The following is a 144,179-nucleotide window of genomic DNA, read 5'->3' on the forward strand; positions in this document are numbered from 1 at the left end:
GCAGCGGGAGCTGTGCCCCATCACAGGAGTCATCCCAGCATCCTTTCCCCACCGTGTGCTGGGTCTTTCTACACATACCCTGACAGTATGAGCCGTTTTGAGGCTGTTTGTTTGTGTTGTCACCCAGTATATGACAACCACCTTTTTAAAAAAAAACGTACCGTGGTGAGGATTGCTCCTTTCTTTCCTGGTTAGTTGCTCATTAGGTGTCAGCTAATGCCGCTTAGCACCTAGAAAATCATAGTTTAGATATTTTTAGATAGTTTTATAATTGCCTACTCATGTACCTAGGAGACTTCTTTACTTTTTAGTCGAGTGTAAGGGCTCTAGTTCAAACAGTCTGCTTGTTTAATTAGATTTTGATCTGCATTGCTATAGAGCCAGCTACTGCTTTGTTACTGTTTTTTTTGTTGTTAAGTTAAAGTTAATGATCTGCTGGTGTTATGCGTTGCTTTAACAGTTTCCCCTTCAGGGCTTCCCCAGACACATAGAACTGGCTGCAATTCCTTCTTAAAAAAAAAAAAAAAAAGAAGAAAGAAGAAAAAGCTTTCATAGTACCTTGGTTTTTACATTTGTACCTTAAATATTTATTTGAAATTTTATAAATAAACATTTTATAAATGTCTTTTTAAAATAAAATTCATAGACCAGTGCTCAGTAGATACGATCCATCGTCTGGCTTCATGTACATCCCCACGGGGAACCAGTCGGGAAGGGGGAGCTGGCACCTGTCTGGCAGGGATGCTGCTCCCCAAAACGAGCTCTGCTTCGTTAGTGAGCCAGCCACAGGCCACCACCTCGGGCTCTGATCCCTGCCTTGGCTATGAGGTGCCCCTGGACGACCGCTGGCATCCTCAGAGGTTAGCGCAGACAGCGTGGGCTCCCTGCCTTGCCCACAGCTGGCCTGAGCTCTGGGACTGACACAGAGACCAGGGGCCGAGTCGTCTTGTCCCATGCACACGCAGGAACAGAAGTTTGTTTTTAAAACAGTGGTGTAGGACAAGAGCTTCCAGTTACGGAAACAAACCATCATCCAGCTTTGGGGACCGTGCCCTTGTGCTTTTTGTTGCTGTGGCTGGTAACACTGGGCTTCACTCGATAAGCGTTGAAGCCCCAGAAAGAAGATAAATCACAGATGCTCAAAGAGAGATGCACAGCAGCAGAGAGGCGCTGAGAAGTACCAGAAGCCACCAAAGCTGGTTCTCACTTTTTTTGGGTGATTAGCAGCCTCCTGGTACTACAATATACAATTTGTGTGGTGTTGCCTGATGACAGATGAAAAAATAAAGCCTGATACCACAAGCCCCAGGTTAACCTGTCAAACTTCGGCTGTTCTGGGTTGGGTGGTTTTCCCCGTCAAAAAGCCCCTCATAGATCTGTTACTCCAGCTTTAATTGGCAAGAGAAGACAGGAACCCTGTAGGGAACACCACTTTGAAAGGTTTAAACTATTTCTAACTTACTACCTGAAGATGGCAAAAGCCCAGCCCTAATCTAAATGTGTAATTACGTAACACGTATATAAGTACAGCCCATAATGTTATAACCTATAATCTGAATTTTGCACAAAGAGGTGGAAAAGAAGACGGGTCCTTAGCCTAGGAGCTCCTGAACTGCTCTGACACAGCCAGTAATTTTTCAGCACTTACTAGGCTGTAACCTCTCAAAATATGCATCAGATGCTTCACCTCTGCTGACTTCCCTGCGAGAGGGAGAGATCCTGCTGCCTGCTCACCCACCAGCTCCCAGCAGAAGGTGTGAGCACGTTCTATGCACGGTAAGCCAGATACAGCTTTCATGGCTTAGTTCAAGCACGCATAAGCCTGGTAGAAGGAAACAATATTAAAAGATTAGCCCTGGCTTAGTATCTTGTATGTGGGTAGGCAGAAAAGCCTCTCTCATTCAGGAGAGAGCAGCGTTGATCCCAGGTACGCTGTGGACAGTCTGGTCAGCACGCTGTTTGCAAGACCCACTCCCAGGACTGGCATTGCCAGCGGAGAGCACAGGCTGGGTCATGCTGGAAATGTAGAAGTCTTTGTCCTTAGAACAGAGGACAAAGGCACCTGTCAGGAAGACAGAGCCGGGACAGCAGCCCTGGCTGTAGCTCCTAGTTCTGCTTACAAAGGCAGCAGACAGGCGAGCAGGGGAATACCAGCACCGTGGCACTGCTGCGTGTCCAGCTTTCTGCACCTCGCACCAACAGAAAAGGCAGTATTAATTCAAGTCCAGATTGCTTGCAAATCTTGCTATCTGACACATGAAAGCCGGTCTAATCCATGACTGCAAGCGTAGCCAGGGTAAATCATTCTGCTAAGGATGTCAGGAGAAACTGCACGCAGATACAAATCTGACAGTGCACCAGACCATGCCACAGCATAAGGATATAGAAGGGCACAGCTCCGGAGGCCATTCAGCTGCTTCAATTTACTCTGGACAGGAGCCAAACGGCAATCAGGGCAACCTCTCAGAGCTAATCACCTGCAGGAGTGGCCTAAAAAGTTTCAGGATAAGAGGATCAACAAGACAACAGCACAGCAGTGCATGCGCAGTCTAAAGATTACACTAGTTTTCTGTGAAAGGAATAACTTTATTCCATTGACCAGGAATCCCAAGACTGTTCATCAAGACTGCCTATTTTTCCAGTGCCAAATGTCTACATATTAATCGGACAGTATCTCCCCGAACGCTCACAGGCAGGTTGCGGCTGCTCCTCACTGAACATTTTGTAAGCTGTATAAAAACATTTTCATCCAAAAAGATTGGCAGTAAAAATTACAACATAGAAATGCATCACAATTTACACAAAAACTAGTTTTGTTGAACTCTATTTCCCAAAAAATAATCTTCAGCAGGTTCAAATGACAGCAGCTGGAAACAAAAATAATTGACCATGTATCATCTTATTGCAAATTATAACCACTGACTTTGTACAAGCGTGAGCAGAAACATGAAAAAGTTTGTATTGGTTTCAAGTATACAGTGGTGATGAGCCATCCTGACGCAATTCTCTTATCAATGCTTCTCTGGGCCTGCGGTAATCCAGGACATCGTTTCCATAGGAAATAACAGGAACCTGAAGTGACAAGTGGTGCCAAGCCATAGGAACATTACCAGCTTCTTCCATCACCATCACCGCTGTGTACTGACTTCTTGTGATGATTTATGACCCATTAACAAAGTATCAGGGATGGGGGAAGGAAGAAGGGGTATCCGTAAGAAATGATTTATTCAAAATTAATTTAAAACATCACATTTAAAATGTCCCAGCACATTATCAGAAACATTTATAAAATGCTAACTCTGCCATGTGTCTATGAAGACATTGTTTGGAAAAGAAAGTGAGAGATTCACTACAATGCCACCCTTACTTCTTTGCACACGCAATTTATGACAACGGCTCTCTTAACCCGCAATAAGTTATAAAGCTGTACAGCTGAAATCAGATCAGATGTTTACTTCCAACAGTGAAATGACTGGTTAATTTCAATAGTAGTGCACAACAGTGAAAAGCTGTCTGCTGCTTCTTGTTTCAGCAGCAGCATGTAAAAAGAAAAAAAAGGCACTTTTTGGCTGGTTGTGCCTTTAACTTGGCAAATTTATCTATTCTGGAGGTACCCAGGCACTCCTTAAGATGTCCCCCATTTCTGTGCATGTTTGTTTATATAATTTTTTTAAAGTAAGGCAGAATCCATAAATAAAGGCAAAAACCAGTGCAGAAAATGTGACAAACGCAAAATGTACAAAAGATGAAGAGTTAGTTGGCACAAAAGAAGCTTGTATCCAGAGCCAGAAATCACTGAACTGCACTTGACATGGAAAACAAAACTGTGCTCAAATCATCCCAACTTGTTTCCAGTTGTTATGAGCAAATCAAAAGAGCTGTGATATTTTAAACGTTGCCTGGTCAAGTGAAAATACGAACAAAGCCAAATCATTCTTTCCCCGTGTTAAAATTGCTATAAAATCTGCACAACAGTGTCCCCAGCTCACTCAAGGAATTATTAATCATATACAACCAATACCAACTTTCTCAGTAATTTCAAAGCATAAGCAAGTGATTGCAGATCACATGATTGAGACTACATTTTATTCAATATGTCTCCAAAGATTAAAAAAATTTAATGAGTAAAACTGCAACAGAATTCCGTCTTAAAGTGCGTTTTTCTTTTAAACTACTCATTAACTTTTTTTTTTAAATCACCAACATCCTTTAGTAATAAACACTTGCATACCTAGAAAACAAAGCTTTTTTATTGCCCTTCCCAGTTGTCTGTGGTTTTCAGAAGGGTACCAGAAAAAACCCATTCCAGAGCTCCTTGACCAAACCGTTCTGTAAGGAATCACTCTCCTTACAGAACAATTTTGCTGATCCTTCTTATAAAGAGCTTTACAAATTAGTAGGGAGACATATTAAATACAGAGAAGTCCTTATGCAAACCCATTCTTCAACTAATATTTTACAATGAAATGTAAGTCATCACACATCTTTACAGAAATTTGAATATTCCTATTCAATATTATCAGAAAGATTAAAAATTTGCCCTCCATACATAAGGGCAGTCTGTTTTTTTTTTCCTGTATAAAAACCAAAAGAATTTTTTTGCAGCATCACAGAAAAGCAACAGTTTTACATTCACTCATTTAATGTTCACATAAAAATTCAACCACTAGCATTTGTGTATTTGATAAAATCTTCTTGACAAACTTTTTTTGGTGTCTGGACTGTCATAAGCTACTGCAGGTGAAGATGCAGTTTTCTAGAGCATTTATTGATCTGAAGCCTTCGTGGCTAAAAAATGCTTTTAGCTTTCTGGGAAACAACCTCCTCCAACATTGCCTCTGATCCTATAAAGCCACTTCTCTTCCAGACTCTTCTAATGGCATAAGCAACGGGACTCCAGTTTCAGTTGTACCAGGCATTAAATGTTTGAGTTGATCTGTTCTTGTGTTCGTAGGTATCCTCTATGGGTCAACATCATCAAGGTCACTTTTAGGCTCACCAATCATCATAGGAGACTCTGAGCCCTTTCAATACACACAAGGGATGGGCAGAGAAAGATATGGCACGTTACTTTTTTAAAGGCGCACAATTATTGTGTCTACATTCAGTGACAGTTCTGACCCGAGCCCCAGGAACAAGTTGTCTAACAGAGCAACACAACAGAAGATAAACATGCCCTTATTTTATTGTTACCTGCTGCAGATGTGTCTCTCCGTTCTCGTTAGCTGGACTACTTTCTGACCCGTTACTGCTTCCAGACTGATCTTTTTCATTCAGCAAGGCTGTGGCATAGGCCAATGTATCCTGAGTTGGAAACAATCCAAGAGAGTGTCAGGGGCCATGGTGATATCTTTATTTCATGATTTTATTTTTTTTTTAAAGTTGATTCTGAAACAATATAGCTGCTGTAGTGAGATAGCTGAGTCACCACAGGTAATTGTGAAGTATTGACTAACATCATTCAACCGTTAGTTTTTTCAGGAACAATCACAGGGTCTGGGTTTCTAAAGGAAGAACGGTCTTAAGTGCACTGGAATACGCTAAAGTTGCCAAAACCGAAGATACTAACTGAAAAGCAAAAAAGGAAATAAAACAAGTTTAACGTTGTCTCCCAAGACTGACACATACCTGTGCTGAAATAGTGCGCTGGAAGGTTTTTGCAGTTGATGTTTCATTGGATACATTACTCTGTGGAGCCCAATAATGTTCAGACATCTGCACAAAAAGCCAAGAAAGCCATAAAATTGCCATACGAGTTTTACACGTGTAAAACCTCATCCACTTGTGATGGTAGATGAACTAGTAAGTCTGGAATAAGCTTCCTGAATCCTCTGGCAATGAGCTGGAGATCTGGCGCATAGACAAGCATGCACTTTTAATGCGGCCAGAACAGTCAGAGAAGCTATTGCCCCTCAGCTGAAAACTAGCAAACAACTCTATTTGCTAACTGTACATGCTTGCAAGTTACTGGATGCCAGCTGAAGAGTGGTGGATTCAGGGTTTACATGAGCCAGTACAAAGTAAGAATGGGTACAGCAGGACTATCCAGACCTGTCAGTTCACTGTGTTTCAAGAGAAGAGTGGCAACAAGTTGTGCCAGCTGCACCACAAGCATCCCACTAATTCTGCTTCCAGTGTTCTGTACAGTACTAGTTTATGCATCTGACATCTGCCTGGCAGCAGCTGTCAGGACAGAAAGGCAGCCTGGAGCTGGGATACTGTCGTGTGGTACATGCAGTGCTGGGAGACCCAGCATGGCCCTGCTTGACTGCAGGCAAACCTGGGGTAATTCTGCTGAGCTTTAAGTTTCCAAAGTGTCCTTGTGTATTTATTAAAGATGCGTTGGCCAACCTACGTTAAGCTTAGAGGGAAGAACAAAAACTACACATGTGGGAGGAAAAAGCTGTATCTGTCAACAGTTATGTTTTGTGCAAAGCTGCAGTGATTCTGTAAGGAATCCACTCATTTATGCATTCCCTTGCATCAACATGCAGGCAATGGAAAATTGTTTTTTTAGAAAAGTGAAACCTTCTAACATGAATACAGTGGCACTGAAAGCTTCCCACATGGCAAGGAGTGATAAACGTTACGACCATTCACACTTGGTTTTATTCACAGTACACACATCTACGCCTGAAACATGTGGGGGCCTACTGAAGTTCTTACACGCATCAGATTTAGCTGCATCCAAACTGTCCTCGTAAAAAAAAAAAAAATGGAGCAGCTTGTATTTTGTCTTAACAGTCATCTCAAGAGCCATATAGAGGTTGGAGATTTCATAATTCCCATTGTAAACAAAGTGGCAGTCTTTCCATAAAGTTACAGCCAAACTACCTTTTTCTGTAGCCACTGCACAGCCCAACTCCAGTGGTGGGAATTCTCCTTGAAATAATCTTTTGCAGTAGGGCACCTTGGAAATTGAAATTATATTCATTAGTCATAAACAAGGCATGCTGGCAAACTTAAAAAAAAAAACCACCCAAAGACATCTCTCTCTTTGCACTACTGCCCTCTGTATGCACTGTTATCATTGCAAACTCTGACCTAAACTGTACAGCCCTGTTACTAACTGAATTAGCAAGAGCAATAATGCCTAGTAAAGTTCACATGCAGTAGTCTACTACACAGATTCACGTATTTCAGAACCATGCTTTATCGGGACATATGCCAAGTTCCGAACAAAGAGAATTTAGGAATCATGATATTTCAAATATCTCGGACAGTTTCCTTATGTTTATCTTGGTCTTAATCCTAGGGTCCTGCTCTACAGAACGTAGCTGACCTGTGCCTTTATAAACAGCAATTAATCGGCTGTTATATGAGAAATCTATCTCAGATACTACTCAGTAAAGATTTCACTTCATACTGACACAGGTACTATCAAGACCTTTGAGCAACACTTATATCACAGCAACAAAAGATAAAGCTGATCAAAAGCAGAAACAGCAGCAGCCTTAACAGTCACAGATGGGTAGGGATGAGGTTAAATTCTGAAACCTGTATTACTCACTTCTGAGCCAAAGTAACAAGGAACTTGACACACTGGTAACAACGGCTGCTGTCCACATGGTTGCTGTGGTGCATCAAGGCTGTGGGGAGAAACACATGGATTAAAAAACACTATTTGGATTTCTGTGTACCAGCCAGTCTGAAAACATAACAAAGATGAAGCTAGAATTTTAACTTAAGTGGTGGAAGTTATTTCTACAGATGTTAGCATAAGTATTTGTGTTAAACACACTGCTGCATTGCTGGCAGTTTTGAGTACTTCCACAACTCTATTGGATTAAAAATAGATCAAAGTGAAAATGCAGTAATTCTTTCAAATGCGGTACCTGAATTTTAAACAGTCCTCTCCTAATGCAGTTATTCTTCCCCTATAATCCAGCCTATGTTAGATAAGCGCTATGGTTACATCTATCTGAAGGAAAAAAAAATGTTTGAAACCCCCACAAATGGACCAGATCACCAGCTTCCACCTGGATCAAAACTTGCAAAGCTCGAAGAATGTTTAAAGCTTCTTCACACAAACAAGCATAGCAAAATTCAACAGCCATGAATCTCTTCTATGGGAGACTTGGGCAAAACCCCAGGCCATTCCTACCATGAAGTTCTCTATACCGTGAATTCCCATGTCTTTTAACAAAATTCTTTGACTGAGGAGAAGCGCAAAGATTTCCATGAAGCTGCCAGAATCAGATTTGTTACTCAAAAGTTGCTCTGTCCATAGAAGTCAGCAAAGAACACTGTAGTGAAGCCTCTAAAGCATGCAAACAATTGCTAGGGAACTGCAAATTAGCTGTTTTTCTACTGTGAAAGCACAGCAGATAATTAAAATCACAGCACTGGTGTACTGCAAATTATGCACAAACACCCTCTGAGAACCACAGAAAACTATTTTTTGCTGATTTCTTTTCTTGGAGTCATACTAGCCAATGTGACTGATAGGTCACGGTCCATGTGCAGCGAGAGAGGATGCTGTTCAGTGCTGTTGCAAGGAAACTCCAAGGTAAAACTATAACTTTCACTCCCAAAACTCACAGCAGTTCTTGTAAAATATGTATGATTTAATAACACTGCACAAAAAGCCTTCAACATAAAAATCCGATTGAATAATTGCATCTCTCCTCTGTAGAGGAAAAAAGGTCATGTACTGCCCAAGTTACAGAACAGAATTGGTCCAAGCGGGACCAATTTACCCAGAAATAAAATAACCACTTAGCTATTCTCTTACACTGCTGCATCTTCTCTTCTATCAGTCATACACGGAAACTACTAAACAGAAGAGCACTGAAGTATAAGACAGAAATAAAGAACAAAGCTAAATATTCCTTCTCACTAAAACAGAATCCAAAATCACTTAACGTGAAAGCCACAATTTGACGCAGCTCCTCATCCAAACAGCTATGAAAGAGATGCTCAAGCTGCACTAACTCACTCATCAGAGGTGCTCTTTGTGCACCATGTGGCTGTCTCACATTTCTCTTGCACACAAAGCCTTGTCTGACTCATACGAAGTAAGCTCTCATCACTTCTGGGACCCTTCTGTTGCTTTTGAATACTTTGGTAACTTCACTTCAGTAAAGTTTCTGTATCAAATGGGAGACACAACACTTTGTACGAGCAGCAACAAATGGGAGCCACCTGTCAGACTGTGAGACTATCCTGCAGTTAGTAGTATTAACATCCTTCCATGCTTAACCAGTTTCTTTTCCTGGTAATTAGGATGCTGACAAAACAAAAATATTGGCAATTTCTTGAGATACATAGGAGAAAGAAAATAATTTTTAAGGTTACAGGAGTCATAGAGTTACTCTGTTATGTTAATCCATGGTACTTTTTTTCTTCCATGAATTATGTATACACCCTGATCATCTTATTTCAGGAAGTTATCTCTCTTGCCAACCTCTTGGTTAAGGTTCCTTAATGTCACTTTTTAAGTACGTAAGTACCACTCTTCTCTGGGTTCACTGACTGCTGTTGTTGGAGATAATTTTTCCCAGTTAAATGCCTTTCCTTCCTTTCCTAGTAAATTGCCATTACTGTAATATTCTAATGCTTATTTTGCCTGTTCTTAAGAGTGTTTTGTGGGGTGGTAGTGGCTAAATCAAATAGTGTTGAGTTGTTTTCCCCAAGAAGTAAAACAGTTTAGAAGGATTAGAAACTAGGAGATGATATGAACCATCATCAACGTAAGGGTCAGTAGGAGACAGGAGCGTACACCCACTGGCTTACTTGCCTATTAATCCATTTTCAGTTTCAAAGGCAAATTTGATGCGCTCTACTTGTAACGGGTCTTCAATAACCTGTTCGGAAAGAAAAAGATCAATAGAAGTTGTGTGTGATACCTGTATCTGTTCTACAAGATGGTTTTACCTACCACGACATGAAAAACAAGTAAGACTTGTGAAGTTTGATATATCACTGGATTATCAAGACAGCAATTTAAAAAGTAATAAAAACTCCAAACTGAAGGATTAAAAGATAGGTGGATGTTGAAATTACCAATGCAGTCCTGACTTTTTTCATTATGAGTTGATACAAAAAAACCCAACCAAACAAAAAATCTATCCTGTACAAGTCTTTACCCTTCACTTACCAGTATCTCATGGAGTAACTGGAATATGTTTTTCAATTCATGAGGTGGAGCAGTTTCCAGCTGAGTCTGCATGCAAGAAATATAAAGTTACTTAGATAGTAAAATATGTTGATGATGCAAACAATTACAAGACAGCTTTACAGATTTTTGAAAATTTGTTGTTTTAAACAGTAAAAGCTTAAAAAAACCCCAAACTCACCAACCCTCCCCACCCCCCCGCAATCCAACAAACTGTACTGATTGCGCTGCAGATCCCAGAGCCATTATAACCCATAAGACATAGTATGGCCAAAGCCTAGAAGAAACACTTATGCAAAAAGCTTATCTTGATTATCTCCATACCTTGATGAAGTGTAGCACAGTAAAGGAAAAGTGCTCATTACAAAAGCAGCAGTAGACCACCATCTCAATGAGAACCGACAGAGATCCAGTTAGCTCTCGTAATGCATACATCACCTAATGGAAAGGTGCAAACAGTTTCAGACACAGCCATACAATTATTTCTAAGAGATGGATCAAGTTTATGATACAATGTTAAGTCTTTTCCAGAAAGGATGCAGTTTTTTTTCTCCCAGCACCTGCACGGCCCAGTGAGCTGAACCCCTGCCCTCACAGCACTCCATTCAGCTCCTGCTGCCCACCTCCAAGGGTCTGGTCAAGCATGATCCATTAAGTAGGGCAATTCAAGTTAGCACCTCCAGCTGACATACGGTAACTGACTGCATGGGTACTTCCAAGATGTGTTCAGCTGTCTTTGCTAACTTTGTAAACTCTCTAACCAGACCCCTAAGTTTAGGGATATACTGGAAAACAAGAAGGTGTCAAGAAGAAACCAAAGATCCCTGCTTGTTCAGGCTCAAAATAGTAACACACTCCTCAGCTGTGTCCAAAAAACACATACTCCTCAGCTGTGTGCTTTTCAATATTAAGTGTTTTTCATGTAAGGATATTTCAAAGAACTAACATCAGATCAGCTTTTAGGTTCAAGCAGAATTTAGAACAGATACCTCCATTAAGTAAGGTTTTCCCTCAGACAGGAATAACAAGGCTTCCACTTCTTCATGGAGCGTCAAAAGCGGACCTGAAGCGGTGATGCTTAGAGGTGGACGCTGCTTAAAGAGACCAGGAGCTATAATAGCAAATACAAAAACAATCCACTAATAAATTAGATTGTTCTACACACCTTGAAGACACTGCTGCTCATTTGGCACCGTATAATATGTAATGAAATTAATCTCAGCTAGCTTATAGCTCGTATGGTACCACTCCAAGTAACAACCTCTTGCACACTTGAAGTGTCATTTACTTTAGTGACAACATAGGCAAACGAACTGCAAGAAGGCTAAAGCAAAATGCTCCTATTTACTATCAGTACTTTGAGCTTTAGTTTCACTCCCAATAACTGTTGCACATTCATCATATTCAGAACGTTTATAATTCTTCTTTTACTTTATGATTTTTTGACCGCCTTCAACTCCAGAAATTTTTGACCCTAGAGAGAAATCCAATTATTCTTTTAAAAAGACAACTTTAAATTCCTCTGTCAGGAAACTGAAGATCTCAACTTACTCCTTTATTATCTTTCTTTGGATATTTCTGCCTCTTGTAAGAAGTATCTAGGAGAGTATTTAATCGCTTGTTATTCAGCAGCTCAGTCTAAACACTCCCCTCCAGATTAGCAAAAGGCGTAACAAATCTAAGCAAAATACAGCCTGTTAGGCTGCGAGCCTGCTCCAGCCAGCAATGGCACAGGTGATTCACTCACATGAGGAAAGACCTTTTAGGCATATGGGGGAGTGGGGAAGGCACAATAATATTAATATCAAGATTTCCACACCGCCCCCCTCCCCAAGTGCCTGTAATACTATCTGTTTGCCACAGTCTCTGGGTACATTTACAGCAAAATAAAAAGTAATCAAATGTATGTTAACCATTACTGCCTTAAATTCAAAGTTGTTGTATTTTCCTCACCGATACTAAGTTACTCCCAGTCAAAGTAACTGAAATGGAAAGTCACCAAAAGGCAAAAACGCAATTCTTACCAACATTTCTTTGTGAGGAGATGTCAGAGTGCAAAACAAGTAGTGCTACAGTATTGTGAAGATATCCAAATTCACGTGCTTGTGCTGAACTCCACCTGCGATTCTGCTTGAGCCAAAGGAGAGATTTAATTAACTTCTGATGGATTGATTTAGTAAACTTCTGTCAAGTAAGAAGAAAGCAATGTCCTTAACAGTCCACCACCGTGTTCTAATACTTTGAAGTTGGTGAAAATTTTGTTATTATCAAAAACATGATGCTCACTTCTGCCAAAACAGCTATTTCCATGATAACTATACATAGGTAGACTAAGACTTGCATGAAGTTTACAGAATAATCCAAGGATTAGGCTATCCTACCACATGAAAAGTATTTATCCATAATTTAAGCATCATAAAAACCATAGGGATGGACAAACTACAGCACAACACATGCCCCAGACTTTACCTGATTACTCTGCCGGTTGGGGCCAAGGAGAAAGTTGATCATGTGCCTCAAAGCAGAGTGTCTGAGAAGAAGACTGCTAGCCCTTATACCCTGCTGTTTAGACAACAATAAAAAGTTACATTCCTGTGCAGGTAAAGAATTAGTGCTCTAGGGAACAAAAGTAAAATGCATAGGCTAAACACTGCATTTTCCACTAAAAAAAAAATAAAATTGTCACACACATCAATAAGGTACACCTCTAAAAAGCTGTCTCATTATATCGAGCACGTTATATAAACCAGCCCAGACTCAGCATATGCAAAATAAGTGTCATATGAAAAAAAAGGTAAAAAAGAATAGGGCAATAGAGAGGAACCATGCTGGAGTGAACAGTCCAGTCAGTTATTCTGCTTCCTATAGGACAAAAATCCTGAACACTGATTTCCTCCCCCCCCGCCCCCCCTCTTTTTTTTTTTAGAACAGCCCCCCAAAACAGAAACCCAAAATTCAGACTCTGGAAATGACATCTTCAATTTGTATACTTTGCTGGTATATTTTTATGTGATTTTATCCTAATCCAGTGTTTAAAGCCATTTATTATTCTAATAAAAGTTCTGGAAGAGTTTCACTGTGCTGCTTAAATTTTCTATGAATATGGATGAATAGCTGCTTTACTAATGTCCTTTAAAATTAAACTAACATTAAAAAAAAAATGGTTTCTTACCTTCTGTACAAAGTTATTGAATAGCAAAAAGTACTGAGCACAGTTTTTACAGTTCTCAGGTACATCTTTATCCAGTAGAGCAAGTAGCACCTCCAATAATTGATGTAGACTTTTTAGCTGTGAAAAAAATTATTAATTTGAATTTAAAGAGTTATCTACTGCTTAAAAACCAAAAAAAGTGTTTCACATATTAGCGTTAAGGTATGGTTAACAATCATTATGTGTGGTCAGATACACTTGCTGCGATGAATATGAATTGTTAACATAGGATTGCAGCCTTCCCATTTTTAACTCTTCTGAATGAATGCTGCATATATTAAACAGGAAAGTAATGAAAGCACTGGCATGTAGGTAACTTGCTCAAAGAGGTGGAACTCAGCAGTTACATAAGTTTGCAATATTTTTAAAGCAATTAAAATTACTCCTCAGACTGAACTGATGTGCAAATGTTCCAGTCATTACAGTAATGCAAAACAAACCAGATCAGAAGTAAACTGTCATTCAGGGTCTCATGTTAGCATACTATGACACTCAACTATGCAAAAAGCAATGTTAGCATTTATTTTGCATCAAAGCACACTAAGGGTATATAATTTATTACCTCTCAGTTAACAGATAGCAACTAACAGCCAAGAGGAAGTAACCAAAAATTATCAAACTATATTGTAAATGTTCATCTCCCTACTACTGTATTTAGCTTGTAGGACGTCATAGCAATCTTTCGTTAAAGCTCTAAATATGACAAACTCTCTTAACAGAAGCCTATACAACAGTAGTGCCTTCCATCCATGACACTGGATGAGAAAGAATAGATAGAACCCAGAAACTGGATAGAAAAAACATTCCATCACATCAAATATTAAAATTTGATGGGGAAAAAAAAAGCTATTTCAGAATAAAAAAGACTTGGACATTTAAAAATGTCAAGCCCCCACTGACAACCTACAGGAACATGCCAGAACACAGATTAACACTTCTGAGTTCTCTTAATACAAAATCCCAAACATTCGCCAAATGACTCCTTTTCACAAATTTCCTGCTGTGTTTTCCTAGTGTATTAAGATCAGCAAAATGTAACAAAGCTGCACTTCCCAAACTCACTTGCCAAGATTTTCTAATAGAAAATTAAACCTTTAACAATAACTATAGTTATGGTCTCTCTCTGTAACAAGATAACTTGGTTACTACTGCTATAGGCTTCTGACTGAGTGAGGAAGGAGAATCAGTTAAAAATTAAGCTGATATCTGGCATCAGAAAAAAGATAGTAAGAAAACACTGTATCTGAACTATTAAAAGAGTATTTGATACCAGTTTATAAGACAAGCTGAAATCAGGTAGAATTGTTTAGAAGTAATACTTTGAACTTGAAATTCTGAAAATTACAGCAGCATGTTACCTCCTAGGGTAGGAACAGACAAGCATTAACCTATTCAAGAAACGAATTGCTACAAGCATGATCAAGACAAGTGCCATTCACCTTGTCATTTACAAATCACACAGCATTGTCTGCAAACACAGCAAGAGCCATTAGGTAGAGACAACCTACAGGATTCATCAGTGATGAGGTAACACTAACCTTCTCCTGATAAAGCAAGGCACTGTCGAGAGTTTTTTCAAGAACAGTGGCTACAGCAACTCGCACCTCTCTTACACTGCATTCCAGGAGGAAAGTCCTGGAAGATAAAAGGTGAAGCTGCAAAGAGAACTGGAATCAACGTGTACACACGGTTACTATGATTAAGTGTGGTGTTTATTATTTTAAAAAGGATAACAGTCCAGATACTTCTTGTATTCTACTTCTGTGGATAAGCTGTAACTTACTTTTCTGCACTCCTGCTTGTCACTAGTAAGGCCTATATTACTTTATATTTATTCACTCAAGTAACAAAAAAGCTAAAACTAAAAGCTATCATAGGATCCTGTCTTTCAATGCAACTTCAAAGATAAAATTTTCTTTACATAGACACACCTCTCTCAGTGTGTCAGTTCTCCAAGAATTTGTCTTAGGTGTTTTCAAAACAGCTGTTAGCTGATCTTGAGCTTGGCGAGAAAAATTCTTTCCAGTTTATCTATGGTCTTTGTCAGGTAAGTATTTAACTTACCTTACCCCAAACACTTTCACCACATTCTCCTTTCCCACCACTTGCAGGAGTGACTAGACATAAACTTAAACACATTCCAAGGCACTCCACTGAATTAAACATCTGCATCTTCCTCCACGTAGGCTGCATTATTTTATTAGATTTTCAGAATTACTCAGAAAGCTGCACAATCAGAGAAAATACTAGAAATAAAAACTTAATATCTAGAGTGTCTGTTTAAAGAATGCACACAGTCAGCTCTTTGGGAATATATCAGCATAGGCCAGATCTTGTTATTAGGAAGCTTTACCCATACATGAGACACAAAACACCCAAGACAGAATTACCAGTACTTACTTTACAAGCTCCCGGCCCTCTGGCCCAACGAAATATTCAACTAACCACTGACAAGCATCAATGCTTTTGGAGAGCAGTGCATCTATGGTGGCAATCCATTCTTCTGTATCGGCCCTTTAACAAAACAGGGACAACTGTCAGTAATGAAAGAGAAAACACACCTCCAAAACCTAAGCCACATTTCTTGTTTGCCAAATAGAAAGATTTTTTACTTTAATTGAACATACATTTGATGGCTTAAGACAAAAACACTTAGAGAAGTATTTTGGAACAACTTCCTGTCTTTAAATCCATTAAAGCCTTTCCATGCCCAATCCACTACCATCAAAATAATGGACAGCTGGGAGAGGCAGCAAACTGTCAGGTTATACATGACCCTCCTTCATTTCTCAGATTTGTTTGCAATGGGATTTCAATGCAAAGGAGAAATGTATTGCTACTCCTGTGAATGTCTGTGCTACCCCCAGTATTTCAAGGTGCTGTAGGTACAACAAGCACGAAAACCTCAGAATATGTTGTTACAGTACCCACAACAAGGCCTTACCTGAGTTTCTTCTTGGTTCGGAGATAGGTTTGGAAGAGGAATTGGACTGCCAGCTGTAAGCTCACCTTTGCCATACATGGATAATAAGGATGCTTTACCTTAGTCTGAAAGAAACGTCAAATTTACTTCAGAGCAGAAGTATGCCTACAGCACATATGCTGTCTCTTAAACACATCAACATATTCTATTCAAGTAATTTACTTCATTTGGAAAAAATACAACAAAGCATTTTTCTGTGCTAAAAACAGTCTCCAGTGCTGACTATGCTAGTTAACAAATATGCTAAAACAGGAACAAACTTGCTGTAAGGCCCACTAGATCTGTGGATTTAATAAATTTAATAAAAGCTGGTTTGTTTATTACTCCATTTAGAAAAACTTAATTAGTAAACTGCATTTCTAATGAAAGTCTATCAACTTTGAGGTGACACCAACTTCTGGATCTTCCATATAGAGAGGAATTCTGTCCCTCTAGAACTCAGTTGGCATCATTAAAAAAGGTGTGTGTTATTTCATAACTTTTGCTATGGCACAAGGATGTTTCTCCCACTACTAGAACAGAAGGCTGGAGTCTGCTTTGACACAGATGTTATCAGTGTGAAAAATTACTGGAGACAATGAATTTCTCAGCTGGAAAAGCAAAATCATGTTAACCCTTCTCTTCCAGTTTTCCTGGTTGTGACCCAAACAGCTTCTGTGGCCCTTTCTACCCAACATATTCCAAATACTCTAAGATTAAAATCTAGGTACTTACAGCATTCAGTGAAGCTAATGACAGAACAAAACTGAAGTAGTCACTACTGTATACATCTCTATTCTTCATAAATTTCAAGTTTTCATCTCTCACCATCTGTAAGTTAAAAGGCAAAAAAATTAAAAAGTTGTCAAAGTACCTTTCTCTAACTAAAATTGCATCTTTTATGTAAATGCATAGTGTTTAAAAACCAGTGTCAGACCTATTCTGTTCACACTCTGAATCACTACTTCAGTGGAGGGGAAAATACATACAGGAGACTTAGAAGATTTGTAGAAAACCAGTGATTTTCTTCCAAGGATATTACAAAACACAAGACAAGAGACGAGGGTCTTAATCATTCAGGGAAAAGGAAAAAGGTAGAAATTGCTGATAAGTTCTGTTTTTTGCTTGTTTTGAACAAAAAAAGCGAAGAGAACATCCTTCAAACCTGAAAGGCTTGCTTAGCAAATTTATATGTACAGAGCAAGGAGCCATGTTATAATTACAAGCTGCAGCCACAATAACGTACTTAAATGCCCAGCCCCTCTTTTTTCAAATGAGATTTTGCTGAAAGACTCCCAAGAAATTTGAGCCAAGTTCTGTTTATTGTAATAATACAACCCCGGATACAAGAATGCTTAAAGTGACTATTAATGCCCTGATACAGCCCATGTGGAGGGCCACACATAGCCTGCACAGTTTATTCTGACTGTGTATGTGATGTAGGCTCTCTTGCATGTGTGCAGATCAGCAGGATGGTGTGTGTTCAGAAGGTCAAATACATGCAAGATTGTATGCTCTCCTGTACGGACCAGAGCTGCAGGCCTACAGACTGAGACCTTCCTCTTATGACAGCTAACTGATATCCAGGTTCTGCCATCCTCTCGCTGCTCTGCCAATGCCAACACACCTCCATTTTCAGTCCCGACTTGCAAAATTGCCTTCAACATCTGTGTTTTTCCCCTTTGAGAACATATTTAGTATTACATAAGCTAACAGACATGAACAGAATTGAAGCTGGTTTTGGTTTCCCCTTTCTACATTCTTGTGAACTCAAGAAATTGAGGTTGATTGTAATTTGCCATCATATCCATTACTCCTCAAGTATGCTTCAAATGAAGCATCTTCTCTGCTCTCATCTCTCCCTGCTACCTTGCTGACTGCTGCCATATTTCGTGTTTGACCAGTTTGCCTGCAGTTTCTTCAAAGCAAAGAATGATGGGTCAATTTTGTGACAGCAAAACTTGCAATGATGTATCACTGAGCAGCTTGTTAACAACTTTATGTCAGAAACCAGAATTATCTTCTAGCTTTGCTTTCAAGAAGAGAATTACTTCAAGGCCACCTTCAAAGTTACTGTGCTCCTCTTACTATGTGCTTATATTTCCTATGAGTAGGATTTAGTTGCCATTTTTAGAGTGTTCTACCTGATAGATCCGCACAGGCATTTTCTCTACAAAAAGTCCCTTTTTTTCTCCTTTTCGAACCAGCTTGGTCAAGATGGAGAGGCGGTCACTGTTGGGCCTGTGGGGTCGAGGTGATGACTGGGGTGAAATTTCTGGAGAAGATGGAGCGGATCTGAAATATATACAAGCTCAAGGTGAATAATGAAATCCTATGACAAATCTACAGTTCAGGTTTAAAATACCAGTACAGCCAGTATAATCTTGAGGCAAATTTAGATAACTGTCTAAATACTTCTTAAGGCTGTCAGTCAGCTTGAACTTCTTACTGCAATAGTGACAGCAGTATGGAAGAGGAAATTATAAAAGCAATAAAAGACTATTCATTAAGCAGCTTAAAAATCAAAACAACAGAAGGGTCAGTATATCGTTGGTCGAACAGGAATTATTAATTTCTTAGTTCTGGAGATAGGGTCTAGGTATCAATGTAAGGGAAACCTTTACAGACACAAGAGGAACTTACAATGAGAGGTCCTCAGCTTCCTGACGCACAACACTCACTCGACTTTTCTTTGGCAAGACCGGAGAGTTCTGATCAGAGACTCTCTGGTAAAACAGCATATAGGCGTTCCAGTAGCGTCGACGCACATCAGGGTAGGGGTTAGCTGATGGAAGATAAGGCATTTGATGAAGGCCTTTGAAGGTTTAATGGCTTTTTCGTTCCTACAGGGAAGTGAAACTGGGTATGCAAGTAATATAGACTGTGACAGTATAAAGTCATTTGTCAGATCAAAACATCAGTCTATGTTAGCAAATAATGAAAAACTGAATTCCAAAATATTTTTGCAAACAGCATATGTATTTTAAAAAGATTATTGTCAGAATTATGAAACAAGTGAATATTGGTGGAAATGTATTTGGAATTAATTCCTTAAAGCATTGAAAAGTTTAACTATATGATGCCACACCATGTTCTACGCACAGTCATTTTCACTAGCCTAAAATAAGGCCTGTTTTGTGGTGTTTTTTTTTTTTTAACTATTTTAACAAGGTGTCATTTTACTTTTGAATCTCCTCTGCTACTAAGTCTACAAAGTGCTGAACAACAGTGAATATGGTTCAATTATACTAGGCTGTATACAAGCTGTTACGTCCTTCAGTAAACAGAAGACTGTAGGAAAAAACTGCTTCAGAAGGATTATTAGACCAAGTAATTCGAAGTAGATATAACGGACTGAGCTTTACCTCTACTGAGAACCAACATGAAATATAAAGCTACTGTAAATCAATCTATACTTCTGCTTACATTGATCATAGACTTTAGGTCTATACTCTCCACCAAAACATTCATATTCCAAGGTTTCATCAGTTAAATCAAATTCTTCAACAACGGTGTCATTAAATTTATACCACTTTCCTTTTCCACATCCCCTGTGATCAAAACAGAATAGAAACACAACAGAAACAAAGTTACTTGATTGTCTAGTAAAAAAACCAAACCACCCTGAAATACCCTAGAAATGACAACCCTGAACTCAGATTTGTTTTGACAGTAAATAGAAAGCTTAGTTCAAATCAATGTCAAAGTTACATTTAAAAAAAATAAGCTTGATTACAAATATGAGAAGCACATCACCTGCAACTAAGTGTCACAGGAAGCCCTCAAACTGCAATACAAGGTACGTAAGAATTGCTGAGACTTTTGTAATACGCTTTCCCATGTTACTGTGTTATTTTCTTAACACTCACAACATTGGGTGTTCAGAAAGGGAAAAATGCTTCCAATAGAGCTCTGAATGGCTCATGACACCTTCCCAAAACAAGTAGTCTTTAGACTGCTCTCAAACTCCCCACGCCAATCTTCTTGGCCGTTACCTCCTGTCCTTTATAAAGGAGTAGTAGTGCCCTGCGTGTGCCTGGCCACTGTGAACAATCACACCAACAAGCTCATAGTTTTCCGTAGGGGCAACTTTCTTCCTCGGGGAGCCTCCGCCTCCTTGATCTGTGTTTCTACCATTGTCCCCCACTTCTGAGGACGAGTCCTGGCGAGCCATCCCTGACACAGTGTAAGGTTCCATGTTCAGCATCCAGGGAAACTGTTTGAAGAGATATTTCAGATTAACTGAGAGATTATGTTGCGTACATGCTTAGTGTAGCTTTATAAGAATTGTATTAATACTTCTCACATTGGGAACACCTAAGGAAAACATGGTAGTTCAGCTTTTTATCCTTATGACACAGAAGTTAAATAAAATGTTTTTATGGAGGTTTTTGCTCTTGCTTTCTGAGAGGACCCTGAGAATGCTGAAGGAAAGCTCTAAGAAAAATACTTATTTTCTGTAGCACGATCATGTTGTAAGTGTACCATGTACCCAAAATGCTTGTATCGAAACGTGGGGAAAAGAAGGAAGAATGAACAGGAAGAGTGAGAGTCCACGCCGCTGTCCACTCCATGAAGCAGCGGGGTGGGGGTAGTGCGTGTGTGTCATACAGAAAAGGTTTCTTACCCTTATTTGCTCATCGTATTTAATAGAACGTCCGCTCTCCCAATCAAAGCCAAATCTCATCAGGTGAATCACCAACAGGCTAGGCAAGACCTTAATGCATGTGCGCTTCACTGTAGTTCTCTTAAAAAGAAAAAAGAATACCACCTCTATCTATTTACCTCAAGCATTCTGTAGTATTCTTCTACAGATGCACAATACAGCCAAACTGATGTACAATACAGCCAAACTGATGTACAATACAGCCAAACTGATGTACAATACAGCCAAACTGATGTACAATACAGCCACGGGAGCAGGATCACCACAGGATGACTATAATATGTACAGATCGGGTAGTATTACAAGTATTACAGAGTTTGTGCAGTGGGCTGTTACGTTACAGAACATTTTACCATCCTACCATCCCTCTAAATGTTCGGTCTACAATATGAATTACAGGGAATGAAGAATGCTATCTGCATGGATTTATGGATTTAACCTTTTGATTATGTCTTCAAAGTAGAAAGAGTAAGCAGTATCTAAGCGTGGCTTCTATGACCATGTAATGCTTAAGAAAATACCAAGCTACGGCTGAATCTTCTTTCACATACACTAAGAACCAATACCTTTTCTTTGCACTTTTCACAGTAGTATGCATTGCTTCCTTCCAGAACTTCTCCTCTAACAAACTGATCCAATGATATTTCCAGACTTTGACATGAAGTCACACCTAGGTTGAGAGCCATGAAGGCTTCCTCGCGCTCATACCTAAATTCAGGAAGAAAAATAGTCAAGGCATTGACAGAGTAGAACCTATCCAACTTGCATTAACAAGACATATGCTTAGGAAAGAATATTGCATTTGCCCCATAGCTATCAACAGCTGTGATGCTCATAAAGGCATATGTCTCTACCTTCTTGTGCTATTTTGACCTACATATTTTAATAGTTATGGGAGCACATAACTTGTTAAATTTAGTGCATTAGTTACCATTACCTGTGAGGACAGTCCTTGCAGATCTTCTGATCAGAGAAGATTCCTTGAAAAGTATTCTTAAATATTTGGTCTCTTCCTATTTTCTGTTGGAGATGTAAAGTTAGACATCAGTTGAATATTTTGCAGAGTGAAAGACCAAGAAAGCGATAAAAATTTTAAACTTCTGAATACTATGTAGATTACAGAATAAGCCGAATGGCTCTCTGCATTCTTTTCTGAAGAGCAAAGGAGTAGAGAAAAGGTACCACAGACATGCATATAAACAAGGAAAGAAATCCCTGAGGTTTTTACCTTGAGGTACTCATCCATTTGATCTATAAGACTGGTGAAGAACTCATAAGCATCCTGCTGCTCTCTAACATAAAGTTCCTTATTCCACATCTTGAAAATCTATATGAAGTATAAATATGTATAAAAACTTGGTTGTTCCATATACATATCACTAAAGAAAGTGATTTTTTTTTTTTAAAGAAATTTGTTATTTTTACATGTTTGGACTTTTTGAAGTAGAACTTACTTTATCTCTAGAAATTCTGCAATGAGAAAAGGCTGAATAAATGATTAGTTGTTAAGTAGAAAAGCTATATATTCTAAACAAAAAGACATAATACCTTCCAAAAGTTCTCAGGTACATAATACTGTAGCTTGCTTTCCATCAAATGACCAAAAAGAGATTGAACTTGATAGAACACATTGTCATCTGGATTGTCTGTATCATCATCAATGGAAAGCAAGGCCTGGAAGGAAACAAATAACCTTATTAAATCGGTTCTTAGCAAAATTATTGCTGTAAGTTGTCATGACACACAGCACAACAACTTATAATGTATTTATTTATTGTGTGTATATATATATCTATGCACACACACACAGAGTTTTATTTTTAAACAATTAATTTAGAAATGGTGCTAAGATGAACTTGCAGTTCAGGTGACAGTAATTTCAAAAAGAGAACTTTACTGGACGTTGAACCAATTACCTCTGGGAGACCAGGCTGCATATATAGCTGCTGGAATACCGCATTCATGTAACAAGTAGCACCACCATTCTTCAGTCCCACAAACCCTGAAATGGAGCGACTATCCACTGGTGGAAGATACTAGAATGACAAACACATTTTTTGTCCCAGTAAGTTATAAAAAGCATGAGACTCCAACAACATACTACAGCTTTTATAATCACCTTCATATGAGCTATTAAGAGCAATTTAATGGAAAACCAGGAATATAAATTCTGAAAGATCGCAACAGCACTATATTTGGTCATTTAGATATTTAACACTTTGCACAAAACTGTTAAAAATGGCCTAAAATATATCTAAATAAAATTGGTGATATTTTAGAAATACTTCTTTCTTATCCCGACAATAACTGACAAAGACTCACTGGAATATTTGCTTCTGAGGAAGATCAAACAGGTCTGCATTTACTCTTATCTGCTTTTTGTTATTTTAAATTGAAGACCATGGAAACTTCATGAATGAAGCAGTTAAGTAGATCATGCACAGTACTCCAAGCCGCACTAATACAAATCAAAAAAGGCTTCTTGCTTACATCAAACTCCTTGGTAAGTGCAGGGTCACACTGGTGATGCATAGAAAGCAGCTCTTTTGTAATAAGCTGGAGATTGGAAGGTGAGCTGTCAGCCAGCATTACTAACACTTCATAAGCAGCTAACCGGCTATCTGCTGTACTGCACCTAAAAAACAAAACCACATTTCAGATCTATTTTGTAGATGACTCAATTATTTCTAATTCCAGAAAGCCAGAACAAGTGACAATTAATGTTCAAAAGGAACACTTTAAATGATAAAACACTCCTGAGAGACTGCAGAGTGCTATTTTTATTTTCTTGGAGAAGGGGAACAGGGGAGAATCGAATCAGAAGAGCAACACCAGGAACACTCCTTTAAATAAGCCTCCCTTACTGACATAAAGACACCTGTTGTTAACATTCAGTAGCAAGGAAAAGTGCGTGCCCTAAAAAGAAGACACTGAATTGGTTGTACGTCTGAGGGCAAACAGACATACTCTCTATCACTGTAACAATGACGGAGACATAATGACTTATTTACAGGGAGACAAGCTTTGAAAGAGCTAGACCAGATAACTTACTTGCTACAAGAGATGACCTTAGACCTAAGCTGCACTAGACCAGTACAAAACACTTCTACTTAGCTCTTTTCAGTGGATCATCAAAACACACTAGCCCTTTCTTCTAAAGGCCAAAGAAAAGGCTTTATTTACTTTAAGCAAACAAAAAAACATGCTTGAGATGAACTGCAATGGAGCTAAGCTGGAGCAAAACACTAAGGTATAAGAAGTCCCATTCAGTTCAGGGGTTGCTAAATGCTCCACTGGAACCTTCTTCAGGGTTTGTGGAAAGGCAGTGCAGATATGCCTGACCCAACTCTAACACCAGCTAGTCAGTGTAGTGTAAGCAATCCAGCTGCAGCAGCACAAAGCTCCACACGAGATAATTTACCCATCCCTTCAGATACTGTATGGCAATAACAGAAGGCAGGTATGACAGGAAAGAGAAAGCCCACTCTTTTTTCCCTATTTGATATATTTGGGGCTATTATCAGCTACCTCAGGTGCACGGAGACTTGCTCAGCCTTAGCTTGTTACAACACACAGTTCTTTTGAAGGAAAAAAAAAAAACAGGTGAGCTTTTGAGATTCTCATTTATGAGGGGCCTGAAAAGTTAATTTCCTGCTCATGCCCCAATTTAGCCAACTTCCCAAGTGATGATGAGCTAAAGGAGAACTCTTTGGACTCATGAAATCAGCACTTAGTTGTGCCTGCAGTTCATCATTGATCTAATAAACAAAGCACAGACTTTGGAAGTACAAAAAAGCAAAGATTTTGGTTCACAGAAAAACTTACAAAAATGCTATTTGGACACTTATGTAGAAAATGCAGAGAATTGGAGAAATGGTCCAACATTGATATTAAATCCTAGTATCTGTAGCCCCAGTGTGACATTTGTATTCATGAGATCTAGGACAAAACACGATATAAACAAAAAACCCCAATTTTTACTTTGGATGAAAGTCTTGCTGACTGATTGCAGCACTGCCTGCTGGAGAATGGCTATTCAGAATAATCCTGGATGCTCGGAAGAGAAAATCATCCAACAATGGCTTAATCAAAGATGAACCTGTAACACAGTAATCCACATCTACTGTTAAATACTTACATTATCACTGCAAATGTCAGAAGGTGTTCCATAACAGCAAAATCACTTAATAGCACCACATCAACAAAAACCATATCCAAATATTTTATTCAATGTCAAAAGTACAACAAAGGTGCTGCCAAAATGACTCCTTATAGCTCTGTACCACTTCTACTCATGTATTATAATGTCTTCACACATATGGTCTACTGATAAAGTCACCTGTTAGTGCTATGCACAATTCACACTAGCCTAGTCACTTTAGAGTAAAAAGGAATACTTACCAACCATTTCCTTCTCTGCCCCACAAAGTGAAAGGAGAGTCTTGATGAGTCTCAAGTGTCCTGCTAACAGGATGTTATCAGCTTCACTTGTCTCACACTCAGCTGTGCGGTTGGGTTCAAAATTGTCTAGCCAGGTGATCTCATCTTCTAACATGGCAGCTGGGCTTATCTTTAACTGTTCCATTTCTGATGCTGCAAGAGAAAAAGAAAACCCAGAAAAATTAACAGCTCTATAAATGTAAAATATAAATACAAACAAATTTAAACGGTTTGGTAACGGTCTAGTTTCCCCTACAATGTGTACAACGTATACTTTCCACAAAGGAACTAATTTCACTTTCCAAAAGGAGTGAGCTGCCTTGTTGTTACTGAATGCCAAGAATAGTCCATGCCAGGCATTAACAGAGGACAGCCAGAACACTGGCAGGTCACATTGAGTTCATGGTGTAGTAACCCCTCCGTGAAGGCAATTCTACATCTTGTCTATAGAAGGGACACGTGCTTGGAAGCTGCAATCAGAATGACATGTGTGCCTGTATATACTTACATGTGAGGTCATCCAATAACTGACATCTCAGGTCAAAATATTCTGTACACTGGGACAAAAGTCTGAAACAGGTACAAATAGAAGAAAGGTTTAATTTAAAATCAGAAACTTTTTTCTAAGCAGTTGCGTTTAAGGCCTGTGTGCTCTGTCCATCTAATCCAAAATAGCATAGCTAGTTAGGTATGCTTCTGCATGCACACGCTGCAGCTTTAAAACAAATTCCATACCAACAGCTACTTCTGAATGTTATGAATAACATTTAATCCTGCTTTCTTCCTTCACCTCATAACAATTTTAGTTAATTATCAGGAAACGATAAAACAACAACATGTTTTAACTTCCTAGTTACTCCTCTATTCAGATTCCTCTAGAAATTGCCGTTTCAAGTTACTGTTAAATTCAACCACCTTTGGCCAGTTCAAGGACAAGTTGACAGGACTGACACCTACAGTCTTTACAGGTGTAATGGGTAACATAAGCAACAAGAAATCGGGTGAAGTCATGTCGGCAGACTTGCAGAGTCCTAATCCCTTCTGCCTCAGAGTTTCCACAGCACTACTCTTAAAAATGTGATAGATTTGCTTCCTCAATAAACATGAATCTGACTTACCTCTGGTTGATTCCTCTCATGATGCTGGTTGGTGACCAAAGAGGCAGCTGGGCACCAAGAACAACACTCAGGAGAAACTGGTTTGGCTTTTGTACATCTGGGTGAGCTGATGTGTCTGTCTGACTAAGGGTGTACAACTGGTCACAGGCAACACGACGAATCTGAAACAGTGCCATTGTCAAACACTAGCAGTTGCTCAAAGGTTACAAAAAAAATACACTTGTTTTGTTAGAAATCTAACAGAAAAAACAGACATTGAAAAGCTTGTGTAAACCAGACTATGAGCTCCGCACCTGCCAGCCAGGGTTTCTCTGTTTATAGGGATTTAGCAATCCACTTTCATCCCTGAGCTAAAAGCTCTAATGCTTTATTAAACATAGATTATAAATTCAGATAAGGGGGAAAAGATGCAATGACTTCATGCAAAATACATGAGAGGGAATGAAATTAAGTAAGCGTGACTTGAAAATCTCTAGATTTTAGAATATCCAGAATAACCTTAAATAAGAAAAAATGAATTTTAGGAGGGTTCTGACATTTGGAAGAATTTTTCAAAAGTTCAGAAGAGTCCATTAAATCTTATCCAAATCTTTTGAGATGAAAGTTACTTGGAACTTTCCCTAAAGTACTAGTTTTACAGAATATGTCTCACCAAAATAAGAGTATTTTCTTTAGACTAGCCACAGCACAGTCCTGTGCACCTCATTGGTTAAACAAGCCTAAAGAATATAATACTTCAGCATTTTCTATCAACACATAACTAGATACTGGAATTACTAACAATTATACAAAGGATATTCATTCAAATACAAAAAACTGTGTGAATATTTGTAATGAACAATTTTATCTTCAGACCATATTAAATGATCAAAGCGTACAAATTTCAGAAGTATAACATTCAAGAAGTTTTCAGAGAAAGACCCTCACCTCAGCACTTGGTGATCCAAGCAGTATGTCAATGATGAAATCAGCAACACAAGGCAAATTGTAAAAAGATCCTAAAACAGAAGAGTACCAGGCTATCTTTTTTAAAATAATAATTTAAAATAAGTCAGTTACAGTCTTGCATTAAAATCCCATAGGACCTAGAGGACATCCCCCTGTGAACACTGAAAAGCAGTAACAGCTATTTGCATATTTCCCCATCTCCTTCCCTCACCAGAAACTGGCACCACGTTATAACAGCATTTTCCCTTTGCCTTCCACTACCACCAGTGTTTACACTTTCTGTACACAAAGGTTCAAGTACTAAACACTAGCTATGCAAACAGCAGCACTTACAGAATTACATACTTCAAAGACAGTGCAAATATTTACATACTGGCAGTAAGTCAGCTTTCCCAAAACATTTCACTAAGGCACAGTACTACATGCCATGTTTCATACCACCTGTTCTTCAGTCCTGGAAAAAAAGCCCTGTATTTTTTAATGAAATTTTGTGTTTTAACTTGAGCTGTCACAGCTTACAAAGCCAGAAGTTTTTCATGATTTTTTCGTACTTGTCCGTCTCCAAAAGCCTTCTCCCACCTTCCTTATATTCCAAATAGTGAGTAATCCAATTCTATTTCATACCTAGTTGCTGACTGCGTAGCTGAAGGCAGGTTACTAAGAGAGACAAGGCTTCTCCAGCAATCAGAGCATCTTTGGTGGACACGGACTGCTGTCTCACACAGATACCAGCGTGCAGCGCAGTTGGCTCTCCTTCGCTTCCTGAACTGCAATTACTTCCTGCATTAAGAAATGAACAAGTGTAATACATTACATTTTTCAGATGTTTTTGAGCTTCTGGTCAGTTTTCTGCAATTTAAAAAACTTCTCCAAATGCCATGTCTCCAAATACCACATGAACGCACAGCATCTTTCTCAGATTTGTGTAATTCAATCATATAATATCCTGAGTTGGAAGGGACCCAAAAGGATCATCAGGTCCAACTCCAATGAATTCAGCTTCAGGCTTGGAAAGTGTTCAATTAAGAATAAACCAAACGCTTTCTTTAGATTGATTTAGAGACACAGTTAACCTACCTGAGCTGCTAAGTCTGTTTCGAATCCCAGCAGGAAATAAAGTGTTGGTCTCTTTTATTGGCTGACTACTTCCCACGAGGTCCAGTCGTCCTGCAGCAGCAGCCCAAGAGAGTCGCATGAAGCAAGCCACTGTGGAAGTGAAATCATTCACCTCCATAGTCTGAAGGAAGAAGAAACAGCAGTTACTTCTGTGCTATTCAACAGCCTTTGTTAATCGTAAGGACAAGAGGAATGTATCTTCTGGATCACGTCAAATTGGCATTTGGATTTGGTTTCCTCTCTCTTCTCTAAGCAGGCTTAAGGATACAAGAGTCTTTTTGTTCCCAAGGAGAGATTAGTATTGCTCCCTTAATAGGAAGTAGTTTTTAAATTCTCTAACTAGGGTAGATACCCTTTTCACCCACCTGGAGTTAGGCATGCTGATTTCAATCATATCGATCCATTTGTGAAGCACTGCCCAAGAACCTAACATAGTATACTCGTTACATTAACTATGAAGTTTCTTTCAACTGGACTCAACTTTCAAATGGGTTGAGTTCTTGTCAGATTAGATTGTTTTAGTAAATAGACAGTTGCAGGTTATTTACACTGACATGCCTATTAAAAGGGGAAAACAAAATTTTCTTACAAGTACTGAAAATAAAAATTCCCTTTTTCCCCAGGGTACCATCAAGTAAATTTAATTTTTAATGAGCTATTTGAAACAAAAAACTTGTCCAAAATTTCTAATTCAAAGGAACATGGACTATAAGCCACAAGTTCAAGCAGGAACCTTCTCTTTTCTAGTCACAGAAAATTAACAACAATAAGATCTTAGAGTTAAGTGTGACTGAAAATAAATCACAAGTAAGATATCTGTGCAGATCTATTTCTGGTAAGCACTTTTGGGGTACTGCTTCCCTTTGTACTGCCAAAATAATTGCTGAGACTATGTTAAAATTCAGATCAAGAAAAGAGACTGATGGTCAGGATTTTCAGAGGCTTTTAAATAGAGCCTGGGCAAGAACTTTAATAAAAGGTAGACTTTTGACTAAAATCCAGGAGTTATACAGCTGTCAGTGGAGGCAACACTGCTACATCAGCATAAATCATCACAAACTTCCTTACTTGTATGGCAACTCTTGCGGCTGGTATGATTTCTTCTACCCTAATGGAGGATCTATCAGACACAGAGAGCTGTCGGTAGGATGACTTCTCAGGCGTTCCACAAATGGACATCTGCCTACTTGCTTGTCGGCTGACATTACGGAAGGGGCGTGAGGACAATGCTTCTACCCCATCTTTAATGAAATCCTCATCCAGCAAGGTAGGCATTGTCTGGCCAACAAGCAAGAACCTAAATTCACAGAGCAAAAATGTCAGGTGTACTTTTGAATGTTCACAGCAAGTGAATGAAACAGAACTCAAAGTACCAATTAATCTTAAATATTACAAGCCGCACTCTAAAAGCCAAGAAAGCAGCACTTTCTCTAACGAAAGGCAATTACATACCTTGCAAGTTGCAGGCAGATGGAATAGACTCCCTGTCTTGTTTCATAGTCTACTTCTGATGGGATGGAATCTCTCTGCATCACATTCACCACCAAACTTAAAAACAAATCAATAAGACAAACTCTGTTTGAAAACGTTTTATATTAGGAGAGAGCTGCAATTAATTTATCTCTATCCTTCCCTCCTCCTATTCAGTCAGCTGAGTGCCAGTTAAACCTGCCAAACTGGCATCTTTGGAGACTAACACCCCCCCTTTTCCCCTCTTACATCTATAGATGGAAGCTTTCTGTTCCTGCTGGAAAATGCTTCAGGATGTATGGAGTGGGGAGGGTGGACAGAATTACTAAAAGCAACACATACTTGATAAATCTGACACAAGCACAAGCAGTATTGCCAGGTCCTCCAAACCACTCACACTGTGCGTCAGATCTTATCTGAAGGGTCTGAATTTTGGAGACTGTAAAATTTAATTTGGTTCCCACTGCATGATCTATGCTTTGACTGGTTAAAATGTCCACTGGTATCTATGCAGGACAGTGTAATGTACACACTAGCAAATTTGAACTGAAACACTTAAATGCTAACTATCCAAATATCAACTACCTTAGTAAAAGCTACACTTCACAAGCTTATCTGTGCCTAACTTTATTTTGGGGCTTAACAACATGCACTCTGTTAGATTACTATGGTAGCTACAGTAGCTTTTCAGACACTGGGTAATGAAAAAACAGCTTTGGGTGGATTTTTTTTCTCTGAAAAAGAAGCTGACAGGTGTACTAGTGTGCTACAGTGTGGAAATCAGAAACCACGCAGAACTGCTAACTAAATGAAGTGTTATAAATTGAGTCAAGATTTTGAAATCTAACCTCAAACCTCCTGCTCTGAGGAAGTTTTCACAGAAAGACTTGGCACAGTTTCTTGCCATTTCATCATCTGCAGTTGGCATCAGCTTGGAGCTCAGTACCTAAAATAAATTAATAAATAAGCATGCATACACCACCCCCGCCTTATTATTCTTTATCTTCTGAAGGTTAAAAGTATAACAGAAAAAAATCCTCTACAAAGGAAGCAATTAACAATACACTTATGCGAAGCTGTAGTCAGTAAAGAGAAATCACATTAAAAATATTCAGGACAACTACGGCTATTAGATATTTATTCTGTATCAAAGGGCATTTTTTCTCATTGCAGTTTACTTGTTAAGGGAAAAGATAAAGTACATACTCTAGCACATGAAATGTTGTCTTCAGGCTCAGCTGGTGCTCCTTAAGAGCCCAAATCCTTCTCCTTTCTAGATTTTCAGTTGACAGTATGCCATAAAACACCCTACACATGGCTTACTTATTGATTCATGCCTTCTGAAACATAACTGTATTGCTATTATTGGTTTGGGTTTTTTTTTGTAAAAGATGGTCCAGGTAATTCTACAGGCCTTATGAACATCACCACTGTATCATCCCTCCTGTTTTAAGTTGGCACTAAACTTCACAGAATGCAATTACGCTCAGAAACATGGCCATAAGGAAATCTGTGGTCTCTGTGGGTCAGATCTCATGTACATTTGTAACCAGTTTCACTTCGTTTTACATAAAGAAAAAACAAAACAACACCCAAACAAACAAAAAAACCCCAGCCCCTCCCAAAACCCCAGAAAATCCCCAGAAGTTATTCACTTTCTTGAAAAGTCTTTGGCATGTAGAGCTAACAATGCTGCATGTGGGAAAACAAAACACATCTTTTCCCGGTTCACAGGTCAGAAGAATGGTTTACAGTGTTCCAGGCATGAAATCTTACCACAACACTGCATGATATAACCCTGAACATCTGCAACATTTAATCTTCATACCTTTAATATGCTTTGCAAATTTCCTGTGCACATTTGTTCAGAAAGCAGTTCAGACTGGTTCCCATATTTTCAACAGATCACCAATTGAGGGGATAAAAAAGCACATCATCCTTTTCCTGACAGAAACCATCTTCCAATTGGCTTGACTGGACTTGAGGAACAAGACCACTCATATAATCTACACATCTAATCCAATTTACTACTTCTCATGCCTTTCTAGAAAAGTAGGCAATTTATTACTTACTTTTATTATTTTCTCTGGCATAGAAGCAGCAGATAACTATCTTGTCATACTGTAATATAACCTGCCAGTTAAATAAGATACCCTTGCTGTAATATGCTAAACCATTTGCTTTCAGTTGTAGAACTTGTCAATGCGTTTCAAAGACACCATCAAATATCTTTCATTCCAGCTGTACAGAAAAGGGGGGGAATCCTAACGCTGCAGTGTGCTGACAGTGTAGGAAGACGAAGAGCTAATGTTAGACTGCAGAAATCCAAAGGAAAGCAACTACAAGAAAATTCCTACAGTAATCTTTCCTACAGAAATCACTGGGAATGAAAAAGGATAACTTTGTCCACTGTTTTTGAAGCTGCTGGCAACCAGTCCTCCAACTTCAAGTTGTTCAAACCATATTTGTAATAAGTCATTATAAACAATGGGACCTGTGAGTAGAACTAGGAACTGTCCAGTTTCCTAGAGTGTGCAGATTACAGTGTGCTAACAATGACACCAGCTGCACTCTCTTATGCTCTTTAAAATCCATGCACTGAACACTCGGAAAGAACCTTTTAACAGGCTTCAGTGCAGTGTTTTGGGCTAAAGAACTTACTCAGGAGAATACCTAGGGGTAAAAAAAATTGTATTAATTCCACTCACTTTACATGCATAGCTAAAACAGGCCGGAACCTTCTGGGTAAAAGCCCTGCACATTTGCATAGTGAAAATTCTTCACAGTATGAATGCATCTCAAAAATATTCCTCCTTAGCCTCTACAGAGAGAATATGGTAGACTTACATAGAAGGGAAGTTAGCATTCTTTTTCTTTCAAATTGAATCGAGCAAAACCAATCAAACTAAACAACAGTTCCCATTAATTTTTAAAAGAGCCAACTTTTTTTTTTTAAATATATATACTAAAAATCACATACCCAGAGTTTCTGGAGATTCAGACAGGAATTTTACCTAAACAGTAAGGACTTTGATGTTTCTTTGCTCCTCTCCACTTACTTCAGAATACTCCTTTCACCTTGCAAATCACAAAAAGAGGGGTCTGGCTTCACAGTAAAGTCTCTAAAGGGGAACTTTTTACCCCTTTCATTCTGTGTAGAATTTATCACACGCATAAAAGCAGACTATGACATGGCATTTGCATTTTGCATAATAACCCTGTCATGGTGGACTCCTGCACAAGAAACTTAGAACTACTTAAACCTTAGTGCTCAGAAACACAAGTAGAAAGTAGTAAATTTGTTTTCTTACCTCTAAATTGTAGAGCACTCTGAAGGTGGACATGCCTGGAGCAAAAGATCTGAAAAGACTTTCTAGTATTGAACTAGCACTAGGCTGATGTTGGTGTTTTGAAGACAAGGACGGTGATTTTGAAGACTGAGAACTTGATTCCGAGAGCAGTGTTTTCTAAGAGGAAAAAGACACAGAAGAAATATTTTGAGACTACTGCACTTTGTTGTAATTGGCAATACATGTCCTATAATACTTGTAATAACCCTCTTGTCTCCAGTTGCTTGGAAATAGGTCAATAATCTTTAACATGAGCATTATTTTGCAGTAGAGTTTCAAACCCTCCACAGATTATAATCTGACAGGGAATTTAAGAAACCTGGTAGTAAAATCCTTTTTGTTAAGCTCACCAACATTAGTTATTGTTTAATCCATACCTTCCTTCCCAGGGAATCAAGCTGATCAAGAGCCTCCTGAATAGCTGGGTCAGTGGGAATCAAGAGCAGAAGTTTCCTCACTCGCAGCGTTATCCTGAAAAGTTATCAGAAGTTACTTGCGCAAAATAGGCCTCAACCACATTGTGGCCTGGTAGATGCCTACACATTGCGAAATAGGTAGCTATTCAAATCTTGCAGCGTGAGCATTTCTTCAATATTTAATAACCATTTAGTTTGCTTACCTTGGCTCCTCTAGATTGGCAAGCTGGTAAAGCATATCAAACACATTACACACGAGAGCCATAACTACTCCAGGGAGGGATTTCTCCTGAGAATTAAGCAGAAATACAAAGGTCTTTTTCTCCCCTCTCTGTTGCAAGTAATTTAAGAGAGCTCTTCACTGAAGCAACTGACCCAGATGCCAACCTGGCCCATAGAAATCCCAGCTACTTTCTAGACTGAGACAACATCTGAATTTTTACATTACCCCATCTCTCTTTTAACAATCAAGTTTTGAAGTCAACTGTTAGTTACGGTTGACATACAAAGCAGACCACTAGTGGTCTGAACACACTAGTTGATGCTTCTTAGTTTATCTTCATATTGCAGCTTTATTAATAGTGGAAATCTGGAAATCTGTCCCTCCACCCGACAAATATACAATCTCAAAATTAAATCATATGGATCTTAATTGTTTAAAAGAGCCTGTAGAGATTAATAAACACCAAGCAGGCTACAATAGGTGACAGAATACAGATTTATAAAGTCCAGTCTGCATGCATAAGGCAATTGTGTATTTAAATGCTTTGTTTCAATTGCAGTTTGGAAGCAAAACCAGACTACTAAAGACTGGATTCTCAAGCTGATGTCAACCGCTGCTGTCTCATCTTACTGTACCTCTTCCACCCCAACTATGTCTCCCCCCAACTATCTCCCTCCAGGAAATATCCGAGGGAAGATTTCAGGCTGTTACGCTGTACCTGTTCCATTGCATAGGACGAACCAAATACATTGCCACTGTTGCTGGAACTGGTTGAGGAATCTGCAGAGCTCCCTGATGGAGTCCCACTTCCTGATGTTTTTACTGTAAGGACTTGTTCATCCGAGAAGCCCAGCTGGTGGAGTAGTTTCTGATCTTTGTTTACAGTTAGCTGCAAGAAAATATTTATCACTTAGTTCTGGAAAAGGGACTCAATTTCATAAAGAGTGAGAATTCTTTGTAGTTAACATACCAGGCTGTCATTGGCAAATATCTGTATATTATCCACAGGTGAATTCAACATCTTTGCTATCTTCCACCTGACACTCCCTACAGTTTCATTGCTATGAGCCTGTAAAATTAAACAACACTGGTTCAGTAAGTCTGCTCAAGCAGTAAATTCCAAGAGAAGAAAAGAGAAATCTTCCATTAAAGTCTTCCTGCTCTTCTGCATCAGGTGGTAAAGGTACTGTCCACAAAAGAGACTGACAGGGTAGGGCAGCAGTAGAAATGCTCCATCACTGACAGTAAGCAAACAACTTCTTTTTCCCACCCCAGAATGATGATCAAAATACATTTAGTCTACAAACACTTCCATTACAGTAGCCTTATACACACTTTTAACATTTTCAAATAGAGTTTTCAAGTTGACTGGAGTCCTTAAAACCAGCTTACTCTGTTCATACCAGGCATCAAAAAACCCAAGAGTAGCTACATCATCAACACCGCATGACACACATAACCTGTGCACACATACCTCTATGGTGAAGGTATCTTTGGTAGACTCGTATGTAACATTAAGTGTTAAAAGATGTCCATGGAAAGAGGCACCATGAGGTAGAATAGTTCGGGGAACAGAGTAAAGGTCCTACAGGAAGAGAAGGATAACAGTAAATAACCCTTGAAAACAAAGACGTTTCTATGATGGTACGTAACAAAGGTATTAGAGTTGCATAGGTTTAAATAACTTATTATTTTTAGTAATATTGGAAGCTGTGTTCTTAGCCTTGCCTAGTAAGAAATTACACCTCTTACCTCTATTGTTATCACATAACGCTCTGCCAACAGCAGCAGTCTCTCAATTATTACAAGTTTAGTTGACCTAGAGATAAACATTGTAAACAAAAGTAACTCGTCTCAGAGATTAATTTTCAATGCCCATGGGTAACTACCACGACTTAGCTGTTTTCAAATATAACTCCTTAAACTTGGAGTTAATTCAGTTGAAATTAGCTAGGAAAACAGGCCAAGAAACTTGCATTATACTGCTTGAGATGTAACTGTCTTCAGAAGAAGCTTCATGTTTCTAAAGGTCCCACCCTGCACTCATATTTAAGCTACACACATCTAGGTATGTGTAAGTTAAGCTAGAGGATGAAAAACCATCCTTTTCTCTCCCAATTAAAAAAAAAAAAAAAACAACCCAAACCAAACCTCACTGCCCCAGAAATACTACATGACTAACAGGCTGGTAATAGTCTGTGGGGTTTTTTGTGGTTTTTTTTTGGTTGGTTGGTTTTGGTTTTTGGGGAGTTGGAGGGGGGGTGTTGGGTTTGGTGTTTTTTTTTTTTTTTTAACCTACAGGTTTTTCTAAGTCTCTTTAGAACTCAAATTGCATTGTAATTGGAATATTCAATTGAGAAACCACCAGAATATACAACTACCAATACTGAGAATTTTACTCAGCACTCAAAATCATGTGGGAAGCAGCTGGGAGCAAATGTCTACTGTTATATTTATTCTTTTAAAGGCAGGCCTACCTGTAAGGAGACTGAACTGATGTTGCTACCGTAGGCATAGCAGTTGCTGTAAGCATTTTTGTAGCTCTTGTTACAGCATGTGTTAACGTTGGACCACCGAGTGCAGAGCTGGCTGCCTAGAATACAAAGCAGAGTACAAGTACTGGTTTACATGGACAATTAGTATGTCCTGGAGAGCTAAGAGGACAAGAAATATTTGTGGAAATTTTTTTTTTCTTTAAACAGAATTAGAATAATTGACTACAATAATTCTAAGATACAGAACTGAAAAAGGATGTAGGCACAAGAACAATTAAAATTTGTCCTTTACCTCTAATCGTGTGTAGCAATCTGCAATGAATTTCTTGTGCAGTGATACTGAATCCTAAAGATAAAATGTACAAATGAATTAGAACTTAAACCAAAATCATGGGAATTACTCATAAACTGACAGAGCCCAACAAATTACACATTTTAAGATGCAGATTATCAAGGCTCTATCAATCTCAAAGCACTTTCATGTACAAATATATACCTACCTTTTTCAATCTAGGAGTTAGATTAATATAGCTGTAATTTATTATCAATTGAATAGCCTCATTGGCAATTTCTTCATCAGGTGATTCCATTGCAATCTTCCAAATGAAATCCATTCCTATTAATTCCAGTTTTTCTACACTCTACGCAAGAAAGAACAACAGTAAAACATGACTGGATTTCTTACACAATAGTAAGTTGAACCACAGGAACAAAACAGTCTTCCATCTGCTGGAAAAGCATCTTTTGACTGAATCCTAAAAATTTTCTTTTCCGACACGCTGCCAAGCTTTGGCACAGTGCAAAGTGACATCAATAGCTGTGGATTTGTATATTTATACTAGAAAAAAATAATTTGTTTACAGGTGGATAAGCAAGTTCCAAAGAACACTCTCAGTCAAGCCAACTGAAAAATTAAAAACTTCAAAAGCACGGAGAAATTTAGTCTGGAATGGAATCTGTTTCACAAAGGTCAACATGGTAACTAACCACATAATAAACCATCACAAAACCTACTATGATACTTGGCAAAAAAATATGCATTTGAAGTAAGTTAACTCTCTGCGATAAAGATCTAAAATGCCTGTGGAAAACTACTTAACGTATAACCATTAATTTGACAAAAACATTGAAGGATCATAGAGTTAAAAATTATTATACGTTAGAATTTGAATATAAGCCTAAACCTCTTGTAAAAAAGAAAAATAAAATTAAAAAAAGGAATATTCCTCTGCTAGGGAGAAGCAGAAAACACACACTAGAATTAATGATTATTTAACTAAAAGTAGTCCACTCATTCCTTCTGCAGAGTTTTAGAAGCTACGTACCAGCTTCCAGCTACCAATTGCTGAATTTTAACTGTCATAATTCTGGAGTTTTAGCTTCAGAATTTAACAATGTTAATGCTAGAAGGACGATCTGTGTATTAATACAAATGTGACCACGTCAAACAGCTCCTAAAGAATCCTTGTCTCACGTCCTCCCATCCCCAAGATACCACAGGCATCACACAAGAACGAAGTTGCCAGAACACTCACCAACTGAGTTCCTTGCCTCTTCAGTCGATGGTCACACAGGTTCACATTTTCAAAGAAAGTCTTAAATAAACTAAAACCTGAAAGTGAAAAAAGGTGCAAGCTTTTTATTCAGGTCAGGTTAAGTTTCTATGCTTTTTTGAAAAAATGAAGATATCACATACAGGAGATGACTATTTCCCTCTACAACTATTAGAGCTCAAAATGATAGAAAAAGACCCCTTTATTATTTTAATTTACAGAACTGTTTGGATATTTAATTTGAAGGCTTAGGAAGCAAATTTCTGGTACATATTTCAAAAACAAATCTGTTAACCAAAGCCATTTTCTTACCATTCATAGTAATTTCATATGACTCCAGTTTAAGAATTTTCTCTTTGAAGAGCTGTTGCTGTACATCACTCTCTAGATCATGCTGTCCTTTTGTAAACCACTCAAAGCACATCTGTGAATGAAAGGCAGATGTATTTTTACCCCATTGTCATGGCAAATATTTTAGTTTTATACAGCATTGGCAAACTATGTCAGATACTACAGTAACTCATCTTACAGAAGTTTTATCTACAGCAAGAGGTTCAAAATCTGATCTCCTAGTAACCTCACATATTACACAGGCTGTATTGCAGCATTAGGGTACTTCATCTTCATAGCCATCTTTCACCCAAGTAATGCTGAATGTCTCTTTCATGACTCCGCAAACTTGAACGTATCCCTTTTCAAACCAGCATTCATAAACCTGCAACTAATCTCCTGCAGTCAAATTTAATGTTAAAAGAGCATTCTAGTTGTAAGTGAACACATAACAGTGGCTCCATTACCTACACAAAGCATATAAATGCATGATTAGTTTGTGTTTGCTACTTATGTTTCACATGTCTCAACAAATACACGTACTATTCATCATCCATTAAGATTCACTCTGCAACCACAGACACTAACTTTTCAAGTTTTTCTTACCTCTCGATCTAACTCACAAACATCCTGGCCAGTTACAAGGCATTCCCAGATCTCCCTGGCACGATTCCAGCCCAAATAAAGGGTGGCTTCTTGCAGAAAAAATGCCAAAAATTTTAGATGTGCCTCCAAATACTGAGAAAGAGGAAACAAACACTCAAGATTAAGACATTTCTTTCTGAAACAAGAACTCTGAACATTCTTTTTACTTTTTGCAAACTTTAGTTGTCAAATAACAGTACACTTTGTAAAGCCTAGAAAACAGAAATTGTTTCTGCAGTGAGATGTATTTCTATTTTACACAATTCTTTTTGATTACCTTTCTAAGAAGGAACATTGAAGTCCCCTTGGATTTAGTATTACTTTCCCTATACGGATATTATTTGACACTAGTTACTAAGTCACAACTAGCGTGGAAAAAATAATTATTAAAACCTTAGCAACAAACTGTTACAAGCTATCTCTGTGTGTGTGACTTCCATGTCCTAACTAGCAAATCTGTTTCAGGTTTCAAGAGCTTCACACCAAATTCAACTGTATAGTCTCTACAGGGGTAGTTGAACTGAAGCTGGTGGAGAAGGTGGAATCTGCACAAGCTTGGAGACAGGAGGTCCTGGGGTGCGGAGATCTAGCTCCCAACCAGTTCAAGACTTTGCTAAGAAACTTGTAGATTGTGATGTTTACCCATCCTTACTCTATAATATAATCATAGCATCATTGAGGTTGGAAAAGACCTTTAAGATCATCCAAGTCCAACTATTAACCTAACCCTGCTAAGTCCACCACTAAACCATGTCCCTAAGCGCCTCATCCACACGTCTTTTAAATACCTCCAGGGATGGTGACTCAACCACCTCCCTGGGCAGCCTGTTCCAGTGTTTGACAACCCTGTCAGTGAAGAAATTTTTCCTAATACCCAATCTAAACTTCCCCTGATGCAACTTGTGGCAATTTCCTCTTGTCCTATTGCTTGTCACTTGGGAGAAGAGACCAGCACCCACCCCTCTACAACCCCTTTTCAAGGTAGTTGTCGATAAGGTCTCCCCTGAACCTCCTCTTCTCCAGGCTAAACAACCCCAGCGCTCTCAACCGCTCCTCATAAGGCATAATAACAAGGCTACAACAAGCCCTAATAGGTAATAGTGTAATTATTCACCAGAGAGAACAGACATACGAGTGAATTCCAAAAATGAAACATCACCTAATCTGACGCAACTTGGTTAGTGATACACCACATCATGTTTTCAAAAACCTAAGGTAGTAGGAAATTCAGGGTTCAGTACCTCCCGGTAAGTGTATCGGCCATCCACTAATGTTGCTCCAACAAGCCCTCCTGGGCCTGCCACAGATGCAGCCAAACGGTGGCATGATATCAAGCTTCCTGTCACCAACTTCACTATTTCAAAGTTTTTCTTTAAATCTTGAATAATGCTCTTGGGGGAAAAAAAAAAAAAAAAAAAAAAAAAAAAAGAGAGAAGAGGTTTTTGAGAAAATACATAAACAGGCACTCTTCTACAGACATGTGTTTCTTATCAGAAGGAGTAATGTTCCCCCCCTCACCAGAGTCAGCTGTATCCCTTCCAAGCATCCAAAGCCCCCTGAAGTTAGTGTTTTCAGCATGTGCTGAAACACACATGCTGCAGATTGTGAACAAAGTCTCACACCTCCACTCAGCCCCTGTGTAACATATGTGGCTTGCTGGTATTTTAGTCTATTTTCCAAGAGTCAATGTCAATTCAATTACAAAGCAGCTGGTCTAAACATTAGCCATTGTTCATTTCTTAACTGAGACATGCCTGTTAATTATTCAACAAAAAGCTGAGAATAAAATAAATTAGTCCTGACACAGCACACAGATTTATACTTATATATATATACACACATACAAATGGATGGCATACAACACAGCATCTCTACTTGAACAGTTTGTTTATGCTACATCACTAAATTGTACTTGACAAAGTGGTTTTTTAGTTTGTTTTTTCTTTTCCCCCCCCTCACTTCTAAGTTCAGACTTCCATGTTCTACAGAAGCAGAGCCACACAGACGTAATAAGAGCTTCAAAAATCATCTCAGCATATATTCTTACCTTGTCTTGTTTTTGGTAAGTTTGCTTAATAAATGAACGTGTGATTTCATGGAGCTGACGTAATGCTGGCACCACCCACACAAATTGAGGATTATTGTGCTGGGATGACTAGTAGTAGGAAAGGGAAAACAATTACACACGTGTACATGCTCAACAACAGATTAACTTTCCTCTTAGACTCCTAGAAGCCTAACAATTTCTATTAATGCTGCTGTTTCAAAACAACAGCTACTAGCTCTGAAGGCTTCAGTTACTTGCTCCTGGTCCCTCTCCAAACACATTCAAGGTGTCCTTCTTCACTTTCTACAAGAAGTCCTTTGACACACACGTATGCCATTTTGCTATCCTTATTATTAAGCCCGAAGTACCACCTCCTTGCTAGAGAACATGCAAATTAAATAGACAAAAAGAACTCAGTTGCACCAAGGAGAGATGACAACCACCACCTTCCTCAATTATGGGAGATGAAGCAGGCCTGTTAGGGCATAAAAGGGCAAATCCAGTCAAATGGTGTTACTTATTGCTAAAGCAAGAATAATAGAAGAATGAACCTGAAATACTACTGAGGGTTAAGAGACAAGAAGAAATTTCTGATTGGTGCTGCAAGGAGCCCTCTGATAGGAAGCAAAGGATACTTAAGCTGCATTTTGAAAGAGATCCTACAAAGAATAACCCTCCTACCTCATTGTTAGAACTGCTCATCACTTTTCTGGGAGGCTTCATTTTCTGTAAAGTTTGACCACACAAACCAGTACTGAGGTTGCTTGTTCAGAGAAGTGATGTCTGGTTTAAATACTGACAACAACCAATACCACCTACGCACTTAGAGAGATTAAAGTAATCTACCCATAATGAAGAGCTCTCTACCGAAGACTCCCTCATGTATTTGAGAATGCTGCCTCAATATTACATTCCCTCCCAGTTTATGTCTTCACTTCCCGTAATGAAGGGAAAGAAGAAAATGATGTATTTTTAAACATCTGCTGTATGGTTACCCCAATCCCCTCCCAGCCTACAATGACAGCTTTCCTTTAGTGTTCCCCACTGCAGCACCTCTGTTAAGGCCCTTGCCAGGATGTAATTAAAAAGAATGCAAGAGCAGGAAAGGACAAGAGAAGATCCAAAAGAAAAGACTGCAAGTTTTACAGAGATTGAGAACTCAAAGTTTGAAATCCGTATTCATAAACACACATACAAAAAAGTGTGATCAATATCAAGAAGCAACATACTATGCTTCCTAAACAACTAAAATCCTCTACAGATGCTGCAACACAGACAAAACTTAATTTACCATTAAATAAATGAATGAAAAAAGTACAAGCCTTTTTCTTTATTTATGAGTATACTTCAGACTGAAAAAAAGAAGACAGGAGCATTCCTGCAGACCTCAAGAAAAACTGCCTGCTATGTAAACAGTGCAGGATAGAGTATATGCAGTCTTTTAAGCCATGCACATCTCTGCTGCTGCCAGGAAACATCTTAGCACAGGCAGCTGTGGGAATGGCTTCTTAATGTTAGATAAAAAGAGTTTAAATATTTTATTAAAATACAAAACTACTATGATTAAAATATTGATTTGCATTTTGAGACTTAATGGCCATGCCAAAACACATGCTTAACTCAAAGAAAAACTAATCTAGGCTTTCACATGAAAGGGACAGTTAAAATACTGACATACCTTTATAGTGGTTCCATTTGCAAATTCTAACCTTGGGCCCATCCTGGTAGTTTCCCATAAACTGATCACTCCTTGTGCTGAAAATTTGCTTAAAACAAAGGCAAGAGACTTACTATGAGTCTCATGGTCAACAAACTGGCTCACACAAAGCCTACCCCTCTCGTGGACTCCCCAAGGTAAGAACTTACAGATGGGACACACAATTTGTGCATCTTGAAAGAAAGGGCAACATCAAGGCTAGATAACATTTCATTTTGGAAAAGATAAAATAATAAACCAACCCTCTTAATATCCTCTATGCATTTGATGATGTAGCTTCTTTTGATTGCCTCTTTCACTGCATAGGCATCACTGAGGATTGTCAGATGTTCCTCCAAGGCCTGCTGAATAAGACTACACGGTAACGTTGGAAGATGAGCCAGCTCCCAAAGTACCTCCAGAACCTAGAGGTGGAAGTGCAAGATTAGTCAGGACCTAGGAAGCACAGAGACTAGCAACCCTACTCTTAATAAAGAAAAAAAAAAAGATATTTTATTTCACAGTCACATGCCTTTCCAGTGGTTGTCTCCACCCGTGCTTCTCGACCAATGCGCCCTATCAGGCTCAACAGCTTCTGTCGCACTCTATCACTCTCTGTCTCCCAGCTCTGCGTGGCAAAGAAATAACGTTCACTATTACAGCAGCAAGCACTATCAGTCTGTTAAGTCTCAAGTGGACACAAAAATACAATTTACAATTGTTTTACTGCAGGAAAATCAAAATACTAACAAGTATGTTTCCACCATGCATATTTCCTTATTTTTGTTACTGAGAATTACAGTACTAATTTGCCCAACTCTTTTTCAAATATAAACTAGAAGAGATTAAATATAATAACAAAGTCTCACTTTTTAAGTACCTTAGCACTGCCTATATAATGTACTTAAAATCCATGTCAATTAGCAGTACCAGTAGATCAGGCTTTTGGGGGCAACAAAAACCCCCCAGTATTAAAAGTGTTATTTTATAGCCAATTTTATATTTATTTTTCATATAGAAAATATTGATATATTCAAGGCATTTGCCTTTTGGTAGGCTGGATGCACAAGTATATATCATCAATTATCTTCCTAAGGAATGTAAATTCATGTGAAAACTTACCTTTTGGATTAGGACAAATAAATGATTGAGCTGATCAGAACTAAACTTCACAGCGGCTGCAGCAATAATGGTATGTATGTTTTCAATCACAGTGGAGGATTGTCCCGACTGAAAGAGGAAGGAACACACATGAAGATAGGTCTTTATCCCAAATGAGACAGAGAAGGATCTCCATGTAACTATTATCCTACTATTCATACTAATGAGAAAGAATAACAGCTTTTGACATGTTACAAACACAAGGTAAGAATAATAGTCTCTGCTCCTCATTTCACTGGCAGAGAGGTCTTTGGAACTAATTCTAAAGCAGGAAAAAACAAGTTAGTCTGCCAGCAGCTTCAAGATGCTGCAGTGGCACATAGCACTGCAAGGTGTGGTGCTAGCAATACAAACATCACCATTTTTACCGCTTGGTTAAGTTCATGTGTGGGGTGCTCCATCCCCAATACTCTTTAAGGCTTTACTCAAAAGTGAGCAATACAAAATCTCCTCCCACACTGATGGGAGCACCATGGTAACAACAGCCAGGAGAGGAGAGGAAGTATTGCATTTTATTAAAGAGTAAAAGTGAGCGAGCTAGAATCGTACTTCAGCTCTACTAAACGTGCAAGACTTGCTACGATGCCTGCACATACTGCGGATCTGACAGCATCCAATGAGTTTAGTCTAAAACTTCAACATTTGGACAGAGAAGAAAACCATTTCCTGCAGCGAAAGATTATGTTTCTGGTCAAAATTTCCATGTCATTTGCATTAAGCAGTCAAACCACCTTTCCTAGGCAGCGATAAGTTGAATATACATAAAGTGAATGTGAAAAGATGACTTGTCAGTCAATTAAACGTATGTACAGGAAGTTAAATAGGAATTCATACAGTTTGAGGCCACTCTCTTTAAAGTCACACTGTGAGCTGCATTCAAATCTATACCTCCAGCCATGAAAATTAATATCCTTAGGCACGGTCTTTGGTCTAGACAAACACTCTATTACATATTTCAGGCTGACAACCTCTTGTTCCAAGTCAAATATTTTTGCAGCCCCTTAACACTTGTTGCAAAGAACTGAACTTCATCATAAGATTTAACAGCTGTTACAAGAAATTGCCAGAACACTCGATTTTAAATGGTAAAGGAAGAAGCAGAAGAAAGCTCTTGCATTAATTATACCATTAAAATCTCAACACATCCACTTTGCAATAAAGAGATGCCTATATTATAAACCAAAAAAAATCCCACTACTAGAATGTCTGCTTTTGTAAGACAGTCTAAAAGCACCTGCCTAGTCTTGGTTGCTTACCTGAATTCTCCAAATTTTAGTGAGCTCGTCTAAAGATAATTTACTGCCCAGCAGTTCAATAATTCCCTTTATACGATCACAGTATTGCGCTTGGTCTATATTACCTATGAAACAAAGAAAGGCAACTAAATAAATATATTTAAAACAGTATTAGATACACTAAATGCATAAGAATAAAGAAAGTTCTTCTAAAACGGAGAACAAAGTTATCTTCATTTGAAAATTCTTTCTTTACTGTTACAGACAAATCTATCAGTTCAAAGAAAAAGAAAAAGCTCCTTCCATTTTTGTTTTGTTCTACTTCATGTATCTGATAGCAGTTCACAACTATTGGGCCTTGCTACTTGGAAAAAACCCAAACTCTCTTTTCTCTCTTTTCTAGGGGCTAACAATATGCAAAGATAAACTGAGAGTAAAAACCCCAGGTACAGCAGAAGACACCTGCACAGATGTCAAATAGAGGACTAGATAATAGCAGCAGAATTTGCAGGGTTTTCCTTACTCCATTTTGAAGACAACAAAAACCTTGAACTTCTTTGCTAATACTGTTCCATTAAAATGTATTGAAAGGGACAGACAAAATTTTTAAATTTAAGACATTCAAAGCACATGCCAAAAGTCTCTGTGAAAGTGCTTACCTTCTAGAGCAATCGACAGGACAGAATTTTCTACTAGCCAATTTAGTAATCTGTCTGTATCTATTGCATTCTTCACTGATTTGGATACAGTGCTGTCTTCTATTAATTTCGTTACCTAGAAATTGCAAAATGTGAGATTCTAACAATGATTCCCACATGCATTATACATGCACACAATGAAATCTATTCAAAAGGCTTACTGCAAAGCTTAAACGTGAATCCTGAAATATTTTGAGCACAGGAGGTGTCTGGGGGTTGTTTTTTGTTGGTTGGTTTTGCAGGCTTGTTTTGGTTGTTTGGGTGTTTTGGTTGTTTGTTTTGTGCATTTTTGTTTTGGGTGGGTTTTTTTTGTTTGTTTGTTTTTGCAATAAGCTGTTTAAAGGAAAATGCATAACCAGAAACACCTCCTTGCCATCAGTCTGTGATGCAGTAGATTCTTATTCCCAGTGTGACACAGAAAAGCTGGCCTGTGCTGCCAGGTATATTTCTACAGATATACCAGAAGTAGGTTATCTCAGGCTTCTGCTTGTTACACTCAAATCAGTGTCCTATTTTTTATCCAGTACAGAACCAATACAGGCTCCTCGCTCTAGGGAGAAAGAATACATTTCTGCTAAAGCCTTCAAAAGCTGCACTTGTATAACTTCATGAGGGATACATGGCACTTATGATTAAGAACCAAACAGCAATGAGGTTTAACATCTCAATTTTCCCATACATAAAGAAGCAAAAAGCACAAAAGAGGGACTCTAAAACACCTTACAGTGCCTGAATACTAAAAAAATGACTTTTTTCGGGACACTTAAATCATACAAGTTCTCGAAGGGATAAATGAACAACTCCATACTTAAACCACAAGTCCCATGAAAAATAAACTGTTTTCTTCTTCTTAGATTTAAGATTCTAGCACAAAGAGCTCTGGTCCACAAACTCCAGCTCCTAGGTGCTACTACAGTGTCCACTACAACCATAATAAAAAAATACAATTACATACTGTAATGATCTGATATAACTGGACTGAAACACCAATCTAGGATTAGGTACCGTTTGGGTTTTTTTCCCCCTTTTCTCTCAATGAGAGGAGGAGAGAAAAGGGATATCCCATAGGATGCTCTGAATTATCAGGGTTATCTCAGAGCGAATATTCAATGAATAGCATAGACCATTGCTTATAAATCAATCTGAAATTGCAGTTCTTAGAAAAGGTTCAAACTATGTCTAGTTGTTTTTTAACTGGGAGGCCATGGTCCTTGCAGTGGCTACTAATATTACAAACAACTCTTGTCATATAGACTTGTATTGGTATTTGTTACAAACTAAGCTTTTGCTAAAGCAACATAATTTGTCAGGAAATACTATGCCATCTCTTTAAGGTTGTGGTTTCAATAACTTACTAACAACCCATCCCACCTACACACATACACATGTACACACCAACACATAAAAAGCAAACCTACTTCTTTGAGGGAATTCATTTTTGCACTGAAGTGAGGAGATTTTAACATGCGCAACAGAATGTCCAGCCGCAAGTCATCTACCGCAGTTACCAAATCAGGTTGGAAGCGCATACACAGCAGTTTGATACCAGACAAGAGCTCAGGGATACTGACTAGTCTCTGTTTAAAACAACAACAAAAAAAAGGAAGTATAGAAGCATTGCTATTTTTGCTATCCTATTTCAGACTTCAATGATTCACAAAGAGTAGGTTTAGTGACCCAATACAGACTGTTTAATCTATGAAATGCAGTACCATGTACATCTGAAAGTATTACTTCTACCCTAGAAAGACAACAAAACCTTTGGTTAAAGTGGACTCTCCTGCTACAGATTTGGTACGCTAAACTGTTCCTCTGTAGTTACACAACCTATGCATACTTTCCAGTTCACAATTAACAATAAGCCTAAGTTAACAATAATTAACAATAATAATTAATAAATAATTAAACAATAATTAATAATTAACAATAAGTCTAAGTAAAATTTAACTCTCAAAAATTTAATAGAACTGAATGCCAAATTCAGGGTAATACAGGAAGTAGTCACAAGTTACATGGATGTTTTATCAACAGTTACCAAATTCTCAGAAGCAAACAGCTAATACAACAGTCGTATGCACATAAGTTATAAGAATTTAACAGACTGTAAGATAGTAAGCATCTTCAAGTCATTTAGAGAAGCGAGCATCTTGTACACTTCAGAAGGGGACCAACAAACCATATTTCATAGCAACAGCAGCAAAATATTTTAAAAATGGTCATGACATCAGGTATCTACTGAAAGGGGTATTGAATGGAATTGGGTAAATGCATTTTGTTCTATATCATTCAGTCAGAATTCAGAACAGGCTCTATTTTTGCCAGTGAAAATAAAGCTATTGTTCTAGTCTACGTTGCCAGCATTTCCAAGACACACAGTAAGTTCTTCCTAAATATTTAACATATAAAACATTACCTTGTCTTTCAAGTCCTTCTCTTCTACATTCTGTACATATTTAATCATTTTATGAATGATTGGATCCAGCATGGGCTAAAGAACGTGAGAAAAGGTATGACAATCATTTTATGTTTCCTGAAATCAATTACGTTACTCAGAAGATCTGGCTGCAGCAAAGTGAAATACGTAGCTGAAAGCTCACAATTACCTTAGACATAAGTAACACCTACAACATACATAATACTATCCTGCTGGGTACATCCCGAAAAAGAAGCAATTAAAATGAGAAGCCATTTCAGACCACCATGATACAGGTTTAAAAAAAACAAAACAAAAAACAAAGAAAAAACAGATCTTTCAAAATGCATTAGTTATTAGATGCATATGCCTCTCTGACTCCCACTGGCTTCTAAACTATCTCCTCTTCAAGTAAAGACTTTCAGTCATTTAATTAAATTGATAGTTTTTGTTAGTGAGTATAGGTGTGAAGCCTGGGGTATATCTGCATGTACATATTATGGTGAATTCTTTTTTCCTGTACCACAATTTTCTCCAGTGTAAACTCTCATATCCATGGGCTTGATCTCAGCCAGAAAGTTAAATGTAAAACAAAATCCATCCATCAATCTAGATTCTTTTTCCACATGCTTTACACTGATGAAGCTTACTAATGGCAGTGGCAAAGCTTCTCATTACTGCAGATGTAGCTAACTGACTACAGTTCACCGTGCTTAGAAAATGAATCTGAACATTGTCTGAGCCCTCTATCCATCGCCCTCAGGATGCTCAAAATGATTCTTGTATTTTATGTAAAGTGAGTTTTGAAAGCTTTTCTAATTAGTCACCAGTTTCACACCAACCAGTTGTAAACTAATTTTCAGTCCTGTGTTTTTTCAAATTTGCACGATAAAAAGCATAGGTTCTCATGTAGCTGTCTTTCTGATACCATACTGCCCAAGATCTACTTTAATACAGAGAGCTCCATCTAAATTTGAGCAAACTACTACAATCACATTTCAAGCCTTTACTATTTGCTGAAAAGAACTCTGAACAAAGGCATTTTACCTGTACTACAGAAGAGTTAAGATATTCTGCACAAACTCCAAATGGTTGAACTAATGCAGAGATCGCCTGAAAGAAATACAGCAAGTATTTAGGTGTACATATAAAAGATCTTTTCAGAGCTAGTGATCTATACCTTAAAAGGGAAATGAAGGTGAATAAGTATTATTTATCTCATATGATAGTTTCCAGTCATTTGCTACAAATTGATTTTTGTGTACAACCCCTTTACAAGACCACATGGTTCAGGAAAGCGATTTACTCTATGGCATACAGTTCATGTTACATATTTTTGCCTGAAATAAAAACGCCTTCCAGTTTTCACTAATCTTCGTCCTCCCTCATTCTGTTCAGTCTTCTCTGCCTAATCCTGTTTCAGTCACAGAAGTAAACAGATGGAAAGGGACACATCACATTTTGGTTGCTCTCTACAGAAATGAGAAGTGTGAATGCAAGACTTAAAGCCACACGGCAGGTTTCTTCCCCAAAGCATGATTTTATCCTTATTTACTTTATACCCAAACTGTATACCTATACTACCCAAACTATATTTGGGATTATATACCCAAACTATTCTATGATTCTATGATTGTCAAGTGATATCTATCATCAAGAAATTAAATGTATAAAGACCTTTGTTTGCCAATAAATAATATCAAAATTGGTTTCTTCTCACACTGGATCAAGAATTGTGAAATTGAGTGTGCACCACTGCAATCAAAGGCCTAAATTAAGTGATGCTGAACCAGACTTCCTTCCTAAGCAAGCAGTTATTAGTCATTAAACAAAGTCAAAGTTTCTGTTACAGCATCAGGGTCTAATTCAAGTTTCATTATTCTTCTGTCATGCTTATATATGAACCTCTCTCTTTATAAAAGAAGTCGAATTCTCTCCAAATGGCATTTCACTGAAAGCAGACTGATTTTATACTGAGGGCCAAGATTCTAAATGACATAGTTTTCCCTTAGCCTCCTTGCTCTTCAAAGCTTGAAAGATTATGAAGTCTCCTGAATATAGGTTAGGAAACTAAAACTAAACAAGTTAGGCTTTGTCACTAAAAATAGTTTAGAACTGTTGAACCAGCCAGTTTTTAGACACAGCTCTTGAAAAGTTCCTTAGGATTAGACAGTGTCTGTCTTCCTAAGGATTTTTTTCCTTAAACAATGATTTCTATAATAAATGACAGAAGTCAATTCATTTGCAGCTAAATACAGCTACAGCTGAAGTAAACAGAAAACCAGGGACATACTTGTGAATTTACAGTGAAACTAGACTGATTGATGTCTAACTGGAAGGCTGAATGTTAGCCAGAAAGGTACACTAAACCTTCCTTTTTTCTATGATGTCTCAAAAGCTCTTCAGTCAGGATTCTTATGCACAACCTCATTTGACCTCCAGTCTAACAGCACTTCTCCAGGGCTCTGTGGGAATGTTGCTTTGGTACCAAAGCAAAGGTAAGAGCGCTGCCAAAAGGGACACTACTGGTTCTACATGAAGTGTGTAATGGAAAGGGAGAAGTCTTGTTGTAACAGAAGATGAACTTACCCCAAGTTCAATATCTTCTGAATTGAGTTTGGACTGAATTGCTGAAAATCCACCCAACTCTGCAAACTGAAATAAAGTAATCTGTATTATGTTAGTGAACTATAGTATTTTATCTTTTAAATACGCTATTATAGCAAATACTCCACTGAGAGTTCCTGGGATGCCAACAAGTATCCTTTACTGTGGAACATTACATTCAACATAAACTTTATGTTTTCACGGGAATTCAGGGGCACACTAGGGAATGCAATTATAGCTGGTACCAGTTTAAACATCAAGCTAGAAACTCTGTCTTGGGTAAAAATGGATATAGGGAAGAAAGCTAGACCACATATAGCACCAGCTGACTGGTCTAGCACATTTGACTGGGAAACAGCACCGCAGCCTGAGCTCTCAACTTCCTCTAGTCATAGCTATCATGTTAGGGTAAAGGTGCTCAAGGGAGAAGGCAGCAACTCAACAAGATCTATTTAGCAAGGCCTTTTCCCTACATGTAGACAGGATTAATATCTTAAACTTTTTTTTTTGTGGTTGTCAAAAAAGTGAAGAGTGGAAAAACAAGTCGGGGGGAGGGGGGAAGAAGAAATTATCTCTGAAGCCCAATGAATTCGAGCAACAAATAACAATTCTGGTTGGTTTACATTTACCTACCCTGTTTACCAGATCCACCAGCCACCCATGAGGTTCCTTGAACAATGAAAATATTAACAAATTAGTAGCTGCAACAATCAATGCTAAACATTTGTCTTCTGAAACAGGTATTTGAACAGACACATTCAGCCCATTAACCCACACCCCAAATGCACGCACTATTATTTCAAAGAAAACAGCAATGTGTTTGTAACAACTCCTTTACTAAGCATGTAGCTGGAGCTCTGGGAGGTTCTCATTAGCATCATCCTTTTTTAGACTCCGCTTGACATCACTGACCATGTGCTGTGGCAACAGTAGGCACCGTGGCTGCTGACTCACAAGCAACTATATTTATAGCACATTAGCAGCGTGGAACATTACTAAAGAACCTTTCCCAAAGCAGCACATGTAGAATTTTCTTTCTATGGCCACAAACTTGTTTCCTGAAGGACAGATCAACACCACCAAGGCTCTTTTTTAGACCCACCCATCTGGAACAACTGCAACAAGACAATGCAAATCTCAAAAAACTTCCTCCTTGCCAGCGTGTCTGACTTGAAGATATCCTATCCTTGGCTGCCAGAAAAGCATAAATTCTCTGCTAGAACTGTACACTTTGAGTTATCCTAGTCATTTCACACTCAACAGCTAAACAGATATCAGTCCTCAGATACAACAGACCTACCCGTTTGATTGTTGTGATACTTTAGACAGCCTCTAATAGAGAACTGGGACAATTTGAGAGGACAAATTCGTTTCTACAGACCAACACATACTGAAGATCTATTTCCTGCAATTCTTGGCAACACATTTAAGCTTTCTTGTATTATAAGTACCTACTAATCAAACAATCTTTTCTGAAACACACACATCTACCCTAAAAATAGGTTTCAGGGCATGGCCATGCTCACCTTCTGAAAAGTGGATATGGGCGAGACAGCATGCATGTTCCCCTCCCCGAAGACTTCTGCCCAGTTTCTCTGGCATACCTTCATTCGATTCTTGAAATGATACTCATTGTCAGGGTTAAATGCCTTGAAAGAAAAGCCCATGGCAATGAACAGCGTGGCTTATGCCAGTTGCAAAACTTATCTTGGTAATGTGTGACTTTTTCAGTTGAGCATTCTCCTGGTTGACAGAAAGATCTAGCAAAAAATAAAGTTTAACAGAAGACCCCTGCTCCTGTCTCTCAGTTCTCACTGTATAAAGCATTCTGAAGCTTCCATTCTGTATAGACAATATCCAATACCCATGTGAGCCAGGCCTGTATGAAGGCGGAGATGCACTCAAAGCACCAGTTTAAAAAAAAAAAACCAACAAAAAAACAAACAGTGAAGTGACAGCAGATGTGATTTTTTTTGAGAGTGCTAGTTTTCAAAACTTTTGAACAGGACTCAGCCCTTTGTGAATTGCATACTGGATATTAAAAATCCACAGCAAGCAATGGCTGCAGATTGTAAGACAATATACTACAACTTAAATATAGTTAGGAAGCAGCAGCATCGTAAATATGAAATGCCAAATACCCAAATATTAGAAACTGCATCAAAGAGTCAAATACCATTGTAAGTACACCGAGCAGGCCCACAGGAATAGGATCTTGTTTTACTCTTTCTGCAACCAGGTCCACTAGCAGCATAAGCATATTGTATATTCCTTCATGGATTTCAGTTCCCCATTTGTGAACAGCACTGGATGTCAACAGCTAAAAAAAAAAGAAAAAAGTAATTTTTTGGAAGTTTGAGCACACTCACAAAACAGGAGAAATTTATCAACCCCTGAGACTGTCTTCAGAGCAAGTGTTTCCTTAGAGTGTACTAAACACTATCTGGTGTGTTTTTCAAATGTTTTTCCTGCACTAATGGCTTAAGAGTTAATTAAATTTGTAATTTCATTGAAGAACACCTTAAATCACAGTTTATGACAGACAATAAAATGTAGCAAGGCAAACTGTTTTCCATTTCCACGCACTAGTAAAGACTGTAACCTTTGCAAAGAACAACGAATATGCAAATAATTTGCTTGCAGATTGAAGACAACTATTAAATCTTCAAGTAGGCGTGTCACAAGTGTGCACTGATTCAGCTGTAATAACCATTTACCAATTCACACTTTTTGAGCAGTTGCTATTGGAAAACAAAGAACATGTACCGTGAAGAGAGAGGTATTTAATGCTGCTTTCCCACCTACTGAAACATGTTCTTTAAATCTGGTCTAATGTGGTTGTTCATAAAGGACATTAAGCTTTCATCTGCAAATTTCCGGTAGTTGTGTCTGAACATAAGCAGTTAAAAAGCTTAATACTTTAAATACAATTACTTTTTGTACCATTTTAAGAAACAAAAGAGTTTCTTGCAAATGTTTCAGCAAATTGTAATTCAGCACATTCTGAACTTAGATTTCTACAGATTACCCATCTGGAGGAGCAATCTACACCATTTATTTAATATGTAAAATATAGCAAGTGATTTAAAAGCATTATATGTAAAGTTATTACTCTAATAGCCAAATGGAAAAATAATTTTTCCCTTAAATTTCTATCTTCCTTAAATATACTTATATTCTCAGTATTTTAAGATTAGGACTGAGTAACTTTTTAGAAGGTGTATGTATGTTTTCATATATATGGTCTAAAAACTGGGCAAGAAATTGAGGCAGTATCCAAAAGGGATAGAATAGTGGGAAGTAAATTGGTTTGGGAGCTCTGCAGAGAAAATTCACAATAACCCAGAGAAGAACAGCCAGAGAGACACTTTAGGCATTGAGCACTGAGGGGAAAGACAAATTCTAAACAGATCGTGCAAAAAGGTAAGAAAGAATTTAGCAACCCTCCAAAGAAGAGGCAGAAAGAACAGAGTTAAAGGAAATCTGATTCTGAACTTGCCATTAATGGCTGTATCCAAGGGTCTTTAAACCTGTCTTTAGGCTCTGCTAATTACTATAGAGGTCTTCATTTAGGAAAGGAAAAAAAAAGGGAAAAAAAAGCAAAGCTACGTGCCAGAATTGGCCAGAGTTGCAGAACTGGAACTTTGTATGATTTTAATCTAGGAAAATAATCTGACTATGATTGTAATCTAAGAACATACTCACTAGTTACCATAGTTTCTGAAGTCTGGATTACAAGACACCATTTCCACCATGAGCAACATAAAGAAACATTGAATTGGTCTACTATACCTACTTACCTTTTTAAATGCTTCAGGCATGCATCTGTCCATAAATCTCTTGCAGTTCTCATCAGAATCAGAAAGACCTTTACAGAAAGGAAAGTGCTTTTTTAAAGTATTTTAAAAACAATACTTTTTAAGATTACCTCAGGGAGCTCATTGCACGTTTTTGGGAACACCAACCAAAACCAGCAGTAATAAATGTGCTACTGTTCATAACTAGCATGCTTTTTCAGCCACAAAAAAGTGTGAGTCAAGAGAACTTACCTTTCAGAAACAAGAAGTTTCCCAGTGTTCCATCTTTTACAACTTCTTCAAGCATTATAAGCACCATAAGTGTTTCTCCCTTCAACGTTTATAACTTATACTAACTTCAGATCATTTCTGATGCTTCAAAGCCTCCACCCAAAACTAAATCTAAGTATACCCTTATAACACAGGTTAGAAACAAAGAAGCAAACCAGAACCACCTAACAACTTCAATTCTTCCAACAGATTATAACCTCCTTCTAGTCTGCCATTGGCATGATGGAAAAACTATCTTGCACTCTTATTATACACCAGTAGTTGGGCATGATGCCTCCATAACACTCTTAAGCCCAGTCAAAGTACTGAATACAGAAAAGTCAAATTCGAGTCTAATGCAGTATAAGCATTTCACTAGGGAAAAACAACCAGTTATACAAGCGTGGTACAGCACGGATTTAGATGACAGCTTGTTTTTACAAATGGAAAATAACCAGCACAATGAAAAAAAGAGTCAGTAATTCAGCTCTGAAAAACAGAAATTCCTACAACCATTAGAACATAAAGAAACATGTGCTCCACTTTTTAAAAAAAAAGCTTAAGTAAACAAATTACTTTAGAGAAAAAGAGAGACTGACATTCTTTTCACAGCGTTGGGTAGATTAGTTCACTGTTAACCACCTTCACAGAGATGTGATCATTCTGCAGGGTGCTAAGTAAACAACTGCAAGATTAATACGAAAGACATAACTGCCCACCACACTGTCTATGAAATCCTTTGAACAGATAATCTTTATATGTGTAGAAAGAGAACTTACCTAGTCTTGCTAGGTAGGTGGATGCAATTAGGCACTTGCCTAGAGACTCTTCCCGTTTATAGGGTATGGACCAGTGATCTGTTAAAACTCTGCTCTCCAGTTCATACAAGTTAGTTGTTGGAAACTCAATACCTTCACCAGAGCAATTCCCATTTTCATCATTTTTCTGTGAATAAAAAGGAAGTTAGAGTGAAACAATTTTCATCTCTCTCTCCTAGACACTTTAAAGGATTTAGTAGCTTCAGAAAAAGTGGCTGTGCTTATAATAAGCATGTCAAATTCTCAACAACCCTGAGGCTGCTTATGTTTTTCAAAGTAGAATTTAATATTTCAATTTGAATTGGAGGGATTACATACCTTTATGTATTTCGTGTAGGTGATAACTACTATGTTCACATGACTAATTGCTAACTAATTACCTATTTAAGTGGCAAATCTTGTTCCTTAGCACATTGGATCCTAGAGCCAAGTGAGAAGTACTTCCAGTCCCTGTGAGACTGTAGAGTACAAACACTGATCTTCGTAGATCTGCATATTAATCCTCTGTTCAACAACTGCTGTAGATTATGGAATAGTTTATTCTAAGGGAGGCCAATTTCATCACCCTCTCATCCCACCACATTAAGAAACAAAAAAGACCAATTCAGTATATCAGGGTTTTTTTTTTTTACTAGCTAATTATCCAAAGAAAACTTTACATCTCAAATATAGTTGTCCAACAAGGAAACTACAACTGTCCTTCTCCTGAAGTCAAAATGAGTTACTGGAAAATGTTCTGGAAGGCAAACAGGGGAAAGGCAAGCAGATGTCTGCAGCTCAGCTTTACAGGTTTCCTTGCTAGTGCCACTAAACAGCAGCTATTTCTGCATCCAGGCAGAACACAGAATTAATTAGCCCCATGCTCTTTGCTAAGTGCCATATGAGGTAACTGCCTCAGTAGCGCCAAATGAGAGAGTAGACAAGTTATCCATTTATTTTCTTTTGTTTATTTTTTTAACCTCACATAGACACTAGCTACCCAATATGTCCAAGAGTTCACAGGGACAAACTTTCCCTGTCTTCACAAAAGCAGACAACTCAAGCAGCAGAAAGGACAGAATATCTGGATCAGGCCTGGCAGCGACCAGGACAGAGGAAAACACAAGTGCAGTGATGGTAACAAGATCCCCCTGAGAGAGAAGCCAGGGACATGTAAGGAGGAAGGATAAGCAGGAAACATATTCAAGAAAAAAAAACCAACAAAAAACCAGCATCACGAAAGTAAACAAAACAAATAGAAAGGAATAATCCAAAAGGAAGAACTGAACTCAAGAGGACATGGTATACAAAGAATGAAATCAATGTATGCAGACAAGTGGGCTTCCAGCTCTCGCACTGCACTTGCTATTCACAGGATTAGACCTGTTTATTAAAAAGCAGATGTGTCATATTCACTTTCACAATGTTTCCAAAATATTAAGCCAAGGAAACAGCAATTTTATAGAGCTTACCCTTTAAAGTTCACTGGTGCAGGTGACGATAGCACACAGTGGCTGGACTTACTAACAGGTTCTGGAGAGCAGCAGTAAAATTTATAGGAATGCAACATAAAACAGTGCTCAGAAGAAAATACATTAGTGTTTGGGAAGATGCCACCTTCCCCCAACCCTCTACTAGACATTTAGTCCTAAATTTATCATTATAGGAAGTTGTACTTTAACAGACCTTAATATCAACTTCTGAAACTGTAGTCATCTGTCTAGTACCATGCATGGAAGTCTAATTTAATTCACATCTAGCAAATCACGCCCTGTTTAAATACTTCAAGTTTTGGAGAAGAGATGTTTGAAGGTCTAAATGAAAAGAAACTGAAAGCATTTAAAAGCAAAAGTTTTCTAGGAAATATCCTGTTATATTGATAAAACAAGCAACAGTTAAGTTCACAGCTTTTGTAAAGGACACCCATCCAGAAAACAAAATCATTTCCTGTAGAAAATAAATGTGCAGTTATAAAGAAAGCCCTTACAGTAACAGTACGGGATACAATGATTAGTCTAATACAGGTAGACTGAGTGGAATTTAAACACCCAATTGCTAGGTCCCACTTTTCAGTTCAGCCTAGACTTACAGCAAAGGAACGTAACATTTCAACAAACGATTACAGTAACTGAGCTATGGTTGCTCCGTTCCCTGGAGGGAAGTGTCCACTTTAAATAAAAATATCCACTGCTAATACTAGTTTAAGAGGTGCAGTCTAATAGCGGTGCAGATCTTCAACTATTGCTGAAAAACTCCACCTGTTGTTCTGTTTCACCATCTGCATCTACGTGATGTTGCTCTTTATTTACCTCCTTCCACACAAGTGATTGCCAGTGTCCATAATACAGAAAGTCATGAGGAAAGAGTGAAGTAACACATGTTCCTCATTGTACACTCAGCTCCCACAAATAAGGGCATTATCATAAACTGTGCTAAGGGTACATCTGGCCTATTGCTGGATTAAGTCTACCAACAATGTAGTGAAAAGATGGGTTTTTTTACAGAAGAAGTTACAACGGGTGTGGTACTGGGAATATTGCCCTAATAACAAAGGGAGGAGCACATCTTTGGCACATTCCGCTAATTAGAGACAACAAGTCTTCTTGCTTTTCCGTTTTCTGCTACTGAAACCCTGCCCAGAAAGTACAAAATGTAATTATTTATTAATTTTAGAACCTATCACATACAAGTAGCTTCACAGCTACTGTGAAACCTGCAACAGTCTCAAATAAATGCCCAGGCAGTTTAAAACTCAAATTCCCCTTCAAACCATTAATAAACTTAATACCCTGAATTTTTTGGAGATTACTGCTATGTTCAGTTTATATTACTGCAGACTGAGTCTTGTTTCTTACAACATATCTAGTATGAGTAACAGTCTCTTTAAAGACATTTGCTGCTCTTTCATAATTAGTGTCTTTCTGTACAAAAAAACCCCCCCAAACTGTTCACCATCCAAATTTTAAATCAATTTGTGTACTGCTCTTTAATGTGAGGGATTTATTAACAGCAGCTAGCAGCTGCTGTAAGCAAGGTGCAATGTCAGCTCAGCTTTTGCATCATGTTAAGTTGGCTCACTAACCAACACAGGCTGAAGATCTTACATGCTCTGCTGACATTCACAACTGCAACACATCACAGCTCTGAACAGGTAGCCACAACTAACACTGCATAACTGAGGAGCTGGGAATTGTCGCTACACTCTACTGGGTCCACAGGTGAAATAAAAGCTTTTGAAGAAAGTATGCTATACATGAGAGTAAATAGTACACAAGGCCATGTCAGTCTCTCAAAAAGTGCTTTTCTGGGTCTCTTTTTTTAGGTGAATTATTTTTTTTTTAAACATAGGTAGAAACTTCCTCCCTCCCCTCAAATAGATGACTTCAGAATGGTGTCTGCCAGTTGATGATGACCTAAGTCAGGACTACGCAATTCTGGCTGAACAGACTGGCACCTGACACGTTAAGGATTTGTAGGGATATTCTCCAACAACAGAATAGTAAAAAGCAAAGAAACTATTTCTGGCAGCCAATGGGTCATCGAAAGATAAACTGTTTAAAAGTCTGTAAGAATCATCTGTTTTCTGAGATAGGAAATCATGGTGCACATCACACATCCTGTGACTATTCTCCCTTCTGCAGCCAAAATCTTGAGACCAAAAAACATTTGCTGGCAAACCTTTTCCATGCCTTCTGATGTATCTCTTATTACACAAAAGCCCTGAGCATCCCCCCATTCTAACAGCGTTGCTTGACTCTTTCAGCTTATTTTCAAGGTGTGAAAATGCAGTTACGTCCAAACATACACACACAGGCTCCCAGGAGAAATAGCCTCACATGAACAGTCTCAAGCACTGATTCAAGATTCTCACTCTGGGGACCTGGCACCTCCGAGAGTTGTTTGCAAGGCTGAATAAACAAAAATTGTTAAATACCTGATTAATAAAGCATTGCATAAGTCTGTAGTATAAAACCTTCCATGGAAGACTAACACAGAACAAAGATTAGCCCTTACACAAAAACTGAAATATAAATTAACTATAATTGCCAAAAGGTCACAGTTCAAAGCTTCAAAATGTATTCCTGCAGTATTCAGCTAATTAACTCGTCAAACACTGTTTAACTAAAGCCACTGATATTTACCACACCCATCACTTTACATAAAACAACAAGGAGCTTAAGAAAGTGTTTTGATGCTAATTGGCAGTCTCAGTAACAAAATTACAGTCAAATTTAAATTAAGTTTATTAATTTGATTTTGATAGAAGGCTACCAACAGAATTTTTTATCACCAGAGCTAAGTCACATTATGTGCTCTTGAATCTAGTACAACTTATGAAACAGAACCCCAAAGTCATGTTTCTTTCAAAAAGCAACAGGATCAGACTTTCTAAGATACCAGCACACTGAGCAGTTCCCTTCACCCTCATGCCTTTCTAATAAGTGGTTTTCTCAAAATGACCACCATTTTATAGCCAAGAAAACAGATTTTTGATGCCTCACTGTATTGTAAAAAAAAAAAAAAAAAGAAATCGTATCTTGTTACTATGGACCTACAAACAGGACTAAATTTAATTGCTCTGAAAGGGAGCAATGAAAAAAAAATGCTTAAAGCCAGAATTAGAAGCCGAAAATTCTAGGTCCACCTTTCAGTTTTTATCACAGACATATTAAGCAGTAACGAGGAAATCAATTTTTCAATGCTTCGGCTTCCCCAGCTGTAAAGTGTCAACAGTGACACTTCCCTCTGCCACAGCATGCTGATGCACCATTCACTAGTGTTTGCAAGGTACTGCAAGATGCTCAGGTGGAGGCAAGGTAAGAGAAATACATCAAACACCCATAAAAACAGACAGAGCATTTATCTGCTCTCTGATCTATTATGTCCATCAATTTACGGGAGAAGCTATGAATCCTGAAGTCATGACTTGACAGTCCCTCTATCTGCCAGACTACTGATTAAAGCAGCTTTTACTTTCACACCTGAATGTCAATTCTTTTTTCCCTTAATTAACTCCTAAAAGGAGGATATTCTGTTTCCTAGAACTGAATCACAGGGGTAAGAATTAAAAGGCTTTCAAATAAATCAAAGCCACCACCTTGCACTTACACTTGAACACACTAAGCATGAGGTATTGAATGTTTAAAAAAAATTGTTACATTTTCATACCTGTAATCTACTTGCTTTTTATAAACTGGTGCTCCAGGAGCTTAAAGAACTTCTTTAAACTCATGTTAAGTGGCAGATGTGGGAACAAAATTCAAGAGTATTTCCCAGTTGCCTGTTCTTGCCATCAGATCAAACTCATTCAACCCACACTGCCAAGAGTAAGCTTGGTATCCTTTTATGAATGTAACAATATTAGTAAGCGTCAGAAAATGGTGTCATATATGGAATTTCCACATTATGTTTCTTACTTAGCAATAAGAAAACCCACTGTGACTTCCTAAATGTTTTACTGATGAACAGACATTTATTTGGGAAGTACAGTAACAGTTTTTAACTGTTTTAAGTCCTAAACAGATACAGCATCTTGCCCTTGCATTTTCATCCACAGGAAAATACCTGTATGCGAAACTTTGGAGTATAGCGATAGATAGGAATGCTTTTTGTTATTTATGTTCTAGGCTAAGAGAAAATAAGCTTGTTGGGGAGCTTTACGGATGTTTTATTCTTTTTGCATAGAAATTAAGCTCTTTAGTTCAAATTTTTACTAGGCACTACTTTACACAAGCAAATGTAGTCTTGTCATACGAAAAAATACTAATATTTCATCATGTTAATATAAAGGAATGATACCAGTCTATCACTAAAGAAAAATAAATCCTACGTTACAGACTCCACTTAACTGAAGCTGATTTGGACTCTCACCTCTGCATAAAGACATCCTAAGAAAATTATGATTTATTTAATGAATGTTCTCACAGAAAGTTTTCGACGCTGACTTTAACTGAGAATAGTACAAGTGCATTATCAAAAATGCATGGTTAGACTAAACCATTCTTAGTAGTTGTAAGGGATTATAACAAATCAACCACAAAACCCTCATGGCACCCCCTCTTCCCCTCATCTCTCACAAACCAGAACTGTGTAAGACTGGGAATACGAACACCATGTGAATTTGAAAAAAAAAGTATAAATTCAGCAAAACTAGAAATTAACTAGGATTTTCTAAAAACATTGCTTGTTTTTAGGTCTCCCTGATTTCCAGGGTGACGATGTAATGTTACTAAGCAGTATTCCCCAATGTACTTGCCTAGTTGTTCAGAGATAAACACAGTACTAAGCATTACAGCAAAACAAAATAATTGAGGCTCTATAAAAATCACATTTGAATTAAAAGAGAGGAATACCTTTGCCTTTTTATACTACTATCAACACAGTATTTAGCAGAATCTGAGACGGATTTGTTACAATCACTTTTGGCAATGTATTTTAAAGCTTGATAACTAGCTATAGGCCAGGCAGAGGTCACAGAAAGCACTGTTAAGAGTGCCATTCATAAGGAACCAAGGAAAACACACTTATCTTGCATGTGCTTTCAGTATTGTCTGTGGATGTATTTTAAAAACTTATTCCATTAGCGTAACTACAAACAGCCAGACTCCGAGCTGATACCATTATTCCTCCCAACCCTTGAGTTTTCATAAGCCCAAAACCCCATGCTTATTTCCAAATAACTGAAAATAACTTTGTGTGGTATGAGATAAACATGGTGCTTTAATACAATAAAACAATGAATCACAAATGCTTAGCATTTCAGTACTTAAAATTAAGTCAACGCTTCTATCTTCCTGCCAAAACACCAGGCATTAATAGAGAAGTACTGCAGAAACACTAGATAAAATATTTATTATTTTAGTGACCAAAGGTCAGGCTCTGGAAGGGAGAATTAATTCAATAACACCGCTAAACACTCATCTATACTTCTGTTCTATGGATGCATACTGATGTATAGTGAGACAGAAATGAGAACTGACAAAGCAGCTGACAGAGTTCGAATTCCAGTTCTACAATGTATCATTACAAAATTAATATGAAAAATCTTTAAGTGCCTCTCGAGAGGCATCAGAACAAGAGAAGTCAGAACCACTGTAAAGTAGTGAGAAGGAAGATCAAGTGGCAAGAAACATCGAGCACACTGGCTTTTTTTAATTTATTCTAATTTGACCCATGAAACATAACTGAAATATACATACCAAAGACTATTCCTACTGCAGCACAAATACCTGGTTTTCTTCAAAATAAGAGCTTACAAAAGAAACAGGCACTTCCTTTCCATCTTTGCCCTCCTCGTACAAAGAGCTACTGTTCCTTAATCCAAAAGCAATCCAAATCATTTGCTGGAATTAACTTCTAACACTGGCTAATTTGTTTTTATTCTCATTCTTCCTCAGTATTTCACTTCCTTATTAAACAGCTGCCACAGAACAGCACTGTAAACTGGGAAGATGACCAGAAAATGCCTCCAGAGAACATTATAGCAAAGACGCTTCCTGCCCAGCTGAGAAGTTGGCTACACAAAGTTGTCTCCTACCTCCACTGACCCCACAGGCATCACCTTCACTGATGAACCAGCAATTATAAAGTGATAGTCTCAATCCAACGATTATTCTGACAATCACATCATATGATGAGTTTATAAATCATACAAAACAAAGTTTACATTTCAAGTTAACCAAGTGCACCTCTCAGTATTACCCCTATTTTCCCTAACTTCATGTAGCATCTCTAATAGTCTGAGTTACATCAGGAATGAAAATCAGGGTATTTTCTTTCAAAATCCAAGAAAGCATGAACATAACCAGACTCTAAATGGAGGTTCTACACCAGGGCCACTAATTTTTGAAAACAGTGATGCCGAAAACCAGGAGTGCTAAAATACTAATTCCACTTGACATTCTGATGGCATCCAGCCAGGGACTCAATGCCAGAATCCACCACAGAGCTTTATTTGATTGCTTAATTGTTTTACAAGGCCAATTCCTGGACAAGCTACACCGTAAAACTTCCACATGAGAATGCTAGAAATACTCACTTTTGAAAAGCTCAACACTACTTACAAAACAGGAAACTGACTTTAAATTTATCAAATTGTAGCGTGAAATCCATCTCATTTGCTTGGAGGCTAAATACCTTTTTTCTCTTTAAGTAAATACAGCTCCTTCCATTCAAGGATCAAAGAACTTCACAAGCCTAACGTCCGTGGTACTACTAATAAAGCACACACTATTATCCTCATTTTACACACTAAAAGCTAAAACAGAGGTTAAGTTACACACCCACCATGACGCAGTGCATCTGTGGCAGAACTGCTTTCAGTACTGAGCTCTAATAATCAGGAGAGAGGGGGTTTTGAACACAATAGTTCTGCAGCATGACTAGTGAGAATGTTCCTGGCACTGTTACTTGCTACAGTCACTGGCCTGTTTCTTTTACAAAACCCCCTTCTCTTGAAATCAAACAGCACCTCTGAAAGCAATCTTGGACAAGTTTTATTACAAACCTTATCTAGTAAAATCTGGCGTATATGAGCTTTTGATCCAGTTCAACTAAAAACAATAAATCAAAAGAGCACATGCTAAAGGAGACAGGAATAGCTAGAAGGTAATATAATCTGTTAATCACAATTTACCCAAAAGGTCATAGTAATGACTCTCAGAAGCTGTTTAAAAACAAATCAAGATTATGTTAGTAGAGGTTATACAAACCGTTGTTATATGTTCAATACTTTTAGTGTAAGTGGGTTACTACCCCTTACTACAGTTTTAGGTTCTCTGGTCACAATCCCCACAATCATTTGGCCTTCCTTTCTCCATCCCATTCCCCCTCAACTCATGAAAGTCAGCACTTGTGGCACTCATGGCAATTCATGGACACACTGACAGACACTGTCACCACATTTGTTTATAGCCTTTTTTTAAATTATAAGGATTTGCTAGCAGTTCATAAAACAGCTTATCTGTCAGTCATATGAAAAGATGAGCATACCACCCCTCCAACCCCCCTCCACAAAGAATCACACTGTAAAAATCTGCCTAAGGAATAAACACAGAAATCCCAGACTCTTGCCAAAATGCACTTAGATTTACTTCAGCTGACAGACATAAACGTAGAAGTTATGTCAAACAGGCAAAGTTACCTCTTGTAAAAGCCAGTGACCTCAGCCTGTCGAAGTGGTTTGGCACTACACAGGGCAAAACTTCAAAACAACTGTAAACCTAAAGTCGAATTTCCTGACATTTCAGGAAGACTGCACAAATGAATGTGAAGCCACCTTCATATTTCCAAATTTGTCTGCCCTTTTTCTTTTAGTAAGTTAAGCATGGTCATGTTAACAGCATCAACTCCAGAGGCACATAACAGCTATTAACCTAAAACTGAATCAGCTGTATGCTCTTTGGAAGACATTAACCTGCTGAAACTGAAGTTTCAGCCCTTGTGAAATTGAATTTATGTATGTCTTCATCTCAAGTCTCACATATAAAGCATAGAGCATGCGTCGGGCCAGGTCATAGCAGCTGTCTTGCTTCTGGGTCAGTTACTCCAAATTCAGGCTTCTGTAACACTTCCAGACACCCCTGAAGACCAGCAGTCTGGACCACTGAAAGAGGATTCACACTGGTTTTACTATCTTATCTAAAGACAACATGTTTTTACTAGTATGATATGTATCCGGTTGCTGTGCTCTTCTCAAAGACGACCAACAGACAAGCCTTGCTTTGATCAACATGCTTACTGAACAGAACAGATTCTAACATTATGTAATAGAAAACAAGTAAGCATATGCAAACATAATGGATTCATTACTGATTAGGGAAAATGTAAAGTGTTTAATCATTCATAAATCTATTCTTATATGCATGGTAAACTGTACTCAGCCAAAAAAAGAATGTAAATACCAAGTACAGACCTGTTATACACACGTCTTGAAGAATGGCTAAAGCTTTCTTCTTATTTTTAAATTTAAAAAATCTAATCCTAACTTTTGTTCATTAAGAAGATTATTAGATTGGAAAATTTTGTTTAGGGGAACATTTTTAATAACTGCTCTCTTTTGATTTATGGGTTCATGTACATTGCTGATATACAAAATCCAAAAATCTAACACACCACTACCTTCCCACTAAAGAAAAGTTAAAACTGGTATTATTATGAGAAGGAGGACTACACACTGTAAGAGCTGCTAGAAAGAGAGATGATGCTGAGAGGAAGAAAACCAGAAGTAACATCTGAATTACCACAAGCTAGCATAGGGTATAATATGTTTCAACATAATGTATATGACTACAATGAATAATACAGCTATTTGTGCAATGGCTTTCTGTACAGCTTCATATGCCATAAGCTTGTGCTGAGTGGAAAACTACTTACTGACTAACCGCCTAAGTAATATCTGTAGTTTATTAGATGTAGTTCTAGATTACTTTTGAAGAATAAAAAGAACAAGAACTGCTCATATATATTTTTTTCCCCGCTTATATATGTCAAAAGCTGCTAGGTTGTACTACAACATTAGACAAATAAGCACAGGCAACAATCCCAAGTCTTAAGATTTTTGCAGGTATAACTCTTATATTACAAAAATACTGGTTTGCATACATGTGCAGGAGTTGACAGATGTTCATATGCAAATGAATCCAACTACTAAATTGAGGCCTGAATTTATCTAAAGTTTCATGTAGCGAGATACTTCAATCCTTCTGAAACGCCTACTTTGTGGATTTGCGGTCATTTGCCTGTATTGAAATGTTTTGGTTTCCATCCTGTGGGTTAACAAGAACACAAGTCAAAGCAAACAAGAACATGAGTGGCAAAGGAAACTCAAGTGTAAGTAAGTTTGTTCTGACATACAAGCTGAAATAAGGGAAAAAAATCATCTTAGAGTTGTCAAAGTGTCATTTGTAATAGGAACAAGTGGGGGGAAAAAAGTGCTTCTCTGAAGTTTACACTGACAGCTTCTCTTGAAATGTCACACTGACAACCCACATTGTCCCAACCATAACCATATCTGACAGGAAAATCCATCCTCTTGGTGGCTACAGAGATCTGAATGCAAACAAGTAGAAATCTTACTCACTCCCAACTCTCGAAAGCGAAGGTTAGAAACCAGTTCCTTATTGCTTCAATCTGTGAAGTTGAACAGCAACTTCTCTTCTGCACAGCAGACATGCCATCCCACAGATCACCTTACTCCACAAGCATACATCATCAGCTTATATGAGCTAAAGATCTAACCCAGTTAATTCAGTGAACAGGATCACGTATCTTTATTCTGCAAGACTGGACTTCAATATACTGAGGCTATAGATACGGATGATCTGTGCAAGTGTCACTACATACAAGAAGATATGTGCATGTATTCTTCGTATCTATATAATTATAGATACATACACACACGTACACAGAAAGATATCACTTCTGGCACAGGAAATGCCCAGGATACCGTTCACTGAAGCTTGGGAGGGTACATGAGTTTCCCTGGTTCTATTCACGTGCTTAGGCACCTGCTATTGGCCACTTCTTGAGACAAGGTGGCCCTTTGGTACCGCACAGCTGGGCTGTTCTTCTGTTCTCATCCCCATGGGTTCCATAGTCTGGACACTACTAATTGTCTTGTTTCCTGAGCACTCTGGGAAGTTTTGGAAAAAGGACCTGGAAGAGGAGAAAGCTTTACAGGCAAGTGCTACAAGACAGTTCCAGGCAGCATGAGCGTATCTGCTGGCTGAGGAGTTCAGAGTTCTGGAAGAGGATGGAAGAGAGAAGAGAAAAAGGCTGACAGGACGAAGGGGAGAACTGGGAAAGGCTGGCATTCTCCAGCAGTCCTATTCCAGGTCCATTTTAGAACACGGTTATAAATTATGCGTTAAAACCTTTGTTTTGACAATGTTTGAACTAACTGCATTCTTATTTCAGAATTTATGCTTAGCTTACCCAAATAAAACTGTATGCAAAGTAATACCCAGACCGCACTTTCTTTCACATTGTGCAAACAGTTAAAAAAAATTAGACAGTCATTAGTCACTCGGATTATGCAAGAAGGCACAGGGGGGGCGGGGGGGGTGGTGAGGAAAAAAAAAAATAATCCTACAGTAGCCACACATTCCTAGAATGCCAAGGAAGAGCCTGGGTGCTCTTCACCTTGCAGCGATCGCAAGGAACAGCCACGGCGCGCACTCCCCTGCTCCGACCGGCAGCAAGCCGGCGCAAGGCGGGAGGGCGCTCGGAAGAGCAGCCCCCGACACACCGCCCCGGCCCGTGGGGCGACGGGGCCGACCCCGCGGGGAGCGGGGGCTCCCCTGGGGCAGCCTCCCGCGGGACCCACGCCCCGGTGCGACGCCTGCCCGCCGGCAGCCGCGCAGCAGGGAGGCTCCCGGGGAGCTTCCCCTCGCCGCGCGGGGAGGCCGGCGCTGACAGGAGGCCGCCCCGGGGCAGCCCGCCCGGGGCAGGCCGCAGCTCACCTCGGTCTCCACCACTTCGTGGTAGGCGGGCGGCGGGTCGAAGCCGCCTCCTCCGCCGCCGCTGCCGTCCCCGTCGCCGCCGCGGGGGCCCTGCCCGCCGGCGGGGGAGCCGTGCCCGCCCGGCGGGCCCTGCCCGCTCTCCATGGGCTCGTAGCCGCCGTAGTGGAGGCCGGGCCGCTCGTTGGTGAGCAGCGCCACGGCCTCGTTGATGTCGTTCTTGGCCAGGCGCAGGGCCTTGCGGATGGCGGCCGCGTCCGAGAAGCCCATGCAGAGCAGCGTGGTCATGTGCTGCTCCTCCTCGCTCTCCATGGCCGCGCCGCGCCGCGCCGGGCCGGGCCGGACCGGGGGAGAGGAGGGGGCCGCGAGCCGAGGGGCGCCGGGCTCAGGCGCTGCCCGCCCCGCGCGCCGCCATGTTGACGGGAGCGCCTCTCCCCTCAGCCGCCGCCGCGGCGGCCGCCCCCGCCCCCCCGCGCGCGCCCTCACACACGCGCCCCCTCCGCTCCGCCCTCAGCCCGGAAGCGGCGGCTGAAGCCCGGCTGGGGAGCGCACGCCGAGCCCGCGTCACGTGAAGGGGGAGGCAGCGGTGGCGCGGGGAAGGGAGGGGAGGGAGGCGCAGCGCGGGCATGAATGGACTGGCAGGGGAGGGGGGGAGGAATGCGAGGGAGCGGCCGTCGCCATAGCAACGGGAGCGGGCGGGCTTGGCCAGGGAGGGTCACGTGAGGGGGAGCGGCGTTGCCAGGGGAACGGGACCTCGGCCTGAGGGTCGGGCCCCGCTGTGGCCTGGCGGTGCCTCAGCGGCCGGTCCGGTCCCGTGCGGCGGAGCCCGCCTAGCGGGAGCCGGGCTGCCGGGTGTAGGCTGCACGGGCGGTCTCCTGCCCGCGGCCGGTAGTTCCTCCTTTAATTACGGCTCTTACTAGTGAATAAGTCCCGCAGGGGCACGGCTGGCGGGGCGGTGGCTGGCTTTCACTGCGAAACACGGACAGGCCCGGGGGGGGGGGGGGGGGGGCGGCGCGAGGGGAGTCTGGGCAAGGCGGGAAGGCGGGCGGGAGCTGGCGCACCCGGTGGGTGCCTGTGGGGAGGGAGGGAGCTGCTCGGGCAGGCGTCCTTCTCTGAGGGGATGAGGGTGGGTTTCAAGGCGAAACGAAGTCCTGGCCCCTGCGAAAGCTCCTGCCCTGCTCCCTGTGTGAGCGGCAGCTGGACAACGAGTCCTGGGGCGGAGGAGGTGAGCGGCGGCCTCTTGGGCCTGCCCGAGTGGAGGATGAGGTTCCCAGGAGTACACCGAGAAGTTACTGTCTGACCGCAGGCTGAGCGCTGCCGTCGCTGCCAGCTTCCAGATTATTTCTCTGTAGAAATGTGTTTTTTAAGCGTGTAATGCAGCAAACGGAGATGCAAATCCATACAAAATGAAGCAGAGTGCAATCAGAAAAAAAAAAAATTAAAAAATTGCTAGTGCCCAAAGCAGGAAATAAACTGTATTTCTTAAACGCATTTAGCAAACTCTGGTACTTCACGGGAAGTCAGTAGATCTGGATCTCCTGGCAATCTCCCAGGCAAAATTTATCACCTTGTTTTAATAACATCTTTTCTATGTCCAGAAAAGAGGAGGAAGGAGAAAATAGATGAAAGATTTGTCAAGATCAGTGCTGGTGTCTGCATATATACATTTGTCTTTGGAGGCTCGTGTTTTCTGGCAAGCTATTTTGTGTTAACAGTGGCTGATATCGCTGAAAGCACTAGGGTTAGGAATCTAGAAACAGCTGTCTAAAGTCTTAAGTACAAATTGCATTCAGTGTAAAGGAAACTTTAAAGTGGAGGGAACACCAACAATATTTAGGTGTCTAACCCACATCAACTTTCAGAGCTCAGTGTCTGTCTCTGCTCCTGAGTTTGTCTATAGAAAGAGACGAATTGATGGATCAGTCTGCAGGACTGGCAAGATTTTGGCTTAATTTTTAGATTGCAGTATGCCACCCGTGGTCTCGTATTCCTTGTATACTGACCCAAAATGTAATCACGACTCCATCATCTTGCTCATTCATCTCTGATTTTTTTCCTGTAGGCTGACATTCAGTGGAATATGCGCATATGACTCTGAACTTCAGCTTCTGGATCTAAGGAAGGTCTTTCATTCGCGCTGATCTCCAGTTATAAGAGAAATTGTTATGGCTCAAGCTTGGTGGGCTTCAGAAAAATTCCAGCACTTCAAATGCATTCAATTAATGCGCTGAATATTGACTCACTGCTTGCTCACGTGACCAACATTTAAATTACACTCTCATTTTTGAAGCGTATTATAAATAATAGTTTAATCCTCACAGCCTGATGAAGTCAGTTGGCATAATTTTCCCCTACTAATGGAAGAAAGTTTGTAGGAAAAAGTAATATCTTTTATTAGATGTCATTATTGCTTTCAGCTTTATTTCAAGGAAGTGCTCCTGTGAATTGGCACTGAGCTAACTAATGAAAACATACCAAAAATAATGGAGGAACTGGTTGTAATCCCAGGTGTCTAAGAAAGAGGAGAATGCTTTACTATTAAGTTACTTACACTCTATAGTCCAGCTGTCCTGAAGGAAGTTTGAAAGGAATTAGAAATTGCCAATATGCAAGGGTAACACTTGGACACAGCAGCTCAACGTAACTGACAGTGAGGTGTACTGGTCCTAAAATTAGCTTTTACAGGCTTTGCTGACAGCATCTCTCTTGAGACTACTTAAAGGACAAGATTGCACGTTCCAGCTTAGTGAAGGAATGGGTGCATCTTTTTCTAGAAGTTATTCAGCCAGGAAGTCCCAGTTTGCAAATGTTTTTCATGCATTGCCACTTCAAGAAAAGTTGCAGGGAGAAACACAGCAAACTTGCTTGAGAACAAGAAAAGCAGCGAGTGAGTCTGTCCTGATGGGGCACCAGGAGGTGCAAGGAGACAAGGCAAAGAAAGAAATTGAAGTGGGGAGCAAATATCCTCAAGATCTGCCTGTGGAAAACTTGGAGTTTGTGCCTGTGTAGTTGCCAGTTTGATATGACACATGCTTACTAGTTATTTGATTGTGTTACTTTGTGGGAGGTAGTTACTTCCTCCAGAATGCAACATACGTGTATCCCGAAGCATGTCTGGAAACGAGGAAACCCTATGTTACAGAAAAGAGACATTTTGAAACAGAAACTACTGTTTTGGTAAGTGGTCATGCTGTGACATTGAACTTGGCTTTTTGGGTTGACCGTGGTGTGGCCAGGTAGCCTAAAAATAGAGTTTGATGGAGAATTGCAATGACTTCTGCAGAGATGTTACAGTAGCAGTCTTCAGTTAATTTGTAATTTTTACTGAAAATGCTTTTATGCTTTTCTTCATAAGCCTGTTTTAAACCAGTCCTGTGTTTACAGCTCTCTCACTTATTTAAACAGGGAACGCAGCATTTTCCCTCAAAGAGAAACAGCTGTATTGTTCTGGTGGAGCATACACATGCAGCCAAACTAAGAGGTGACTCGCTGGCTTGTTGAACTCGGAGGTTTCCCTTGTTGGTTACAGCTGTTGGGGAATTCCAACCAAAATCTCAGATGTCATTGGAAAACATCCTTTGCCACCCTGATTTTGTTTCCTTCTTTGTTGTACCTTCCCAGCCATCATTGTTACATATATGCTTAGAGACTTTGATAGAAGGGAATCTAAAGTTTATGTTGCCACCAAATCTTTAATTTCATGTGAATGTTTTACTCAGGATAAAAGAGCATCTTTCTCATATTTTGTTAGAAGTACCATAGGAATATATTACCAAGGGAAGCACAGTACGAGCTAAAATTTACTGTTCATAAATGTTTTATAAATAATGACCAAATATGGGAAATCAGGACAAAATTTAAATACAGGGCTTCACCACTATGCAGTACATAAGCACAGAAGGAGTCGTATGAAACCCGGAGTTACCGTAACTAGAAGAAATTCCTTTGCAGTTGTTGCATGAATGAGGAGTGTGTGTCTGCCTGTATGAAACCCAGCTCCTTTGTTCGGAAGGGAAAAACACTCTTTTTCTCACTGATGTTAATGGTTTGGGATTAGGCACCTAATATAGTTGCATCTCAGGATTATAAGAAGAGGCTTCTGTCCTATCTGCCAGATGAACAGCAACACTCTCCACAGGCTGCAGGGTAAATGTTTTTTTTGTAGACTTGAATCAGATTAACAGAAGAGGCAGAAAAGCAAATTGCAGGAAATCTCATCGCCCAATTGAGACAAGAAGGTAACTTGCTGGTGAGAAATATCTGGTCCCTGTACCCCCCAACATACCAAGCGCTGACAAGAGGAACATGTTTACGAAGGTTTACCTAATCTTACGGTTTGGATGGGCAAGGCACTTCTTGCTTTTTAGTATAGCTGGCTGTTGGGGCAATGGAACTCTTTACTACCTGAAGAAAGAGTATCTGAGATATTGCAGAACCTGGCTTTTGTATAGTATTGCGAAGATTTAATTCAGGTTTTCTGGAATTACTTTATCCCTCCCTTCCTCCCTCCCTCCCTTCCTTCCTTTCTTCCTTCCTTCCTTCCTTTTATTCCTTGTCCCACCCCATCTCTTCCAGTTTCCTGCTTCTGCTTTATTTATATCTAAATGTAATAGGTGGGTTTTAAGAAAGTGCCTCGGGGACCAGATAGTGCAAATCCCCCTGAATTATTGAAAATCACATTCAATCACATGTAGATATTGATGAATTTGGTTGCCTTTAGCAGAGGGGTTAAAAGCATTTGTATAGTGAAGAACTACGTAAACCCCCTGAAAAGTACAGCTGCAATGTACAGATAACAAAATGCATTTGACTCCTCAGCTAGCTATGCAGCTTCACACAAAACAAAGATTTTAGCAGACACAAGAAGTGTGTGAGTCTATTCACGAGCACCAGCTGACAGACTCATGCAATGTACTTTTAGACTTTGTCTGTCCTAGGAGTTTTTGCTGCCTTCATAGCTTTTGGCCAGCTAGAAAGGAGATTTGTGCTGGGGTAACCACCAAGGCCAAGATTGCTGTCAGCAGTGATTTGCAAAGAGGCAGTTTACCTTGGTTTCAAGCTGGGACTCATGTACACTAGTAATCATAATTACAATATTTAGCTCTAATACAGTGCTTTTAAGATGGGTATCTAACAAGCCGTATAGGGGGATGGAGGGGTATCATTAGCTCCTCAACATGTATTAATTTTTACAACTGCTACAAACCGTAGTGGGGCTGAAAGGGAAAGAAGAAAGTTGAACAGATCTCGTGGTGTTGATGCGCCTCCTCCAGCAAGTCTGTCCTTGTTGTTATTCTAGTGTCCAAAGGGAACAGGAGCTGAACTGTGACCGTTTTTTCTTCAGCGGAAGCTGAGTACCCGCTGGTCTCCTGAATACAAAAATGAAGTTTCATACTGCTTCCCTTGAATGGAAGCAGCATGACGTGAGTGTGAAAAGAGTTGAACAGTATGTTAAGGGAAACATGACTGAAAGGAGAGAACAGCTGACTCCAGGGGCTGAGCAGATCTGCCCCCTCTGCTTCAATGTATGGGTTTGTTTTCAGCTCTTCAATTCAGACCATCTCATGGGTCTCACAACACATATCCACAGGTCTGGGCTGGAAAATGAAACAACTGCGATGGGGTTGTTCATTCTTCCTGAAACAAGCTTCACAAGCTGTGGAAGATGAAAGCTAAGGCTGAACTTTAAAACAAGCTGAAAGCACTAAGATGCAGAAATGCAGAGTGAAGCCATTCAATAGAATCTGATTTGGAACAGAGCACTGAAAAAACCTGCAGTTATGACTAATCCATTTTTAATGTGTGTGGTTGTAGGTAAAATCACTTCTTTTAAAGGTAATTTCTCTCCCTATGTTGGTTACAGTTCTTTACTGTCATTCTAGATAAATGACGTGTTGATATGTGAGTTCAGTATCAGATGAACTGAAATGACAGAATTATTTCTGATGCTGGAGCAGCCCTGGCTGAGCTGCTGGTGGAGAGGAGAAACAATACAAACAGGATGTTCGGTATCAAGCTGCAGCAGCACCCTGAGAGACCCACCCAAAGGCAGGCACTTGAATGTTCACTCTATCCTTCAGCCAAGTTAGCTGAGGAAACTTGACATAATAGCAGACTGTACAGCTCAGTTTGTGCAGGGACGAACTCATGTAGTGACATTTTAGAAGCAAACCAATCTGAAATGGAAACTTCTGCTGTTCTTGTTACACTGAACAAGTCTGTGAGGCACCACGCGGTTTTACAGGGTAGCCTTTGGGTGCTTTTATTTTGTCCTCAAATTGTCCCAGCCTTGCTTGCTGATGCCTTCTCAGGGATCCGTCCAATCCTGTGATACAGAGCCACTGAATTTAACACACTGCTGTAGGGCGGGAGATGGGGTATGACACTGTGTGTTTGAGTGCCATGGCTGTTGTGATACCAATGCAACATTTACAGACTTTACAGTCGTCTTATAATCAGTAGAGCTGTGAAAAGGCGTGTGAATTCGATGCAAACAAGCAAGAGACTGTGGAGGCGAGCAGCATGGAAACTCTGTTTAGGCAGGTAGGGAACAGTACAGTGAATCCAGTGCTGAGGGGATATGCTCAACTTATGGACTACATCAGTCTAAGCTAAAGGCAGTGCTGTGTGGTGACAGCGCTTCTGGTAACACGCAGTACTCTGAGGGTGAAGGCTGTTTTCTGTAGCGTGTGTATCTGATATCTAGGAACAAAAGCAGTTGGCGTTTCCCTGGTGTAGGCTGAAATGTGGTGCAGTATGATAGAGCAACAGGGAACTCCTTGCTGGCTTTTTGCCCTGCGCAGATTCCTTTTGAATGAGGTTTTGACCTTTAAAGCAAGACCTGCTTCTTCAGTTTCTCATTGTCTAAATTCCGCATTGAAGCTTGAGAAACAAGTCTGTGAAGCTGGAGGATTTTTTAAGCTCTAATTAGTGAAACACAGAATAGGTAGGAAGGAATCTGCTGAGGGAGAGAATCACCAAATGGAAACCGTTTTACAGACCTGGTGCCATTTATTTTTTTATTTTACTCTCTTCCACAGCAACACAGGCCTGTGCGGTCCTGGGCTTAAATCAAAACAAAAAACTGCTTTATCTTGAAGACGGGTCCACAACTCCTCTCCTGGTCTTAACAGGCACCTCTACCTCCTGATCAAAACACCACCTCATTTGCCTTCAGTGATGTGGAAACGTGAAGTTGTGTTCCTGCTGACAGGGTTTTGTACCAGAGCACTGCAGCTGCTTGGCACCAACAGCCCCATGTAGGAGTTTGGAGGTGGGAGAGGTGAAAACTGCTACCCTGACTAGAAATGTGGGGGTATTTAGGCGGAAGGGCTGTGATGGAAGAACCTCTTTCCCTTTTTTAATTTAAGTTACCATTGCTTCAGTTGTGTTTGCACAGGTTTTTCTCAATTTCTCATTCGGGCAGATTCTGTCATTTCATGCAGATTATTAAGTGCAGACCGAAGGGCAACTGAAACTGAAACTCAGCTCTGGGGTGGGAGGCAACAGCCGTTCTGTGCCAGAGGAAGGCCTCGGTGCTGTGTGTAGGGATCTGCAGGGGTGACTATAGGGGAGGTGGAAGCATGTGATTATTTTTGGTTCAAACACAAGGCTTAAGTTTTCAGAAATACCAAGAGGTTCTTCAAGGCTGTGAGAGCCTAAAGCCTTGGATTTCTCCTGCCTCATCTGCCTGCTGGCACACACAGCCATGTTGTCCCTTTCACAATGCGTTTGATCTGTCAGTGACTCATTTGAAGGCTCTCTCTTCACCAGCAAGGTGCTTCAGGGCTGAGTCGCACCCATGTATCAGCTCTGTTACTGTAGCCTGTTATCAGCTACCCCTTTCACTCCTAGGGTGCTCCCAGCCTTTGATCTGTTAGGATACTGCAGCAACAACTTGCCTTGTTTTTTAATGCTGTGTTAAATTGTGCAAGGCTGTCATCAGTCCACAAATGCTGCAGTCTCTGCTGCCTGTGTGCTGCTTTCACAAGTACATCCCTACTTTTTCTGTAAAGCATGAAATAAACTCTTGTTCCCCTCAATCCTCAAATAAACATAGTGGAAATCACTTTACTCAAGATGGCAGTTTCCATCAGACACTACATGGAGATATAATGATATGGTTCTTCCCTTCCTTCTCCCTGTTGCATTTGTCTGGCTGCTGCTTTTAAAAAACTGGGGGGGGGGGGGCGTTATTTCATCCGTACAGCACCTGGTGCTGTGGGCTCTGACTGGGCTTTAAATCCTAATGTTACTGAGCAGTGATGAATCCTGTCCCACAGCAGGAAGTCCCCTTCTGCTGGCCAGGCTGGATCTTGTTTAATTTGAGGTTGATTCTGTCAAAGCTAGAGACCTCAGTGGAAAGAAAGGTGCTCTGTGTGCAGCAGGACTGAAAACACTTTATGTGTTTCACATTTTTTTTTACAGTGACAAATGGGCAAAAGCAGAGGCAACACAATGATTTAAAACTTACTTGCTTGAAATCAGCTAAATTCCTAGTAGTGTTGGAAGCAAGACCAGTAGCAGCATCCGAGCCGGTTCTGCTGGAGATGGTGCTTATCAGATGACCTAGCTTTCCTGACTTGTAGGATTTGGGGCAGAAAAACTCTGGCGTAAGAAACCCATACCATCTCACAGCCTACAGAGCAGTCAATTTCTGCTGTTGTGCTGCGGATCAGTGATCCAACTCGTTTCATCTGTATGCTCAAGGATGGGCCTTGGCTGGGCTACAGGGTGGAGGACATGTTTGCTGCAGTAGGTCATGCAATACAGGGAAGGCTGTGGCTACCTAGGTGTTTGTCTCCTAACGGGGTCCAGCCAAGTGGCACAGCCCTTATCTGCAACACATCCCTAACACTGGGAGTCTGGACCACAGTATGCTGATCCTAACATGATTTAATAGTGATGAATCACTTTCCTTCCATTGGCCAGGTTGGGCTTGTTTTGTTTATGCCTTAAAACCTCTCCTCTCTCCCACACTGCGATCTGTGCAAAACTGTTTGGCAAGTGAAAAGCTCTGCCTGGTGTGTGGGCAGGAGAAGGGCCACAGCCTGGGGCAGAAAACATGTGAGATGTGGTCCAGGCTTGTGGGGAGAATGAGGCGGGGACCAGAGGTGCCAGTCATGTGCTCAGTTCATATGACTTGCCCAGCTTGTTTCACAGACTTATAACTACTGATTCTTGAGTATGTTTCAGGTCTGGCCAACAGTCGCTAATTGTGAGTGTCCTGGGGCTTCTTCCAGGTTTTAATTGTCCCTATTAGTATGATGGATGCTGGAAATAAGGACACATTGGAGAAAGGTGGTAGTGTTTTCGCTGCTGCCGTTGTCATTGCTGGTGCTGCCATTAAAGCTGCTTACTAACATTTGCCCTCCTGTGAAATGTGTAGGTGAGCTATTTATAAATGTGCAGAGAGTTCCCACATCTCTAGCTTGTGCTCCCATTTAAGGGTAATCCCCACCAGGAGGGGAGAATCTGTCCAGGACTGCAAAGGAGGTTAGTGGCAGAGTTGAAAATAATCTGCTTCTGAGCCTCAGCGGTGTCTTTACGATGGGGTGGATTTTCGGGGGCAGGAGCTGGAGTGGAAAAACAGCATACTGTTTCTCCGTTAGCTCTGCCTTTTACAGCATGATCTCCCATCTTCAGGGTGAAGAGAGGCACTTTTCCTGCTGCACAACCCCCTCTCCTGTCTTCCCCTCCCTCTACACAGCAGATGCACACAGCTCTGTCCTGGGCTGCATTCAGCCTCCATCTTCGCTTGCTTTTACTTTTTCTGTCTGGAGTGCATTCAGCCTGGTGTACAGGGGGGAATGGCTCTTTTCCTGGAGCACTCCAGTCCCAGGCACATGGGAGTTAGTCTCTGTGCTTCTCAAATATTCTTCTGAAAGTAGGTACAGCAACTTGCTTTCATTACTCCTCTCCTGTAAGGTGCAAATTACCTCTTTAAAGCATGCAGTTTCTTAAACAGCAAGATTAATATAGCTGGATTTCTAGTGTATCTGATTGTTTTTTATCTTTCCACACGTGGATTTGCTGATGACTAATAACAGGCAAGCTTCTCAGCCTGTCCTCAGTGGGAACATGATTCTTCTGCCTGATTGCCAGTTTTTATGAAGCTGAGGGAAATTATCTACCTTTGAGGCCTGCACCTCAGTGTCCAGCTTGGTTAGGGCTGACTAAAGGACTCAAGTAGGATTAAACAGACACAGATGCACCCCAAATGGATAACATGAGTCTAGTTGCCTTAAGAAACAAGGCTAATGCTATGTGTTTGCAGTGAGGAACTGAGACTTTTGCTTCTATCCCTGAGAGTGCCTGGCATGCCGGCTGTAGGACCAAGGCATGCCGGCTGTCTTGGTCCTAGCTGGGCTCTGGATCTGGGCTGAGGGACCCGCCCGTCCTGAGTGTCTGGGTGGCCAAAGGACGATTGCTGCAGCCTTGTGGGGGAATCTGATATGTGCTGTGATTTATAAACCTGGTCAGAGTTACAGACTTTGTAGGTGATTCCAACATCCCCTCCAGCACCTCACGAGAGGGTTTGTGTCGAGCTTCAGTACTGCATGAAATCAATTGTGGGAAAAATAACTTACGAGTGATTTTATCATTGTATGCAGGAAAGTGGTCTAAGAAACTGCAGAAATCTGCTAGCTGGATTCTTGAACACATGGTGGAAGACTTTCATCTGTTTTTTCTTGTAAATGAGAGTTTTATGTAAATGTTGGAAAATCATAATTATGACATAAACATTTCGGAGAATTTACACTTCCAGATGTAATGGAGTTGTGAGAGCAATCTGGGAACAGAGACTTGTTTGAGAGAGACATCTCTGACTTGATCTCAGGGGTGCCCTTTGGGGTTACGCTGGCTCAGAGCCTGTCCCTGGCTGCTGCCTGAGTGATTTAGTGTGAAGCTGAGCACTGAGCTGCTCAATACAGGGATTTTAACAAGTGATTTCACATCTGCACATTTCTGCTGCATATTGTGCTTGTTCCTGCCCTTGTGCGGGTTATTTTGTACTGGCAGTGTCTAACATTGTGTTCAACCTTTTTTATGTCCTGGAGAACTGCATTAATCTGCTCTATCTCCTTCTTGGATTACTTAAATTTCATGTTACAGCAAGATGGGGGGGCTAGGAAAAGTTAGCTGTTTTTCAGAGTGATTGTGTTCTTTTGTTTTTTATCAAAATAATTGTTGTCAGCAAGAAAGCCCGATGTGACTTGGAAGGTATGTACTCATTGCATGTACTCTTGAAGGAGCAACAGAAGGAAATAGGCAGTGCTTGGGTCAAAGCGCCCCAGAATGGTGGGTGTCCTGGCGCTGCACAGGTTCATGGATATCTCCCCTTTCATCTAAACGCACAGGGAGCCACAGAGCTAGTTCTAAAAAGAAAAGAAAAAGATACTGTCATCCCAAATGTCTCACCTCTTACCTGTCTTACTCGAGGGGTCACCTCCCCTCATGGTGCACCTCCTGTGTGGATTGCAAATCGCCCTGTGTGCCTGCAGCTCAGTTTCTATACCATCCCAGTACTGCCTGCTCTGCGCTGTCACTGCCTGGCTCCCCACAGCTGGGGGCTATGCCCACATCGTGAGTCAAACCCTAGGCAAAGTCGAAGTCTAAACACCTACACAGGGAATGGGAGAGCTGGGTTTTCCGCATGGCAGGGTAGTTCGTACACACCTCCCAGAGACTACCTGAAACTACGAGCCGCTGGGGGAGGCCTGGGCAGGATGAGGGAGGGCTTGGGGCACACTCACTGGGAAGCAGAGGGGTAGAACGGGGCAGAGTTACCCACATGGGAAAGCCTTATGCGCTCGGACAGGAGGAGCAGGCTCTGGCTCTGCTCTCAGCACACTTTTGCTAAGATCCTGAGGAGACATCTCTGGTTTAGGAACTCATTGTCCTGGGGCACAGGACACCTGCTGAGTGCTCTGCCAGGCTGATACTCTTTCTTATGCTTTTAAAAGGAAAAAATCACTTCTGATCCACAGTACCCCACAGCAGGGAGTGCCTGCCCTTGAAGAGCATTCCCAGCTCTGGATGTAAAGAAGCCTGACAGCACATAGTGTTCAGAGGAAGAGGCATCTAAAGTGATGTCACTGCTTGCTTGCCTATGCCAGTTCACACTCCAAGAAATATATTTTTTATGCCTGATGCTTGCTAGGAGGGCTGAGGTGCCTCATTTGGGTTTCTGAATCCTGACGGGGGCTGTAGGTGCAGAGATACATGGGGTTAACATGGAGCTGGTTACCTGACCAGCTCTTGTTGTCCTGTGACAGCTAAAACACAGCATTAAGTGCTGAAGTGCGTACTGGCTAACAGAGCTTGGCTGACATCTGCCCCCATAGTGCTGGGGAGCATGGGTCAGACACAGCCCCGAAGCACTGAGGTTTCCCTGCACAGCTCAGACTGATGACATGTCTGGCATGTGGGTTTGGTGAGCAGGAGAGAAGCTCCATGCCCACTTCTTGAGCTTGCATTTTCCTCTTGCAGCCCTTGGGTTTCCTCAGGCCATGGACTAAACTTGGCAGTCTTGGCCTGCAGACCACCAGATGTCAGATTATGGTGGGAGGAGTTGGGGTGCCAGGAAGGGGAACCTTTCCCTGAAAAAAATTCAGCACAGTTTTGCCATCACAGGAAGAAATGCCTTCTATCTGGCTGGATCTCCCCTGCCTCTGCTTCTCTATCCCTCTTTTCAGGGGGTATATGTGTCACCTCTGTGGTTTCTGAAGTTTGTGACATCTTTTTTGGGAGTCTGCCATGCAGCGACTACTCACGTGTATCAGTGGTCTACTGGCTGTGTTGTGATTTCCTTACTCCTGTGCTGGTGCGAAACCAGCCATCTGAAAGTGGAAAGTTCCTGACTTGGTGCCCAGCCTCACCACTGCTTTCCATGGCCTTGCAAGCTCACTGCTGGCAATAAGCTGCTCTGTGCTGGCACTGTCTGTCTGGGCTAGCTCGAGGGAAAGGCACCCTCCAACCTAACTGAGTTCCCTCCAAATCTCCACTCGGTATTTTTATAGTGATTTACACCTTTCTGAGGTTGTGCCTTTAAACCACAATTTTCTTTAAAACCGAAATGAAAAGGGAAAGCTGGAAAAACAGCCAAAGGTTTTTTTTTTCTTTTTCCAATGCAACAAGCCAGGTTTTGAAGACAGCCTCGGATTCCTGCTGGCCAGCTGCACGAAAGAAATTGTACATGTGGCAGCCTCCTTGCTGAGTGATTAGCTTGTGCAGGTCCGGCTGTCGGTGACCAGCCTGGGCAAGTCGGCAGGTAGCCACGGGGAAGTCCAGAGCGGGAGCGTGTGCATTCACGGAGACAATTTGTTTTGCAGTTCTCACGCTTCAGCTTGACCAAACCCATACCCTGACCTTATAGCTACAGGCAAGCTCGAAATGACATAGCAACTGTTATTTATCCACTTACATTAGTCACTCATGTAATTAGAAAATAAAGAGACATGCATCTTAACGCCGGCCGCGGGTGACCGGGCGGGAGCTGCCGCCACCAGGGGACACTGTTGGACAGTCTATAGACCCCTCCCGGCACGGCGGGTCGCGCTTCCCTCTCTGGTTTGTCTCAGCTTGGTCACCCCGCACTCCCAGCCTCAGCCTCCCTCCCTCCACCACCCGCTGCTAAGCTCGCTGTCCTTGGCACTCCCTGCTCTGGCACTGGTTTCTTTAGAGCTGTTCCCTGCAACCCCAGCTATTCGTTTTCCTCGGGCAATTTTATCGCACAAGGTATTGCAGTATCTTGCGTTTTGTTCTGTCTCTCCTCCCCAGAGGCAGGTAGCCAACACAGCAATTTGCTGGGAGTATGTCAAGGACCTCCATGGAGCTGCAGGACTTGGCATGCTTGGGGCCAAGAGACATAAGCCAGATGCAACGTGCCCTGAAGTTTGGAAGCACTCGGAGTAGAGATTTGGGTTTGGGCCTGTTTAAGAGATTAAGTTCAGTCTGTGTTCAGACCACTCCAGTTCCCCATGTTAAAAAATGTCCTATAATTCTGTTCCCTGTAATAAGAGTGAAGTGTGAGGTTTGTTGCTTTTGAAGTTAGTGCCTTGATGGTTTGTGCAATAAGAAAGACGTGTCATTACTTGCTTGAAATAAAAAAGTTGTCAGACTGCTTTTTCAGATGGAAGGAGGCATTCCTTAAGGAGCCCGAACAGGTGGGCATGTGAGTGATGTGGGTTCCTGCAGGCTTCCTTCTGAGAAAAGCAAGTTGAATAACTTGTGTGTAAAAAGGGCTTCCTCTCAGGGCTGATCACGGAGCCTTGCTTGAGGCGAGGCAGAGAGGCAGTGTCCATCGCTGCTGGTGAGAGGTTCGTCTTGGCACCCCGCCCCAGGGAGAGTGGCTTGGCTGTGCTGACTCTCATATAGGCAGCCTTGGGGATGGGGGAATGGAGAACAGACCGTGAGCCTTATCTGGGGACTGTTCAGTCATGGTAGCAAAAATGGATCTTGCTCCTTACAAAGAGAGGGCTTCCTTAGGTCCAAACTCAAATGCACAAAATCACTCTTGACTGATTCTCTGTGGTTAAACCCATGGTTCATGCTTTCCTCGAGGCCTTCTTCAGTATTGGCTGCCCCTGGCCGCAACTTCTGTAGACTTTTGGAGTCACTTAGGAAAGCGATGGAGAATTGGACTCTGCCCCAGGCAGCACAGTGACATTTTGCAGGGCCTCATTCTAAATGTAAAACTGCTTCGTCTGTGAGAAGTTTTAGAATGATTATAATTTTGGAAGGGAAGTTCCTCTGTTTTAGCATCCTCCATGTCATGAGGTATCTTCCGATTTGCAGCATTGCTTGAAGATCAGGACAGAGTTGTTACCATCTACTGTTAGGTCTTTCACTGCTAACACACAGATTTAGAGGAAACACGGATCTGTATCTCTGCTCGTGTCATTTGTCATAGCTGCCTTGAATTCACAGAGTTTAGTCCAGCTGAGAATCTGGTCCATCTTGTACACATAGGACTTTGTTTTATGTAATGGTATTTCTGAAAATATCTTTGCCAAGTGCTCATAGTGCAACAGAGAGAAAGTTCACGCTTGTGCTTTGGTGAGAACTAGCGTGCCAAAGAACTCCATGTGTTGTGCTTAGACCAACAAACAGGGCTTCAAACACCTCTGTGATGGGGAAGGATTTTTAGGTGGCAGTTTCCTTTCTGTTCAGGAGATGAAGTGCTCGCAACAGTTACTGTAGGAGAATTTAGCTGCTCAGTTCATGAGCACTTTTGTATTTGAAGTGTTTAAAAAAGGGGATGGTGATTTTAGAAGTGAAGAATAAAAATGGTCTGGCAGTCAAGTGATGTTTAAGGGTGAATGTAGTGTAGGCAGCATTTCCTTGTAATATGTCAGGAGGCGGGAGGCAGCAGTCTCTATTAATTATGCTTACGGTTAGCAGCCAATGCCTGTGCTTCAGCCGGGACTAATGGGGCTGATTATGATTGATTGGAATTCCAGAGGAAACTCAAACTCAGTGTGTCTTCTCAAAGGGGTAGATAAGTATGCTGAGATGATAATAATAATTCATTAAAGTTTTATATTCTTTATGGTGCTTTGTCTGCTGTGATGGAAGAAGTATTTCTATAACCAACAGCGTGTTGGAATATTCCTGGAACATTTCTTTCCTAAGGATTATTCTCATTCAGAAGACTGCTTCAGCTCACTGGGAATGAAACTTTACTGCAGAGCCCCAGATTTCATGTGCATGTGGCAGCCTGGGAATTGATGGAAAGAAAAGGAAGGTGGTGAAACTCATAAGAGAAAACTCCCTGCTCCTCTGCATCCCACAGTCCTTCCTGAAGTGTCTGAGGAGTTTTGCAGAGCCTCCTGGTTCTCATAGAGACGCTGAAGGGTCTTCACGTCACTGAAGTTTAGGCCATAAATTGGAAAAGTAGTTTCCTCCTATAGTTGAGGAAGAAAGAGATATTCTGACACGAGAATGGGAGTTGACATTTCATTGCCATGTCATACCCAGAGAACAAATGGGATCTGTGGCAAGAGTGGATGTGCTTGCATTTTTGATGAATTATCCAGAGCAGATAAGATGGCTTTATCCTCTTACGTTTGCTGCAGAGAGACAGCAAAGTCCTGATCTAACATAGAGCCTGCAATAGCAAAAGGTAAACCTGTGAATTTCTCTTGGATCATCACTTTTGCATCACGTAGCTCTGGCTTGTTTGACTCAGTATTAGGAGTCCTAAAGTTGGGTTTAATATTTCAGGGTATGATGGCTTGGACTGCTCCAGTTTTGAATCCTTTTCTACGAAGTCTCTTTTTTCCCACTGGCTCTTTGATTGGCTACATTGCTGAGTAGAGTATGAAAATTGGGAGTCAGAAGTGGTCTGAATACACTCTCCTGCCCCTGCAACCTCTCTGGTATAGCAGGGTAAACCATGAGCAAGGGTGGGTTTTTGCCAGTGGAAAGCTGGAATCTGAGTCTAGTTTTTAGATCCATTGATTTCAGTGGATTTCCTTATGGATTGAATCACCCCTTTATCCTGGTTGGATCATATAGCTGCTAATAGTTCTGGTCTGGTGATAAACGTCTTTGGAGGTTCTGCTTGGAGTTAGCAACCATGCTGTGGGGGACAGGCACCCTCCACCCCTTTTTTTAAGTAATGCTTTTTGTCTGAATTTACCTCTTGCAAATATCTTTGTAAACATGCACACTATATAGAGGAGAGACCAGGGCCTCATGGCTGGGATCTGCTACAGAGGAGCAGGAGGACACCAGCGATCCGCTTTCATGGAACGAGCACATGGAAGCCACTTGCTCTTGTGCCTCAATTTCTCCCTTTGCAAACAGGGGGACTTGATAACAACTGCCTTGCAAGATGACTCCCACAGTGTGGCATTGGTGTCTCTCTGTAACATGGGGCCCCAGCAGAAAAGCTCTTGCAGTAAGATATGATTTAAATTATTTAGGGTGTTGTCATGTGATCAGAACTGATTGAGTTCCTGTGGCTTAACAAGTTGCCATCTGTTATCATCCCCATTATGAATTATGCATTAGCTTAAATCAGGCTTAAACCAAAGGAGTTCAAGCAAAGTCCTCACCCCGATGATACCGTAAAACTGTCTTTATGGCTGTTAGTACTGGATCCAAAACGCTGCAGCCACACGAGAGAGCATGCTGGTCCAGTACAAGCTCTCTCTGCTGGTTCAAACCACCCTGGCAGATTCCCTTGGTAGCGGCAGGCTTTATGCTGGGCCGGGTGTCATCTGCCGTTCTGGTGTAGGCTCATAAACCTGGTGAAAACTCCATTGCCCGTGTCATCGCTAAGCAGACAGAAATGAGACTGTGGGCCCACACCGGAGTCCCAAGGGGCTCAGGATCGTGTGGACAGGGGTCCGAGGCTGAAGAAGGCACAGTGACCTCATGCTGAATTGCTGGCTAACTTGATGTAAGGCTTTACAAAGCTGTCGGCTCTGGAAGTGCCATGAGCCCTGCTGTAAAACCTGACAGTATACATGTGCATGGTGGTGTCGAAGTGGCCATTTGCAGTAAAACACTTCAAGCCCAACTCAGACATTCATCTGAGTCCTCCACGACCTGAGGAGGCTCCTCTGGCTCTGCCAGAACATTCCCATTTTCAAGCTGATCCACAGGGCCTCAGCTAGTCAGTGCACTTTCCCTGCGAACGAGAGGTGCCTCAAGCCACTCCAGCTCTGTGTATGGGCTACTTCCCTCTTAGGCCAAAGTGCTGTTGCTCCTTCATAGCTCAGGAGGCTCCCACTGGCCAAGCTGTGAAGTCTTTCCCTTTTGGTCGTGTAGCTTATACTGGATCTGCAGTGGTGAAAGCGGTTAGCGCCTGCTGTCCTTCCAAGGGTGCAATTCCCTCATGTCCCATCATCTCTCAAGTCACGTTTACAGGCCAGACTTTCTCTGCCTGCAATACACCAACACAAGGCAGCCAGGTTGGCAGCCCAGAGTGATTGGGGCAGGCTTGGCTCTTACTGCAGTTCTGGGGTTGGCTGAATTTATACACGTTTGCTGGGCAGCAGATTGGGTCAGTGACCTCGTTCTGATGCAGAGGCAGGCCGTTTATTACCATCCATTTGAGATCAGAGCCTATAAAATAAACATTTCTCTCTGTGGGAACAGGCAGCAGAGATTGCTGTAGCTAAATCAAGACTTACTTGGCGAGTGTGCGTAGTAGGGAACGCAGAAAAGTCACGGCATTCACAGAAGTCAAGTGCTTCCACATAGATTGCGTGGCTGTCCTGAGGAGGACCACTGGGATCCGTGAGCCAAACAGGATGGATAGGCAGGGAATGAATGTCTCCTGGCATCAGCAGTCATTACAATGATAATTCCTGTTTGAATTTTGGGTCATAAATCTGTTTGTGGTTGCATGGACACTTCCAGTGTCTCCAGCTTTATCCCAGTGTTCAGAGCTATTTTTTCACAGCTGGAGTGTGCTTGTTCCATGAGCTGGCACAAAGACTGACTCTAGGGCAGCCGGTTTCTGCCCTTGGATATCTGAGGGCAAAATCCTTTGACTTCAGAAGGAGTTAATCACACACTGTTTCTGCTAGAAATAGAACTATGTCCCTCCTCTTTAAAGAAGGCCAATTCTCTGTCTTCAGCTTGATGTCCAAAGCCCTTCCCCTGGGAGAGAGCCAGCCTGCTTTTTCTCACAAATTCACAAGTGTCCATACCCCTTGCAGTTTTACAGAGGGCTGGACAGTCTTTTCAACTGAGACAGGAATTCAGAGTCTTTCTTAGCCTCCTTTGGAAAGAGGGCAGTGGATAGGAAAGCAATAGCACCACTTAAGAAATGTGTAAACTGAATTGGTCAGATTGGAGATCTTCCCTCACATTTTGTCCCGATGACTTTACAGTCTGAAGTTGAAGAAAAAGAATGGTGAAGCTCTGGATGCTGGGGCCATAGTGGATCAGGAAGGAAGAAAGAGTAAGAAAGCAAAGGAGAAAGAGTTGGGATTTAGTGTGGACCACCAGGATGGGAGAAAAGAGAGACAATTCTTGAACTAAGTCTTAAATTGCTCCAAACCACAGGGTATTCTGCTTGGGGGAGAGACAGGGAGGGAATAGTTATGCAATTTCATCCTCAGTCGTGCAAAGGCAAATTATTGGACAGAGGGATTGTATTAGATATGTTGCAGTTGGAGCCTAGCAGAGCGTTTGATATGGGGTCTTACAAGATCTTGCCCTCCCTCCAAAATTGTTTGGCTTGTCTTGGGTAGGAACTCAGTTATGTGGGCTGGTAGAAATGACAAATGATACATGGCTCTGATCATGCAGATTTTCGACCAATGTGACTGATGACAGTTTTTGATTCATCCATTTTACTGAGGGCTCCTCCTGTGCATTAGCAAAGCAGTAAAGAGCATTTTAATGACAGTTTTAGGTGCGATGTTTTGGAAACATTACTGAGTACCTTGTACATGAAGCGTGGGACAAACCATGACGTTTGGTAATTTTGGTGGGATAAAAATAATGAGAGCGATGGAACATTAGAGGAGGAAAAGAAGTTTTTCTATCTGAGAAAAACATCTGAAAGCAAAATTCTTTAGGAAGGAGGAACCCTGAAAGCTTTAACATGAGAGACAGCAAAATGAGCAGTGTATAGTTTGGGCTTGCATGCTTATGTGTGTGTGATAACAGCAAGGTAACTGAAGTCTGATTATTGGGCCAGACTGTAAACTGGGGTAAGCAGCATAGCTCCATGGAAATCTACAGAGATTTGGCAGCTTACCCCTGCTGAAGATATAGTTGGGGTAGAATTTACTGCCAAGAAATTACCAATCAACTGGATTGAAATCAGAGCTGAAAGTAAGAGGGACGAGTTAAATGAATCTACTTCCCCCCACATATTAAAGAAGAGAGTCTGCGTACCCCAGGCCAGAGGAGAAGGAGAGAGGCTGTACAGGAGCCTGCCAAAATCGCAGAGGTGTGGGAATATTACTGAGCAGCATAGGAGGACTTGGCACACTGGAAAGGAAATGGAGTATGGCACTAAAGCTCATTCCTTGGGAGCAAGACTGCTGGCTGGGAGGCAGCCTTGATGACCAAATCAGTCTTCCTACCTCTGTATAATTGGACTCTGTGGATTATGGCTAAGATTTTGCTCCAGGCAGGTCATGAGATTTTACCCAACAGTCCCACAGAAGAAGGAATTACTCTGCCCTGTAGTAGATATGGATATTGTCTAGCCTAACAAATTGTGGCTCAATATGAGATTTTCTTTCAGAAAGATGCCCACTCGTGATCCAAGGAGTCCAATTATGATGACTTTACCATTAATGCATAGTCCATACTCAGCTCCTATCCTTGGAGAGATGCACGCATGCAGGTCATCTATGTACTGTGGCCAGTTCAGGAAGGAACCTGTGTGCCTCAACAGTGTATTTCTCCATCCAATTTGCATCCGATAAAGTTCTGACCACCTGGTTGGAGTATCGTTCTGCCTGCTCCGGGTGAATTTCTGCCTGCATCATCTGCAACACTGTAAAACACAGTCAGTATTGTGGGAATGGAAGGGCTAAACCTGAAACAGTCCTGCATCACTGTGCTTGGCTTGCTGCTTCTGGGACTGGAAGGCTCGTGGCTCAGACAGGTGCACTCTTCGCTGGGTAAAAAACTGGATGGCTGAGCCCAGAGAGTTGTGGTGAATGGAATTAAATCCAGTTGGTGGCCAGTCACGAGCGGTGTTCCCCAGGGCTCGGTTTTGGGGCCAGTCTTGTTTAATGTATTTATTGACGATCTGGATGAGGGGATTGAGTGCTCCCTCAGTAAGTTTGCAGACGACACCAAATTGGGCGGGAGTGTTGATCTGCTTGAGGGTAGGAAGGCTCTGCAGAGGGATCTGGACAGGCTGGATTGATGGGCCGAGGCCAATTTTATGAGGTTCATAAGTGCCGGGTCCTGCACTTGGGTCACAACAACCCCATGCCATGCTACAGGCTTGGGGACAAGTGGCTGGAAAGCTCTCCTGCAGAAAAGGACCTGGGAGTGTTGGTCGACAGCCGGCTGAAGATGAGGCAGCAGTGTGCCCAGGTGGCCAAGAAGGCCAACGGCATCCTGGCCTGTATCAGAAATAGTGTGGCCAGCAGGAGTAGGGAAGTGATCGTGCCCCTGTACTCGGCACTGGTGAGGCCGCACCTCGAATCCTGTGTTCAGTTTTGGGCCCCTCACTGCAAGGAGGAGATTGAGGTGCTGGAGCGTGTCCAGAGAAGGGCGACGAAGCTGGTGAGGGGTCTGGAGCACAAGTCTGATGAGGAGCGGCTGAGGGAACTGGGGTTGTTCAGTCTGGAGAAGAGGAGGCTGAGGGGAGACCTTACCGCTCTCTACAACTACCTAAAGGCAGGTTGTAGAGAGGTAGGTGTTGGTCTCTTCTCCCAAGGGACTAGCGACAGGACAAGAGGAAATGGCCTCAAGTTGCGCCAGGGGAGGTTTATGCTGGATATTAGGAAAAATTTCTTTACGGAGAGAGTGGTGAAACACTGCAATAAATTTCCCAGGGAAGTGGTGGAGTCACCATCAGTGGAGGTGTTCAAGGAACATGTGGACGTGGCACTGTGGGACATGGTTTAGTGGGCAAGGTGGTGTTGGGTTGATGGTTGGACTTGATGATCTTACAGGTCTTTTCCAACCTTAATGATTCTGTGGAGAAGGACGAAGGGTTTAATCTGATTTCCAGTTTGTAGCAAGTGCTGCCTGGGCCCTTCTCAATAGCCACCAGCAAGGAAATTGCAACTTGCTGCTACTCTTCAGTTCATCTTGCTTGAGGAATGGCTTTTTATATTTCTTTATGTGGCTTTTGACAGTTTAGTCTTTTGGATCATCTGCTGATAGCAGTATGAAACAGTGACGTAGGCATTAGAGCATTTAAAATGATGGCTAGCAAAAGGATGTACCAAGCTGGTCAGACTATAACATTTGCATTATAGGCAGTAATGCTAATATGAGATGCTTTCGGTGTGAAAGCCATTCAGCTGAAATCTTCTGATCCAAGCAATTGGTCGTTCATAGCATGATCTTATACTGCAGCTTCAAACTTCTGTACTCATGGCATTACCTACCAGGTACTGAATTTTAGCTACAGCTAGTTGTCCTCTGGCCTGTCTTATGTGAACTGCAGGGGCTGAGTTCACATGGTGGAAAGCAGAGTTCTGTTCTTCCTCTCTTCAGTCTCTCTGCACCTCCACTACTTGTAGTGGCATTATTCCTGGGTTACACCAGATTTGGGCTTGTCTTTTGAGTAGATAGTAGATCAAGGTGAAGAGGAGTGACTGATCACTCCCCAATCCATTTCAGGAGAGAACTGGGTGGTCTAAAGGTTGCTTTTTAAAAAAATACTTAGTTTTTTATCTTCATTTGCTCCTGTCTTTGTGATTTTATTCCATAAAAATAGCTCTGGGATTGTTAAAGGCTGTTCTTTTAGATAGTGGCATACAGCAGAAAAGGCAGCATGCCTTAGGCAAGGAGTAAGCAGCTAGGTTTCAAACACTCAGTGAGCTCGGTCCTTCAGGCAACTCGTTAAGAGTTTTGCACCAACAGAAAAGGAGAGAAGAAAGGGAAAAGTGGAAGGGAGTGTTTATAATGAAATCTTTATTTAGTTCCAAAAGCCTAGAGCAAAGCATCAAAACACAGAGTGCCTTGTACAAGCCAAGACAGGGAATAGAATTTCCATTTTATTCCAGATGAGAAGTAGGTCTTGTTATAAAGGGTTTGGGTGACAAAGCTAAATGTACTTTAAATTTCTACTCCAATCTATTTTTAATTATTCATGTGTAGATTCTTTTGTAGGGTTAACAAGGCATTTGCCAGAAGCCAGCCCACAAAGACTAGAGTTGTAGTTTTCCAGCAGACATCCTGAAAAAAACACTGTCACAGGCAATCAGCATCCTTGGGGAGGTGGGCTGTTAGCAGGGTGTTTACTAATTGGGATCATTCTGCAGTGGATAATTGTTTGTGACACCCACGCTGATTGGACCCACAATATCGTCCCATCCTGCAAATGGTTCATGACAGTTTTGATGAATTTGAAGTTTGGAGTCTGAATAAATCTATGGAAGGAAAAAAAAATGCTTCCACTGGAAAATATATGTAGAAGAGCAGAGCTCTGCCCTGGGTCAGCCTCCAAGAATGGAGCCACATCAGCACACAGAAAGAGAGGCCACTCAGTGGGTCTTGTCAGACTTCCTATTTTTCCCTCTTACATTTAATTAAGAGACTGGGGGAGGACCAGCCATGCCAAATTAAAAATGGGAGAGTTGGTTTAGCTTGCATAGGGCAGGGATGTCCTAACCAAAGACTTTGGGGCTTACTGGGAAACTGAAGATTTATTAAAATATCCTTGGAATGAGTTCGGATGCAGAGTTCTTGCTGGCAGACAATAGCAAAAGTGATGCAGATGTCCCCAGCAAACAAGCAGTTCTCTGGGCTTGGGAGCAGTATGTAAGGGTTGCAAGCATCATTTTGCAGAGGAGCTGTAGAGTTATTTTTGTTTCTAGGGGCTGGACCAAAATGTATTTTATATTTTTGCTACATTTGACTGCTACATTGATAAGTGCTAGAATTAAAAATTCCCCAGAAAGCTTCTTTGTAAGGCTACAGTTTGGAGTACCTGGTACCAGATCAGTGCTGTCACAGCTAAAAAAAGTGAAGCACTCAACCGGTTGCAAGTTACACTCTTTTCTCAACTGGGTCAACATTTCACCATTTTTATTTTATTTTTTTTTTAAATTTTTCTGGAGGAGTAACTTCATCTTGGCAGATTTCAGGTCTAGTAAGTCATCATGTGTCCACAGCACTTTATGGCCAGGCCGAGGATCAGAGAACTGTAAGAGCATTCTTGCCCAGTCCCCTGCTCAAAGCTTATTTGTTCTTCTGCCCCAAGCATAAATTGTATAGGCAGAATAAGCACCATATCATGTATATTCACTCATGTGACAGAGATGTGGTTGTCATGCCTTGTCTGGTTTGCCTCTGTACTGCACCAAGATGAGATGGAGATGTGGCAGGTTTAGTCTTTGCAGTTAAGGGATTCTGTAAGCTCCGTGCAAGTGCGCAGCATTTGCCAGATTTCAAACTGAGGATGAAGTTGCAGCACTGATCTCAGGCCATGGATCAATGTTATGATATTCTGGGCTTCCCTGCTCCTAAAAGGCCCTAGGCAGTCAATATTTTTTCTATACATATTTCAGGAAGACTTTAGCAAAATTAGTACTGGATGTATTAGTACTGGTCTAAGAATCACTGCTACAATTCCCATATCCACTGTCTGGACCTTTTGATTGTGAAGTAAAGAATTAAAGAAGCATTACTCTGTAATAAGCTTTGTCAAGCCAGGAAGGTTATTAGTGCTGTTAGGATAAACCTATATTCAGGTCCTGAAATCATAGGGCTAGTAATGGCTAAAGCATAGGAGACAAGCATTCAAAGGTGTCCCAAGGCAACAGAGTTCTTATTCCTGTTCAGAACAAAGGTCAGTCATCCTCCTGAGCCAGAAACTATTTCTGGAGACAGAGCTCTCCTTCTGTAATAGTCTTGCTCCATTCCATCAGCAAAAGAAGTTCCAGATGCAAATTGGCGTGGAAAATTATAAGAAACATCTAGATTTGCACTTTGGAAGAGGGGAACTCTTTGTATCATCTCTCATTTCTTCCAGATCCTCCTTGCTCAGCCCAGTAAGAAGCATCCCATGAAAGGCCAGCTCACTGGACATTTTAATGGTGGTCCTTATAGAATTAACCATAGCAAGCTGAGTGGTGGTATATGACACAATTGCAAATCCCTTCTCCCAGTGGTCTTATCAAAATGCAAACGGTTCTCTGAAGATCTGGCTGGATACTGAAGAATGATCTCAATAAACTCATCACCCTGCGGCCTGTGATTACACTGCATGCATTCAGTACTAATTGACTAACTGAGTTAGATGGTGGGAGAGAAACCAGTGTCTTGTCTTTGAGGCAAAGCTGAAGGTGCTTCTCAGGAGATCAAAATTGTAACATAGAGCGAAAGTGTCAGGTCACTGAATTGTGTAGCTTCATCATTTATGCAGACGTGTTGTTCAATTCTATACAGAACCACTAATGTAATGAGAACTCCACCTAGCACAGCAGAAGGCTGAATGAATGAATGAAAATGCACAGGACTTGCAGAAGGAGATCCATTGCCACAGAAAGGCGGGTAGTGCATATCAGATACTGGCCATTTGACACTATATATAATTAAAAAAGAACTGTATTCCCTAAAATAAAATTTTCAAGTATTTCTCAGCACCTTTGTTAGTCTTGTGTTGTGGTAAAGTCAGAAGACTTGCCCAAAGCCATACAGAGAGTGAAAAAGTCCTGACTGGAAGTGTCCAGGTGCACTTTACAGTTGCCCTTTTTATGTAACGAATGGGGTTAATTAACTGTTTCTAAAAATACGTTAAACCTTTCCCCAGTAGTAAAAGCCAGGATACTCTTCTGGTCACGCAGCGTTCCACCAAAGCCAGCAGGATCATACAGGAGTGGTGTGGTCCAGCTTTCTGGCTCCTATCAGAGGATTATGGCTTAAATGGGATCAAGGACTCAGTCTTTGAGTCGGAGCACTGGTTACAAGAGACGATCGTATTTATGACTCCTACCAGGGGCAACCCGTCTCCTCAAACCCAGCATCCTGCACATTAGCTTAACTCTGATAATCTTCTGGAGCTTTAGCAGATTCACAGGAAAGGGTGGACCTGGAAGGATTCCTGGAGGCTGTCAAATAAGTAACCAGCATTTCAATTGCAATGAGCTCCAGTGCATCATCTTGAAATCTGTTTCACGTTGTTTTTTCAGGGTCAGTGGAACACAGTATAAATCCCGACTCGCTCAGTCCTTCAGGCAGAGAATTTGGGGAATACATATGGAAATACTTTTGCCTGGTGTTCTCTGCTCTGCACCCCTCCCAAACAGAACATACATTTGTGTTGCAATATAAAAGGGAAAAACCTCCGAGCCTGGAGTAATGTATACAATTCAATAATACATGAAATTCAAAGCCACACATTAATCACATTCATGTTTAACTTTCAGATTTAAAACGCTGCAGGTTGGCTGGCCTTTGTTCTTCTAAGTGGAAGGGGGCATTCCAGCCTCTCTGTGCAGAGTTCAAAAGCTGCCTGGGGTAACAAGTGCAATTGGCTTTATAGGCCTCATTGTATTCTCCCTTCGGGGCATAGTGAGAAGCTACTGCACAGGTTAGCCCTTATCAGGCTGTTCAAAGGAAGAAAAGTTTGGATAGCAAAGGTTTCGCAGGTCACTGAGAGGGGCTGCTTGCAGGTTCAGGAGGCCAAGAATGGAAAAGCGATGATACTGCAAGTCAGAATCCACCTGCATTGGCAGGTCTGGGCAGGAAGAGCAACTTACACAACAATCATTCCTTTCCTCCTGCCACCATCCAGTTTCCAAGCCCCTTGTTTTCATTAGTGTTAGCTCATTTGCAGATTTTTGTGAACAGCATTTCACGTTGGAGTGCTTGTCTCTGATGTGACCTTGTGTGTTGGATTATTATTAACTGTTCTCGGTGGTTACCTTTGTCCAGGATTCACTCACTCATCTGAGTGCTGCGGCTTCCTTGCCTCTGGCTGTTCAGACCCCTGTTCTCCCCTCCTCTTTCAGTCTACTCAAAATGCTGTTGTAGTTTGCCCTTATCTTACCCTTTTCCCAGCCAGCCTGGCTTTCCAGGGCTCCACAAAGGCAAATTAAGTCACAGGGGGCAAAGACTATTCTGCTGCCCCCCGCCTTTAGCAGCCTGCTGCTATAGGAACCTGCCTACTTGCTAATATCTACACTGGCCTTAGTTATAAACACCAGTGGGGTGGGGTGGCTAACCAGAGAATAAATTTATCTGTAGTAGCTGATTTGCATCAGGGTTGTAGTCTTGGGTGATCCAATCATAGTAAGATGTGGCAGTAGTGATGGTTGTGCTGTGGCTGCGGATATATTGGAAGTAACTTCAGGTGGACCAACCTGGGGGCTGGTAGCAGTCCAGCTGTGGTATTGTGGAGGTTAAGAAGGTCGCAAAATCCTCACCAGAAACCTGGTGAATGGCAATTAATCTACAATGTTTTAGCCATCGGGTGGTTTAAAGTGCAACCACAGAGCTGTAAATGACATGTCCTCCAGCTTCCAAATCCCAGTGTGTCATCCCAGGTAAGACCTGAACTTAAGATGTTCTGTCTGAATGGGGGAGATGGAATAAGCATCCCAAGAGTGCTTATAAATATCCCAGAAAACAGGATATGGGACAGACTTTTTAGAAGTAAACACACCGAGTGACTCAGTGAGACTACCCATCAGCAGCAAATGAGCCTGAACTTTGAAGTTAAATGGTCTAAATTCCAGAGAGTCCAAAGGTTTTACACAGTGGAGTGAAATGCCAAATTCTGCAGGCATATCAGAGGTATAGTGTTGGATTAAGAGCTGTATATATAGTGCTGACCTCTTGCTGGTGGGTCATCCAAGGACATTTTCTGTGCTAAACTCGGCTTCTGATGGTGCAAATCATTAATAGCCATCAAAGCGGTGGAAGAGTTTGATCCTGTGAGGTCCTCTCCAAAACCTAAGCAGGAGAATAAAGAGGTCTTTTAACAGGGGGTGGAATTCAAATGCCTGTTAAGATCAAGTGATGAATTCATCACTCTCACTTGCAAAATTGTGGGCTGACAAACAGAGCCCACCACCTGACGAGAAAGGCAGCATGGACTGAAAGACTTTCGTATAGGATACAAATATAGAAGTGCAGCAGAGGGCATAATTTTCCTGTGCTGTCAGCTGGAGAGAAAATATTTTATGCAATAACACTGAATTTAACTTTGAGTTATAAAGTATATATTGTTCATGTTGGGCCACACTGGGGTTTTAATGAAGCAAATGGCAAAGCTCCCACTGACAGGGTTTGGCCCTCAGCAACTTCAGCTCCGGAAGTTATTCTGTTATGTATTATATGTAGAAAGAGGAAAGTTTCCAACCTATAAAGCTTTGATGCAAGCAACTTTTCATATTTATGTCAAAAGGATGAAGTGTGTCCTGTAAGCAGCATGCAAAAATTTTTAAAAGGCTGGGTTATTGAATAGTACCTTGGAGTTTTAGTGAGAGATCACACAAGTGACTTTCCAAACTTACTCCCTGTGCTTCTGCACTCTCCAAATATATGGCAAAATGTGGAGCAGGCTTTTCAAAGGCAGTAAGCACCCCACCCCCATTTTAAGGGCCATGTTAACTTGAAATCAATATAAAGGCAGGTGTCTAACCTAGACAATCCCCAGTGTTTCATAGTTAAAGGTTGCCATAAAGAGCAGTGTTAGTTAGGACATAGTGAAAGATCTCAGAGAAGTTCTGTTGACTTAAACAGGAACAGGACTCTGCTCAGCTTCTGATCTAAAGGGTTTGACACACAAGCAAGCATCTGTCAGCTGTCCAGTAATAACTTGCTGTTGGTATATTCTGACCCTGTGATAATCCACAATAAATGGAAAATAATTAGATTTAGTGTTTCTCACTTTAACTCGTGGGAAAGCTACCCATATTTGAAAAAAAGGTCCCCCAGAGATATAAGCGTGCATGTGAACTGAGAGAAGCTGGTGTCTGGTAGTTTGTTACATTGCAATCACTCATTTCTGTGTCAGAGCTCTGTGATACAGCAATTTCCATTTTTTCTAACTTATCTTGTCTTTTCTGCTGCTTCCTTTCAATTGCCGTTTTCCCTAACAGAAAGGAGGAGAGATTTCTGTCATGGCATTTGTAGGCCGATACTGAAATTGTAAGTTTGATGCCCATATACCATTTCTTCTTTCTGTTTTCCTGACTGATGGAGAAAAGCTGTATCGCATTGCCCTGAGGGAACAAAACCCATGGTGGTGGTTCGCTGCTTGTTCTCTCAGCTTAGAGTAACATGATGCAAACTGCAACTTTTGTTTACATCTATAAAGGTGATACAGATGCTCACTCAACCACTGGAGGCTCCTGTCCTTTAAGGTGGGTTACACCTGGAAGATGTCTTTATGATCAGCCAAACTGATCCAACTTCTGAAAACCTGACAGGCACCATCTGGTTCAGACTGTGGAAAGCACTCATGCACAAATGATGGGAATGTCCAGTTCTTTCATATCTCTTTTGCTTATAAAAATATCATTTATTCATGTAAGGAAAGTGTCAAGTTTGAAGTGACACCTGCACAAACAAAATCCTATCTGTGATGTTGAGGAAGCTGTGGTGACTCCTGAGCAAGCCCAGGGGGGATAAAGTGTTTCCAGAAGCCTGGGAAGAGCAGAAGTGGCTGGAATGCCTACGGAGAGAAAGGACTGGGTCTCCCTGTCTCTGGTGCTGGACGTTGGAGTGCCTACTAAATCTTCCAGTAGGTGGAGCGGGACCTGCTGGTGGTGCTGCACATGTTTTTTATCTCTTACAAAACCTAGTTAGGTGTCAGAGGTTCTCTGTGGAGCACCACCTGCCTGGTGAGATCCATGGCAAGCTCACTCGGCAGGGTGTCCTGAATGGAAGTGTATTCAGGGTGGCTGAAGACACCGTCCACTGTGAGCATTAGCTCTCTATGCTGGCAGCAACTAGCTATTGGGTGAAAAGGCAGCAGGAGCTGGCACATTTGGTTCGAAGTTTATAAATAGTGGACTGTGAAGAGGAGTACCGTTCCCATCCCATCAAGGGGAAAATGCAGAAAAGAACTTTTTTTCAGTCCAAGGTGTGGGAAAATGAAACTTCTACAGCATTCTAGAGAGGAGAAACCAGTGACTCTTTGCTTTACAGCAAGACAGAGGTGACTAATACCTTCTAGAAAGCTGTGTGGGGCCTTGCTTGGGTCAGACTCAGCTCCCTGGCTTCATGACAGTGCTCTGGCAGAGCAGAAGATTGGTTCTAATATCCCAAATTGTTAAAAATATAGTTAGGAATGCTCTTTGAGAGAGCCTGAAGTTAATGTGAGGCAACAGGTTATATCCAAAAGGACTTTTTCTTAGAAAGCAGTGTCTGATGAAAGACTCGCAGTCTCTCTTCAGTTCATGTGGTGGCAAAAAATTATTTTAGCCACACTGCAGGCAGCCAGATAGTTCGTAAAAAGATTCAGTAACTTAACATGATCTTACTTGTGTAGAACTTGCTGTTCTTTGATCCAACTAACTCAATCCAGGAGGGCTTTAAAGGGAGAGAAATAAAGTGTTTCTAATTAAAAATTTGAAAAAAAGTTTTCAAGGAAAAAAAAACAACAGAAGAACATCAATTGTAGAATTATTTAATTTTAAAAGTTACCTAATTCTCCCCATGTTTCAACATGAAAGGTGGATCTGTGGCCAGCTTGTTAAGTGGAATCACTTGGCTACTGGCCCACACACATGGGTAGCAAGCCAATTTCTGCCCTTCCTCCCCACTGCACTGCTGATGTGCTGCAGCGTGGCAGGAGGAGACAGATGGACGTGAGCAGGAACACTGCAAAATTGGCAGAGTCAGCAGTTGATTGGATGCCATTTTTACAGCTGTTGGATGTTTGAATTTGGGAAAGGAAAGCCAACTCGTGATTTTAAGACAAGGATAATTCCAGTCCTTTAGTGCCTCAATAGGAGAGTGACCGGGAGTGACAAAGTCTTTGAGATTTTACAACTTGTGCGCACGCTTCTCCTTGTCACCTTCTTAAGGTAACAGGAGAAAAGCTTTTTTTGTTGTTAAATCTTTGGGGGGAATAACATATTTGATATTTCTTAAGTAGGTTTAGGCCAGGGCAAAACTTACTTGATCTCAAGTTTCACTGCAATTTTGATCATTCTCTCTGGCATCTGGTGCCCATTTATAAGGTACAAAATAAGGAATCACTTAAAAGCATGCGCAAGCAAATGTGAAATTTGTGCTAAAACAATGCACTTGGGGATTTTAATACAATAATTGACCCCTTCCTTATTTGTCTGTCTAATGCTCACTTTGTTCTCACAAGATCTCACAAGATATTGAATTTACTGGCTAGAGAAGGGCTGCAGACTAGAGAAAATGGAAAAATTTGCTGAGAAAGCAGAAGAAGAGGTTAGTGGAAAAATCTTGTTTTCTCTGGGCAAATAGTACTTATTCTCCTTGTGATCAACACCAGATACTCTCCAGCAGTGGTTTCTTGTTTTTCACTCCACCCTGAAAGAGTTCTTCTAACCAGAATTGTTGTGTTTTACTGGTTTTACAGATTTGATAAAAAAATTCAGAGCACCATACAATCCATTTCAGGTAACAGCAGATCAGTACTGAAAACCTTCCACCTCACAAATTCCCAGCTACCAAAGAGATTTACAGGCAGTGGTGACAGCCCTAAGCTCTCTTGCTCTTGCTCTGCATGTTTGTCATGCTGGAGGCTTTTTATATTTTGCAGGTAGATCTTAAATTTGTAATGTAAAAGAAGGCTGGTGAGTGTTTTGTGGCTGGCAGGCTGGGAGGCAGAAACGATGTGCATCTGACTCTGGGTGAATCGTTGTGCTCAGTACAAAACAAATGGTCAGTACTGCAAACTCCCTGTGCCTCTCTGTGACGTGGATACTGTGAAACCTGCATACTGCCACCATGGTTTGAAGTGCTTGTTCTTTGGCCCAGAATATGCAACTTTTTCTGGTAACTAAGAATTTAGAGTGCTCCCTATGTGTCTGGTCCCATGCCTCAGCGCTAGGAGAGAGCTGCTGGTGGAGTTCACTGAACTGTCCTAAAAGTGGAAACGGGGACAAGAGCCAGTTTCAGTGGTGTCTTTTCAGTGGTGTCTCCTCGTCTGCATCCGTTGCTTGTGTTCAGTCATCCCAGACTCTTCTCTTCCAGCCAGATTTGCCTGTTCTGGGTGAGACTACTTCAGTCAATGAATGCAATGATTTCAGTATTTCCTATTCTAGCTCTTGGACTAATGCTTAGGTCTCTGGCCCCTGATTTAGTTCCTTGCTTCTCAGATGCCAAGCAGCTATTTGGATCCTGTAACCAGGCTTTCCTTATGCTGGCAGAACAAGTTACCAGCATGGCCTCATTCCTATCAGTAAGCATGCTTTATGCAGCCTCTTTGTTTCTCAGTCTGTTAGTTTTACCTGTCCCCAGGAGCAAGTGTTTAGCAGAGGAAGGATTGCACAGCCAGGCCCTGATGCAGGACATCCATTTGTCTCGCTTGGAAATCCTGAGTTTTGAGGTCTGATAATTAAGTGTTTCATTAAGCCTGACACTGCGGTGGAGCCTGGAAAAGTATGTGCTATGTATTAGAGCACTTTCACATGCTGAAGTGCAGGCCTCTCAGCAAGAAACAGCCACTGGGGGAGAGTTGTGGCTGCTACGTCGGATAAAATTTTTGTCTGAGAGGATCCAGCAGGTCTCCGAGCGAGGAAGAGGTGCAGCTGACGGCAGCATGTCCCAGGGACAGGCTGAGCAGCGCACACGCTGCACCACCTGTGGCCTCTTCCCCAGGAACCTCCTGGGCGGAAGCAGAACCGGCTGAGAAGAGAAGAGCTGTCCTTGGGGGAGGAGGAACCAGAGGAGGCTATCGAGGAGGGCCAGAAAGTCCCAGGGAGCTGGAAGACTGTCAGGAGGGAAAGACATGACTGGAAGGGTCCCAAAGACATTAAATGTGGGGAGGAGATTTTCTCTGCATCTTTAGATGAACTGGAAAGCATTTGAGCATGGCTGGTTCCCTGTCAGCTCCTTATCACCATATTCAGGCATCTCTCCAGAGCCTATCAGGAAAAAGCGGTTTCTTGATGAGTTCTGAGTAGTTCTGCTGCAGACACCATAAGTGCAAGGCACTCTTTGATCCTGTGGGTTGATGCAGCTATACTGAGCTATATCAAATCTCCACTCAAAATAATTTTTGTCCTGAGAGAGACACTGCTCATCATGATCAAAACAGTCTTATTTTAGAAAGAAGAAAATGAGAATTAAATGGCAAACAGTTCCAGTAAAGGGAGTTAAAACTTAGAAAAAGACTTATGCTCCCAGAGTATCTCACTGCTGTCAGGTTGTGCTGTAGTCATTCATGTCAGCATTACATTGGCCTGTCTGATTTTCCCAAGCGCCAGATGGGTTTATGGGCTGTACCTGTACAAAAAAGAAAAACCTTGTATGATGCTGAGAACTCCCTGTTTAGGTGCCTGTGCATGGACAGATGATGTATACAGCCATAGTTAGACAAAGGGTATTCTGCGGTTGGAAGAAAACACTGTGTAGCATTTCTTTTACACCAGTGGGAATGACCTGTGGTCTCTGCTTTTCTATTCAGCTTGCTGTTTATTGCTCACAAACAATGGAAATAGCTCACATTTAAAGCATTTGCTCATCTTAAAAACAAGACCCAATCAAAAAGGAACTCTTTGAAAGAAGTTTTCAGCAATAATTTACTTCGCTATAATATGAACAAGCTTGAACTGAAACTTTTATGACCTATGACTTGTCAGATTTTTCTTCACAGACCGTACCCTTTAGCACATTTTTCATGATAATACAAGCCAATCTGTTTATTATTTTCAATTTAAAAAAGTAAAAAAGTATTGCATCCTCATGAAAATTGCTTCATTGTTAGGCTGTTTGAGTGGTCAGTGTAATATATCATTGTTTGATCTGGCAGAACCATCTATTTATAAGCTAGTATGTGTCAAACTATTTTTTTGGCAAAACTGGGAAGACACCTGGTTTAGTTTAGATTCCTCGCTATGCAATTCCAAACATCGCTCAGTCCGCTTGGATTGAAAACGCAGGCTAGGATCCAGACTTAAGAGTGCTGCTGTCATTCACAAGATGCTCAAGGGCCTCTGCTCTCAAGGTTCATGAGATCATAAATTCTTTTTTAATTTTTCTTTTTTCGTAGTTCAAGTCTAGGCACAAACCCAAAGTAGGGTACATATTAAATGTAAGTGAGGCGCAGTCGGTCCCGTTCACTGTTTCAGAGAGAGTTGCCTGTATTGACCAACAGAGGTAGCAGCAAGGCAGTTAACGAAAGTTTGCTGATGAGATCAAGAGGAGTGGGTCACCTTTGCAGAGCTGTCATAAAACTTGGGAAGACAGCACAACCCTGGGCCCTGTTTGGGAATAGGAATTAGAAACATTGTTTTTCTGCAGTTAAGTAAGATTAAGGGAGCTGATGATTGACTCGCTGTTGAAAGGCACTATTCAGTAACAGTGCAATAATGCCTTTACAGGGGTGTCTTTGTAGTTTACTAGTTCCCTCTTGTTAGAGCTGATATACGACATACTGTATCAGTACTGTATTTTAATACAGTTCCCCTTTTGAGTCAGCTAGATCGTGCTATTAGACAAGATTCAGGATGTACATGTCACTGTTGCTTGGTTGTAAAGTTCAAGAGCTTATATTGCTGGATTCATATTGATTTCAACTATAATTGTTTACAGATCTCATAAAGGGCACTGGGACCATCACTGTCAAGTGATTGGTGTGATGAGAGTTGTAGTATGCAATACTGTGTGCATGTTCAGCACTTACATAAATGTAGTAGTAAAGATGAGAAAGAAGACAAGGTGAGAGTGAGAGAAAGAGAGGAGGATGAGATGATAGGAAAAAGAAAGGTGTAGATCCTGACCATATGCTGTGCTCCTGGTTAAACCAGTGAACCTGGTCCTTTCTGTCCAGTAACATCATACCATTGCATCATTACCATGTTCAGCCTTCAGCAGGCTCAGGCTTTGTTTTTCCTTTGTGGTGGATCTTTCTTCTAACCGAGAAGGAGCTCTTTGCAAGGAGCTGGCCAGTTGTCTAAATAGGCTCCAGCCCCTCTTGATTGTTTTCTCTTCATCCTCCTGGTGAGGGAGATAGGTGGTCTGGAAAACAGAGTCCAAGTGAAATGGTTTATGCCCAGAGCAGCTAAGCAAAACTATGCTTTGAGGTCAACTTATTTTTCATAATTTATCTTGTAATGTAAGCCAATGCAGTAGTTTAAGACAAATTTATTTTAAGCCTTAAAGGGCAAAGGACTTGTGTATTTAACCACAGGCTAAGTTTGACTTAAGTACACTGAAGTCAGCAATGACTCTTACCTCAGTGACCTCCTATCTCCTACTAGGCAAAGTCCTTCTGTTTCTGCAGCCCGTGTTTAGACACTCCTCAGCAATACAACCTTAACAGTGCTCTGGGAAGAACAAATGGAGCTTAGTTGTGAGTGGATGAGTGTTTATTATTGGCAGCTGAACACTTATCAATGTAGTGAGCAACACTATGTCACCATTTCTAAGGGGTGTTAGATACTCAGGTGTGCACTGAGTGAAGAGTTAGGCACCCAAAACCAGCATTGATACCAGCCGTCTTGCTGAGAGAGCTGTGAAAGGCTGCCAAGAGAAATATCAAAGAGAAAAGGGTGTCTGAAATATTTCCCCTCACATTACTTCAGGTTACTCGAAGTACCTGCAGGCTGGATTCAACCAGCTTTATGAGGTGCTTCACAGGCCAAAGCGGTCTGGTGCACGATGGTGCTGCGTTGCTCCATTGGAGAGGCTTTCTGTTAAAATACAGCCAGGTGGGGTCATAGTAGTGACAGCCTTCTCTATAACAGACCTCAAGTTACAACACTTGGCAAAGTGGAAGAGGTACGCCTTAGACCTTCTTTAGCCCGGCAGGTTTCCAATCCACCTCTTTCCATTTCATGCTGGAAGATAACTTGGAATGAGGGAAGGGGATTCTCCAGCTTTCTCACTGAAGCTGCCGGGGCCGAGGGAGCACAGAAGATAGTGCCTTGTTTTCCAGTCGTCCCTGTTCTTAAAACTCTATACATATTGCACTGGGTGGTTATTTAATGCAAAATTCCGAAACTGTCTAGTTACATGGGGTTTGTGTCTTATCTTCTTGGATTCTGATATCTGAAATCTATCCAGCTTGCACTGTAGGTACCTAAGTGGTTTGCTGGATCTTGCCCTAAATATTTCTTCAGCTCAAAATGTGAAGTGTCATCTTCCTATTAATGGGGCATCTTTTCTGATAAGGCCTTCCTTTCCTTAGTTGTTAAATATAAATTCCAGGCTACTTAAATGAATGGAAGTTACATGGATATGCATGACAAATACCTTCATTTAAAACCAGGCGTAACTGTGCCAGCCCAGTGTCTGATGGTTTCTGAGTCTGAAAAGGTAGATAAGCTAAGAACCTAGAGAAGGTAAAAGAAAACTTTATTATCAGGAGTCATTAAAGGGGCTACATTTTCTACTTTTGCATTAGAGATTCTTTCCTGTAACTCTTGCAGAAGAAGTGGGACAGACTATCCCCCCCTATATCATTTCTGTGAGCATATATTGGGTTTGAGTTGTTATCCAGGGAGAGAAAGCAGGATGTTGTGGGTTGGAAGCGTTTCATACTGACTCTGTGTGGACTGAGCATTCGGTCCTGGAGACAGTGAGGCATTTTCATTTTTGTTTTTCCTGTGCTAGTAGATCACTGTAGAAGCAGCCCTTTCCAGCTTCTTAAAAAATAAGAAAATTTGTGAACATCTTTCACAGCTTCTAAATGTAATATTTAATTTTTAAACAGTTCTATCTCTGTGTCCAGAGCCTGGGACAACTGCAGACTTCAGTAGATTAACATTCCTTAATAAATGTGAACACCTTGAGCTATTTCTTAGACCGTTACCAGCATGTCTTTGAAGGATGTGAATGTCCTTCAGTTTCCTGTAAGGGATGGCATTTTATTTCTTGTTTTGCCTGTTTTCAGTATCTCAAGATCTTTTATTATCTGGATCTTGGGTTTTTGAAACACTGTGTCACCTTTACCACTGCAGGGCTTTGTTAAGAACTTAGTGTTTCTTGGACACAATGTGCCAGCACTTACCCAACAGTTAGAGAGCAGAGATTTGTAGTAATAGGAATATGACTCAAAGTACTTGCATTGGGCTTAAGAATGTCTTTTTCCCTTGCAGTCAATTACACATCTTTGTTCTGCTCCCTTGATAATTCTCACTTCTCTGCTTCCTATTGTACCTATTGATTACAATTAATGAGCTCAGTCTTTTACATTTGTCCTTAATATCATAAGGGTAAAGAGGATGTAGGCCGTTCGAACAACTGAATTTTTTATTTTGTCTTCCATATGCAATACGGAATCCCAACACGGGATCCTTGCTGTTCTTGAATGCTTGTTAGCTGAGCCCTGACAATGAACACTACTTCCAGTTCTGTATGTATCACAGTAAAAAGTATGGCCTGTTCCAGTGATGGAAGCATAGATTTGTTTTATGAGTGTGTTACACAAAACACCACAAGCTAGTAGATTCTGATTTTTATTTGGTGGTAATCTTGATCAATAGCAGCTAAATCATTCACAGAAGAAAAATAAATGGGAAGAAAATTTCACATTTATATTCCAGCTGTGCAAAGGGATCTTGGGTTTTCCCCCATCCTCTCCTCCCAGAGCTTGTCAGCAGTAGGAATTCAAAGTAATAAAAGCCAGACTTATTTCCAATGCAGGTGTTTCTAGAGTGATTGTAATCTTTCTGATTAACTGCATCTGCAAGAGATCTCATCATTACAAGCAAAGCAGAAGTTATGAAGGAAGGTGCCCATAAAGCAGTGAACTGGCAATTAAAATAATATTATAGGCTCTGACACATGGCATTGCATGGGGAGTTTGGAAATACGGTAAAGATAGGTCTGAAGATGTCATTATGCCACCAAAATCTTTGAAGCCTGCAGCAGCATAATGGGCTGGCAAACGCAAAGAGCCCAATGCGATTTGGTAGTGCTGAAATCCAGGTTTTGGAGATTAAGCTGCATTACTTAGACCAGAGGCCCTTATCAAACTCAGTCCCAGCAGACTGCCCTAAGTCATCTGCCCTAAGTCATCAAGGAAATGGCTGCAGAAAAGTGAAGTGCTGATCTTGTGAAAATAGCATTTTACTGCTTATGAAAGTCCCTAGGACAACAGCCTTGGAGAGTGGGGTCTGGTTTCCTCACGCAGAGCAGCAACATACGTTTTGGTACATTACAAACTGAGTGGTCTCATGCTGTATTTGGAACAGCAAGATTTAATTGAGATGGAAATTGATTAACAGTTGCTAATCAAGGCCACATTTCCTTCTAGCCTCTCAGCTGGGGCATGTGAAACATTTGTGAATGGTTGTTATTCCAACCTGAAGTTTTAGTGGGAGCAGGATGAATTTACACACGTGAAATGTATATGCCATAACTTGCCTAGAGGTTTTCATAGTCTTTATGGCCACAGTCTAAGTAGAGCTGTCACTAATGGGTGGCACTGTGATAGGTGAAGTGAACCTCAGCTTCCTGATGGCAACACTATCCCCTTCTGTTCACCCTTGCTGCTGCTGGCAGATCTTATTCCAGATCTTTCTTGGTTGCCTGGAATTGAGATTTCTTCCCCCTAATGCTTACCACTACTCCGACCCCTCCAGTTATAACAGGATCTTGTCCCTAAGCAACGTTTTGAGGTAAGAAGTTATTTCCATACAATCAGATACAAAAATAGGTGATTATGCAGGACGTGTCAGGATTTGAACCTGCAAGTGCCAGTCCAAAACCCTGTTTTTGAGATAATCCATCCTGCTTTGTAGTGTAAAACCAGCTGACACATGGATGTGTGGCACAAACAATTAAACTGTCCCTTCTCAACTAGAGGCATGACAGTCCTTTGGTTTTCCCATCATTACTTGTAGAGAGACAAATGAAAGGAATCCCTCAGTGTCATACAGCCATGACCTAAAGTCAAAAGGCTGTCTAAGTTGTTACTGGAGGAGATCCAGTTGTAGGAAGAAAAATTTGTGCCAAATCAGCTAGAGAAAGTTGACTGAAATATGTTTGAACAGACAGATTGTTCAGCCATCTATGCAGCTGGCTCAATAGAGGAAACAGTTATTCCTGGGTAATTGGAAGCAACTATGTGTATGTATGTATAACAAAATATAAAAATATATATTGGACAATATTTCTAGTTGTCACCATTTGTCTCAGTGAGAAGTCTGAAATCCAAGTGTAGTAGGGGGAGAACTCAAACCTAGAAATTCGGTGTCAGTACCCTCCCACCCCACCTCCCCCAATAACCCCCTATTTCGTCATAGGAGTACACAGCTCTGGATATTGCTGAGCACTTGTTCTGTGCAGTGGGAGATGGTGTTTCACATACACTAACCAGCTGTCCGCATTCTGTCCTGCCTTAACAAGCTATACCAGATTTCCTTTGCTTCATCATATATTGTGAAACAGGGAAAGCCATTTGGTTTAGTGAACCTGGTTGCTAAATCAACAGATGGGGTTTCATCAACAGCTAAATATCAATGCAGAACCACGGCATGTACTTGTTAGCAAAATATTTCAAATGCCCCATTCTGCATTAATTTGCATCCTGGGACTTGGCAGCGGCTCCAAATTTTGTATTTGTTTTGGGATACCACAAGAAGAAAATCTGTTCCCTTCGAAGCATTTACCCTTCCCTGCCAACCTGTCTCTGTTGGGCTAACAGCAGGACACAGCTGCTCGGGACCTGGCCTTTCTAGTGGTAACTGAAGGGTTAAACTGAGCCCCAAGCACTTGTTCTTCCAACATACCCTGCACTCCTCACTCTCTAGGATTTATGGTCATCTAGTCACATGTTAAAAAGATTATTGGAAAAATATGTAAATGAAAGTTAATAAGTGTAGCGGAGTGGTGTAAAAGCAGACTTATTAGCAACAGGATGCAAGGCTCTGCACATGCTACATTTCTGTTGCTGGAAACATCATCAAAGAGCTTTCCAAGGCCACAAGGCCCAGATGGATTTTACATCTTTATGCACCGGTTCTGAGCCAAAGCTGAATTCACAGGTGAAGTTGACACCACAGCACATGGGGAGGTGCCTGGGTTACATGTCTGTCCCTCACCCAGGCTGCAGTTCTGGCTCCCAGGAGAAGTGGAGTTCTCCTCAGAAAAGTGGTTTTGGGGAGAACTTTGCTAAAAATAATAATTAAAAAAAATGGTGCAAAGGACAGCTTTGCTTCTGCATTGGGAATTTAATGAGGCTTTGGCCTTTAGGCTGAAAATACACATCACAGCTATTCCCTTTCCAGGCCCATTGGAGCTTTTCCCCCTCTAGAGGCTACATGTCTTTTTGCCAGCAGCCCACAGGGCAGTGCTTTAACCTTGTTCTTTTCTCCCATTGCTGGCAAAGAAGTTTTAGACTTAAATAGCAAAACACCAGTGCCACAAACTGCTTTCAGCACCCACATGGCTTATGGCTAGGATTTCTGTGGCAGCTAGTGGCAGTGGCAACCAGTTTGGGCAGCAGGACACCACGTGGAAAGAGTAGAACCCCGTTTTCCCCAGGGTATCTGCCTTCCCTGTTGCAGGCTCTGCTCTCTTGAGAGAGCAATCCTTCTGCTGTGTAACTGGTAGAGAGATTTCACACACCAAATACCTCAAGGGGGAGAACCAAAGCCAGGTCTGTGGGTATACTCAAGTTTTCGGGAAAAGGTCTAGATTGCAAAATTTGGGAATTAATATTATTTAAGTACCAAACAGTTAGCTATACTTGAACTATACTCTGCAGAGCCCCCCTTGAATTCCATAACAGAGGCTATCAGCATACCAGGCTACATCCCGTTCTGTAGCCTAGATATGTAGCCGGAGTCCCCACTAAATTACATGACTGTAGTGGCATTTGCCCTCTGATTGCCCAAACAGCATTGATCCCTTTTGCATCATGAGCAGAGCATTTGGGGCTGCTGCAACAGACAGCTCTGCACTGCTTTCTGTCTGCCGGGAAGACAATGGAGTACGCCAGCGGGCCTGGTGCCCAGATCCACGCTGTGCGCGAGCAGGCCAGGGATTCTGCTGTACACATTCGTCCACTTGATCAGGAACCAGATGGGCGTACTCAAGTCACCTTAAATCTGGTCTTTGGAAACCTCAAACTGAGACAGCCTTTAAAAAAAAATAAGCCCTCAAACAATAACAACAAAACCAGCATGTGACTAAGAGCTGGAATGAGGCACTGCCAGGATTTCTCTTGGCAACCCATCATTCTAAGAATCTGCTTCTTGCCACACTTGTGCAAGGCACATTATTGAACATTTCCTGACTATTTGCCCAGGATGCTATAAATGCTGTCCAAATAGCAGGGTCTCGCCTGCTGCTTTGATACATCTGGCTAAATTGCATTAAGCAGCACGCCAGAGGCTGATGGAGTCCCCACAGGACGTGCTCCGTCTGTCAGGCTCTCCAAAGAGCCCGGGTGATGAATGATAGTGCTAACATTAAACAGCTTGCCTGTGATGTTTTTCAAGTGTCCCTCCCCAACAGCTCGCCTGCTGCCCTGTCTTCTAGGAGATAACCCAGCACAACAGAACATTACCTCATTAAGAAAGCTAGCTCTAATTAAAAACAGACAGGGCATCACCTCCCTTATATTAGCTGGAAGGGTCTACCCTGCCATTTAAATTCTTCTTTGGAAGATTAATGCCCATACACATTGTGAAGAGTGACATTCTTAGAAGTAGTCAGTTTGGAGCAAATGTTAGATGTGATGAAAGTAAGCATCAACAATAAAAATTGTAATCACAAGGCCTTCAGATGTTCATGCCGTACTCCGGAGGGGGAATGTGTATGGGGGTGTGTGTGTGAAAGAGACTTCTCCAGCCCTAGCTTAGAAGAAATGGAGAGACATCATTTTGTCCAAACAGCACGTTAATACCATCCAGACGTATTGTTTAGGCCCAAGTTCTGTATCACTACCATATACCTGTCTGTACCCAAAGAAACAGCATACCAGCTGAGGAATATCAAGAACGATTCACAGGACACCTACAGCAGAGCCTTCTACAAACATCCTGTCACATTAACTCTTCTGTTCTTCCCATTACTCTGAGTTTCAGGGTGAAGAAAGGCCAGGTAAGAGATGGATTTGGCTGACCCCTGAATGGATGGAAAGGAAAGGGGAAAATGAATCATATCCATGAACTCACAGCTCAGTTTTCATAGCACTCAGGTTTTTCTTCCCTGATGACTCTCTGGTTTATTTTAAACCAAAGGTTTTAAGTTCAAAAATGACTTAATTTGGAATAATTTGAAGCAAGCCAGTAGCATCACTTAAGTCACTTACTACTTATTTTGCCTTTTATTCCTACAGAATGTTTGGCGCAGAGCATGGCCATGATTTGTGCAGAATTCCCATTGCAGGAGTGGCCTGACACAATGGAAGCACTTTTTACTTCAGGATTTTACTGCCACGACCTGACTGACAAATCTAAGGCCCCCAGGCGATGAGCGCTGCCAGTGACAGCAGCACAGGCTTCAGCGAGCCCATTCCACGCTGCCCCTCAGGTATGCCAATACAAGCAGTTGTGTTGTCTGCTGGTGAAACAAAATCTGTTTTTCTCATGTGGATCAGTTTCCTGAGATGGTTTGTCACCCTGCCACCCTCAGCAGGGATACTGGCCTAAGTCTGGCAGGTGAGGTAAAGTAAACAAAAAAAAAACCCAAAAAACCCCCACCCCAGACACAGCAATAAGTATAACCTGCATCTAATCTGTGGGGCACTTGTTTCCAGCAGGACAGTAGAAGGAGAATAACTTTCCTATAGGCTTGGCTGTTCACCTCTAACCTCAGAGAACCAGAGCTCACTGCTTTCCCTTCCAGAGGCCCCAAGTTCAACCCCTATTATTAACGGCCTGCTTAGGAGCCCCTTGTTTAGGTGGTGTGTTCAGTTCGTATTAAACTGATCAGTAGCCAAGATATAAGAGTACCTATGGATTCACATTTCTTTCAGGGAGCCCAGAGGTCCAGAAGCATTATGGTTATATCCAACATGCATACAGCTGACAATAGCCTATTTTAAGAATATGTACTAACCTTATCAGGTGCCGTCTGCTCGACTGAATGAGAGTTTCCCAGTTACTGAAATCACAATTATCTTAAGTTATGATGATTTGTGTACTAAACAGCCTTTTTTTTTTTTTTTCATTGATAAGATGATTGTTGAAGCCATTAAAAGCTTGCTTAGCAGCCCACTATACTGGAAAACCTTTACAACACAAAAGCTGCGTTTTAAGTTGTCAAGCATCATGTAAACAGTCAAATGGGTGGAAAAGCTGAAGAGGCTTGTGTTTGTTTGGGGAAGGGAGGCATGACAGAAAAAAAAATGTGTTTAAATACCTATAATACAGCCTAGACTTTATAGTTCATAGTGCGTCATTTCGGTACAGACTTTTACTGAGCCACCTTCCATATCCCTCTCCCATTTTGGACATCCTTTGAAGCAACTTCCCCAGAAGACTTAACTAGACTTAGTCTGTGACCTGAAGAAATGGCTGTCTGAATTGCAGATGGCCAGGGCAATAATTTCAGGTCATGGTGCTGCCTGTACTTTGGCAATATTTTATGAAGAGTGCTAAACAAAAAACATACAGGTGGTCAAGGTGGGGCCACATTGCTGCTTAATTAGCTGGTGTCTTGGACAAAACATCTAGAACCCCTCAGTATAATCTGTAAGTTCATCACACGTTTAGTGGAAACAGGTATCCTGGAAGAAGGCTGATCATCTGCTCTGCACATCTCTCCCCTAGCAAATGTTTGGCTCAGAACCTAAGCAAGGGAATTGAGGTTTAAGGCTGAAACACTAGACTTAATGCTCACCTTAATGTGCATGTAGGGACCCAAGAATGGATTTCATGGGGAAGAGCCAATTTGGATCCTTGCCGAAATCTTAGTCCCCAGTGTCAAGGCTCAAGAATGATCAGGTGCAATCAAAAAAAAAAGGTTTCTTATTTCTGCGTTCTCTAGTTTTTGGTTCCTGCCAGTGTTCAAAGTGAGATTGTCAAGTACCCCAAGAACATCTGTTTTCTAGCCAGACCCAAAGTATCAGGAAGATGTGGAAATGTACCAAGAAAACCTGTTATCAGGAGATCATCAGGCTAGTTATAGAAGGTCATCTGGAGAGGGAAGGAAGCCTTAGCAAAGCTGGCAGACTTTTGAGGTGCTTCTGTCAGTAGTTACAGCGCAATTTCACTGGGTTCTGAGAACCATAACTGACCTTACAGCTCCACATGGACTCCTACCCCTCCATTTATGGTGGTGTTCAGACTTGCAGACAAATTCTTTTAATTTGTTAAGCATTCTCCCTGTTGTGAGTATGATCCAGAACTCTTCATGATGCTTTAAAGTGTTACAGGTTTAAAAACCAAAACAAACCCAGGCAATAAATGACTTTTTCAGTTTGCTTTTGAATAATCTGCCATAGTCATAAAATCAAAGAGGAAATAATAAAACCCAGTATTCACACATGTTAATAACAAAATGGAAATGGCTTCTAAAAACTCTCAACCTCAGTCTGTGCTGCATCCTTGGTAGTTCCTTAAGGGATCCCTTAAGGGATATAAGTGGCAAAAGTTCTGGTAGAGCAGAGAGCAGAGCAGACTCTTCTACTTCAGTGGTAAAACCCATATGTCCATCCTAAAACTGACTAGTTCTGTATTCTCACCCTCACTTGCGCACAAAGAAATAGCTACAAATTAAACTGCTTGCAGCTGTGGAAATTGCTAAAGGAGAGGGTGGAACTTGCTGATCTCAGTGTTAAAGCAGATCAGTTTATTTGGCACTACAAGTATCATGTTACATGTCTGTCCCTCAGAAATATGTGCATCTAGTTTCCAAACTCACCTTGGGTTACTAGTGGGCTTCTCTTCCATTCTGCCCATCATAATCTTTGTAGCCATGATATGGCAATTCTTAAAACATCCTACTTCCTTCCTTCCTGGAACTAGGTCATCTTCTACCATTCTACTGTTTTACGTGCCAAATTTGATGAAAGCTTTGATCAAGACATTGTTTCTTATTTGCTTCATCAATTCCTCTAGTAGATAAAGTCATTTTTTTCTCAGTAACTTAATACAGTACCAAAGAACATTTCTTCTATGTACCATTTTCCAAGCTGATTGCTTGCAACTCTGCTCAGTTACTGGTACACTTGCCCCAGAGCACTTATAGCATAAGAAGTCTGTAACTCCGGAATTCTGTCTCTGTTTAGATCTAGTGTAATGGATTGGATCATTCGGCTGTTCTCTCAGAATCACAGAATCACTAAGGTTGGAAAAGACCTGTAAGATCATCCCCTCAAGGAAGGCTGGCATGTGGTTCTGCATATATGGCACACTTAAAGGTTGTGGAGTCTTTTATAGTTAACCCAGACCCTACTTTCATTTTCAGATAACTGTGCAGTAGTAGACCCCACAAACTGTCCCAACACCATACAATGAATTTGCAATCTCAAAACAGCTTTCAGAAGGGCTGGGGCAGCCACAGCTCAGGAGTATCTTACCTGCAGATTACATTACAAGATCATTTTTTGACAGTAGTTTTCAAGAAGCTAGTATGGTATCTTAGCATGTCCTTGTTGTGCACAAGGGAGTGTGATGAGAAGTAGAAAGATGAAACAAAGCAAATGTTGGCTGACAAATGCTTCCTGACAGCAGGACAAGGAGGATGCACTATTCTACAAAGAGGAGTCTAGCAAGACATGGCAGGTCATCTCAATTAGATCTGTCCTAACAAATGCACATGTTGGGCATATCTAACTTTCTAATGTACCAGAAGACAGTGTTTTTATAGCCCTAGTTACTTCACTCATCAAGGTAATTGGTTTCAGCTGAAAACAGCTACACTCCCTCATGCCTTCATGCCTGTCTCTTGGCAGACCAAGCAGACACCTGCACTAACTAACCAGGGCTTTTTTTTTTCAATTTTTTTTAATGCTTCTGTTAATACCTTAGGCTGCTAAGCAACATCCAAACTTTTAGGAATTCTGTACCAGCAAGACCTCCAGAAGTTCTGTTTCTTTGTAAATGAGTAAACTGTCACCTGAGTCTCTGGTGCCTTGGGGCAGTACCTGTTGCATTTGATGGGAGCATAGGAACACCCATGCCTTGGCCTGCAGCACAGCATGAAGATGTGTCTGTTACTTCAAGGGCTGCCTGCGTCTGACAGGCAAACTCCTGTACTTCTACATTGCACTAATGCAGAAACTGCTCCACCCGGCTTAAGAAGGCTTGTTTGAATGTAGTCAGATTATTTGTGTTAACTTCTTTTACTGCAAGCTGAGGCCTTTAAATAACATAAGACTTGCAAACAGAACTGAGTAGAGAATGTTTCTCTCATTCTCTAAAAACTGGAAATCTCAAGCTTTTTTCCTGCTGAGAGTCATTACAAAACCAGGAACAGCTCATAAGAGACTAAACTTATTCCCCTGGGATGTGGTAAAGCGCATCTTCCATCCTGGCCAGGCCTCACTCAGGATATTCTGCGTTCTTAGCATTAAGTAACAGATGCATTTCTGAAGAGTTTTAACTAAGACATTTTCCAGCAGAAGACATGTCAAAATGGTCATAACCAGACCTTACAACAGAGTCAATCAGTCATACATTTTGGGAGGTTCAATGGTTAATTCCAGCTTCTAGTTCTGTTGCAGGCAGGATTTGACACAGCTGGGACTGGTTAAATAAGAAACTTGAGACTTGCGATGACAATATTGCAGGCCTAAACATTAGCCTGGGCTAATGACAACAGATCTCTCTGCTCTCAGCACCAAAGGTAACAATCAAAATAGTCTTGGATGTGTCTGCTCATTTGCAGACCCAGGATGTTTCAGGCTGTACTGCACAAATCCCCTAGCACAGACTCAGTTGTGATCTTTACTTGCAGCAAGTAAATGGGATACACTCTTGACCTCAGTTTCTCACTGATGCTTAGACTCCCTATTTTAATGCTAACCTTTCAATTCCCACAATCCCCTTCCAAAGGGGAAAGGATTCTAATTCCCCACAAGCCATCCAGAACATAAACACAACACTAAACTTCAGATAGAAGAATTTATTTGCCTAAGAAAGCTTTTCCAGAGAATGAACTAGTTCCTGACTGTAGAATTAGAGTTTAGCCATATAAACTCACTTTGGGGTCTCTAATACAGGATATGAACATGAATGAAACATTAAAAATATGAGTTGGGAATAAAAGCTCTCCCTAAATCTCCGTTATTGTATAAGCTGCTATGAATTAAAGCCCTTTCAGGCTGATTTTTAGTCATCAACATAATTATTTAGGAACATTTTCCAGACCAGTGTTTTTTACAAGTATTTTAACAACCTGCAAATCAGGAAACTGTAAATCAGAGAAATGAACTGAAATCAGCAATCACAAGGCAGGACGCCCCTGGCTTAGACTGTGACAGCATGCCGTGAATAGCAGCAGCTCTGTTCCCTAGCTCACAAACACTGGGAATGATTGCTGGAGCTAGGCTTGACCTAAAAGCCACTGGAGCCTGGGGCTCGACAAGGTTGAGAGAGTTCGACTCCAGTGCCGTGAGCCAGAACACACTCAGATCCTGTTCTCGCTGTGAAAGATGGGGCATAGCAACACCCTGGGTTTGGATTCTCTCTTTCCTCCTCTCCAAGCAGGACAAATCTAGAACTAAAAGCCCTTTGCAAGCATCTTCTTCTTTTCCCCAGAATGAATCAGTCCCACTTCACTTTCATATGACAAACTTGAGGTAATAGGTTTATAAGCCTTAAGAAGAACAAAGTTAAGCTTAGTGCCAAAAAAATATAGCTGTATGCTTTCTAGAGGTGCATTCCATGAGCCTGGGTCAGCCTTACCTCAAAGCAGAATACAGAACCCTATTTCATGGTATCGCCTTAGTTTCCCTGGAAAGGTATTTTGTAGCCAGTTGAGACAGTTTATTCGCAAGTATTGCACACTGGAAGTCTCTAATTCAGCCTTTGCAAATATGGTTGAGTGGCAGCCCTTGGATTCAGTGGTCAGCAACCTGTTTGAAAGGCAGATGTTTAATCTTTGATAAAGGATTCATGTGCCAGAAATCAAAATCAGTTCTGTCCCATGCTTAATGACATGGCAGAAAAGCGAACCCTTGAAGTCCCTGCTCTGTCCCGTCTGGGAGTGAAGTGTTGTGATTAATGGCTTTCCTAGGAGCACGTGACAGCACATAGAAGTTTAAAGGTGAAAGCTCACATCCCAGGCCTCTAAAATCTTCTACCTTTGAGAACATGACAGTTACTGTTGACTGAAAGATGTCACAGCTCTGAGATCTCTCTCCAAGACATTCAATACTTCTCACAACCAAAGCATGGATTTTCAAAGCCATTTGTGCAGATACCCAGGTACCTGGAAGTTAGGGCTTTGCACCTTAAAATATACTGTCATCTGTTGAGATCCTGTCTCCAACTTTCTGGGCTTTAGTTGCATTATCTGGAGAGAAACTAGAGACTGCTTTGGTCAAGCCTAAGAGTTGGCCAGAGAGCCACCTTAGAGCATCAGAAAGTTAGTGGAGCTTGTTTAGGGTAAGACAACAACCAGCACATTAGCTGCGCCTGGAGAAACATATTAAGATTTGCTACAGGTGTTTTAACTAATGAGGGAAGAAGCAGTGTGCCTTCATACATTCAAGGAGTTTGCTAAAGCAGGACAAGTGAGGAACCCACAGACCTCTACAATGGTACAAGATATAGAGAACTAGCAGTCCTCTAGGAAGAAAAGGTGTCTGCACTTACAGTACCTCCCCTGGGCTGGATTTCTAACCTTTCCTATGAGACAGAAACTATCCATGAATGAAGTCTAAAATCACTAAGAAAATAGAAAATTTTACAATGATATGTATAGGTCTAGCAAGATTTGAGAAGACTGCTTTTTCACAAGCTCACAGCCCTCAAGTGTCCCAAATGCAAAGCAGATCTCATCCTGTGAGAAGAACAGGAAAGCATATTAAACCTCAGGCCTAATTTTCATTCTTGCAAGTATAGGGATTTGTTCACATGGTGGCCTGTCTGAATGTAGCCATCTAGTAGTTCATCAGGTATTGTTCAGGACTCTCTTACTAGGACAATCTACAACAAAACCACTATGTGTCAGCAAAGTGGTCAGCAACCACTATTTGTCAGCAAAAAACACTATGATGGACTTCTGGAGGGCAGACTTCGGCCTGTTCAGGACACTGGTTGAGAGGGTCCCTTGGGAGATGGACCTGAAGGGCAAAGGGGTCCAGGAAGGCTAGATGTTGTTCAAGAAGGAAATCTTAAAGGTGCAGGAGCAGGCAGTCCCCATGTGCTGTAAGAAGAGCCAGCGGGGAAGACGACAGGCCTGGCTGAACGGGGAGCTTTTGATGAGACTCAGTAAAAAAAGGAGAGTTTATCACCTTTGGAAGAAGGGGCAGGCAACTGAAGAAAAATACGAAGACCTCGTTAGGTCATGCAGAGAGGGAATTAGAAAGGCAAAAGCCCAGCTAGAGCTCAATCTGGCCACGGTTGTAAGGGATAACAACAAATGCTTCTATGAATACATTAACAACAAAAAGAGAGCCAAGGAGAATCTCCATCCTTTACTGGATGCGGGAGGGAACATCGTCACCAAGGATGAGGGAAAGGCTGAGGTACTTAATGCCTTCTTTGCCTCAGTCTTTAATAGCCAGACCATGTATCCTCAGGGTGTTCAGCTCCCTGAGCTGGAAGACAGGGATGGAGAGCAAAATAAACTCCCCGTGATCCACAAGGAAGCAGTTAACGACCTGCTATGCCACCTGGACACTCACATGTCTATGGGGCCTGATGAGATCCACCCAAGAGTACTGAGGGAGCTGGCGGAGATGCTTGCCAAGCCACTCTCCATCATTTATCAACAGTCCTGGTTAACAGGGGTGGTCCTGGATGACTGGAGGCTTGCAAATGTGACACCCATCTACAAGAAGGGCCAGAAGGAGCATCCGGGGAACTACAGGCCTGTCAGCCTGACCTCGGTGCCAGGGAAGATTATGGAGAGGTTCATCTTGAGGGCGCTCACAGGGCATATGCAGGACAACCAAGGGATCAGGCCCAGCCAACATGGGTTCATGAAAGGCAGGCCCTGCTTGGCCACCCTGATCTCCTTCTATGACCAGGTGACTCGCCTAGTGGGTGAGGGAAAGGCTGTGGATGTTGTCTACCTGGACTTTAGTAAAGCCTTCGACACTGTCTCCCACAGTATTCTCCTGGAGAAGCTGGCGGTTCGTGGCTTAGACAGATGTACTCTTTGCTGGGTAAAAAACTGGCTGGATGGCCGAGCCCAGAGAGTCGTGGTGAATGGAGTCAAATCCTGTTGGCGGCCGGTCACAAGCGGAGTCCTTCAGGGCTCAGTTTAGGGACTGGTCTTGTTTAATATATTTATCGATGGTCTGGATGAGGGGATCGAGTGCACCCTCAGCAAGTTTGCAGATGACACCAAGTTGGGCGGGAGTGTTGATCTGCTTGAGGGTAGGAAGGCTCTGCAGAGGGATCTGGACAGGCTGGATTGATGGGCCGAGGCCAATTTTATGAGGTTCATAAGTGCCGGGTCCTGCACTTGGGTCACAACAACCCCATGCAATGCTACAGGCTTGTGGACAAGTGGCTGGAAAGCTCTCCTGCAGAAAAGGACCTGGGAGTGTTGGTCGACAGCCGGCTGAAGATGAGCCAGCAGTGTGCCCAGGTGGCCAAGAAGGCCAACGGCATCCTGGCCTGTATCAGAAATAGTGTGGCCAGCAGGAGTAGGGAAGTGATCGTGCCCCTGTACTCGGCGCTGGTGAGGCTGCACCTCGAATCCTGTGTTCAGTTTTGGGCCCCTCACTACAAGAAGGACATTGAGGTGCTGGAGCGTGTCCAGAGAAGGGCGACGAAGCTGGTGAGGGGTCTGGAGCACAAGTTTTATGAGGAGCGGCTGAGGGAACTGGGGTTGTTCAGTCTGGAGAAGAGGAGGCTGAGGGGAGATCTCATCACTCTCTACAAACACCTGAGAGGGGGTTGTGGTGAGGTGGGTGTTGGTCTCTTCTCCCAAGGGACTAGCGACAGAACAAGAGGAAATGTCCTCAAGTTGCGCCAGGGGAGGTTTAGACTGGATATTAGGAAAAATTTCTTTACGGAGAGAGTGGTGAGACACTGCAATAAGCTTCCCAGGGAAGTGGTGGAGTCACCATCAGTGGAGGTGTTCAAGGAACGTGTGTACGTGGCATTGTGGGACATGGTTTAGTGGGCAAGGTGGTGTTAGTTGATGGTTGGACTTGATAATCTTACAGGTCTTTTCCAACCTTAGTGATTCTGTGATTCTCTGTGATTCTGTGAAAGCTTCAGTTATTTTAAAAGTCTCTATAAAGATGTGGTACAACTAAAAAAACTTAAGCAAAAATAAACAATAGCAAAATAAAATTCCTATATTTAATTTCCTTCTTAGCTGGTACTTACCCAAGACATCAGAAGAGTTTTGCCCTCCATGCCCCTAAAAAAAAATAATATTTAAGCCCTGCACAGCCACTTATATAGCCAGATACCCAAGGCTGCATTGGTGATTACTTATGCTTGGCTGTAATACACCCAGGGAATGTATATAGGTGAGTTCCAGGAGCTTCTCTCTTATAAAAGGACTGATGTGGGGGAAAAAGATGAGAGGAAGATAAATAGGCTGCATAAGTCTTATTCTTTTCTGAAGGATAACGTTTCTTATATGGGTCTGAGAAGATTCTTTCTATTGTTTCTGAGAGGCTTTGTGTTTTTTTTTCTCATTCGATCTCAAGAGTTTCCTCTAGGCTTTGCAAGTTGCTGTTTTAGCACAGAATAGGTTAGTGTTCTCTAAAGCTAAGTGGTGGCTCTCCTTACTGAACTTCCTTCCATAAGGAAAATGCAGTGGGGTTACCAGGAGGGCTGGCAGCAATTTCTTAAACAGTCTTTTGAAAGTTTTTTAAAAAATAAAAATCATAGCAAATAACACACACAAAGATACTCAGTACTCCCATCTCCTTGTACAGGCTGTCAGAAATGCTGGCAACTGCTGCGAGGAGCTGAAAAAATCATCATTATATTCTAGGCAGCTTGAAATCAAATAATATGTGCACACAAAAGGTTTTAATTTTGGAGCTATTGTGCCTGGCCTGTTGTGGAGGAGGGGAGAAAGAGACCTATTGTCTCCTAAAAAGCAAAATAGTGGCCTGGTTTTAGTTCTGCAGGAATGGGGTGATCTGTGTGCTATTAGCTGACAGTAAAGACATCCTCTTTGCAGAGCTTGCTCACTGCTCCACTTAGTTTGCAACTGGTAACTGCCAAATCCCCACAGGGTAAGAGGCCTTGCACTCCAGCTGTTGAAGAAGTAATATCCCCCACTGCTCAGCATGATAGGAGAGTAATAAAAACATCATTTCTAATAGGAAAATGATGTTTGCAGAAGCAAATACAGGCTGGCTTGCTTAACAGAGAGGGGGCTTTGGGAACGACAAAGCCATCCTTAGCAAGCTTGTGGATGAAGCCTTGAAGACGTCAAGAAGTGTCACAGAATCCCTCAAACCTAGGCAGATAGTGAAACTTTATAGGCATTTGTAATGGCTGTCTAAAGTCCTGTTAAACTTTTAACAGACCCTACAATTCTTTATGAAAAAGATGTTAAGGAGCTTTCTAGAAGAAAAATACTCCTATTTTCAAGGAATTACTGCAACTTTTCTCAGAGCTTCCCTTTTGTTCCTGATTCTAGTTTTCTAAACAAAAGCAATTATTAAAACTACTGGCTGTGGGCACAAAGTATCCACAGTATTTGAGTTCTGTCTTTGTCAAAGACTTAACACTGATCACAAATGTGAATACAGAGCAGTTGAATGACACTTTTATAAGTCAATTTTTCATTATACAATCTTGCTTGGGTGCTCTTAAAAATATATAGGAGAGATTGTACCAACACTGTAAACTTCATAATTATTTCATCATGAGCTATCTTGCTCAAGCCTGTTCATAGAACCTGTCTTCATGTTCTGAAGAAATGCATTTGTTAGTGAAAAAATTCCCCGAGAAGGCAGCAAAAGTGAGTCTGTTGCATGTGCTTGGTACAAAAACTTGAGGTGCTAATTCTGAAGTGATCACTCTCCAGCTGCCTCATGCACTGAGCTGGTCTCCAGGAGTTGCTCAACATCCATATGTTTCATTGGTTAGGCTTTGGAATAACAACATATGCAGCAGGCTTCTGTACCTTATCTGTCCAGGAAGTCCCTTTGCAGAGAATTGCTCTTGGCAGGGAAAGTGTCAGCATAGTTCATGCCGATGAGATCACTGTGAATTAAACATTGGCTTTCGTGGTATCCCATGTTGCCTTTTTGCAAGAGAGAGAAGAATTGTGCCCACTGCCATTTCTGTTGTTTTTATACCAATAGATTAGATAATAATTCTGTATCGATATCTTGATGAAAAGAAAGGAAGTATTCAAGGGGCCTTGCCAAGTCTCTTTTGGGTAAAATATATAATTGAAAATCCTTCTTCTTGAACTTTTCCACAACCTAACAAACTGAGAGAATTTTACATTTAAAGTGTTTTGGTGATTTTGAATGCACTTTCCTCTTGCAGTAAGTATCACCTTCTCAAACCGAATTTACTAGGAGGTGCCACCGACTATAAACAAAAGTGATTCAAACTAGGTAGCGAGTGTCTCTGCTCAGATGCATTTAGTGCCAAAAGCATTTTTAACATCTTAAAAAGATATTGCCTTTTTCCCACTCAAATAATCTCATCTATACATAGATATTGATCTAATAATTAGGGAACAAAGATATTAATACCTCCTATTTGTGTTCAGCTGGTTTTAATGAAGAATCTTAAGCATAGTATCAGGAACAGTTTGAACTCCCTAAATGTGTAAGCACATGGTGTCTCTTTCTAAACAAGGTTCACAGAAGCTGTCTCATTTAAAGCACCACGACAGCAAAAAAACCCAAACAAAACCTATAAAGAAAAGGAAATAAACTGTAGGATTTTATATGTTTTTCATTGGTCAAAACATGATCATACTTAGAAAATGGACAGGCTGAAAACTAATGTTTCAAACTGCTCAATAGCAGGATAGAACTTCTTTCTCTGAAACTGTAGGAATTTGTCCTTTGAATCAGAAACAACTACTTCAGCAATGAGCATTAAAGGATCTTTTATGATACTGAAATGAACTGGTCTGCTTCCATTCAGCTGAGCACAATGGTATAGGCATGCACTAGCTGTTCATTGTAATGTTGTTTCTAAACCCGGATTCATGTATAAAGTGGTCTGAAACAACCCCCTCCCTTCCTTCTGGGAAGCAGGGCTGTGCCTTTTTCACTTAGGGAGAATAAAGGAATCTTGGTGTATTTCTGACATCTAAGAAGAATGATGTGAAAATATCTTTGGATCAAGCTTGTCACTTACTTGCCTCAGACTGTTTCATATTCAAAAGTTTTGTGAATCTTGGATCAAACATGTTGCATTTCAGACTGTTTCTAAGTTGGCTTTCATAAACACTCAGCACCAAAATCCTTAAAGATGCACTACAGATCTCATACCCAGGCATCTGTAAGGTACCTTCCCTGATGTTCTGAAAGGTGCTCCTATGACTGCAAGAACAATGTTGGTAGTAGAGGTGGATCCAGAAGTGTTTCTTAAGACAGATATTTTGAAGGATAAGGGATAAATGTAACGTAATTGTGAAGAGCACTAGAACATTTGTAAGCTTGAGTGGAGCTGATTATCAGTCAGTCTGACACTATATTTATTTATTCAAAGGGCAAAGTTATATCCAGAGAGTCTTCAGACTGTTGCTCAGTGTATTTCCTCAAAGAAGCAATGCTGACAATGAACTAACACAATAAAATGCATGAGCCCATGACACGAGACAAAATACTTGACATATCCAGAAAACCCAGGTATTGCTGATAATAGCTGAGAGCAGGTTTGAAGTTTTAGGAACTTGTTGATAGTGAATGAGAGATTTTTTAGAAACGGAGAGAGGAAACTTGCAGCTGAAACTTTATGTATAGAAGCTGAGAGGGCTATTGCAGAGACAATTATTTGTCTTCAGAATGAGAAGCCACCTTATGCTGAGAATTACAATAAAGCTGAAGGACAGGTTAAATGATGCACCAGATAATAAAACACAGTAGAGATGACGGAAGTAAAGTATTAATAATGTGAATGCATTTTACAAGAATATCCATGTATGGAGGAGTGAGTGAGCATGATTAAGGACGAAAGTGGAAATTACAGTGTAACTAGAAAAAGATAGAGAAAATACTGTGATCTCTTTAATAGTGAGGTGGAAAAAAGAGATTCTGGATATAATCCAGACAGCTCAGCTGTTTTGTAGAAATACCATATTTTGAGGAGCTTTGAGAGACAATTACAATTCTCAGGACCAATAACGTAGCAGGGGCCAATAGTGTTCCTGCTGCATTATTGAAAACAGGAGGGCCTACATGAACTCAGAGACTTTAGAAACTGATTTGGTTTGGAAGCTTGAATAAATTCCAAGTGAATATGCCCAATTCTGAAGAAGGGAGAAACCAGAATGGAAGAAATGTTGCAGCATTTTCCCTTCTCTGTAAAACTTATTATGTCCAATCTACTTTATAAAAAAAATGTTTTTCACAGAGGGGAGAGACTTGATCCATTAGGTGCTCAAGAGAGGGCAGGAATGTGATCAGGAGATATATATATCTCTGTGTATGTATATGTGTTTGCTCTGTAGCTTTTAGGGAGGTTTAAGAAAGCTTGTGTATTTGTCACAGATTGACTTTCAGCAGAAAAAGGATCTGGATAGCTTGAAAAAAGTATTAGAAAGGTGCAAATGTGAACTGGTTGAAATGGCAAAGGTTACACATTCTGCTCTATTTGACCTCAGTGAAGGATTAAGCTAGAAAGATGCTTAAGTATCATTCCTTATACTTTTAATGTGACCTTGTAGGGATTAATATGCTCATTGTGAAATTCTGAGAATGGTGTGAATTTAAAGGTTTACATTTCCTTTTTGACCATGCTGGTGAGTTAACTATCATAAGAGAGAAGAAATACAGCTCAAAAGAGAGTTGGAGACCAGAAGCTACTGCAAATAAAAAAACAAACTCCAAACAGTGCTTAAATTTGAAGAAAATAAACCCCAGTTGTTAGCTTAAGATCATCTTGGGAAAGCTTTTCTGGGAGTCAATAAATACATTAGATTATGTTGATGTTAAATGGTTTGAACACCTCAGAGGAAACTAGGGCTTGTTAAAAGTGAGAATGACGTTACTTTTTCTGCAGGTAACTCTTTGGTCCAAAACAGTGAGAGAGACCAAGCTGCAGAGATCCAAGCTGTTGGGCCTCTTTTTAGATGGAAGAATGACCACTAAATAACTTGAACAAAGCCCTGAGATAGTTTTTTGGAGAATGTAAGGGAAAATGTGTGGAGAAGATTTAATAAAGATGAGCTTGAAGTCTATAAAGAACCTAATATAGTAAAGGTAATGAAATCCCTAGCCATTTTGTTGGCAGAGCCTACATTTAGGATGATGGAAGACAGAACAGCTGAACATTTCTTGGAAGGCTGTTCTCATGGTATTTGACCTGGGTGCTGATCAAAGAGACAGCTATTACTGAGCATGACCAAAGGCCCTTAATGTGAATTAGTAGCAATGGAGAAAAAATGCCCTTGACAGTCTTAGCAAATTATGAAAAGAGCCAGGGATTTTTTGGATCTGTAGAGCTAGTAAATAAGTAACTAGCACTGCATTAAAAGTTGGATATCATAACAGTGTTTCTGTAATAGCATGTATGATGCAGTAAAAGTGCACTGAGGATTTTGCTTGGAGTAGGTTAGAGGGTAGATCTGACTCAATTATTATGCATCAATGGAGATATGAAAATCAGGGCCAATATACTTGGGAGGATTTTAAAAAGTTAGAGCTGTTGAACTAACAACTGTGAGAGAGAAAGCAGTTTGGCTGGAAGTCTGAACAGTGATTATTGGATGCGTTCTGATGGCTTCGGTTTTGGTTTTCATGTGAATTCTTAGATAAAAAACGTTCCTGCTGTGGACGAGGAGCTGTAAATGCATGAGACTTTGATAATTCTGATATGACTCTTTGGCCTTAATCTGTTTCTTCACTTACTTTGTATTCTAACCTTCTCAACTGCTAGCACAATATTTTTATGACTTGGACTTGCTCTTCATGCTGTTCACTTGTATGAGCACTTCTGTCCTTAGCTAGCCTGAAAATAGCTGTCCTGGGATATGAGCCAAAGTTCCTTGAAGCTCATGGAAAGACTTGTGGATGAGCCTGTGTCATACAGCTGGTTCTCAGGACCAAAGATTTTCATGAGTCTCTGCCAGGTTCAAACTCTAGATGTTGACCTAGTTCAGTAGAACTGGCCCCTTTATGTTTTTCATTTCTTAAAACTTTTTGTTCTGCACTGACATGTAGTCAAGTCAACAGTAAGTGATTACTTGGTGTTCTGAGAATATGTATGATTACATCTTTTGGGAGCTGATATGTAGACATTTCCCAACTCCAGAAATACTTTGGTTTAAATTCCTTGATATTCTGTGATTTTAAGTCAGTCTTCCTTCCTAGTATCCTTGCTTGGCAAAGAAAATATTCTCATATGTATATATGTATTTATGTATATATGTACATATAAAAACATTTTCATATATGTGTATATGCACATATATGTACACGCACATATTTATATGCACACAAGTCTCAGTTCATTACATTGTGATCTGTGGCTGGAAAGCTGCCTGGCAGAAAAAGACCTGGGGGTGCAGGTTGACAGCCGGCTGAATATGAGGCAGCAGTGTGCCCAGGTGGCCAAGAAGGCCAACAGCATCCTGGCCTGTATCAGAAATAGTGTGGCCAGCAGGAGTAGGGAGGGGATCGTGCCCCTGTACTCAGCGCTGGTGAGGCTGCATCTCAAATCCTGTGTTCAGTTTTGGGCCCCTCACTGCAAGAAGGACATTGAGGTGCTGGAGCGTGTCCAGAGAAGGGCGACGAAGCTGGTGAGGGGTCTGGAGCACAAGTCTGATGAGGAGCAGCTGAGGGAACTGGGGTTGTTCAGTCTGGAGAAGAGGAGGCTGAGGGGAGACCTCATCGCTCTCTACAACTACCTGAGAAGGGGTTGCAGAGAGGTGGGTGTTGGTCTCTTCTCCCAGGTGACTAGCAACAGGACAAAAGGAGATGGCCTCAAGTTGCGCCAGGGGAGGATTAGGCTGGATATTAGGAAAAATTTCTTTACGGAGAGAGTGGTGAGACACTGCAATAAACTTCCCAGGGAAGTGGTGGAGTCACCATCAGTGGAGGTGTTCAAGGAACGTGTGTACGTGGCATTGTGGGACATGGTTTAGTGGGCATGGTGGTGTTGGGTTGATGGTTGGACTTGATGATCTTACAGGTCTTTTCCAACCTTAGTGATTCTGTGATTCTGTGAGTCTTGATCTTCCTCTCAGCTTACCCTGGCCCTCTTGCAATGGCTTTTCAACTCAGAAGTTTTCTCCGCATCCCACTTCCTCTTTACAGATTTAAAGGACAAGTTGTTCTTCCTCCAATGGCTTTTGTTCCCATGACTCTTTCTCAGACTTTTGCATTAGCCATTAGCATCCTGTTGCCCCTGATAGCTCATTGAACTTGGTCTTGAGTCAATGGTCTTGTTTTGAACCGATTAGAAAAGATTTCCTTTTCTTTATCAAAGCTAAACAAAACCAAGGAAATTAAATTAAATACAAAACTATGTTTAAATAACAGTAGGGTTGTGACATGAGGCAGGAAGCTCAAAGATAAGGCTGATGATCTGCCCAGAACTTTGGCGTGGAGAGGCACTGTTGCAGGAATGAAGGCCAGAATGTCAGCCATCATATAGCATTTTTGTGGGGTTTAATCAGTTGTCTATCAGAGCAGCGATTGTCTGGAGTAAGTAAGAAAATAGCATCTATCGACTGGGCTGGGAGGAAGGGGACATGTAATCTTCCAGTGTGCTTAGCACCATCACTCTCTACAGGCTGAGATCTGAATACTTTAATGCAGTGAGTATAGCATATGCACTGTGGACAAAGCTGCAGGAACCATAGTCACGAGATTTAAAAGGGCCTCTAAATGACTGTCCTCACAATGTCGCTTATTCATGAACTGGTGAGATAATGTCTGTTGGGCATTTCAGGCTACTTCTAGGGTAAGAAACATTGCTAAACTGTGCATCTTTTGCTGACGTTGCTCAACAGCTTTGTTGCTAATCCTTTTCAGATACTTACTTTTAAAGCCTTGTACAGGGACAGAGGGAAAGCATCAGTTTATTCTATCCTTCCCTTAGTTTCCTTGATGAAAACTAAAAATTGTGTGTGCACTTGATTTAAAAGAGTTGGATTATTGCTATGGTTGAAAACCTCTTATGTTAGTAACTCGAGTATATCTATTGTAGACTACTTCAGATTATAAATTAAGAGTTTTGAAGTGAGCATTCACCCTGAACATTATGGAGAAAAACTTCTTTACTGAGAGTGGTCAAGCATTGGAACAGGCTGCCCAGAGAGGTGGTGGAGTCACCATCCCTGGAGGTGTTAAAAAAACGTGTAGACGTGGCACTGCGGGACATGGTTTAGTGGGCGTGGTGGTGCTGGGTTGATGGTTGGACTTGATGATCTTACAGGTCTTTTCCAACCTTAATGATTCTGTGATTCTGTGAGATTGTTCACACTTCCCCTCTGTGCTGTTGTCTGCTAATTTGTGTCTGACAGCTTGATAGAGAAGTAGTTGAATGTGATGGATTTAAGTGTACTGAACTGTCCTGTAGTTTCACTTGCTACAACCTCTGACCTAAGTAGAAGTTATAATATTCACATGTTCACCAGCAGACTGAGAGTCAAATTCAGAGTTGAAGAAAGCCAAAAGAAAACTGTTCACTCTGCTAGCAAATCCTTGGGCATAGAAACACGGAGGAGAAAAAAAAATAAGTGAGTAATGCACACTAAGAACTGCAGGTCTTTTGACTTCCATCTACTTTTCTAAGGCATATGGTAAATCTTCCTTTTTAAAACCTGAGTCTCTCCATCATCCTTACTTTATGTGAGTTCATTTAAATTGCACTGACTCTAATTATGTCTTTGGATATTTATATATTTAAAATTTAAATAAATAAAGTTCTCTCAAGAAACAGAATATAGGATTAAAATTCAAGGGGTGGCCCTCTTTGTTGGAGTACTGCTGACAGACAGCTGTAAGGACAAAAAAGCCATAGCTCTGGTAATAAAGATAAAAGGAACTCAAAACATGAACTAACTTCCTCACTTGCTATAAATTGTGGTTTGTTTCTTTCAGATTAGGTGACCACTGGCAACTTCCAGTATTTTCTGTTGGGAGGTATTGCAGATATTGTGCCTTGGAAATCTTTTTCTCAATTAACTGTTTTGGTAAAATATATGGACCTGAGGGGACTATGGACAAATTCAAACTTCATATAAAGGATATATATATACATATAATGCTTTAAAATGTGAAACGTTGCTGGAATGCTGGCCAGTCAGAATACATTGGGGTAGGTTTGGTGAAGAGATGTGTCTGGCACAGTGAAAGGGCCTCTGATGTCCCCATCCAGCATAGTTCAAGACCCTGGGAGTGGACATAGGAAGAAAAACTCCTCTGGCTCTGCAGCTGACAGCAGAGTGGCAGGGCCCAGCCCTGCAAGTGCTGACAATGCCCAAAGACAACCCCGCTTGGAGCTCTAACATCATCCTGTGCAAAGCAGGTGTTGTCAGAAACTAAAGGTTCTTTGCCTTTGTTATCTGTGGCTGTTATCAGGTGAAGCCACTGCCAGAAGGATGGATAGTATGAAAGAATACATACCAGTGACCCTTAAATTATAAAAATGCCTAAAGCTTGAGACCACCTGGAAGGTGATGTTAGGAGAAAAACAGAGATGACTGATGACTTTCTCCTTTTTTTTGTTCTGGTTGCTGGTGTCACTCCAAATGCCAACCCTTCACAGCCTTATCCTGCTCCATCTTAGCATTAGTTTAACAGCATGGATGGTTTCCTTTGCCTGTGGCAGTTTAGGGCTCATCCATCTGGAAAGACCTGCCACAATGTATGTGAGAATTCCTCTCGGCAGGAAGGAATACCAGTTACTTTGCTCTAATGATTGACAGAGTCCCTGTAATTATAGTTACACAAGCTGATATCCTGTGTGGTTCTCTCACTTATCCCCAACTGGGATACATTCTGTGTGTTTCTATTCGCGTTTTTTCCCCCTCACTGGAACAGAGGAGAGCATTGTTAAAAACCTGTTTTGATTCACTCTTCTTCCTATGCAAACCACTGTCTTCTTCTTTATGGTATTTGTTCACAGAATATCTTTTGAAGCTGAACGATAGATGTGTTCTTTAGAAGATAAGGCTTCCTTGTTTTTCTTCGCTTAGCTGTTTCCCCCCAGCTCCGATCCCAGAAGAGTGATCCCTGATCTCTCTCCCTGATCCTTCTTCTGCCAGTCTCAGGTTTTGTTTGCTTGACTTGGAATTCCCTTCTGCTATGCTGCTTTGAGTTTTTATTCTCTTTTGGGCACACAATGCAAAGAAGGGAACAACAATGCAAAGATGGGACCAAGAGCAGAACCATCCAATGGAGAAGTGGAGATGACTGACGCAAGCAGCAAGCATATTCCTTCCTCTGTCACAGGCAAAAAAAAGAAAAAAAAGGGAATCACGTGGGAAGTATCCCAAAGCAAAAGCAGTGAGTATTTATGAATTAGATTCTCCAGAATACTCTTGCTATGAGGTGGTGACCAAAAAAACTTTTTAAACAGCAGTGTCATGTGACAAGCCCAGAGCCTGAGACTGTTCCCCATTTGGTTTTCGTTATTTAATAGAAGTTAGATTGACAGAAAGCTCTTTAACGAAAGGCCTTAAGAAAGAACATATTGTTGATCTGGAAAAGCAGATAAACAACTGGCAGCCATGCATGGTAGTTTCACGCTAAACCAACATAAAAAGATTCCCTCCCCTTTCTCTCCCATGCCCCCTTGTTTCTTTTTGAGATAATGTGAACATATGTTTTGTCCCTATGAAAGGGACGTGATTTTGATCACAGCTTTGGCATGTCCAGTGAGCCTAAAGCAATTTTTGTGTTTGCAAATAACAAAAATCATCTTTTTAAGATTGGCAGCCTCTCACTCGCGCATGGAACAAACCACCTCACAGCTTTTAATGTGACACACAGGCTAGCGGCCGGCTTCCCAGTGAGCCAGAGGGAGTCTGCATAGCACTGCTGAAACCTGATCATCTCCTCAAAATGAGTTTTGTAACCAAAGCAATAGCTTGCTTCCTCAACTGGTGTCTGCAGTCAGATCCGGGGAGCTCTAATGCTTTAGACCAAGTAATAATTAGCCTGCCATGGCCTGTGTGACACTTGAAAATGTCTGTATCAGTATCTAAAGACTCATCACTGAATTTCTTTATTTCCAATTAAAATAAATAAACATGTAGTAAGCAAATATTCACTGTCGAGTTCTAAATGTGTATTATTGCACTGTGCTGTTTGTCAGGCCTTGTTCTGGTGCATGTTGCTTATGATCTGCCCATGCATTTGTTAGTTTTCCTCTGTAAGCGTGTTTAGGATGGTTCATCAATCATGCATGCAGTTCCTTTGTCCTCTTTTGAAAGAGTGATGTGGTTTAATTTATAAGAACCATGTTGAGAACATGTTTCCTTTTAAAAAGTGAAACCTCTTCTTACCAGTAATTCATCTGGAACTGGCAGGGACAGTAAACAACTTTGGCTGGTTTTGAGTACTTGACTTTGCTCCAGAAAGCTTATCAGTTCTTCACGTAGCCAGCCAAGGCAGCCTTCTTGAAGGGGTTAGTATAGTAATTAGGTCACTGTATGTGCATACCACAAACTACAAGCAACTCTGACAAAGTCCGGGTCTAAACATACGGTTGGAAATTTTCCACCATGCAGAGATGGAAAGAAGCATTTTAGTGATCTGGAACATGCCTGAAGACACTCAAGATGATTTCAAGGAAGATGTGAAAGAATTCCAGCATTAATGCATGTTCCCCACACAGTCTTGGGGTGCCTGCCCCTAGGTACGGTGTGGAGAGTTTTGTTCTGCTTTGAGCCTCAGATAACTCATTCTAGTCTGTTACTTTGCAGCATTGAGGCGTCAAAACCCAGGATCTTCTCAGTGAGACCTGTTGCCATCATCTCACTGCAGATGCTACACTCCCATCAAGAAGCTGGTTACCTAGCCTGTCATATTCTTTCATGCTCTTTTCCATGCCCAGCATCAAGGGACATAAACTGCTCATGAGACTGGGAATCTCCACACCTCAATTATAAGTCTAGATCACTGTGTAACACAATGGCAAATAGTTGGTCTGTGAAATCGCAAGCAAATCTTACTGACGTTATAGTTTTTCAATTCCAGATCTGCATGCACCACCTGTGTGGTGAGTGGATTGTAACAAATGGCTTATAGGGATATTATTGATTAAGAAATGAACTAATCAGGTGCCTTCCCAAACAATGATTGTGAAGCTTCTCTGATTGTCCCTCTACTTTGACTGATACTTCAATCCAGAATTTGATAGAAATCTGGGTGGAAGAGAAATAGAAAATAAAAGGTGCTGTGAGATGCCACATGTCTTGGCACAGGGTTTTTGATATTGACATTGAGACTGGGAGGCAGTTGCTCACATCCATGTAGCTACATGAGCTCATGTCTGTGTTGTTCACATGCTCCCACGTTCCAGTGAAACAGGAGAGGGTGCGTTGGCATCACATGAAGAAGCTTTTTTGTCTCTTTCAAATGGCAGCTTTCCCTCTGGAGACTTGTTTAGCACAAAATGACAGTGTCCCCAGGTCATGCATTACTCAGCAGCAACATGAGGCCCCCAGATGTGCTGTGGCTCCAGTTCACAGGATGTTCTTTGTCCGGGGGACATTGTTCCAGTTTTGGGATTTTTTTTTTTTTTTTTTTTTTTTTTTGTTTGTTTTAATGCATCTGGCTAGAAAAGGCGGGAGTCAATGTACCGATTTGACTTGAACTTGAGGCATCATTCTCAAAGACAAAGATCCTCTCATTTCTCATTCTTTCTTCAGCTCTTGACAAGAATAGGGTTTTTTCCCCTTCATATGGGCATTAAAGACATAGTCCTGGACTGCTGTCCTTCATGCCTGGAGTGTGCATAGAAATCAGGATGTATTCCATATCCTAAGTAGTCATTGGTGTCTTCTCAGGCTATAGCTGATCCTTAGAGAGCAAATGAGTTACCACACACCAAATACGTAAAAGCTAAAGCCGCCCTCCATTCTGACAATATCATAGCAATTTCCTGCGTTGAGATGGCTTTAAGTTGTCACAGTTTGCAAACAGAGTAAGTGAGGCTGAGATGTGGCAGTTTTACAAAGACCTTCTTTCACTTCAATTTGAAGTTGTTGTAGCATATGGATGTGTTTAGGGATTGCAAGAAGGATCACCGTGTTTTGTAATAGTTGTAGATTTTAAAACTGAGTTTTCTATCGGTTGTATATGTGTGAAAGGCTGCTCCAGTTAAAGACTTACCAGGCATGAGAGCACACAAACGGGTGTTCGTACTCCATCGAAAACTTCTCATAAAGCAGTTTAGCTGCCCAGTTCTGAGTCTTCACTATGAGTTCATATGCCTAGGGTACACAATAGTGTAAGCCAGTTTAACTCCATTGATTTCAACAGAGCTTGGTTGCTGTCCCCCACATCAGCACATCCATATGGCATAAGCTTTCTTTGCTGTTGCATAAACATAAAATAATGAAATAAAGCCTAGGAATATGCCAGAGAAGGCACAGTGTGCCTCGTATGAACTCAAGATGTCAGCTGTCTTTATGGAAAAAGGAAGATGGATTTTGGCTCAGTTAAAGGTATTCTGTTAAGAGACATATGAGGGATGTTGCAGAATTACTCTGGGATACCATCGACAGTGAGAAGAGAAATGGATGTCTTCTGTAAATGGAACTGTTCTATGAGAGAATGAATTCTGAATTCCTAAAGGACCTATGAATTGCTTAGGACTCATTGGGAAGTCCTCTCAGTGTTACCATCAGCTAATGGCAATCAGTGGCTTCATGTGTAACAGGTTAGCAGTGTGGTCTGTATGTCTGTTGACACGTGAATACTCCAGAATGCGAGTAGTTGTTACTGTGTAAGCATTCGTGCAGAATGCATCTTTCTGCAGAGATCTTCAGTTGTAGGTAGATTTTTACAGACCCTTCTTCCAGTGTAGGTGGTGTTGTATTGCCGGATGTGTGGGGTCTCTGTAGGCATCTCTCATCACTGCTGCTGATCAGCTTTTGAGACCCTCAAGCATTTGTCTGTGCTGACAATGATATGGAGTCTCAATAACAGTCTGTGGCCAAGAAGAAGGGTAAAGTTGCTTGGTTTGTGGAAAAGAATATGGGACCAGGAAGGAGATCCGAAAGTAAAAGGAAAGAACTTAGAATACAGTTAAGTTTTCCAAGATTTTTAATAGCTTAAAAAATTATTAAAGATACAATAATAGAATGTTTTTAGGAAATGTTTTTAGGGGTTCGATAAAATGAGGACAGGAAGGCACTAAAGCTGGAAAGAAAAGGGTCATTTGAGCCAAAAAACATATTACAGTGGAGTGTATTTCTGTAACAGCTAATGGAGCCAACAGGATTTATATTAAACTTACGAAGAAATATGTCCCCAGTTCAGGTGAGCGTTTTTTATCTTTTGGTAGAGAGAGGTGTGGTGAGATCTTGTCTAATAAAGATCACTGATTTGGATAAAATAAACCATTAGGGGAGCCACAGGCAGCAGAACCAATCTGTTTATGAAACCTCATTGCAATGTTGACCCAATGAACTGTGCAACAGCTGCAGTGTTCAACCACTCCATCATCAACAGGCTTCGATGTCCCAACACTTGAAAATGTTCAGCTGTCTCAGTGTTCTTGACTGGGTGACAGGCTCAACTTGTTGAAGTAGAAATCTAGAACACTTTTGAAAATCCTGTAAGAAAAAACAAAAAGTTTTTCTAGACGGGGGTTAATGAGGAATGTGGGCCAGGAGTCATGTCTTTGTCTCCACATAATCCATTTTATCTCTACAGAATGGTATTGCGAGACAGCTTTTCTCTCTCTTCACACATCCCAAATTTGGGAATTAACACCCAGATCTAGAGTTAGGAAATAAAATGGTCTCTTTCCTGTTAAAATTAATCATTACAATAAAAAAAATAGTTAGCTTCTCAACTCTTTCTTATCTGGTCATTAACTGATCAAAGTAGAGTGGTATTGTCACAGAATTAATGATGTCTCTTTCAGAATGTCCAGCCTCAGTTGAATTACTGTGCTAGAACCCATGTTTTGAGTTCTTTTATTATTATCCAAACTCATCTCTTCCAGGCCTGCAGCATCAGATCCTTTGAACTGTGAAATGCTCAGTTGGGTACAAACTGCTGAATTTTTCCCACCATTTTTATCAGGCTGATTGATGACACTTATATACAAGGGGGAGGTAGTAACTGCTGTATGATGTATCTGACATAGGGATCTCCAAAAGGAAATCCCATTGAAGTAGGCATTCTGTCCTGTCCTTGTCTTCGATTTTCCCTTTCAGGGCATATGAAGGCTACAGGAGCACAGTCTTTTTATTAGATATGAGACATGAATCAAGATTTTCTCTTGGAGAAATTGGCAGTAAGAACTCAGCACAAACTGATCAAATAAATCCCAGAAGCCACTGGTGCAGCCCCTAGGAACATTAAAATAGATGTCCTCCACGTGAAAGATGGCTAAAACAGAAGGGGCCAGCTCCCTTTTTTGTAATGGGTGTAATTCTGAATTGAGCCTCTCTTTGAATTTAACCACTATTGGGATATGCTTGTTTTTAAAGGAGTCCCATCCCCTTTCTAGATCTCTTTTTTTTTTTTTTTTTTTTTAAACTTACTCGTTAAATTGTATTTTCATCCTTTTGGAAGATCGGTGTCATGGGAGCCTGCTGTAGGTCCAGCTGTAGGTCCATGATTACAGTGCTCCTAGAACTGGATTAGGGATGGAAATTGAGAGACAAGGATGAAAAATATTGGAATTCAATATCTTTCTGAGCCTGAGCTCTGATACTGGTGAAGACATACACAGAAATTTCTGTGAAATAACTCCTCTATGAGTGTTGAATATGCAGAGAAACTTCGATGGTGAGTACCATGAGAAGCAGATTCTAGCCTCCTTAGGCTTGTATAGACACTGAAGTTTAGTCTGAAATCTATGCTGGTATTTTTTTTAAACCCTCTCCAAAACCTACAGGAAAAGTTAGGTATTTTAACAAATATTTTAAAACATTTTAAAGGGAAGAAAAGAGCTTATAATTAACATCTCTCTCAATATCCTGTTTTTTCTTCTACTTTAAAAACATCTGGACTCCAGTGTTGACAGATAAACTCCTAAATCTCTTTACTTATGTTAAATGTGCTCTCCAAGTTAAATTTTTCACTTCTAATTTAGCGGCATCTGAAGGGTGTGTGTGTGGGAAGTGAGCCAAAAGCTGAAATATTTGCAAGAGAATTGGTGCAGTGACTTTATTGTTGGAAACACACCTGAACAACAGATGCCAACAGACCAACCTGCTTTTGGCTACCTACATCTGTCTTGGCAGCTGGTGGTGGGTGAAGTCTTCACTCACAGAAATCAGGCTGCAGGCAGGCTGAGAGTGCAAGGACTATTTGTGTCTAACATTGTCGAATGCACTGAATCCCTGACTGATGGTGTTTGCTCACGTCTACTTTCCTCCTGAGCCTTCCCAGGGATGGTTTAAAAGCTGTATAACTAGTAGCATGTTCAGTTCATGGTCCTTCTATACATTCCTGTGCAAAAGTAGAGCTGTATGGACAATTCCTCTCTGGCCTTCAGTGACCTTGAGCTGCTGTGGATGAACCCAAAGCAGCTCCAGTCTCATGGGAATCACTTGTAAAGTTGCCAGGAAAAGAAACTGTTTGTTTAGTGGCAGTCACTTTTCAAGGTTTTGTGAAAAGCCTTTTGGCATATGACGCTATTAGTATCTGAGTTTTAATGGAAGGTCAGGTGACGAAAATCTGGCATATAATTGCATTTAGAGCTGTGAAATCCAAGATTACTTGCTAAATCTAAGCCTGTTTTCTGAAGCGTTTCTCCCATGACAAGCAAGCGGTGTGCCCTGTTAGGAACCTCCCGCATCTCTTAAGATGGATTTTGTTTAGTCATGTTTGCTTTGTGGTGATTGGCTGTCAGAGGTGACTTCATCCATAGTAAATCTGCTTTCTCACTTAAATGGAGAAAGGCACATGAAGTCCTGATCATGCTCTGAAATGTAATGGACACACCTCAGTACTGTTGGTAAGGGTTTGGGTCTCCTCACCACTTCTGCAGGTTTTTTTCTTAAAGCACCATCTCCTGGAATCAAGTGATTTTGCTGTGCTTTTGGCTTTTGGAATTAAAAGTTTGTTGTTCTCAAAGTTACAGGAAAATGCTTAAAAATACAAGCCCTGTGAGCCATATAAAACAAAAGGCAAGAATTAAGAATATGGTGGTTATTGTTTTTGGTTGTTCTGTAAGCTGAATGATTTCCTTGGGAGTTGTCGAAGGAGAAGGTGTCCTGACTCTTGCGTGCTTGGAGTTTCCAAGGCTGAGGAAGCAATTCTTCATGGAATGAGGGGATAGCAAAAGCCTGTGCCTGGGATACGTGGTAAAGAATGAAGATTGTCAAGACACCTGCACTGACATTTTTAAGGCAATCTCAATTTTCACTGTTCTGTCCCACACTTCATAAATTAATAATTGCAAGCCATTTTAAAGAGTCTTAATTTCTACTTCAAGTCACATGATATGTCAGTAAGAAATGGTGACTAGAACTGAGCAAATAGGAAAAAATCCTTATGGATATTATTTCAAATTCTAAAATGAACTTGTTTGGCCTATGTTCAAAAGCCTTGCATGTTAGCTTTGAGGAAACACTTGTGTGCCAGCATTTTACTAGCAAATAAGGATTTTAAAGCTCAAAGACTTCAGTGAGTCATTGGAAGTGAATTTGGTAATTTGGACTATCTAACTCAGATTTTGCACTTTGTTAAGCATCACATTCATTCAGGTGGCAGCATCACGAACCCGAGTTCTTTGCATTTCCCTCAGAGCATAGCTGAATGTTAGTCAGTAAACAGGCTCTGGCATTCGGAGGAAAAAGACTCAGAATTCTGTAATTTGAAATAGTGGAAGTTTCAGAGAGTGAAGCTATTCCAGGAAACAGTGAGTTACTGTGTTTGTCATATTTATAATGTGAAAGGATTAAGAAGCGTACTGCTGATGCATCTAAAGCTGTTACCAAGGAGCTGACAGTGACAATGTTAGAGAAGCCACAGGCAGTTCTTGTTTTTCATAGAAATTTTATGTGTGCAAACATATATCTCTTGCTGGTACCCATGCAGCTAAGATGTGAAGAACAAAACTCTGCTCATCCAACAGCACTTCTCAAATAGTTAGCTCTGGCTGGCAGCAGATTCAGTAGGGAAGCTGAAAGTCCTGACAACTCCAGGTTTATCAAGCAACTAACACTTAATCCATGCCAGCTGCCTGTGGTTTCCTTCCTACCACTGCCAAACCAATACTAAATATGGCTTTCATATTAGAAATACATCTTTTAGTATATTACAAGATGGTCATATTTCTTGAAATATGCAAAAGGGTGAGGAATCAGACTTAAACTTTGAGCATTGTGGACAGTTTTCTTTCAGAGTAAAATACTGGTTGTCTGAATTCAGGCCTTTCTTATAGTTATTTGTCACCAGCCATGACTTAATGGGCCATAAACTGGGGGGGGAAGAAAACTGGAGTAGGGTCTTGTATAGTGATAAGGATGTGTATGCAATGGAGGGAGAAAACATAAGTAGCAGGAATGTAATGATTATATGTATAGAAATTTGCTGATGTAGTGGATGAATGAGGGTGGTTGTTGAGAGTTGAAACCATACTCAAGAAGTACCCTCTCCAATCTCATCGCTTTCGCTTCCTGCCGACCTGTGTGCCAAGTGGCCTAAGGAGTCCTCTTCTCTCTACTTTACATGGAAAGTTTTCTCCCTTGCTGTCTTGGGCTGAGCTAAGCTGACTCCAGAGAGTCCAGAGCTGAGCACTCTTCCCAAATCATGCAGCTCCATGCTGGCCAGGAGGGACAATTAGACATGAGATGAGGAGTTGGAAAGGGTAAGAACTGAGAGTGTGTGATCAGGAGAGCTGCTTCACTCTGGGCTTGTTGGTTATCTGAACTATCGCACTGCTCACTGTGCAAGGAGACAGAGTTTTCATTTGTAATTTCAGAAACAACACCACCTGTGTTCAGAAGGGTTGGACCTGACACAGGATCTCTGTTATGGCACACGGGTGGAGCGAGAGAGGCATGGAGACCATTGCCTTTTGTAAATCTTTCTATAAAGCAGCTTAACTGCAGGTTACATAATTGTTGTGAGCAATCCTGGTGTTTACACGATCCATTACGAAGTTCTTTGGCAAGTGCCCACCTGCCACAGCTGAGCTAACGTAACCAGCCAAATTCTGATCTCACATACCCACAGCCCCACTGAAATGGCTGTGGATTTATATGGATCTGAGTGAGGTCAGGACCTGGCCTGGGTTCCACAGGAATGGTCAAATTTGGTGTGTGGAGCTGCACACCAATCCCTGCCTCTATGCTGGTCATGCAGGCTGTGAATCCTTTTAAGGCTGCGTTGCCATTACTTTTAGGTTGATCTAGCAATTGAAAAATATTATTTCTAGTTGTCAAAACAGAAAAAAGTATAAGAAATATGGATTTCACATCCTTGCACAGAGCTTCTGGCAGCTAGTATTCTTTCTGCACTTGTAATGACAAATAATATTAACCTTAGCCATTTTGCTTGGCACTTGGGATTGTGTTTTTTACACTCATTATTCCTCCCAGAACAGGGAACAGTTTGTAATCACTGCTTCAGTTTTTCACCAGCTTCATGTCCAAAAACAAGGCTAAAGCCAAGGATTAAATGCTTTTTTGCATGGGAACAAAAGCCACATCAGTTACAGGATCCTCCAGATCATAAAACACTTTGCTTCGGAAGACAGTAGAAAATATCTCTGTTCTCTCACAAAAATGGCCTGTATTTTAAGCCCTGGAAGATTCCAACACCAGGGTTTCTGGTCAGCCAAGCACTATCTTTGTTTTTTTTCAAAACTGGCTTCTCTTATGTTGCTTCTTTTCTTCACATCTGACTGCCCGAATTTTGCTCCCCAGAATTTGTTTTGCTAAGGGTTTGCAAACAAATAAGAAAAGGGATGCAGAACAGAACAGAAAAGAGTAGTTCCTGAGTTCAGAATCTGCCTGGGTGTGATATCAGTGAGACTACAAAGGTTTTAAAAGTAGGCCAGAGAGGTGGTCATATTACGACAGCGATATAAGACAGACTATGTTGTCTGCTACAATGTCATTTGCCACCTTCCCGAGAGGCCTCAAAGCTATTAGTGTGTCATTTTCCACAGATGCAACCAGACACATCAGTATCGGTCAATCTTTTAGTTGTGATCCTTTATGAACTCAGTGGGCAGGTAGGCATGCAGCACTCGAGGGGACCTCCTTGGTCGTTCGATCCATTCTCTGCATACTGCAGGATAAACAGTCACATTGTACAGTTTCATTCATAAATTCATCAAGCTGAAGTCAGTGTGCACAGTCAAACGATATCCTGCGTTTTCAGCACAGGGTGGTCTTTTTAGTTTTTGGAAGAATACTCCAGAGAGCTTTTTAACAAAATGGATGTGATATAAGCAATTACTACATTGAATATTTCATTGCCAGACTTGTAAATATGCAAACCCATATGGTTGGACCATATTTTAAGAGAGTATGGATGCTAGCTTATGTTATTATAAGGAATGGGAACATTATGATATGCCGTAAATTAAACAGTGAGATCCTGCACAAAGAACTTTCCTTCCCCATCATGTTGTAGGCGATCTCTAGGAATACTTCTTAGTACACCAAGGAGAAAATAATGCAAATGCTAAATCTAGAAAACCTTCACTGAAACTGACCTAGCTATCACTCCCCAGCTATCCAATTTTGCAATAAAGCAGAAGCTAATCAAATGCCATGGAGCTGTTCAGGGTGCAGGGAAGTCTCCCACGTACCACAGATATTTACTGAACAACCTTAATATCTTGAATCAAAACAAATGGGGCAGCTTTATCAGTAGACTTTCTCTGCTTTTCTAATCCTGTTTCTCATGCAAGCTCATTGTAATAATCCAGGCTGGATGTTGTCCAGGCAGCTGGTGGATGTTGTCATTCTTCCATTGACTTGACAATGGAGGTGTGGGCCAAGAGTGAGAACCTGGAAGAATAATTGCCTTGACCACAGAGGGGTGGAAAAAGGCATCACTGGCAGTTTTGGAAGTAGTAATTACTTAGAGTCATGCAAAATCCTCTCCATCTCTTTCTGGATGATTGGAAGGATTCAGCTCTGCATGCCATCACTGGGTTTTTTTGGCTTGGAGAGGTATTTGGAGGTTCATTCATTACTTGTTATAATCCCTCCCAGTTCAGCTGTGCTGAAAGTGAAATATTTACATTAGAAATAACATCATCACTGCCAATAACTGAACTGCCCATTGTAGAACCTGTGAGGGAAATGAAGTCTTTATAGTGCACTTTGCTATGCCATTCTCTTGATCACTCAGATTTTCCTCCCTTGGTACTATAATGTACGTGTGACCTTCAAAATAAACTATGAGGACAGCCAGCTTTTTACTGTATAGAATTTTATTTTCAAATACTTCCCTTTTGAAACTACCTACCACTTCAATCTGCGACCAGTTTTTGGGCCTTCTTGGCTAGGTCTGCTCTCTTCAGACTTTGTCTTACTCTCTGCAGATTTATATTGCCCTGTTAACACGATTCGAGTCCAAACACTACATCACAACTGTGGGCTTTTGGGCAGCTCTCCAACAGTGTGTTGAATCTTTCTCTTTTGCCTTGCTTTTAATAATTCTATTATATGTGGACAGAGCTGCTGCTGCTTTTAATGCATGTCTTGTTGAAGCTTTGCAGGCTCCTTCAGATTTACACAGGACTCTGTTATAAAAGGAGAAACTAAATCTCTTATCCATTCCACTCCCAAATCTGTGTGTTTCTCTTATTTCCAAACACTTCATTTAGAAAGCTGGCCAGAGAAGCCTGAGCTAATGCCACGTGCCTCATGCAGTTCAGTTGTTTAGTCCAGACAAGCTTTGCTTTTGTAAACTTTTTTAGAGATATAGAATTAAATGTGAAACATGAGTCAAACAGTTTTTGGATGTGTGTAACTTGGAACGCTTTGTAGTTGTGATGTCCTGATTCAGTACAGGAGAATGTACTTTTTTGCCCCCAAACAGCTTTGTAAGATGGCTATCAACTGGATAGATATGTACTTACTCATCTTGCTCCCGATTAATTTGCTTTGATTACTCCATCTCCAGCAAGGCAAACCAAGAAACTTTGCCAAGGAAACTTGCATTTGTGTTTCTGTGATTTCAAAATGAAAGGAAAGCCCAGATCTCCAGGAATTATTCCTGTCCTTGAAAGAATTTAGTACAGACAGGCACAGAATCTGCTTTGGGCTACCACTGTAGCAGAAATGCTTTATGCAGACCAGGTATGAGCGAATGGTTAGGTCATCCTTGAGCATATCCATGTAGTGAATCTCTCATCTAATCCATAAACCTGTAGGCAAACCCCATTCCTGTTTAATATCTGAAGGGCCACCTGGGTGTTTGAAAGACCCTTTGGTCCAGGTTTGAGTAATTCTTTACCCTGATTCTTTCACCTCAAGGGTCTTTCTATATGAGACTACTCACATGGATACTCCAGTGTCTGATATACCATTCTGCACCCCTGTTGATAAACATTGCCTTTTTATTCCTCTGGCTTCATCTGAATGACCTTAGGTTTACTCTTTCACTGCCAGGCCTGGCTTTCAGTCCTCAATACATGCAGCAAGTGAGTATCAACAGAGTATGCACATCACGTTCTGGTCAACCCTGCTTGGTATTTTGGGCAAGAGAACATCCTGACTTCTTGGGAGGCTTCTTGGCAAGACTTCTGTTTCATCAGTCAGTACTGGTTGAGGAAAAAAGGCTGTCAATGCAGATCAGACCATGGCATGCAAAAGCAATTCCTGGTTTCATTTGGTTTCCAGAGACACTCAGGCTCCTTCTGGTGGGAGGCAAACAGACCTCCCCTCCTCACCCTCTGGCATGTTTTTTTTCCTTTTTGTGTGTGTGTGTGCACTTGTTTCCTAGCTGAGCTCTCCACCTGAAGCTTCAGCCTGCAGCCTGTTTAACCCTCTGTTTCATGGGCTGAAGGCACTTCTGTGGTTGATTGCTTTGCACCAGGCGAGTGCTAGAGCAGGTATCCACAGGGAGTCCGCATGCTGGGCTTTCCACAGCTCTGTCAAAGAACCATTACACCCCTCCTGGCAAATTGTCTTGTAATGGTTTCCCCCAAGGTCTCTGGAGCTTGTCTGTGCTGGATCAGACAATGGTGCCAATCACTGGCTGTGCCCTCACGTTAAAGAGCTTTGCACTGCGTGTAAACATTGCTTATCAGAGACTTCCTGTCTTGCGAACACTACACGAAGAATTAGTTTTGGCATGGAAAAAAATAATGGTAATCTACAGCCGCCGTATCTGTCCTGTATCAAGGTCAGAGCATTCCTGACCCAAGTTCTGGCTCGGGTGGCTTGGAGCTCTGTGTGTGCTACATGGATTAAAGGTTTTCTGCAACAAAAAGCTATTCAAAACTCTGATGGAAAACACAGAAAAAGCAGGGCATGGTCTGTTATCCTAAGTCAGCTTGTGGAAACTTGTTGCCAATTGAGCCAATATGTTCCACTCATCTGAGATAGTAATGGAGGTCAATGTTCATTTACTACCTCAGCTGGCCTAAAATGTCACCAGTGGTTGTTTATCTCAGCTATGCACCTCATGCAGCTACAAGCTGTAGCCTTGGCTGCTTGACAGTGCAAAACCAAGAGGGACTCTCTCTGAAGTTAAGTTTTTATTCAGTTACCTCTGGCCAGATTCATTCTGTTACTCCTGCACAGTCATGTTATTTGTAACAGTTGGCCAAAGATGCACCCATGTACATCAGGAATTACTGAGCCACAGTGGAAGTGGGAGGATTAGTAGAGACCTGGTGTCTCCACCAAGAGAAAAGAAGTTGTGTCCGTATGACTGGCTCTGTGTTAGTTATCCCCAGGTGCTGGGTTCCCTCGCAAACATTTGAGGCCTTATCTGGGGTCTGCACTGTCTGTGTGAAAGAACAGTGCTAAGTTGATCAGCTTTGGCAAGTTACTGAGTCAGACCTCTTGTCATAATCCAGACTTTTAGTTCAATAGTCACTTGTCTCTCAATAAACTAGTCTCTTCTGTGGCAACAGAGTTTATGTACAAAAGATCCAATTAAAACCTTTTTTTTTAAAAAAAACCCCAAACCTGTGATTGTTCCAGTGAATTATTGAAATTCAGTTTTCAGCCTAAAAGCAAGCTTAAAAACATTACCTTTTGGAATTTCCTATTTCCTCTCCCACTGACAAACATACAGATCCCATTCCCTCAGCTCTGGACTGAGACATGTTTTCTACTCATTTCTGGAACTGTAGACACACTCCAGACTCTGAACATGCAGTGTTTGTTCTACCCTGGAAGTCTTCAGAGATGGACAAAAGTGAAATCTGTGGTTCCTCCAGATTTTGCCAAAGTTTGGATTTATGTACAGACAGAAGACCTGGAATTTTACTCTTCTGATTGGGTGCTGGTCTGTATTTAACCTATCTATGTTTTGGAAACAGACCTAAAATTGAGGCATGCAGAAATAGACTCTACAGGTTGGACTTCCCTGAAGATGTTTTTTGGGGTAGAGAGGTTCACTTGTTCTCTTGAAAGGAGTCCTATGTGTTTCCTGCTTAAAAAGTCTTCACTCCTCAAGGAGGAGCTTGGCTTAGTAACTTCCAGATTTTTTTTTTTTTTTTTTTTTAAATTTGGTATTTGAATGTATGGGAGCAGAATTTCCATTTCAGCTCAGAGACCTCAAGGTGTTTGCCACTGTTCCCATTATTACTTCATTAAGTTCTACCTCTTCATGATTCTTTTGCATCATACTGCTGAGTTTTGACCCCCTGTG

General features: G+C 41.1%; 1 protein-coding gene across 2 annotated transcripts; it reads right to left on the reverse strand.

The window, feature by feature from the left end:
• Positions 1-2,581: 2,581 nt before the first annotated feature.
• Positions 2,582-68,551, reverse strand: USP24 (ubiquitin specific peptidase 24). 2 transcript variants are annotated; one of them, XM_059822294.1, is made up of 68 exons: positions 68,243-68,551; positions 55,764-55,929; positions 54,718-54,785; positions 53,094-53,237; positions 52,444-52,566; positions 51,551-51,586; positions 50,900-50,965; positions 49,358-49,423; positions 48,311-48,385; positions 47,316-47,474; positions 45,859-45,973; positions 45,221-45,324; positions 43,926-44,033; positions 43,336-43,431; positions 43,067-43,228; positions 41,789-41,833; positions 41,108-41,215; positions 40,302-40,451; positions 39,022-39,153; positions 38,398-38,509; positions 38,068-38,144; positions 37,033-37,173; positions 36,825-36,878; positions 36,515-36,630; positions 35,790-35,856; positions 35,512-35,622; positions 35,008-35,106; positions 34,756-34,926; positions 34,018-34,103; positions 33,776-33,869; positions 33,360-33,515; positions 30,897-30,994; positions 30,031-30,126; positions 29,647-29,875; positions 28,540-28,699; positions 28,087-28,242; positions 27,442-27,512; positions 26,515-26,675; positions 25,905-25,966; positions 25,358-25,549; positions 24,938-25,055; positions 23,447-23,591; positions 22,873-22,992; positions 22,505-22,630; positions 22,185-22,283; positions 21,894-21,976; positions 21,523-21,664; positions 20,918-21,037; positions 20,286-20,506; positions 19,717-19,841; positions 18,934-19,075; positions 18,435-18,585; positions 17,026-17,121; positions 16,273-16,376; positions 15,729-15,842; positions 14,867-14,963; positions 13,290-13,406; positions 12,587-12,679; positions 12,142-12,244; positions 11,107-11,228; positions 10,442-10,555; positions 10,100-10,165; positions 9,740-9,806; positions 7,511-7,589; positions 6,835-6,910; positions 5,629-5,715; positions 5,194-5,304; positions 2,582-5,024 (listed from the first exon to the last, which is right to left on the reverse strand). In XM_059822294.1, the coding sequence occupies exons 1-68, from the start codon at positions 68,549-68,551 to the stop codon at positions 4,962-4,964; spliced, it is 7,842 nt and encodes a 2,613-aa protein (XP_059678277.1). In that variant the 3' UTR covers positions 2,582-4,961. The 2 variants fall into 2 exon arrangements, with proteins under 2 accessions (XP_059678277.1, XP_059678278.1); XM_059822295.1 differs by lacking the exon at positions 41,789-41,833.
• Between the last annotated feature and the right edge of the window lie 75,628 nt (positions 68,552-144,179).

Source organism: Gavia stellata, chromosome 10 (assembly GCF_030936135.1).
Source record: "Gavia stellata isolate bGavSte3 chromosome 10, bGavSte3.hap2, whole genome shotgun sequence".
Classification (NCBI taxonomy): domain Eukaryota; kingdom Metazoa; phylum Chordata; class Aves; order Gaviiformes; family Gaviidae; genus Gavia; species Gavia stellata.

Coding starts and splice junctions, on each gene's coding strand:
- USP24 (XM_059822294.1), bottom strand. CDS start 68,551: ATGGAGAGCGAGGAGGAGCAGCACATGACCACGCTGCTCTGCATGGGC. Junction 21,977..22,184: donor AAATGGATGAGTACCTCAAG/GTAAAAACCTCA, acceptor CATCTCCAACAG/AAAATAGGAAGAGACCAAAT. Junction 18,586..18,933: donor GAAGCTGAGGACCTCTCATT/GTAAGTTCCTCT, acceptor TATATATTTCAG/ATCCGCTCCATCTTCTCCAG.